Source organism: Coturnix japonica, chromosome 1 (genome assembly GCF_001577835.2).
Source record: "Coturnix japonica isolate 7356 chromosome 1, Coturnix japonica 2.1, whole genome shotgun sequence".
Classification (NCBI taxonomy): domain Eukaryota; kingdom Metazoa; phylum Chordata; class Aves; order Galliformes; family Phasianidae; genus Coturnix; species Coturnix japonica.
The window spans coordinates 81088122-81232300 of NC_029516.1; the positions used below are offsets into that span (position 1 = coordinate 81088122).

General features: G+C 36.2%; 2 long non-coding RNA genes across 4 annotated transcripts; both read right to left on the reverse strand.

Annotated features, from left to right (window-relative positions):
- Window positions 1–54888: 54888 nt before the first annotated feature.
- Window positions 54889–121594, reverse strand: LOC107321691. Of its 3 annotated transcripts, XR_004309166.1 has the most exons (9): window positions 113432–121594; window positions 108442–108506; window positions 106871–106947; window positions 101184–101389; window positions 71711–74449; window positions 69267–69353; window positions 60701–60820; window positions 57622–57714; window positions 54905–56874 (listed from the first exon to the last, which is right to left on the reverse strand). It is a non-coding gene; the product is annotated as an uncharacterized LOC107321691 (long non-coding RNA). The 3 variants fall into 3 exon arrangements; XR_004309167.1 differs by lacking the exons at window positions 101184–101389; window positions 106871–106947; window positions 108442–108506; window positions 113432–121594 and having other exon boundaries at window positions 54898–56874; window positions 71711–72175; window positions 72839–76856; XR_001558637.2 differs by lacking the exons at window positions 101184–101389; window positions 106871–106947; window positions 108442–108506; window positions 113432–121594 and having other exon boundaries at window positions 54889–56874; window positions 71711–76856.
- Window positions 121595–131327: 9733 nt separating this feature from the next.
- On the reverse strand, window positions 131328–142888 carry LOC107321685. The gene is made up of 3 exons (XR_001558625.1): window positions 142845–142888; window positions 137975–138043; window positions 131328–131403 (listed from the first exon to the last, which is right to left on the reverse strand). It is a non-coding gene; the product is annotated as an uncharacterized LOC107321685 (long non-coding RNA).
- Between the last annotated feature and the right edge of the window lie 1291 nt (window positions 142889–144179).

A 144179-nucleotide genomic window follows, 5' to 3' on the forward strand; every position in this document is an offset into this window, starting at 1 on the left:
ATTCACTATCTAAATAAATACTAGCAAAAACAAAATCAATCTAAATAAAGAGCTAACTTATGTAGAAACGAAAGTGTCAGAGACCTAAAGACAGGAAATAGCCTAAATTTATAACAGTTAGACAATAAGCCTTATAACCCATAACATTTCCTAAATAGATTATTGAATACTGTTTTGAAATATTCACCCTTAAATCGTTACAAAGATTCTCACTGACCCTAAAAAGAGGAGAAAGTGCACTTTCAAGCATCTTATCTCTTACAAAGCAGAAATTGTTTAATATAGATTTTTAATTCTGTAAGAATATAACACATCTAAGACTTGGAGCAGTAACTTCATGTTTCCTAAAAATGTTCACTTTCATTTATCTTTACATCAAAAACAGCTCTAACATCTTACTATGACAGTAATTCTTGTTAAGCAGTATCTTTTCAGCAACATCACAATTTACTAATCCAAGTGATAACAGTACAACAGACGTGCTCCTGCTAACCTCTCACCCCTCTAAAAACAAAATGGAATCATAGAATCACCAAGGTTGGAAAACACCTCCAAGATCATCCAGTACAACTGTCCACCTATCACTAATATTTCCATAGTAAACCACAGAACTTATCAGAAGTACAGGATTATGTCAAGTCTGTCTTTTTTTCTGAATCTTCATTGTTTTTTGGGCTCCCTCTCAGAATGAACTAATAAAATGAACGGAAAGGCTTCTGTGATTAAAACTATCATTTCTCAGCAAGAAACAGAACAAAAAAAATTATTCCCATATCAAATAAAATTGCAGAGACTACATATATATTTTCTTCTAAGCAGGTATCTCATCCTGCCTTCATACAACAGGTTTGTGTGACTAGTTGTTCATAACACAGGAGACAAAAGGAACTTTAATTCATTCAGTCCTGGAATTTTGCCTCTAGCTCAAGCCAGTCTATTTTAAAGGCCCATGATGATTTCTTGAGATCATTTTCTCCACCTCGTGTATTCTACAGTAGTATCCTCAAGGTGATGATAAATTTGCTTTTGAAATAAATGACTTCAAGTCTCCTCTTAGGGATACCGGTATTTTTCTCATTTACTACCATCTCAAATAGTTTTACTCCTTCCCTTCAAAAGAGCATTTTTTCTGAACTTTCTTGAAAGGTATTTTCCTCATATTTTGAAAATACTGCACCCTGGAGGAATAAAAATTAACCTCCAAGCAGTATTTATTATTATTATTATTATATTTTTTACAGTTTTTCTAATCTCTGTACGCAGCCAGCACCTGAAGCATATACTGTGAGTTGTAAGCCCAGGATGCTTGCTGATACAGGTGACGTGCCTGACTGCTGCTTTAAAATTAGAAAATAAGTGGATGAAAAATTAAAAGGTGCATTTATTTTTAACATGGTATTTTCAATGGCTTAACACTGCTAGGAAAAAAAAAAAAAAAAAAAAAAAAAAAGAATTCTATAGTCATGGTGGTCCAGTTCAGTGGGAATACTCCCTTCTTTTTGTTTCCTTGTTGGAAATACTCCCACACGTATCCCACTGCATGGGAGTAAAGGTTAAAAGCTAGAATAGGACCCAGTATCAATTAACTGTACGTTGTATTCATCAATTTTTACTTCAAGATTAAAAGATAGGAAGAATAGTGAATAAAGCTAATTTAAACTTCTGCAGCTTCATGCAGTACCACTTTTTGTGCATGTGTGTATATGTATGAATATATATGTGTGTGTGTGTGTATAGACATAAATATATAAAGCAACAAAGTGATATTTTCCATAAAATGTGCACTGACAAAGACAAAAAAAACACAAGCTTTCCTGCAACCCCACTGTGTGAACCAGGTTGTACAGCTGAATCTATTAAATACTGGTTACTGATCAGAACTTATCGAGCAGAATATATACGTCTTCCTCCCTCCTGCCATTATTAGTATGTCATAGAAAAAATCATTTTCACTGAGGAGTGTGGTTTTTGTTCAAAGTAACAAAGATACCACTCCAAGTTTCCTACTAAGTAACTCCAGTCTCTGTAAGCAGATTTATATCTGAATAGACACAGTGAACTTCCAAATTTTCTGATCGTATAGATACAGTAAACTGCAATTGAATTTCACTGGGCATGTCAATAAAGTTAAAATGACAGTATTTTGGGAGTGAGTTCACACACAAAGATATTTGCTGTAATATTAACTGTAACTGCAAGGTAATGTATTATTACAATGTGTTGAAAATACAGTGCTGCAATTAACACATGCTTGCAAGAAATATGGAGCAAACTGTATCTCAAACAATATAAACAGAGATGAATTTTGATGAAAAAATGTTTCTTAAGTTGTGCAGGTAATATTCAGTGACCAAAAATCTAACAGGGTTTGTGTTACAATAAATAAATAAATAATAACAATAAAAACTAGGTAAATTAAAATTAATTTAAAAAATTGTCTGATTCACATCCTGAAGGAATTAAGGAAGCCATGGCTGAGACTGTACTGCCTCCATTCATGTAGACCAGACTGGAATTTACAGTCTCCATTTCACTTTTGACAACAACAAGAAAGCCATTAACCTCCTGTTTAAGACCATTCTGGTGAAGACAAACCCCTTCTCACTGACCTCAGCACTGACAGGTGCAACAGTTGCACAAAGAAAGTAAAGGCAAAAGACAGTTGTTGAGGAACTTCTCTCAGTACTGTTTGGTGGAAATGCCTATCTAATTGCATCAGAGGGAAGCAAAGAGATTAAAGGAAAAATCCAAGGATGCAGCCAGAGCAAACTGAGAGAAGCCTTTCTACCTTTCTCCCTCCTCCCATAGTTTCCCTGTGGGAGAGCTTTGAACAAAAGTACTGCAAGAGAAGAGCTTGGAGCTCATGTTTGATGGTTTTACTCTTAATATTGCACAAATTCTCTGCACATTTCCCCCTGTTTAGGTTTTACACTTCCAAAGGCTTTGTACTTTGTACATTCATTACAGAAAAAGCCACTGCAACATTAATCTTCTCCCCCAACTGAAAGAATGAGTAAACAATTATTTCTAGCTGATACTGCATGTATAATGCTGCAAAAGTTCTTCACCACTGGTCTGAATATAAAAGCCACTTCCAAAAAGCAAGGCATTTAAAAACCATAGTCTCCAAAGTGGCACACAAGAGAATATTTTCTTCTTTCAACATGTTTAATTCTTATCAATGTTAACAGGAGTTAGGCATGCACCAAAGGACAATACGCCTTCAAGATTTAACTGATATTTGCCATTGTGGTTAAAGATACCCATAAGTAATGTATGAAATAACTGTCAATTCCTAGATTTGTTCCAGAGTATAAATCTTTTCCTCTAGTATGGTTAAGGCATAGCTTCATATGACTGCTTAAACAGAGAAAAATATACCTAATCAGAGAAACTATGATGGTTCCTCATAAAATGCAGGGGATGCAATTTGTTTGGATTTTCCTTTCTACCTCAGACTCATCACCTTTCTACAACAGGAGAGAGAATGCTCTACGTGCAGATCTACATGCACTGGTTATTATCTTGGTTTCTTTTCACTGACATAAAATTTAGGTAAAAGCCTTTGCTTTTTTTTTTTTTTTTTTTTTTCCTTCAGAGTACTTATAAAAATAATAGGAATCAGTATAAGGAAAGCAAGCTGTTTCATTTCCTAAATATTTTTGTTATATAGAAAAAGAGTGTGAGGATACCTTCTCGTGAATGAAAACAGGTTAGGAAATATTAATAAATTTTTAAAAAAATATTTAAAAAAAAAATCACAGAAATTCTGATATCTGCAGAGACTCTACACAACTTCCCATATCTTTCATCATTTGCTTTGGACAATGATGTACAGGTATGAGCAAAGTAAATGAGGCAGTTTTGCTCCCACAGATCACATACATGTTTCTGTGACTGCATGATCCCTGTGTTCATCTCTGCAGATGAAAATATCACATGGCTGAGGTGCTTTGGCATTTATTCTCAGTAATTTAGGTTGCTTGGTGGTCAGGCTGAGGACAAGTAGGATACTGCCTACTGGACATTAGGCAGAGCTGAGAATCAGCTGTCTTGGCCTTGCAGTTTCATCTTTTCAATCTGAGCCATTTTGTGGGCTATTCCTTGAAAACGTTTGTCTCTAGTTTTACAGAGTTCAACTCATAAGATACAAATACAAACGTAGTGGGGAAAAAATGTGTGATAGAAAAATAACATATACTGGATCCATTCTTATTAACAGCTCCATGAGTGATCTGGATGAAGGGTTAGAGCCCACGCTCACCAAATTTACTGATTATACAAAGCTGGGAGAAATGGTTGGTGAAGGCTATATAAAGCTATATTGCCTATATAGAGAGCTATCCAGCAAGACCTGGATGTGCTGAAGTGTTAGACAGGAAGGAACCTAATGAGGTTCAGAAAGAGCAAGTGAAGAGTCCTATACCTGTAGAGGAATCATCACATGCATCAGTAGGGGATAGGGAATGACCTGCTGGAGGGGAGTTCTGTGGAGAAGGATCTGGGGCTCCTGATTGTCTGTGAGACAGCAGTGTGCACTCGTGGCCAAGAAGGCCTGTGGTATCCGGAGCTGCATTAAAAAGAGTGTTACCAGGAAGCCAAGGGAAATGATCCTCCCCCTCTATTCTGCCTTGGTAAAGCTACATCTGGAATACAGTGTCCGGTTCTGAGCTCCTCAATTCAAGAAAGGTAGATAGTGCCTTGAGGGAGGGCCACAAAGATGACGAGAGACTTGGAGCATCTCCCTTATGAGTAAAGGCTGAGAGATCTGAGACTTACTAAACCTGAAGAAGCCTGAGAATGAATGTTTGTGTTCTGCTTAATCCAAACAGATGATTACATATTGACCACCTTAAGACATGTACTGATAATACCAGTAAACTTCAAAATAGCCCACAATCACTTGTCAGTCAAACTTTTCTGCACAAAATATCAGTGTTACCTGCAATGCTGTAGCAGAATGCAATGATCTGAGACTCACAAGGAACATAGCATGCCAGACACCGCTACCGTAAGCTGATGCAGGAGAAAGCTTGTTCCAGAGAACTCCTAAGAGTCTGAAAAGGCAAAGTGCAGCCTAAGGTTATCACAGAGGAACAGTATGTTGTACAGACTAGCAGACATAAATAACAAGAAACTAGTTTTGCTTTTTTTGTTTGTTTGTTACTAAGCACATATGCCAGAGATGACTTAGAGCTTCTTTGTGCAACACATCAAATTAATTCAAAAGCCTCTTTGCCAAAAATGCTCTTATGGGACTATATGTTCCATTTCTTCCAGGAATCCTGTTTTCCTTGTCACCTAATAAGACTATCTAACAGAAGTTCAACTTCTGAGATCATGCTCTTTTCTTCTGTCCCTTGCTAGGGCTGCCTGTGACACTATTTTGTCTCGAAACTAAGGCAAACCTATCTTTACTCCTCCCTACTCTTTATCATGTAGAAATTCACAGACCACCAGCTCTGGTGCCCAACACAGCACTTTCTATACCTGTCACCTGAGAGACTTCTACATTTTCATCAGCTCACTCCCCAGTTCTGTCCTCCACAATGATCAGGTAATCCTCACCTGAATTTCAGCTTCACAGTATCCCCTTTGAGACAGTGAATGTTCGCTGTTGACAATGAATTTTCAAGAGCAGCAAAAATCATCTCCATTGAAAGTGGTCATTTAAAAGCAGCACACTTAAAACTGCCCTAGCTGGCTGGCCAAATGGAGACAAAACATTTTTTCAGAATCAAAAGGAAACAGGAGCCTGCCTGCTGACTGCATTAGACCTGCACTCATAAACCACAGAAATATGGTATGTAAAGATTTTGCAGTTTATCACCACAGAACTTCATCCTTACACAAACCACTATGATTGATGTCTGTTCAAACACTTTGAGACAAGTAATATGCAAACATTCCTACTCCTTGTACAGCATTCCATGGTTTCATAGCCTCTGGCTCTGAAGATCAGAAACTAATTGTGTTTCACCCCTTCATTGGCAAAACAGTACCAAGGTTAAGATAATATACTGTTGTTAGTAAGTATCTGGGCTGCTAATAAGAGCATATCCATAATAAAATCTTCATGGAGCAAAGGAATATGTAAAACCTAATGGTGGTTGTGGAGAATCCTGGCAGTAGAAACCACGTGTCAGCAACTTCATAAGAAATGGCAGCAACTGTCCATTTTGCTTATTTTTCTCATGGGTTTCTAGGAGTCTGAAGGATAAACCTGAATAAAATAGGTTCCCTCCTCACACTACCCCTTCTTAAAATACTCCAGTATTTATTTCTATGAGGCCTTAAACTGGCAGATTTTCTATGAATCTGAAATAATTATTTATCTACATTACAGATCACTTCCCTGTAACTGTTACTATAATTATTCACTGCATTTTGAAATATCAGTAGTGAAATACAAAGAACAGAAAAAATAATGTATTCATGAAGTGCTCTAATCATTTTTGTCCCACCTGTTCTGAAAGTGAGCCATTTACTCTCTTCAAAGTTATTACAATGGCATGAAAAGATATCAACCTGAATCTTTCAACTGCTGGGTTGGGACAGTCTTTACAATTATCTAAGAATTTCATAACAAAGCCAAATGGCAAGGTTTTCTTCTTTAAAGAACTTGAAGTCTTCATCCATACCTCAGGAGTAACTTTGAGAATTAGAAATGTTTTTGGAAAAATTGTATTTATCAAAATGTAAGTTCTTTACTTTCTTGGGCCAATAGTGATAAAAGCATAACAGCTACACAATTGCCAATAATAATAATAGTTAAACAAACAAAAAACAGCAAAGCTTTCTCAAATATAACTAAAATGTTTTCCGAAGTGCATCAAATGACAGGTGTAACTGCTAAACTATGAAGAAAATTATCACTGTAACATCATCATAAAATCAGATTAAATCTAGGATTACTTAAGAATACAGTCCGTAGAATTCTGCACTAAGTAGAACATTGAAAATTTGTGTGTAAAGCAAATTGATAGGGTTATTTGGAAAGCTAAAGTCAAAGCCATTTTAAAAATGCCTAAAATTTTGCCATGCTTTTAGATAACAGATATTGTATTTGCATATATTCACTGTTAAATGTCTCATCTCAGAAACCGACAATATGACCATGCCTGTTCAAGTGGGGGAAAAAAAAAGACATTCCTATATGTATGTATATTATCTGGATACTACCTGTTTGCTATGCCAGCTGCTGATAAAAGTAGTAGGAATCATGACCAAATTGTAACTGGCACATCCGACTTTACACACATCTGATCAGAAATCTGCTGAGGCGCCAATGTTCCCAATAGCCAAGAGGACTGCAAAGTCTGACCATATGCTCTCTCTTAACACGACAGATTAACATCAAAGCAAACGAGTTTGAATGTTTCCAGTGCTTACTCATCATGGCCTGCAATCTGCAAACAATCTGAAGTCACATTACCTAGTTATGCACTAGAAGCGCTGATTTTGGTGCGAGGGATAAGCTTCTCATTCAGAGATGGGCTTGATGTGCCTCTCTCTGCAAGCATCTTCCATTCTTTGAGTAAATGTTGTTGGAAACTGGGTTTCAATTTTCAGCAATATGTCAAGATTAAGAACATAAACTACTAGTAACATGGCTACCTAAACAACAAATAAGATTGATTGTTAATTTTATTGAGGGAAGATACTTGATAAATATGCCTGGAATGGAACTCCTTCTGAGCAGTAGACAGATAGGTGGAATCAGCAAAATCTACTTTAAAAACTGGAAAATTTCATTGTCAATAAACACTCATTTGTCCCTGTATATAATCTTACTATAAAATTACAGGAATGCAGACCTGAAATAAGACAAATTCATTGGAGAAGTACAACTTTACAAGGACCTTTAAAATAGCCTAAATGTACTTAATATTAAATAAATATCACTGCCTGGAATAAGAGTGATGGCAAGGAAACTGGACAATCTAATCAACTTTAGTTATAATGACTTCAAATGTCCTTATGTTCTTACTGTTTTGTCTGTACTTCACTCAGTGACCACTGATCTTAATCTCATTTTCCTGTGGTTTGTCTGGGTTCATGCAGATATAAGCTAAGGACCTTTACATTTCTACTCCAAACACAAAGCTCAGAACTGCTATCAGGAACAGAAATCACTCACAGGCAGCTTAGCATTGTTCCCAAATGCCAGGACTACACTGGTATGAGAATCAAATATGCAGCCTGAACTGAAGAGAGATTCAGAAAGGAAACATTCTTGCCCTTCCCCCACCTGCAAATATAAATGTATTTATTTGCTGGAGAACTACTAAAGTGCCTATTTGGCCAGGGAAGGCCTCCCCAGCACAATCTACAGCCTCATTAGCAGAAGTTCCTCCATTTTTCCCCAAGCATTATAGTTCTGCTTAAGTCGTATGTTCTCTGAACAACTAGTACGGTTCTAAACACACCAACCTTAATAGCTGTCTTGGAGACTAAATTGTTTTAAGGTAGTTTTGAACTTGCATTTCAGTTTTCTGTAGCAGCATTTTGCTGTTGCTATAGTTTGACAACGTCATTTTAAATAGAAAAGCCCCCCTTTTTTTTTTTTCCTGCTTAAAATGAAGAAATCATTACAATCATTTGGCAAATGCTTCAGAGTTCCTTGGTGCTAGGCTGCATCACTAATGGTGTGGGCCATAGCAGATGGCTTCTTTTTGGAAGCCAAGGCTAGAAAAATTCCGTATGAAACAAAAGCATTCTGCCTACATTGTAGTGCCCATTTTTGCAAACTGCACTTACTGAAAAGCTCTTTGGAATTTGACCGAGAGGAAGTTAAAATGGAATTACTCAAATTTTAATAGTTTATGGTAGAAGAAAAAATACTGAAAATCAGCAGAGGGCAATAGATTTCTTTGTCCCCCAGATGCAGGATAGAACATTATAGAATATTTTTCCCATAGTTGTTCTGGCAACAACACTCAAAATGCAGGCAGTAAATGTAACCAACTACAAAGAAATGTATTAACTTTTACAGTTGTTTTTTTTTTTCTCTCCATGTCCTTCTGAAAACATTTAGCATACTGTAATTAAGAATCAGCAATGTAATCCAAAACAGTATAAAGAATTATAGCAGCAATTAATGACATCACTTTAAAACTAAAAAAAAAAAAAGCAATTTGTTAATAAAAATTACTACTGCATAGCAGTAGCTGCTAACAGAAAAAATAATGATTATTATTAATCACTTTTCACAAACAAGTTTTTATACGAGAACCTCTCTTAAACCATATGTTATATCAGTAAAATAAATGTAGTAATTTAGCCAAGATGTGGATTTGTTCAGTATCTTATTAGCCACATGCAAAAATATCCTCATAATCAAACCCATAAATGACCACTTAAAGGGAGACCCATAGGTAGAAAATGCAATAGAACAAAATCCTAGCTGAGAGAGGCCAGCACTTGCTTTAGGATTCTCAGTAGCCTTCTGCTGGAGAGGAGAGCGTGGGGCATGCTGGCTGGACTTGGGGCAACTTGGGATCTGCTTGTCTTACAACCGCATGATAGATTGCATAGCATTATCACATCACAGGAATCCTAATTCATAATCCTATAGCATTTTTCCCATTCTTTACATTTAATTTACTAAATTGCTTCTGAATGTAAACCAGCCTCTAAAATTCCTGGTCAGCAACAGTGGACTTGCATAAGTGAAAATAGGATCCCTTATTAAACATTTATATGAAGCAGCCACAGTGCATCAGATAACAGTGGGTTACATATTCCCTATATAAATACTCTATTATATATATGTGTGTGTGTGTGTATACACACACAAACACACACCCTATAAACAGGGCTCCTTTGTGTAATTTTGTTATACTATTATGAAAAGAAATTGCAATAAGATCTTCCAAAATACCAAAGAAAGATCAGGTGGATTGGTATATTAGAACCACCATAAAGTAACACATCATTGAAGTCACCAGGGCAGCATAAAGTATCATAAACACTGCCAACTTTTTCAGGCTTCAAAAGGAACGAATTTTAAGAGAAGTGAAGAAGGGGGGAGAAGAGCAAGCGTGAGAAGAGTGGGGAAGTGACTTGAAGCGCTCATCTGCCAGACATTATCTTTTGCCCACAAAGTTGTACATTTTTCACTCCTATCTTTTCTTAAGGCAAAAAAAAATATAAATAATAATAATAATAAATTCAAAATCATTTCAAAGTCCACTGTCCCCTAAACCTAATCAAACATAATGCCATCTCTAATTCAAAGAGAGAACAGAAGAGTAAAAATGTGTTGAATTGCCCCAAGTTCACATATCACTTTCCATGAGTTTTGTCCAACATTCTCCTATCAAAGTTTCCCTACAAACATCTCACCATACTTGAACTCTTCCAATAAAGAATAAAGCAACAGATGAGAAATACAAGCAATACTATGGAATTCAAACTGAGTATTAAAAAGGCAATTACAAGTTTTCAAGGACAAATGACCAAATGCTTCTGGTATTTCCCAGCGTAGATAAACCATTCCTGTTTAGATCTGAATGAGGAGAGCAAGGAAATGCTAAGATTTCCTTTCAATTATAAACCCTCCCCTAAAGCAATGGAAGTTGTGAGTGTCCCTCAGCTATGAAAATGCCTGAACAAAGGGCTGCCAGCTATCCCACTCATTTCAAACAGCATCAATGTAAAGGCCAGTGGTGATAACCTTATGTATAAAAGAAAAATTACGTCTGATCCAAAGGGCTGCCTACTTTGATAGTTCTGCAACATCTCAAACACACCAGGGCTGAATGGATGTGTGTCTGGTTTCATTTTAAATCAAAAGGAATCATAAACAGCCAGAATTTTTTATTATAGCTTTCAGTTAAGGGCTTGCCTTTGTGAAGTATTTCAGAAGCTTTTAATTACTAAATACACAAACAAAGAAAAGCCCGAAACTTCTTGTGGATAGCAAAAAGGAAATAATAGACTGATTAGTTTTCCATACATAAACACAAGTGTTCAACACTAAATCCCTCCATGATATTAAGAGGCCAGAAAATAAATACAAAGCGTGTGAATTGTGAGTTAATTCATTCACTTATAGACACATACAAAAAAATAACCAGCAAATAATAATAAATTAAATGAGATGTAAAATGAGATCTATAATTAATGCCTTTTCTTGTGACCACTTAAGTGACAGTATAATTTTAAATGCTTCTCTGACACATCAGCCTCTGAAATAAGATATATCAAGTATGAAATTAATTGCACGAGTATATAAATTAACAGACATTTCTGGCCCATGAAAAGTAAGCACTGCCAAGATAGAAATTAGTAAAATTCCAAAGCTTTTCTTTTGTGGAAGGAAAATTGATGGCTTGCAACCATTCTTGTACAGATTCAACAGATATTTTATTTAGAGGTAGTACTGTTTCTGATAGTATTTGCAAGTAACATCCTTTCTATTTATGGAAATTAAAGAACTTAGGGTACTAGCTGCCCTCAACTAAAACACATTTCTCCATCCAGGCAAATGAGATCAAAGCATAGAACTGAACATACTACACAAGTAAGCCCAAATCCAAAATATAAATCATTCAACACTTCCACTGAAACAGTAATTGGTAAGTTCTTTATGGAAGAAATCATTTCTTTGTTCAATGTTTAAATGACTTTCAAAACACTGATGTTTTAACATTTATGATTCCAAAAAGAGAAAAGTAGAAATGTAGAAAAAATGTTCATTTGAAATTAGTCTAAAACACTGTTTTCCAACCATTGAACTTGAAAGAAACTGTAAAAGTCTCTTATGTTTTTTTTGAACATCATGAGTCCCTTAAATAATTAAAACTAATATTATTTAAGAAAGAAATTCTATTTTTATAACACACAATCAGTGAAATTATAAAACAGTTTAATTGTCCAAATTTCATTTTTGTTTTAATTAAGATAGTTTAATCTATTCTCTGTATCATCTGAAAACACTACCAACAAATGGCTGTGTGATAAGTGGTTTGTGGGTTTGTTTGTTTGTTTTGGTTTGGTTAGTTGTTTTTTCCCCCTTACATGATAGTTCTCAAATTCAGTCAGTTCTCATTGAACAGTCTTTTCTGAATGAGTCTCAGTCTCTGTGCATCACATCTCCATGACAGATCAAGCACACAAACAGGAAAGTATGGATGGTTGATTATGGATGGTTTTTGCTTATTTAACACAAAGCTCCAAATCAGCATCTTTCCACTCAGCTTTGAAAACAGTTATGGCTATGAAAGATGGAGGGAAGATGGGGGAAGTAGAGGATTATGTGGGGGCATATGAATGCTCTTTTATTGGGTTCAGATTTGGATATCTCCAGAGTAAATAATTACTGAAAATTATTTGGATGTTGTTGCCTTCTTCATTGACTTAGCACAGGTGATTTTCTTCAGATGAAACATCTTGATTTCTTTTTCCTTGTTTTTGTTGTTGTTTGCTTCTTTCTTCGGTTGGTTGATTTGGATTGTTTGTGGGGAGGGGGGTTCATTGGTCTTTTTTTAAGCGCACATTTTTGTGTGACCTAAAGGGTCAGATCAATAAACTTTATCCGGGGAACAGGTAGGTAAAGCTACTAAAGTTTCTTTTGTAGTGACAAAACTTAAATCCTAATGAACTTAATTCAGCTACATTCAACACCTCACTGGAGTTATTCAAAAGTCCATTGCATCATGTTGTATGAAGAACAGTTCATTTACGCATCTCAGAAGAATATAAAACAAGCTTAGGAAAAGATTCTTAAAAAATGTAAAGTGAGTTAGTCAGACAGGCAACAAAAATAGCAATATATACAAAGCTTAAAAGTGATCAGAAATGCATCTCTGTACTGCAGTAGTGTTCAAGAGAGACTGAAAAGGGCAGCTCTCTGAACTTAATGAGAAATGGTGCAATAAGAATATAGCATTCTGACACTTGTACTGTGCTTCATTGCTTAAATTTGAAAATTACACATCAGAAGTTTATCTATTCACAATCACTGGCTTACAGAAATACACTATAACTGTCAGAGCAGACTCAGCTGTTACTACTTTACCTAGCATCTCTTCAGTAACAGACACATTAGTGAGCACAATGTGGAGAGGGAAGAACGAAACTACAGGGAAAATATATTGCTTATTTACATGCAATATCCTTGGAGCATAAAAGCCCAAATTAATTCTTAATGCCATGTGTTATGAATGTTGCTGAAAAACTGTGTGGTAGAGACTGAGAAACAACTGTACGGTTCTAAATTCAGTGCTCAGCAACAAAGCCTTGAAACACTGTTTCTGTTGTTGATGGTTTTTGCTCAATATTTATGTACTTTATTTTGCTTTATATTAATCATTATCTTGGCTATTTATTTTCAAGTTTCCCTTAAATAAGTTGAACCAGTAAGAAACCTTCAACAGAACAAATGGTTAAAATATGCCTCTAGAAATAAAGAATTTTAAGCAATCTCCAAAAAATCTTAAGTAGAATAGCTCAGTATTCTCACAATTCAAAGACAACAAATAATACCCTGCTGTTACCTTACCACTTCATTTATTCACTTTCTTGGAGTTCACTTAAGTACAGGTTTTCATTTCTCACATTTGGGGGGGATCTTTATTTCAGTATTCATATTTCTATTTCTTTACTTTTAAGCAGAGCTATACAATGATAATTGTGCCAGGTTTTGCAAAGGGTTCCAGCAAAAATCAGTCTGCATACCTAGTAGACATACTAAGGGGCTGAAAATGGTGCTTCTCAGGTCTTTGGCTTCAAGAAAAATGCAGTTCTTACTAAAACAAAACTTACAGTGCAAAATCTACCTGCAGGTCAGAAGATCTGTTTTTTGGCCAGTGCCACTGTTCAGTAGATTGTGGTTTCAGAAAACATGGTAAAATATATAAAGCTGAAAAAGAAGTTAAAATGCATAAAGGAGAGCAGAAAAGCTCTAGTATTCTTTCTTTGTTTTGTTGGTCAAGATCTCAATTTTCCTTGTTTTATAAATTAGTTGTGTTATTCCAAGTACACCTGTAGAACAGCAAAACTTATTATTTTGGTTCTTATTCTTTGCATTTTGACCTAATCTATTGATTTTATTGGTTGCTGTTTAAGAAACAAGTTCCCTATTTTAGAAAGCCCTCCAGAGCTAACTGATAAGTTGGTTCAAATGTCAGTGTGTGAGTGGGGAAGGAGACAGAAATAAATCAGTTGAAACTTTTGCCTGAAAATTCTGAATTGGATAGGAGATGATAAATAAGTAAATAAATAAATGAATAAAAAGGAAAACAAGTACATCGACAGAATCAGAACAATGAAGGATGTCATCAAAATAGATACAATTACTTAGAAATAAATGAGACTCATTGTTTCTTATCAAAATAACAAAATCAAAATCACTCTGAAAGCATTTTGTTCCTATTCTGGAAGTACACAAACAAAGCCATTATGATTTCCTTTTACTGCATCTGAAGAACACAGTACCTCCATAATTGCAGCAATTTATTGTGTTTTTTGTTGTTGTTGTTCTGGTTTACACTGCATATTATAAACCAACTTTCTGAGTAAGTAAGAGATTGATGCCATTTGTATTTGAAGTTTATTCAAACATCATTTTAACCAGGAAACTGTGGAAGACTTCTAAAAAGAAGAACTTCTCAGAGCCCCATGACACCACTTTTCATTTTTCAAAAGAAAGCAAATCCCTGATTCAAATAGTTTAGATTATCAATAACTATATACAATCATTTCTCTTATTCTCCTAATCTTCAAGTTAGTTATCACTTTATGCTCAAAATGAACTATATTAATCTTTCACCTCCATAACAACTTTTTTTCTGTGCACTTCTCCATCTGTACAAACCAAAACAAATTGACAGTGACCTCTCAGTTTCCTTCCAGAGCACATCTCAGACACAGTGACTTCTTTCAGAAAATACATAATACAAAACAAATTCCATTTTCCCCTCCCTCCATTTGTAGCCAATTAGCCAAAAAATGCATGAGACAAAACAGTAGTCCCAAAATGTCTTTCCCCTTCCGCACACGTTTGAATACATCATTGTCCTCCATCCTGAGATATACTTTTTCTCTCCAAGTAGCATTAACATATTCTATGTAATTTATGGTGTATCAGTCAGAGAGTAGAACGATGCTACTTCATTGGTTCCCTCCTTTTGGGGTGAGATTTTCTAGACAAATACCTTTTTCATGTTTGCAGTTCCCTTGTCATTCCTTCTCCAATTTTCTCCAGCTTCCAAAAATGTAGAGTAGATCCCAGCCAAAAAAAAAACCCTCTGACCTCCTATGGTCAAAGTTCTACAGGCATTGTTCATAGTTATCCAACAAACAGATGCCCCAAACATATTCCTACCTGTCTGGGAGTGATCTATTGGCCTGATTTTTAAGATGAGCTTGTAGTTTGTACCAAATACTCTAGAAAGTAAAATATATACTATCCTCATTTCAACTAAATGTACCTCGTGGCGCTAAACCACATTCTTCTTATTGTATGAACCTTAACAATTAAATGTGCTTGCTCAAATTTCACCTTATTTGTAACAGAAAATCCATACTTATATATGGACATGAGTACAGCGTTTAACAACAAATAATTCTGTATTAGCAACACAGTGATTAAACTAAGGTGGAAGGAGAGAGACATTTAAAACTTTGGTAAAGCTAACTTGTACTGGTCAGAGATGGTGTACAATTCACAATCCCGTGTTTTGACAGTTATTTCTACAGAGCAATTTGACATATTTAAATTAGTCCAGTTCCAGGCAGAACATTTCATTACTATCTCTCTGTAGCCTGTAAGTAAAAGCTTTCAAACTTCACCTGCCTTTTCAATTCATTGATCATACACCATCTCATCCTAATTTAGAAAAGCAAGTAAGTATGAACATAAGACCTGTGAGCTTAAAGCGTGACACTGATGCTTTACTAGACCAAAGTAAACTTAAGTGTGCATTAGAAGTAGATTTTTGAATCATAACTCTAAAGGGAAAGCTTACACAGACATAAAAATGAGCACAACTCTTGAAAATTTCAAGGAAATTCAACAACTGTCAGTAAAAAAAGATTTCCTCATTTACTCAGTGATTTGACTATTTTTAAACTTCTTTTCAAGGAGAGACTACCTGCCCAGTTATACACTGCCATCTCTCTGCATCCAGTAAGGTCCCCAGAGAGTAAAAGAGAAGGCAAAGTGGACCTAAATTCACTAAAAATTAGAAAAAGTTGTTAAGTAGAGAATTTCCTCTGAGAATATCAGCAAGATACCACACAACAGACTAAAGAGAATGAAAAATGAAATAAATTCGAAAAGAACAGGAAAAAAGAACTGGAAAAAAGTCCTCAAAGAATATGAAGTGGCCTGGAGGGAAGTACCTATCATTGCGTTTCTCCATGTATGTATGTACTCGAAAGTATCTCTACATAGCAGTTTCTGCAAGATTAGAGAAGACTATCTTATATTTAAATGAGATTTTAATCTCTTCTGTTTTAGTATGATTGCTTGATGTGTTAACATTTATTATTTAATTTGGCATGAACAAGCAACAAAGGGCTTTTCATACTGGCCCAAATAATTTTAATTATTCTAGTAGGTAGTTTCATTACTATATATCTGATCAATTATTTCCTATGAACAAATTTAAAAACAAAAGCTGTAAGCATAGATCATAGCTGGCATGTCACTTTCCAAATGTCATTTACATTTTCCTGTTTACATGCATCATTAATAGCCAATCTTCTTTTTCCTATACATATTTTAGAGTGAAAATGTTTGAAAATGTTTACCATCAGTATTAAAATAAGAGTTATCACCACAGCCATATACATAGCTTAAAGAATTACCTCAAATCCCACCCATTACACTCATATTTTATAACCAATATTCATTTTGCTTCCATATTTTATTATTAAGTTGTTTGCTTAGCCATGCACAGAAAGAAATCTTTCCCAGTGTCTTTTTATTCACATCTTCCCAAAACAGAAAGGAAAATAAAGGTTTTGAAAGCTTTGAGATGCTTAAGTATTGATAAAAAACAAAACACTCAGAAGCACTGTCTACAACAAATACAGTATGATAAGTAATAGCAACCAAATTTATCATAGAAATAGCCCTTAGTTCAGCAGCTGAACTGTAGTGAGCCACACTTGTAGGTGGCACGCAGATATCACGTATTTGTTTCCAACTTCTTATCCTGACACAATACCAGAAAATAAAGTTGCATAGATTGGAGTCTTATTTATCGTGATTCTATATTCTCATGATTATACAAGACCACATATAACAAAGAGGAGAACAAATCAGATTTGTACTGATGATGAGTCTGTGGAGCACCAGAAAAAAATATTAAAAAGATATTTTCATGATGAGAATAGTGTGTGATTAAAGAGAAATAAATTAGTTGTCACATCACCTGTAGTCTTTTATTTGAGTATATACTTGGCAAATATGCTGATTTCCTTCAGTGATAGAATATGCAGCCTCTAATACTTCTTATAAAATAAGAGGTCACATAACAATGGCCTTTCTCTACTGGTAATTACCTTATTGCATTTAAACTGACAACAATTCAACTCCTATTTGCCTGTTAAAAAAGTTACAGTCCTCAGTAACTGTTTTTTTTATGTCTGCATAGAGCTATAGAGCATTTTGTGACATCATCAGAAGTAAAACATCACTAGGAAAATAACCACTTGGAAAATAAAATCACATTGTTACAGAGAAGTAAAGAAAGAACAGTCTCTGTGACTATAATGTAACATAATGAACAAAGAAGCAAGCTAGAAATTGATTTCAATTTGTTAGAAAAATGAAGATATCTTGATTAAATATATTTTCCCCTCAACAGAGGATTAAAACATGCATTTTATTTTAGGATCATACAGCTGCTGGAACAATGTGATCATATGACCGTACCGCTTGCTATCAATTCACAACGGGAAACACAAGAAAAGTAGCGTAGCAGAAGGAGTAAAGTTTTGCAATCAGAAAAGTGAGGGAGCCAGATGGCACCTTTCTATCAGTTGTTCCCTTCAGCCTCTCCAGAGCCCCTCAGAGGTCTTCAGCATGCTGACCAGCCAAGTGCCAGCAGAAATGGCACACGTGCCTCTGGCACAGACTGGGCTACATGAGCTGAATTTTTTGTTAACAACAGCATATATCCTTATATCTAAACTAAATCTATTCTTTTTGAGCCTGTTCTATTACCACAGACTCTTCTAGAGAGTCTGTCCCCTTCTTTCCTGAAGCTCTCCTTTAGATACTGAAAGGCTACTATCAGATCACCTCGAAGTCTTCCCTTCTCCAGGCCAAAGAGCCCCAACTCTCTCAAGCCTGTCCTCACAGGAGAGGTGCTCCATTCCACGGGTCATTTCTGTGGCCCTCCTCCGGATGCACTCCAACAGGTCCATGTCTCTTCTGTACTGAGAACTCCACATCCAGACACAGTACTACAGGTGAGGCCTCACCAGCCTAGAGTAGAGGAGCAGGATGACCTCCTTCAACCTGCTGGCCATAATGACTCACAGAAGGACACTACACTTGCAGCAGATGACTGCTGAGATAACTTGCAGAAAAATACTGAAGAAAAAAAGAAAAGTGCATATATTCAAATACTACACACTAAATTATTGAAACTTGTACAAATTTCTCCATTTGAGATGTACAAATGGGATCTTGGCTGCAAGACAGATAGCAGAACATTCTTATAAAACAACTGAAATAGTGAAAAGGTAATGATGCTGGTTGCTTTTCCAAACACCTGGTGATAATGAGACTGCTGCTTCAATCCTTATTTATATAGCAGCTCAGTGGCTAAAGACACAAAACTTTATTAATTTAATGCAAACTACAATATTCACCTCATAACACATTACACCTGTCATGGATGAACACATTAGCTAGGTGCAGTGCTGCTCAGCCTTTGTCAATGGTGATGTTCTCTGGTCTTAAAAAATACACCCAAATTTTGTAGTCAAGGAACCTATACATTAAAAGCTGAGAGATTTACATATAATTCCAATGCCTGCAAGGTCTTCACACCATGACATTCTCAGCATAAGTTTGGATAACAGAGAAGCAATAATTTTTTTAATGTTTCACTCTATGAAGTACTGCATTTTATTATTTATTTTTGTCAGATTTACTGAAAAATTAAGAAAGGACATAAGTAAACTGAAGGGTAAGTGGGACATATTGGAAAGAACAGAAAAAGGATATTCAGAAAAAAAGATGGGATAAGCATAATAGTGACTTTATTCTAAACAGCCTTGAAGAAATCTCTCTGCATTTTCATCCATTTTGTCGTTATTTGAACACTGCAAGATAAGACAGGACAGAGCTCCTTAAGGCCATTGAGTCCAACTGCCACAATCCAAAATTACCTGTAGCAGATGCCAAGTCCAATAAACTCAGCAGGAATTAGCACTGCCATCTGTAGGATTATACACTTCTCCTATCTGCACAAAGTAAAATGCTTTCCCCCAGATTTTTCAGTAAACTTAGAATGAAAGACCAAAATCCTCAAAAAGCCCCACATAGAAACAAAACGTGCTTCTGGGAAAGATCAGGATGAAACAAAATTGACAGATTTGTTGTGATAAAGTTGACATAGTAATGACACATTTTGACACTACTAAGCGATTCCCACTAGTTTTCTAGTATTATACATTTGACAAACTTTCACTGTTGAACTTTCAGTTGCCTACAGGTCAGATGCTTGCTTCAGGCAATTGCAGTTTAGTGCTTTACTGACTGCAAGAGAAAACAGCCATCTGGTTAAGTGGCTTTCACAGCTCAACCAATGCACATTTAGTACATACCAATTTTTCTCAAGGAGACTGAGCAGGCAGAATCAGGGGTTTAGGGAACCAATGCTTATCAAGTCAGATTTCAGTAGTTCTACCGTATGCAAAAACAAATACTATAATCTTTATCAATGCTAATGCTTAAAGTGAATTTTCCTGAGCCTCGAAAGAGCCAAACCCTTAAAGGTGAGATTTACGGTTCTAACTTTATTTGAGAGCTTTCAAAAGGCCTAATCATCCATGAATTAATCTGTATACTGATACATGATTCAAAGGTTGAAAATAAGAAACAGAAGAAAACACACTAGGAGCTACATTAGAAAGAATGAAGTACTGCCAAGAAGATACAGAAGAGAAAATGCATAGTACCTGCAACAGAATGGAAGGCAGATACTGACACAGTAGATGTTTATTCTTCACCCTTCATGCCTTTTCAGAGTTTGTATTTATGAATGCAAATTGTAGATTGGAAAAGTTCTGGTGTTGCTGGTGGCTGTCATAAGACTATGAAATTCACTGCCCACTGGGGAAAATGAGGGGCAATGCTCACCTCAGTTTCCCTGTATTCAGAGGCTGCTTCCTGATTATGTGCATGTTCAGTCTCCAAACAAAAAGGATTCCACATGCTTCATAAATCTTGAATTAGCAGCTGTATTGGAGGAACTTTTTTATTACTGTTAGAACACTCACAACAAAGCTGTCAGCAGCACTACAGGCCACCGAAATATTTAATGACATACAACATGCAGGAGAAATCTAGAAGCATGGCTGCCTGATAATAATTCTCAGTCAGTGGCTGTAAATTCCTTATTTCATTGCACAGAGTTTATAATTGTACTGACTACATAAGACTTCAGAACTCTCCTTTAGTATTAGCAGAGAAAAAAAATACTCCATAGAAGTCCCACTAATAACTACCCAGTTACTTCAGTTTGGGGTGCATTTGTGTGTGCTTGTAGATTAAAAACATATAAAAATATCTTTATGTTTGTATATGCTTTATTATCTTAGACTGCCAGATTTCCAAGAGAGTCTTGGACAGCATTCAGAAGTCAGGTTCATGGCTAATATTCTAGCAACATACAAATTAGTTAAACACAATTCATGTCCAGTAATGTCTTGTCTTATGTATTAATTACAGTACAGTAAGAGAGTTTGTTGAAATGTATGGGAAGAGTAATTTATTCTAAGAAATATATGAATGATAAGGAAGTGAGAGAACTGGTAAAGTGGCAGCAAGAAGCTCTGCAACATTAAAGACAGGAAGGAAACCTATAACCTGAGAAGCAACAGAAGACAGAACCCCTAACCCAAAAAGAGGGCCAAAAAAATAAATAAATGGAAAGCTAAAGCTTGTGTTCTGTTTATGCAGAAATAAAAAAATCTGATTAACTAAGAAAAAGACCAAAAATGACAGCTGACCTTGAGTAATAACATTCAAGAAAAGACAGAGAACATCCAATCACCTTTGTTGTTTCTGTGAGATGCTATACCTGTGCTACCTTCAAAATGTCAATGCTGTGTTGTTAAAGGTAAAGGTTTTACGGCTCTTCAGCTTTGTGGAATGATTTAGAAATAAAAAAAACCACACCAATCAAAAGGTGACGTCACAGGGCACAGAAACAGGAAATTAAAAAAGAGGCAGCACCACTTCTTTTAGCCTAACTGCTTGTAAACAGACACTGATTCAGTATGGGGAATCTCTTAGAATCTTAGGAGCATCAATTTCAGCAAGGAAACAAAGCTCAGGTGTATCATTGTAATTACAGAGTAAATGGATAGCCAGAGGGTATCTAAGAAAAGACTCACCAGTGCTGAGGCTTTCAGTCGAGACAGATGCTTACCAGCATTGAGGCTCACCACAAAAACTCCACAAATGAGCAATCTCCAGAAAGAGATGCTACCTTAGTGGTGGTCAGCCCTTAAATGGTATCTAGGAGAGGTGGAGTCAAGCTCCACCCCATCCAGGAGCACAGCTGAATTACCTTCACCTGTGCTCCTGCAGCTGACTTGTCCCTTGCCTCAGATGGTTAATCAGAGGTTCTGCCTGTGATCAACAGTTTCCCTTACATGAGGCTTCAGAGACTAACTACCAAATTAAGAAACACAACCCCAAAGGAAATTAAGTAAAAAGTTGCTATGTCCAGCAGTAAACTTAGTGTTACAGAGAATCAGCAAGAAACATCCAGAGTGCATAAGGAGTGACAGGAGTTGTGAATGTTCTGTATTAAAGACACAAATGAAATGCAAAGAATGTCTTAGTTCTACCTGGGACATATGTACAGTTCTGAGAGCAGACATGAGAAGACAAAATGAGAGGCTTGAAAAGCAGCTGTATAACAGAAAAAAAAGGATGTGAAGCAATACATGATTTTGAACCTGGAGGATGAGTGGCTGTGGAACAGTGTATCTTTTTACGTTTTTTAAACATTCATGACATGCAAATTTTTGGACACTTCCACATAAAATTTAGTCTTATAAAACATTTAGAGCAATGTATGGAGATAAATAATGTATAAATCTTAAGTCATAAAACACTCAAAGTAGGCCAATGCAGAAACAAGTTTGCCCACTTCTGTCAGCCTTTCCCTTGGCTTTAATCTTTTTCTAGTAACAGAATTCCCTCACTCACATGATGTAGAATACCAAGAACTTCCTTCCATTCACTTTCTGCTGAAATTTCCTTTGCCCACATTCTGAACACAGCAAAAAGTTAAAATCCAAAGTTAAAATTAATAATTTACTAGGACATTCTCACTATTTATCAAGAAACACTGAATGCTAATCAGCCTGGGAATAATCTTAGGGTTTCTGTAAAAAGAGAAACAGAGACTTGAAACCTCTTTAAGAGCTATCTGCAGATGCCATCAACAGAAAAATGCAATGAATAACAGTCAAACACATGGCCTGTTCCCTTGCATGTGTGGGAGATCAGGTAAAAAAAATATGATGACTGCTCCAAAAGTAATGCTTTTTATGTTATTATGTTGGTCTGTAATGTCAGAGGAAGATGGTGGTGGTATGGCAGCAAATGTTCAACCTTCCCACCAGTGTTCCATTATATTTTGTTGCTGCGTGACCTGATGGCAGCAGAGGGGCAGTCTGACAAAATAGCTTCTGACATGGAAGTGCATGTGAAGAAAAGCTGTGTCACGAAAATCCTCCATCTGGAAAAAATGTCACTCACTGACATCCGCTGACACCAGCTGAACATTCCTGGAGACCAAACAGTGTGGCACACAGCCTCTTGTTCATTACAGGCAAAAACGCGTAGTTAATGGCGGAGAATATGTTGAAAAATAGTGTTTTGTAGTTGAGAATTTGCTCTATCAAGTATTTCCACAGAGATAATTAGGAAGCATTAATTTTGGAGTGACCTACACAGGTCTTCATCAAAACCACTCTCAATTTCCCTATTACCATGCAGCTCTAGAAGTGAAGGATTTTCATTTATATCACAGTCAGACACATGGATCAGGGATTGGCTCAACTCATGGTCAGCTGACAAATATCCTGGCCAAAAAGAACTAAAAGAGCAAGGTAAACTGTGGCTTGTGGAAAGAGAGACAATTTTCACTTCAAGGGTGATCAGCTGAGAGTGAGCTCTGACATCTCAGATGAAAGGGACCACCAGGATTACATGATCCAATCTGCTGAGTAATATATGTCACAAAAATACAATGTTATTCTTAACAGCATTAAAAAAACAACAAAAACTAGCACCCTGTTACTGTCATTGATGAAAACCTATTAGTTTACTTGGGAAGTATGTGAAAAAAATGGAAGTAGATCTGAGCAGGTACACCACAATACATCTAAAGACAGATTTTCTCGGTTACTTCAGTGCTCTGCAACTTATCATTAAGCAAGAGCCCAGAGGAAGACATAGCTCTATCTATCCTGTGCACGTGAACTAAAGTTAACTTGCATCAGTTTACAAAGAAAATTGAGTCCCCCGCCCCCAGAAAAGCTGAAACTGATTACACTCCTGCAGTCTTTGAACACAGAAATTAGACGTGCTGACAAGACGTGCACTTCATACACTGTAAGAATTCAGTGTAGTATTACAGCACCAGATAAGGCCAACCATGGGTCCTGGCAGGCTGGGGAAGGAGGGCTTCTTCACAAATCCATAGAATTATACCACTGGCTTTTAGCTGAACAATTAAGGCTACTGCAGAGTTCTGGAACTGAACATTATGCAATTTTGCCAAAGGTTTTAGAGAAGGTAGAGATGGCTTATGCAAGTAAAACATTCAGTTCCACACACTACTGGAAATGTTTTATTTTATAAAATAGTATAAAATATACTTTCATGATAGATCCATGTATTTGAAAACACATTGTCTTAAGCTGGCCAGACCGTAGGTATTAAAGAAAACAAACAAACAAACAAAAAAAGTCACTGACCCTATCTCAGTTACATCTTGCCTGCTGTCAGAACACAGGTCCTCCAAATCAAGCTCAGCACCCAAATGAAAAACCCAGCATTCTGCTTTTGTCCAGAGCAACAGAAAAGAAACACCTAGGGGACTTAGTAGAGCCCAACCATCCAGAGATGGTACTGTTCATAAGCAAGTCTAGGCAACTGGCTGCATTCTGTTTCCTGAATTACATCAATTTACATATTTTGTAAGTAGCATTTCTCATCACGTGAACTTAGGACCAGCATTAACTATTCTGATTCCATTTATTTATTTATTTTTAAATTCTGAGTTGTCTCAAAACACATTATATACTTATACAGGACTCAAGATTTGGATCAGGAAAAAATTGTCAACGGCTCAGTACAAAAATAGAAGAGGAACTTCAGAAATACGCTGTTAGCCCTGGAAAACTGTCTGCTACTTGAATGAGCTTAAATGAACAACTTAAATTTCATGCACAGATTTCTGATGCTTACACCTGTGTTCAAGCACAGATTATGCTGCTAGAGTAACAACGCAGTAAAGTTCTAGAAGGAGTCATTTAATCCACCATTCTTCAGTCTGAGGCAATATGGAACAACAAAAGTAATAATAAAACATGTAAGCAACATCATTTAATTTATAGGCTGTTTGGAAATACAGATTTTTTTTAACAGCAGAGAAGAAACTAGTTTCTGCATAGTTGCATCATTTTACTCCAAATGCACTGCTTTTCTTTTTGGATGTAAGAAATCATGTCACTTTCCTAGTCTATATACAGCAACTTTCCCAGTCTGAGAAATTAAAAAAGCAGTTTTGGGGTTTTTTTTCCTACATTTCATTATTCATAAAAAAGTACTAAATAAAAGACCCCTAACAAATGGAATTTCATTCCTCTGGAAATCACTACTCTAAACTGAGCCATCAGCAGGACTTCAACAGGAACCATTTTCTGTTTCATTCTGCCAGAAATGTGCTTACTGTTGGTTTTAGTTATGCAGATAAATGATGGGTTCTGTCTCTGAAATTGAAAAACTGATGACAAAATGGCTTTGCTTATAGTGATATAAAAGATAGTTAAGGAATTATTAGAATAATCGTTGTTCAATAATGTTGACAGATCACCACATTCATGGTGTGGAAAAGATCATAAAATCATAGAATGGTTTGGGTTGGAAGGGACATTTAAGATCACCTGGTTCCAAACCCTGCTATAGGAAGGGACACCTCCCACTACACTAGGTTGCTGAAAGCCCCATCCAGCCTGGCCTTGAATGTCTCCAGAGTTGGGGCATCCACAGTCTCTCTGGACAACCTGTTCCAATGTACAACCCTCACAGTAAATAATTTCTTCCTAATACGTGGTCTATATCTGCACCCTTCCAGTTTAAAGCCATTTCCCCTTGTCCTGTTGCTACATGCCCTTATAAGAAGTCCCTCCCCAGCTTCCAGTAGGCCCCCTGTAGGTACTAGAAGGCAACCCTAAGGTACCCCAGAACCTTCTCTTCTCAAGGTAAAAATATGCAACTAGGGGACAGAACTCAAGATAGCTAAAAAATCCTCAAGCTCTTGTAAGATTCCAAAAAATACTTCAAACCCATGCCAAAGAGGTCTTCAGGTTTGTATGTACACATGCTGCTTTCACAACCAACAACATTCATACCAGAAACTCTGCATTTAATGCTCCTGCTTCTTTATCAGACAATGTAGATTTATTCAATGTATATTTATTTAATTTTTTTAAAAAGTGAAATTTCAAATTATTTATATGCATTTATTCATCAGCATTCAACAGATGTGGTGTTTCAACCCACTACCACAGGCTCAAAGGTCAGCAGTGTTTTTCCAGCAAAAAGTGGCAGAAATTTCCTTTATATTCCTGTAAATGCCATCCCTAGCTTATCTCAAAGAAAAAACACATTTTTTTTCCATTAACACTTGCCTTACATGGAAGAATAATATTAACTGGCACATACAGGAGGTCCCTCTGCCTAGACCTGATGCTTTTGACATCCTTAACTGGAAAAGCACCATCTCTGCTGCCAGGGAAACCTCCTCATCTGCCAAGGAGAAATTTACACATGGAAATCACAGTTTTCTTTTTATTCATCTTCTTGTTCTTAGATACATGAATATGGATTAATAACAAGTCTCTCCAATGCTAATAATGAGCTGACTCAAGATACGAAAATACAAAACAGAAAAAAGGAATTTCCTTCCCAAATTTGTGGTTTTGAATTAATATTGCTATTCATTTGCATGTCGGAGACAGCACAGTTTAATTATTACATCCCAGCCTCTTTATCCTCTATTAAAATTTCTTATTAATCTCATAAGAAATTGTGGTACATTACTTATATTTGAATAGCAGAATTTCTAGAAATATTAAGAAATAAGATAATGTGTACCTGAATGGATTTTACCTATATATGGTTTCTGACTAAGTCAGACATGTTGTGGAGTATTTTTCCTTCTGCATACTTCACAGAAAATCTTGTTGCTACCCCTATGAACATGTACTGCATTTAATATTCTGGTATTGTAAAATAATAAGGCAAATATAGTACAGAGCAGTCAATATTTTAGAATTGCCTTTTCTGATCTGACATCAGCCTTTCCCATCCTTTCCCTCTGCTGAAGAAAAAAAGACTGAAAATATAAGAAGATCTCTTGTCTCAGTGAGCGCATGTGCATACACAGTGTTCTTATGAGCACATTAGTTTGCACACACATACATATTTGAGAACAGGTCTGTTGTTTTCTGGTTACTGAATGTGTGACAGAAAGCTCTTATGATATCTCTATGCAACTTCACAATTTCTGAAGCAGACCAAATCCTCCTGTACAGATATCATCACTGATTTGACACCCTTCTGCTCTCATAACCCAACCGTGTCCCATAATCCTGATCCAATCACCTTCTCCATATTCCACTCCAGTAAAAACAGTTTTCAGACAGGGATGACATCGGGAAAATTCTGTCTTCAAAACCCAGAATATTTTTTTCTTCAATAAATTATGTGTTTTTTATTAGAAAAAATATAATCATAAGGAAACATCCGTTTCAAGGATTTTTTTTCCAGAGGGTCTCCTAGTAATGTAGCTATACAAATGAGCTAAGTCAAGTTCTTCTATGCTTAAGTTCAAATCAAAGCAAAAACAATCCATTATCATTTTGGGAAAGTATGCAAAATATTTACTGTATATCTGGACATATATACCATAATCAAACAATTTTTAAAACCATTTCTAAAAGAGTTTTATTTTAAAAGATTTTAAAATGAACTTTTTTACCCTCCAAAGCAGATTTTTGCTTTTAAAAATCTATGAGATGGGCTTAAACTAGACAGCACATATGTTCCAACTATTGTGGAAAAATATTAGTGCATATTCACTCTGAGGGGTCATATACAGTCGTGAGAAGAATCCTGAAATTCCAGCTAGCAGGTGTAGCATTAGCATCTAAAAAGGATAGCTACGAGTTCACCTTCATTCTGTGTTGCAGACACACCAACTGACTTCAGCAGGAGACAAACTGACTAATATGGAGTAAAGTAAATGCTAAATACTTCCAGGAAAAGCCTATCCTTTATGTTCAATAGCTTCTGAAGTGACTACAGCTGATGAATAAACACAAAACTTTAAAAGATATCAAGAACTCCGACTTATTCTGAAGATTGAAAGTACTTGCAGAAACAATTATTGAAACTAAAAATTAAGCAAAACATAGAAAAACACATAAAACCCAGTTCCTCTGTGACCAGCTGATGAAAATATACATAGATTTAGTATAAAATTTTTTAAGACAATGCTCACAATATCAAAGGGCTGTTGATCAGCTGCAGAGGTCACATATAGGATGGGCATACCAAGAGAGATTGAGAAAGTAAGAAAGAGATATATGCACAACAAGTTTCATGGCACGAGGCCAGAAAGATGTCTTAAATGGAACATAAATGGTTAGTGTATGAACAGTGCCTGCTAATTTACTGAAACACCCACAGATCCAGCTACACATTAAAATAACCTGTAGTTGCGCTAAGGATATGGGAAGTTAAGGTCACTTCACATTGTAGAGAAATGATATCTTGTGCCCTTTGCAAGAACCTATGGAATACGTGGGTGAGCTTCAAGAAAGAGTATTCTGCCCAAGGGGGGTTTGTTCTTCAAATTCTTTATCACAGAAGGCTCCCAACTAGCTACCCCTAGCAGGATAGGGTTACCAGCTACTTACATGGGTATTAGTTTACTAATGAAAACTTCCCTACCTACACACTGACTGATAGTTCATAAGGATCAACCTCATTTTCAGTAGTAAAGCTCATTAAACCTGGTTGCTTTAGGTCAGAAGTACAATCATACACAGGCATGGAATTCTATTAACATTTTCTACATTACTGTAATTTTACCAAGAGGAGAAAGACAGCACTATGCTATGGCAGCAATATGTACACAGGTATTAATCTCTTGCCTTCTCTAGACAGGTTAGTTCCATCCTGTAGTTAAAGTGACTCATCTCTGATGCAAACCTCTTTTATTAATAAATTATTAACACAAGAATATCGTTTTACTTAAGGAAAAAGATTAAAATGTCATACTAGAACATGCTCAAATTAAACAAGAAAGGAATATAAATATTTATGCAGAACAGACCACAATAGATTTTAAGTGAATAATATTTATGATAGCAACAACGAAAGTACTGTTCTGTATTGAATGAAAGAGAAATATCACCATGCAGCAGCTCCAGCACTGATAACAGGCCATACAGCAAATACAGGCAGTAAATCAGCTTCTTCAGATTTCTGTGTTCCTAAAAGGATTTATTAGAATACATTGTAAAAGGACAGGGAGAATTACCTAGCAGCAGTAGGATAAAATTAGTAATATTCCTTACTAAGCACTAAAGCTATGACTTACATGTGCTCATACAACTAATAATGAGTAAATAAATAAATAAATTTTAGCTTAAAGAAATACACAGGAATTATTAAAAAAAAAATAACAATTTAAAAAAAACAAAAACATAAGGACAACTCTTCCTTTCTTAAGCAATACTAACAGAAGGTTGACAGTTTCAGTGTGCATTTTAGAAGGGGAGAATGCAGCAGATTTATGACCCTTTCAAATCTCAGTGCCTGACTGTTCAAACACTGAAATAAAATTTGCATTTATTAAAACAAATGGACTATAAATTTACTAACAAATGTTATCCTTAAGAAGAATTATTTGCAATTAATGTGAGAGAACATGGAGTACTTACTGCTCTCCACCTAGGAAAAATATTTGATATCCAAAACATATGGCAGCAATTTCCTTACAACAATTTAAAAGCAACTTTTCTTTGGAATGTCTATGTGAAAGGACAGGAGCGTTATCATTTACATTCTATACCGTTCAGAGAAGTCACTGCCATATTGCCATGGCGTTTATACATTATTTTTCCATTCACATTTCCCATGGAACAAGGCTACACCTACCAAGTACTGCCAAAATTCAAAAGCTATGCAAAATTATTTCTTCAGGGAGTTCTATCTTATTCCAGTCATAGCACATTTTGAGAGAAGCTCATCTTCTCAAATGCACTGTAGTTTGAGTATCATTACCTCCTTATTGCACACAGGGGAGAGATGTAGACAAATATGCAGATAAAAATACTAAAACTTTAGATATCAAACAAACTCGGGGCACTAGAACTTAGTACTCTGAGTACAAACCTCAGCTATCAAAGATGAGTTCAATCAAAGCAGATAATGTTTAGATGCTATACAAGGTCAGCAACAAGTGCCTTATACCATGCAACACATTTTAGGGACCAGATGGAAAAAAATTGCTCCAATATATGATTTAGTGGCAAAGATGATTCAGAATTTAGCTTTTCAAAACTGCATTCAACTTTTTAAAGTCAGAAATGCCTCACTTTATATTTAGAATTCTGCATTTTGACATACTACTCACTATTTGCAAAGTATGAGTAGCAACAGAAACGCCATAAGAAGTTGGTTTCCTAACATACAGCCTACGAGAAAAAAACTGTACGTATCAAAACAACTTTAAATATATGCAATATAACATGCTTTAGTCTTCATACACATTGTACATCAAATATTTCTGAATGCACTTTAAATGCTCATACATGCTTGAATGCTATAGGGCCATCAGATTATTGACAGCAGTCAAAGTGATAAATGTATGTATAATTGTGTACAGTAATAAATATAAGGTTACACATGCAAGGTCAATTTTATTCCTTCAAGTACCTGTCTTTTATTAGACAATAACATGCTTAATTCTTAAAGAATGTATCTAGTTTGACAGTTGACAGCCATGTAAAAGAAAAAATACAAGGGATTATCATTTTTTGAGTTACTACATTTTATTTTCTCTTAAGATTCCTACATGTCTCCTCCAGACTCTCATTTTACTACATGTACTCTGCTGTGCTGAAGATGACTTCTAATGATCTTAGTTCAATAGACATTGCTTTGGATCAGTTTCACATCTTTAACTCAGCACCTAATTTGAGCTAAAATTTGGGCATCTCCCTAACAAAAACCTTTAAGCTGGCTTAATTTATGTAACAAAAATACTGCTTTAAAGAGGTCAATTTAGAAAACAGATCTATTTGTATAAATACAAAGTGCCCCCACATAACTGTGGCCTGAACTTTATCTGGGATCCCATAAACTGATAAAAACTCTATTTGCTTCTAGTAACAGTTTTGCTCAAGCCACAGAGTGAAGAAACAAGCATGAAGCAGAAGACTACGTAGTGATGCTTTCCCCTGATCTAACTTCAATTTTCTGTCAGCACTTGCTTTATGTCTGTCTCCAGACTCAGAAAAAGTAATCTGCAACAATCATTGCTCCTCATTTTACATTATTTTGCCATAGCTGCCATTTTACTTTCCAGACCATAAATGTGGCCATCAAAATGAGATAAATGACTTGTGCTCATTTTCTGCAGCACACATAATTATCAAAAAGATGATTTATTGTGGGAACAATAACTAATAAAATGTGTTCTGTCCAAATTAAACTAAGTCAAATTAATACTTCAATAACCCACAACTCCCACCAAATTATGATAGGGCAACAACACTTTAAGTTTAAAACGATTCATTACATTATCAACATGATAATTTATTGTGGAGCGATTCAAAAATACATTCATGTGGTCCGTAAACAGCATTTAACAATAAAATTAAGCAACACATCAGTATGCTATGAAAGATTTCTTATTTTGATTAATGCCAGCCCTGGAATGGTGATATTAATCTCGTATATATGAACATGTTCCATAGACAGAAATTGGTAATTCATAAAATTTGACTAAACGTGCTTTCCAAAATGAAATATAAAGAAATACGCGTGTAGTTAGCACTTTTACCTTTACAAAATCCTGAAAATAATTGGAAAATTGTAATCCCTCTGGACAAGAACCAGCTCTTCTCTCCACTTCTTTGACCAGTTTTTTCTCAAGAACAAGGCAAGTCAACATCCATCCTTTCTCTTGAGACATTGTATCCCTTTGAGCGCAGATCCAGATTCAATTTGCAGAAGAAGAAAGCTGCAGTGCCAGTGATGAATCAACCTACAGGAAAAAGCTTCAGCAGGACAGATTCAGCTGCTGACTTTGGGATTAGACTTATGTCTAAAGCACAGTTTGAAGACAGCGGTAGCAACAACACACTAATGCATCTGTAATACATAGCACTGCATAGGAGGACTGTGTTTTTCTTAGGACACTTCTGTTATTTACTAGAATTATAACAAAGAGATGTTTACGTGATTACAACTAATCACATGACCACAATCAAAAGGAAAACAAACCAAAAGAAGAAAAAATCCAGGTTTCTGCTTTATATTATCCACAAATAATGTAGAAACCACATACTGAGTTTCCTTCTGTATATAAAAATTCTATTTTTTTTTTTCTATCTTGAAGAAAAAAGGCACACTGCCTAAACCTACCAAAAATTCAGATTTGTTATTTTCAATAGGAAAGTAACAGTCACCATACGAGAGGTGTGAAGCAGACTTTTGTGGTTAGATGTCCAGAGATTACATATGTTCAGCTCATCTGAGTCTTGTAATCTTCCAAACTTCAGACAAATCTGGGCATTCATCTACAAAGTTTAATTTGCAACAACATTTGAACAGAAGTTTCAATAATTATCTATGCATTAAATTCTAAGTCTTCTCTTTCACTTCATTTTTCTTTGCCTAAGTTAGGATACCTCATAGCTATTGATATAACGATGTTTATAAAATTCTAACCTCCTAAATTTTGGACTTATGATCTCATATCTTACACTTTTATATACACACACACATATATATTTATAAGTCCCCAAAAACATTACTGTAGATATTTTAATTACCAATATAATACTGAATCACTTTTTGAATCTTCCTAAGTTCTTGGCCTATGAAGTACCTTATTGCAATGAATTCCATGGGTTAATTAAGTATTATGCAAAGACCCATTTGCTAGTGTCAGATTTACATATTTCCTCTATGTTTTTAATATTCAGTCAGCTTAAGTGCAGAGAAAAAAAATAAGTGTGAGAAATTCTACAGGTGCTGATCAACTTAAAGAACTTCTTTAAGATTTTATATCATAAGAAAACCCAATATGGGAACTTAAAGATGATAAGCATTAAAAGCAGAAAAATATGTTCTTTTCTATCATAAACCAGAGTAAGAGGATAAAAGATTTGACTTGTAGTGTTCAAAAATTCTGAAGTGCTCCCCGATGACAGCTAATGGCATTAAAAAGCCTCTTAAAAAATGTATTTCAGAAAACTGTTCTAAATGAAACAATTTTCTTTAAATTCAAAACACTTCACTGACCAGAAATTACAAAGCCTTTTGTATTTGCATACATGTGAAAACAGTCTTCTCCTATAAAAGCCAAACATCACTGGCCATCAGCGTTTGCTACACAAAAGCTCTTTCCTCTTGTGACCTCAGCACACTCTCACCTTTGCATTGAGCAGGAAGTTGCTGCAGGGCTACAGCAGCAGGGGAGGCACTCTCCCACCACACAAAAGCAACAGACTGCATGTCAGCTGATGAGTGGATGTGGGTGGCTGAGTATTGAAAAACTGAATTTAAATGTGGAGAGGCAGCCAGCTCCCAAAGTTCAATCTGCATCCCGCAGCATGACGTTATCTAGTGTGACAGTTAGCTGCCCCCCCCCCCCCCCCACCAATGAAATCATTCAGCAGAAATTTGTTTTAGAAATACTTAAGTCATTTAGAACAGTTTTCAAAGAGATGTAACCCTACTTAGTCTCTTCCACAGCTTCAGACCAAACTGGAAAATGATACAGGCTCAATGATACTTTACAAATGGATGGTGTTTAATGAGTTATCTACACTGGTGTATCCTATGGAAGTATCTGACAGAATAGTGTGTGACTCTGAGATCAATTGGATGTGTGTGTAAGTTAGCACTATTTCAGAGCTGATTCTATCATTTCCCTATTCTTCCCTTAAAAAAAATAATAATAATTTAAAAAAAAAAAAACAGACAATACAGACTTTCTTTCTTATAATGTCAAACTGTGCCTTAAAACTTGAACTTTTTTTCCCATGGCCCCAGTGAAACTCTCCATTCTAAAAGGAAATACACAGTAAGGACTGATTGTTTCTTGCAGTATAAGCCTTTGTGCAGCGGAGCCCAATAAAAATAAATCTCACAGGAAGTAGCAGCCTTTTCTTTCCTATAGCATGACTTATTGTTATCTTAGATATAATTAAATATTGACATAATCATCAAGGCATTAGAGTAACATAAAATCATACAAACAAGGCCAATGAGGACAAAAAACCCCACATCCAACAGTAATGATTCAAGTCACATCACTCAGTGTGCTCCATGTAGGCTGCCTGCTGTTGGGCTGCAACCATATGCCTGATAGAACAACAAGCACATCAGGAAAAGATCCCTTCCAAGAAGCAGATGCCAAAGTTGGCTCATCCAAAGACAATGAGCACAAGGTCAACAGCTGACAAGGAGCCACTTCTGACCATTTTCTGACTAAATTCTCAGGTTAGGAGCTATACCAGGAGACTCAGTCTGCAGTCATTTAAACTTCAAGAGGCTTTTTGCTTCAGTTGGTGGGGGAGGGGGAGAAGGGGTGGGAATGGCAAAGTAAATGAAACCATGAAGTTAGTGTAGACTCAAGAAGAAAACATCAGATAATATAATCTGTTTCATATATATTCTGGTTACTGCTTCAGGAGTCTTAATGAGATTATCTGCAGTCACACCATATTTGATAACAGAGTTTGAGATCTGCAGAATACACTTAAAGACTGGCTCTGCATCAAAACCAACTTTGGTCAGTTTAACCAGAGGGAGACTCCAGTGCCCAAGCTGAAAAGTATTTGATGCTAGTCTAATCTAAGTCAATATCTAGACTAGTTTATCTAATTATTTTCATGTTGATTGCTATCAGTCTTTTATTCTGTTTGTTTATCCCAAGTTTACCAAGGTTTTCAGTTACATTTTAAATTAAGAGATTCAGATAAGGAATTAATTGCAAGATAATGAGATACTTATAGTCAGTTAAATACTAACAAAAGCCTTACATGAAAGTAATTGTCACTGTTATTTTTCTAACAAAAGTAAACAAAAAATGAAGAAAAATATAACTTGGGGAGTTTTTGTTTTCTTATCTTCTGAGATTTTACCAAGAGATGCACAGATCTTTCTTCTACAAAGTGTTCTCTTAATTACCAAATATTATAAAGTGTTCTCAATTTTCTTAGTAACACCTCATCTGAACAGAAAAAATCTCACACCTTCAAAGTGAGAGAAGTAGAAAAATTGATAGAATTACCACTTAAAATATTTATCAATTCCTTTCAGAAATAGGAAATGAAAGAGAGTGAGTGACATCTGAAAGAAAGGCAAAATCCATTAAAATACTATAGAGTTAAGATTATTTCCTTTGGATTTGGTCATGAAGATATTCAAATGTTATATGTTATGCACCAATTACATACCCGACAGCATTTGTCTTTTACAATTACAAGAAATATTTACTAACAGTGTGTGTTACTCCATGGCTGTGAGTATGTGTCAAGGAGTTAATAAATAGTAAATGAACAAAAGACTAATATTTTTAATACTCCATTTCTTGAATAGCTACAAAGAAACAAAGAACAAGATAATAAGAAAAACAACTTACAGTGTTACTCAACAGACTACAAGTATAAGTTCACAAAGAGCCAAAGTATTCTGAGGATTAACCTATTGTATTCTTATCTATTTTATTTACTCACATTTGAGTGAAAGGGCTGGATTTATTGCTATAGATTCCAGCCCAGAATCCAGCAACATTTTTACATTTATATATCCTTGCTATTTTAAAGTATATTTTAAAATTGACATTTTAATTCACATTGATAAGAATACAGATTTGTAAGCCAGCAGAATCTCATCTAATTCAAAATAATAAAATAGCCCGCACCACTGTAAATCTAATTGGCTGCTACAACTGGTATTTCTGATCTAACATAAAAACAAAAACAATCGCCAGACCAGTTTTCCTTACAACTGGTCTTTCCCTTTCAGCAATCTCTTTCCGTCAGCCTTGATTTAACACACATCAGTATAGCAAAGGCTTACAACAACAGAAGGCAGCTAGATTTGCTTTTCAGATTTGATAACAGAGGAAGTTTCTTCAGAAGTTCTTTCTGACCTTTTTTATAAACCCATACGCTTTCAGTAACATTACGGAGCACATACATACAACATGGAGTAAGAACCTGGAATAATAGGCACCAACTGATTGTCAGAGGCATACAACTATGCTCCTATGCCCAGCAAAATACAGCACTGTCCAGTTTCCATAATGACAATTTAATCATGAAACAAAAACAGGACTAAGCCTACAAAGTGCCTAAATCAAAGCCTTCTCAGTTATCAAGGCAACATGAAATTTGTCCATGGTAAAAGCAATGACAATCATTTACTGAAACAGATACGTTTTCATGGGCAACTGTACTGGGATGACTGCTGGGGAATATTAAATATAGAACATGAAATGGGTCAGAGAAAACTCTAAGTATGCTCAAATAGCCTAGAGGGTCAAAATTGCTCACTAGCACGGCAGAGAACAGTAGAATCTGTAGGTTTTTGTCAAAGGTACCTCTGTGCTCCTACCCCAGATTTCTTCCTACCAACCTGCAGAGAAATTGTAAAGTCATTGTATTTCCCCACTCCTGTATTTCCACAGTCCAATATCAAATGACTAAAATTTTGATTAGCATACTATTCCAGTATTTTTCCAGCCACCTAAAGATAAGAAACAGAAAGCATAAAGGAACAAACATAAGGTAGAATTCTTCACAGCACACTGTTTTCCAAGAAGCAATATTTAAATATTTTTGAAAACAAAGAGTAAAGAAGTACTTTTCACATCTTCTTCCCTCACAGAAAGCACTCTGGTAATAACCCAAAATAGAGACATGTTAAGCTGTATCAATTGGTAAGAAAACAAAACCACCGAGAAAAATAAAACAGACTAAAACACTCCCATATTTACATTCTCAGAATTACAGCAGTTGGATGTTGCTTGGATACATCTCCACTGTCATTAAAAAATGAGTGTCAAGTATGGAAGAGATAAAAAACACTGACTTGATTCCTCCTTGCTCCTGACAAACAAAGCATTGCCCACAGGACACTTCTAAACCAGTCCTGGCTTGTATCAGGAATGCTGTGGTGAGCAGGACTAGGGAAGTCATCCTGCCCCTGTACTCAGCCTTGGTGAGGTCTAACCTCAAGTACTGTGTTCAGGTTTGGGCACCTCAGTACAAAAAGGACACGGAGGCGCTGGAGCAGGTCCAGAGAAGGGCAGTGAGGCTTGTGAAGGGCTTGGAGAATATGTCCTATGAGGAAAGACTGAAGGAACTGGGGCTGTTTAGTTTGGGGAAAAGGAGGCTGAGACGTTATTGCTCTTCTCCAATATCTGAAAGGTGCTTACAGTGAGAATGGGGCAAGTCTCTTCTCATTGGTGACAGGTGACAGAATGAGGGGAAATTGGTCTCTGATTTTCTTCAGTTCAACCAAATCTTCAACAGCCTCTAAAAAAACGTTCATTTCCGTAGGATCTGGTTCTGCTTGGTGGACAAAAAGACATCTAGCTTTAAATGTGGAACTCACCAGCAGCACATTTACCCCAGGAAAGAGACCAGGAAGAAGAAATTAGCTTTCTTCATTTGTTGTCCCTGCAACTGGAATCTGTAAGTGGTTTTATTGGAGAATGCCTTGCTCTCTTTAAAGGCCCTGAACAGTAAGAAATATGAAATTTAATCTCATCTTAAAGTTGCCCTTTCCCTTTTTCTCCAAAGGGAAACTAAGAAGGGCGCTTTATGTGTTATGACAAACAAATTGCCTATTGTTTTAATCAAGGTCCATTAAAAATTTTTGATAATGTCTGTTTTCAAAATGTAGGCAGGGCTGGAACCAAATCACAGTGTCTCATACATGGTTTCCAGCTGCATGAAGCACTGACAGCAATGTACAAAAACATTTCTAAAACTTCAATTAATTAAGCATTAGAATAAGAGACCTTTTGTGCTCATGTAACTCAACAAGATTTTCATTTAAAATATTTATTAAGAATCCTTTTTGTTCATTTGCATTCAAAGACTTGAAAGAAAATGACAATAGTAATGTTTTCTCTAAATGTTTCTCTTCTGTTATGACTTACTGTATCCTCTCTTGTATGCATATCTTACAATAAGGCCAATTTCTGTGAAAGTAATAAAAGAAATGGTAAGGGAGTGACTCTCTTGTGATATTTCTTCTCAGATTATAAGACGAAGACTTCAGAAAAATGCAATACACTGCTCATTTTTATGTGGTAACTACTATCATTTTAATGCAATCACATTATTTACCATCTGTTCATTGTTTAGCCAAAATAGATTTTCTACATAGTTCATTTGGACACTTGAGACAAATAAGCTATTTATTCCTGTCAGTTTAATGTTTCAGCTTCTAGAATTTTAAAAAGAAAATATCTTCCACATGAAAATGTGCTCTCAGATATTCTCTAATGTAATATATTTCTGAATAATGGCACCTTGTTTTATTGCCACCTTTTAAAAAGGAGTTACTTCTGTTCTTTGCTCTTTTTCTACATCTTCGATCCTTACACAAGTGCTTTAAAGATGTTTAGTGCTGTATTTCAAATTTAACTCTGACAAGCAAATTCTACAAGTTGGCAAGTGCCTTGGATTCGCTTACTTCAGAAGAATAAGTGTCCTTAAGACAAAGTGTTAGTTGCATTAAAGGAAAGTCAGGTCTAAAAACTTCTACCCAAAACTTCATGACAGACTACTTTTATGCAATGTATTTGAGATGCAGATGAAAAAAGAGAAGCATTAAAGGGCACTAAATCTGACATTGGCTTCCAAATTTACTATTACTGTTATTTTTAATCTCTGATTTTGCAATGGAATAGCAGCATGAAACACAGCAGGAAATGAGACAGGGAGGAACTCAGTCTTGATACTTGTTAGGACCAGGACTGTGTACAAACAACATGGCATGCAGCAATTAAGTAGGATTACCTAACAAAAATTCAGGACAGTATTATTTTAAAGGTGCAGTTGCGAGTCTATCCTCTTTCAAACAATAAAAATAAACAAAAATAATAGAAATAGCAAGGACTGACCACTACTGAAAAAACACTTTGCAGTATTTATCTTCCTAAGATATTTCTCTTTTGGGACATTATGTAACTTCTAATTTATACTGAAATGTAATGCTATTTCCCAGCCCATTATTTAACAGTACTAAGGCTAATTAAAATGTATGTATGTCATATTATACCATATTATGCCATCTTACAGCATATGAGGATGCTGATTAACAGCATATATATGCAATTGAAGCCTTAGACCATGGGTGTCTAACCTTCTAGCTTGCCTGGGCCACACTGAATGAAGAGGAATTGTCAAAAGCCATATATACAAAAGCAGCTCCAAAAGTAATGTCTCCTAATTATTTCCATTGAATCTACAACAGATACAAAGAACACAATAAGGTGATTTAATAGGTCAAATCTCAGCCACAAAACAGTCTTTTGCAACATATTCACCACAATTACCTATGCATTTTCAACAGAGACAAACTAGAAACTGCATGCTGCACTTGGGAAATCTGCTCCAGAAGAGACAATCTGCTGTCACCACTACTGAATCATACCACCCACCACCCCACAGTGCAAACATCCATAAACATTCCATAAACATTCAGCAAATATCAATGAATGACAGTGGATGCCATCTTTTCCACATGGAGGAACTCAGCAATACACTTTTGCGTCATACACTCTTCCATGTCAGATGCCATTCTGACGGATTGCCCCTCTGCTGCCAACTCTCATACAGCAACATGTAACAAAAAGTTCAACTTCTGCCACAACACCAGCATCTGCCTGACGCCATGAGCCAACATAATAAAATAGGAGGCATTACTTTCAGAGCAGGTCTTGAAGTAAGTTACATAGTAAATGTGTATAATGTGTATAAACAAAGCTTGTTTTTATGGCAGTGGAAGCAATTCCTAGTGAAGACTCAAAGTGTTTGCCAGAGATTTTTGATGACATTTGACTCTTCCTGTGCTTCATCCTTCAAAACAGTTTTACACAAATGTGTGTACTGCTAAAAAGTGTTGATGTGAGTAACACGTGACTGTGAGGTAAGAGGTATTTCTTTCTGGGAAGGGGGTTTAGAAACATCTGGTAAAGAGACACGATCAAATTACTTATTGGAACTTTGTACAATAGATTTGAAAATGCACAGGTAACGTGTTTATGTTGACTGAAAATGCAGTTGCAAATAAACCAAAAAACAAAGAATATAACGTCACTATAACAAGTTTGTTCAGGCAAAACATACAGCTCTATAAATAAAGATCAATGGGCAATGCCCAATTATCAGGTTTGATATCACTCAAGTCTCATTTTTAAATATGTTTTCTATGAGCTTTGGCTTTTAGTTTCTGTTTGTTTTGCTTGATTGACCTAGTGCTTTAATTATGTTGGATTCAAAATTTTTACACTGAGAGCTATTGAGACAGATACTTTATAATGACAGTAGGAAACTAGTTTATACTCAGAATAGTTCCATTATAGCAGCCAAATGATGAACAGGTAGACTGAATTACAGTTCAGAATACATTTTTCTTACCCAGTGTATTAGGCAGATTCCACTGGGTTATTTTCACTACGTAGATTTATCTCAGGAATTTAAATCTATACAACAAAACTGCTGTAAATTCATGTGCTCTTGAGCTACCTGACATATATGAAAAGAGAAAATAATGGCCATAAGTTTTCCTTGCATCCCTGTCTTCACTTGTCTACACATGCAATATTTACTGACAGTATACACCATATTTTGCTACTGAAATATGTCATCATATTTAACCTAAAAATTAAACACTTTAGACTCAGGGTACTGAAAAATTTCTGAAGCACTGACATCTAGAATTCACTATTTGTCTTACTGAGGTCAGCTTCTTGTTGGTATTCAGCCCAGAGCATCAATCCAACCACAACTTGTATATACCATAATCCTTAAAACACCTCACATTAAGTTAAAAAATTAATGCACAAATGAATACAATAAATAGAAATCACAAGCTAGTGTAGGACTGATTGAGAGAAGATACTGTATTCTTCCCCTTCTACTACATAATATAAACAGAAATTTCCACAGAAGACCACAATGTACAGAAAAAATAATATAATGAAATACAGTAGTTAAAAATAAAAGTATAGAATTATAATATGTATATATAAAATATGAGTAAAAAAACCAAAAAAGACATGGCAGTAGTGTAAAAAGCAGCATAGCTCTTTACTTTGCTCATCACCTGGATAATGAACTTTCTTCAAAGTTACAAAAGAGCTAAAGAAAACATCATGAAATTAAAGCATATTTTAAAAGCAAAAAAATAAAAAAATAAATAGCATTTTCAAGTGGCTAGGAGAAATCGTTAGTGTGTGGTTAATTCAGTACAGGTTATAATCAAATAAACAGTTAAAAATGAAGAAAAAGCACATAAAATAGGGATCTGGCTTTTGAATGATCTGACTTTTTAATTGGCACATTCAATTAGCAGTGGCTGAACTGTTTTAAGGTCAAATGGCATTACAAGTCAGCCCATTATGGCAAAAGACTTTGGCTTATTAACAGCACTTTGAAGAACTACTTGAACACAGATTTGATATATCTCTTTACCTTCAGCTAAATCAGGTAAGGAGTACCAATATCCAGTGTTTCTGAAGATTATCTGCCTTGACCTAGAGCTTTTTTCCTTCAAAGGAAATTTAAAAATCGAGTCTTCTAGTAAATTAAGAATACATCCACGTTTTCTGTTAATTGAAAAATCAGCTAGCTCATCTCTCATTGTCTACTGACATATCTAGACTGAAATCTGCCTCATAAAAGTCCAGAGAGGACAGGAAAGATGTTCTTTCCTCTCCAGGTTTGACATAAAGTAAAAATCATCAGGAATAGGAGAACTGGTCTTCCTTAAATTGCTCATATTTCTCTGCTACTCATACAAATTTCTGAGCAAGTCCTTATGTATTTAACTTAGTTCACACAACAACTTCAGTATTTACAAGAGATTGTAATTTACAGCCCCACCAAAGGGAGCTGAATTTATTGAGCTGTAAAGTCTTTTTCATGAATATACCAGAAGTGCTGTTCACATTTCTCTCCATCCTAAGAGGCACCGCTCCATGTAGGAATCATGAAGCAAATATGGATTGTATATTTCCATCTTTACCTCCTGCTTAGAAAACAGTCAAAACTGACAGCCAGTCCCTGCAGAGTTCCATAACTTTCTTCTACATCTCTATTGTTGTCTTCCACAATATAAAATAAAAAGATTCCCTAAAAGCGAATTTTGCAATATCCTGCTTTAGATGACTACATTTGAATTAATGGATTGGCAGTGGAAAATCCTTGGAACAAAACATACAACAAAACAATATCTGAGATTTGAGAACTATATGCCTTGAAGCACCACAGTCAGTACAATCCATGTTGCTGTGACTGAGTCCAGATCCATTTTAACTTGCCATGGTCTAAAAGTATACGGCTTCAGCAGTCATACAATTATTTTGCAACACTTCCTTGTAGTGCAGCACACATGAAGAACAGCAGATAAAAGAGTTAAGCAAAAAGTGTTTTCTATATATAAGCTAATGAACTAGTTCCTAAAGCTACCAAAATCACCAGAGACAAAATTCTGCTTTAGATAGTCTTATTTTCTCTTCTATATGTACAACAGCTGAACTTTTTTGCCCTTTCTCCCAGAAACACAGTATTCATTACAGCTGTAGTATCTCTGTTTTACAATAGGATTACACAGAAAGTCTATTTTAGATATCCAAGTTATTTAGAACCCGTTTACTATCTGCAACGTTACTGCTTTCCCCTGCTCTTCTCCACCAAAGGCATCTATTTCTGTCAGCTGTGCAAGCAGGGGCAGCTCCCACCTTCAAACCCTTGAACCACCACAGACAACTTATTTCAGCTTTTAGACACATCCTCCTCTTCTTTTACCTCTAACACCCTTCCTTTATCTCCCAGGCCTGAGCCATCTTGGAATATGTAAGCTCAACAGTTGTGCTAATCAAGAGCTTAGGTACACCCATTACTTATCTTCATATACAGAGCATAAAGACATTTGAACATATTTTGACAAGTAGCTTCAGAATCTAGTGCAGGAATTGTTTTTCAGATACACAACACTTGCCATGTACTTGCCATGTAGCTCTGCAAGGAGAAGTTCTAAGTAATGAACAACAATAACAGAAACTCTGGACCACAGATAAGAGGAAGAAGTTCCATTAACCACCTGTAGGGCAAGACTAACAGCATTCATTACATATCACATTTCTGTCATCTTGCTACCTCTATTATGCTACTTCATAACTGAATTTATCATCTTCAGATCTAAACATCATTCTGGTAAGTACATCTCTGTGGACATTGAGCTCATTTCCCCAAGTCATATTATAGCAATTGATAGTAAGGAGACTGAATCAGCATAGTTGGTTGCTTAAATAAAACTGTAAACTTGGAAGACAGTGAATTCATTTTTCTGACTTTACTAACATTAAAGTAGAAAAACTTCAGGTGGGGAAAAAAAAAAAGTATTGACACATTTTTAGTAATTGCACATTGCTATTTGGAGGTAGTAGTAAATTATCTGCTGTTAAAAATAATATAGACTTTTGGATGGTGCAAAAGATGTCAGAGTCTGAAATCATTTAAATTAGTTAACAGGAAAGATTACTATATATTGCTTGACATATTATTCATTTTTACCAGTTTAATTGAAAAAAAAATTATTAATATGAAAGCTTGCTAAGAACTGTAATCGGTTAGTACTGAATGTAACATGTCAAATATCTAAAGACACATTTTTGTTGTTATTAACAACTGAATCCCAGTTCAGCTAATTCAGAGTAGCAGCTATCTGCATGTTTATGCAACTGCTCAGGTGTGAAAAAGGAAACGGATGATTTGAAAAATTAAACTGATGTGTAAAGAATGCTTTTGCATTGCCATCTGTTTGTGCTGGAGTGAAAAATAGAAACAGCTCCCTAATTAGTGTCTTTAAGTCACTATTATTCCTTTTTCAGAGCTAAAGGGGGTGTGTATGTATGCCTATATACATAGAAGAAAAAATCATTCAACTCTCTACAGGGGGAATGGAATACCTTGTACGATAAAAGATGTGAGAATGTTAAATATGCACAAAGCAAAAGATTCCAAATCTGAAATGCCACAGTAATGTGTTCTGAAGGAAAAAGATAATACATAATACATTCATACTAAAGCTAGAGAATTGCAGAAGAATCAATCACTTTCTGAAGGCATATGAAGATTACTGTACTAGATACTGCACTTCAGCAGGAATGCATACACTGCCAAGTGCTACTTCCTGAGTGAGAAAAAAACAACTGAGATTAAGCTCTATTTAAAACAGATACTGATTGAGAATGATATCTTCCCAAAGTGGAGTCAACAGCATGTATTTTTTATTTCTGTACAACCAAAGTAAAGGAGGGGAGAGGATAGAATAAGAAATCATCAAGTAAAATAGTATTTTGTTAATAAAATTAAATTAATTAAATTTTAACTAGGTAGATATTGTTCTTAGTGTCATTTTTAAGCAATCAAGATATTTTACAATCATGCAAACAATAGCTACTTCTCATGAACCTCCAAAAATACAGACAAAGAACTGGAAGCAATTCTATGCTACAGAAAGTGTAAAAGTATGGACTTTATCTTAATGAGCATATGACCAGAAAAGTACAAACTCAGCCCTGCTATTCATATGATTCCAGACATGGGATCCAGACACTTGTATGATATGCCTGGAAACTAGAACACTCAAGACTATGGTTGATAATCCACCAGTGATGAAGCTAACAAAAAGGCAGATTAATAGAACATGTTTCATGATAAAATCTCAAGAAAACAATATTTAAACACAGCATCCATTAATTATTTAGTGGCTGAGATTTTTAACTGTCATCTGTTTAATCAACAAAACAATATCCTAAAATGTAGCTCATATAAAAACAAGAATGTTGGAGTAAAATAATGGAAAGGTTATTGAAAGGTTCATTTTTAGTAGCTTCGTAATTTGATGTCAATTGATTTTCCTATATTTATCTAAAACCGCAGGGTCAGCAAGCCAAATATAGAAGAAGTGATCACATAGAGACTTAAAAAGGAACAAAACTCAAAGTGAGGCACCAACTTGGTCAATGATATTTTCTCCTTGTTTGAAAGCAAAATCTAGCACCACCTACCTGACTGATCATACAGAAGAAATGCATCAGTTACTACAAAAATAGATGAGAATTCAATGAAAATAAGCAACTTTGTGATAATGAGAAGAGCTAATGAAGTATCTTTGAGTTCTATGGCTATGGCTTTTGAAACTGGCAAAAAGTATGCTCTGGTTATGCTCAACTATACCAGTTTAGTTTCTCACTAGTATTTACCTTCAAAATCATTTTTTATACCTGATATGTTATCAAACACTAAATACCAAAGTTACCAAACGTTAAAATTCAAAGCCAAATTGTTTGAAATTTAGAATGTTGCCCTCCCTTAAACGTTTTCTTTCATAAGATTTTTTGCAAACCCTGTAGCTTCCAGGTGGTTCTAAAACTGTAGTAAATCATAAAATATACAATACACTTGCACCTATCTTAAAAATTGTAGGCCATTTATAATGCAAAACTGCATTTATAATGCAGTGCGCAAGAGAACTTTCACCTTAAGGATCTAATAACTTAAACACAGATAAAGGGAAAAGAGGTAAACTAATCATCTGAAGATAAAGGCAGTGACACAAAGCTCAAGAGTCTTAAACAAGATACTAGAGGAAGCTTCTGATATTCACCTTGGGAATGTATGATTTCTTCCAATGACTTATTTTCATACAGATGAGATTGGTTTTAGAATACTAAAAATCTCCGATTCTGGTCCACCCTAAAATTTATTTAACTTCCTATTCAGATATAAGGGAAAGCTTCCACAGTCCTTCTGCAGAGCTACTGCAAATTCAAATTTGAGCTGGGCAGTAAAGCAAAATTGAAAAACAAAACAAGACAAAACAAAACAAACAAACAAAAAAACCCAACAACAAACAAGGTAACAAGGTCAATGGGATCTGGAACTCTGTTAGGAATAGCCTTCCTCTACACTACTTATATCATGACTGTCCAAGATACTGACCTACTGGAGCTTGTCCAGTTCACAACCACAAAGATGATGAAGGGACTGAAGCAGCGGCTGTAAAAGGACATGCTGAGAGGACAGAATAGAGAATCAGAAGTGGATCTTAACAATGTGGATAAACAAGGAGAGTGAATGAAGACGAAGACAAGTACCCACTGACAGGTCAGGAAGCAACGAACACAAATTCAAACACATGAAGTTTCATCTGAATGCAAGGAAACATTTTTTAATGTGAAGTTAATCAAACAATGGAATAGGATGCCTGGAGAGGTTGTGTAGCCTTTATCCCACAGATAGTCCCCAGCAACCTGCTCTATCTTTTTCTCGCTTAGCACGTAGGTTGGATTAAATGGTTGTAAGAGGTCCCTTTCAACCCTAATAATGCAATGATACTAGTACACTGTGGTTATTATCTAACTTACAGATTATAGTCAATGTAATTTATTCTTTGCAGATTTTGATTCAGAGCAAAACTGCCAGGTGTTCTGCAATTAACCATGGTTATGATCATTTTAATTCCATTTATTCTGTTTAAATATTTCTGCCACTACTAATTTCTACTGATTATTTTATGGTTGACTATAGTAAATGATTTTCAAAATCATCACTTACAAAAAAAAGCATGAATAGATAAACATAGAAATACTGTTTCTGTTTATTCAGGGTATCACTTCTGTTTTCTTTCATGTTCACAGGTAGCATAAAAGAAAAATCATGCCAAATTTCAAAGCCAAAAATTCACCATTTAAGAAAAATTAAAATAAATTTTATTAGTCATATACATTAGCTATATTATGTGAGCACTGCTCTGAAAGTAATGCCTCCTATTTTATTTTGTTGGCCCACGGTGTAAGAGGTAGATGTTGGTAATATGGCAGTAGAGGTTTACCTTCCCATCAATATTCCATTACATTTTGTGGTTGTGTAAAAGATAGAAACAAAAGGGCAGTCTGGCAAAATGGTGTCTGACATGGAAGTCCATATGAAGCAAAGGTGTGTGGTTGAATTTCTCGATGTGGAAAAAGTGGCACTTACTGACATTTTGAGATAGTGGAGCACTTCCACTGGTACAGATTTTACAAGTGCAGCACCCAGACACTCGCTCATCGCTGATGAAAACGTATAGCTTAGGGTTGGAACATTGTAAAAGAGCATTTTGTAGCTAAGCATTTGCTTTATTAGATAGTTTTACTGTGCTCTTTGCATATGCAATCATTTCCACTGAAATAACTAGGATGCATTACTTTCAGAGCAGCTTCCATAGATGTAGCCCTAGACAGTTCTTCACTCAATACAACATGGGCAAGGCAATACTTTGGACACTCGTGTTGTAGCCAATATAACTGAATTGAGATGAAATGCCTCATCATTCACCACTGAGAGTGCCAGCTATGTGCACAGTACTGAGACTGGCTGGCATGCAGTGAGCAACATGAGTTCCTCTGACTGTGTGTGCCAACCACATATTGCAGCGGCAGCTGATTAGGTACCTGCCTGTAATTCCAACTAACAGATTTGGTTTTGACATTACAGAAAGCAAGAGATATTCCTTTGTGCTCAGAGTATCTTCTAGGCTCCTAATATCAGCATCTCAAAAAACACAAAGGAACAAGTTTCTATTAACACACATTAACATACTCCTTAAGAAAAGGTTCCTTTTCAGGTACAAAAAATGACTGGCCAAGTAAAAAACTGGCAAAATACAAGAGGAGTTTCAAGCCCAGTGAATCTTAGAGAACCTTCATAACAGTTGTTTATATTTTAAGAAAAAAAAAATAAAAATGCGTCAAGTAACTCATTTTTAGCCATTTTGTATATGGAGAAACTGATCTCTATATTTAACAGTACTGTTATGAGGCATGGTTCACTTTGATGCAGAAAAACATTTTCTCTGACGACATCAACATTCAAAGTAATATTGCTCATAGTAATCTGAAGAGGTAAATATTAAGTATCTATGACTTTCTTGCACTAATACACAGCTACCAAATATAAATACAATTTTTTTAAACTGTCTTGCTCTAAAGCAATTCCGTATTTAGAATAGCTATTTTTTAGCAGTATTCACTGAACCTACTACATATTTATAGCACACACTGCATTAAATACTGGTTTCTCACAGATTTTGTTCCCTAAAAACTGCAGGAAAATAAATATATAAATAAATAAAATAAGTAGGATGAAAGCTGATATTTATCTTACTGAATAAAAGCACATGACCTCAAAAGAGCTTTCTGTTTCCTGTGTGCATCTATTACTATGCAACACCTATATACACATTCACTGCAACCTTATATGCAGTCATTCAAACAGTACTGGGTTTGAACTGATCACTTCGATCTCTTAACTGCACAGGAGACCTAAGTTGTCTTCCAGCTCACACACTAGTGCTCCCTTTCAGCAAGGAATTATGCAATATAGCAGTCATGGCAACCTTCGTCCAGAGTCTATTGGACTTTCAAACCAGGAAGGAGAGAGAGTAAGCATGAAATTAGTACATTCCCAGAGAGTGGGAAGAAAAATTGAGGACATGACAAGCACAGCTGCTAAATTGTTCCTAAAGTATGGCAGAGCAATAGTAATGCTTTAGATAAATGTTTCTCAACCCTTTTATCCAATGCTTCATTTCTGTCACCTCTTCATAACAAGCGTCTGTTGGGGTTCAAACTAATCCTTCACACTTCACTTGCTCTTTATAGAGACTACAATTGTAGCTTTACATTACATTGAGCTGGCTCTTCCATTATAAACGTACCCTTTTTTTTTTTTTTTTTTAGCTTCAGCTAATTGTACAGGGGGGAAACCACTCCAGATTGAAATAAGAAAGACATGCACCTAGTTATCCTTCCTAGCATTTGAAACATTTACAGATGATTAATTTCTTTTCAGCAATACAGTTTGTCTGTCACAGACTGTTGTTTGACAACAAATTAAATCCAGCTTTAGTGTTCCAAGTACTGAAAGAAAAAACCTGGTTATATGGCATAAACCACGCATGGACTGTGAGCACTGCTGTTTGTTTCATGCTTATTCAAAAATACTAATTTGTTCCATATTCATCAAAAATACCCATGATTTAAGTACAAGCAGACTAATATGCTCTAGTCTGTCCTCCCACAGGGTTGCAAAACATAAAAAAGCAGAGCTCCTATTCAAGGTTTCTATTCAAATTAACAGGAAGGTAATAGTGCATGCTTGCCTTACAAGGGTCAAAGCTGTATCACCAGGCAGTAGGGTAACACAGTCTTGGTAAGACTGACCGACTTTAGAAAAATCCATTTTTTATCCTGACAGATTCTATACATTTCGTAATAAACTCACCATCAGTAATTGTATTGATTTTTTCTTTCCTATTTTTGTTTTGCAATCAGATGCCATCACATAACTAGCTTTCATAATAGAGTCTGTTTGAATGGTAACTTCAAAAATAAATTGTTGAGATGACATTTTCTTCAGATCTGCTATTTTGTCATTACAAAATATCCCTTGAGATGCACTGAACTTGGCAGCATGTTTTTGCATATAATGTCTTCTAAAACTGTAATACTGAGAATTGGCATGATTTCCTTATAAATTAAGCATAGTACCCTTTTATTTGTCCCAACAAAAAAAATAAAAAATAAAAAAAATTAATCTGTGCATTTCTTTGCATTTCTCTTCCTTCATCCACAATTTCTCTTTCTTGGGTTTGTTTTCTGTTGAGACAATATTAGATAGGTTGGGATATTTTTATCAGTAATCACCCAGTAAAAGACACTAGTGTTTTTACACATGTGCTGCTTGGTGTGTTTTACTCTTATGCAATTAAGGTTCATGTTGAGGAAATCAGGGTAGTTCAGTGCTGCGCATCAGAATCCAAGTGATGAACTCCCCAGCGTAGCAAGAAATTTATGGCTGGCTAATGTTTCAAGTCATTTGCTATAAAAATAATAAGGGGGAGGAGCAGAAAAGAATGATTAATGAACAGGTAATGTTGTCATGCAGAAGTTGTAGCATTCAAACTACAGAACTGTGAGGAGGAGATAATTTTAAACACCAGAGCTCTGACGTAACACAAGGAAGTGAGTGCTTGTACACTGACAGTAACTGTTTTTTCTTCATTTAATGTGAGAGTGAAATAATGAAGTAATGGAAGATGTAGTAAATCAGTTAATTTATAGACTTGATAAGGATGTTGACAGCATCAGGGCTCTTTGTATTTTATAATGTTATTACTACTACTCTTGCATTAACTGTGTGTTATGGAGCTCAATGCACAGTATATAAAGTGGAATATTGTGAATACAGGATAACAGAAGAAAAGAGTGTACTTAATAATTACTTTATCAAATGTACCAGCTTCACACTTAATATTTTAAAAAAAGGAAATAGGTCTAATAATAACAGTTAAAGACTCGCATCTCTGAACAACACACACACAAAAACTTTTCATGATTTTTTTAGAATAAAATTTAATTGGAATTAACAGATTTTTAATCCCTTTTCTATCTACCATTATTATCATAATCAATCTTGGATTACCCAGGTCCTGTCATTCTGGTAATGGTTTTTAATACTGTCAACTACTGGAAGCCCCCAGAGGAATTCAAATGATCCCTGTCTGAGGATCAAGCCCTTATTTTTGTTACATGTGATTGAGCTCCTGAATTAAGGTAAACATCAATCAAACTTTCACATCAATTTGCCTAGTGATGTTCTGCAGAAGAGCAAGTTAGTTTACTTACTTATTGTGTAATTGTTAAAATGTCTGTAAATAGGAACAGTAATTGAGGTGTCAGTTTCAATTAAAATACACAGTAGCACACTTTGCACAGCAAGACTCTAAAAGTAGTTTCCCCCATCCCAGAGCTACCTTTTGGAACAGCCAAATTTATTATTTTTAAAGGTGTGAGATCATCACACAGGCAGAACCTTAAAAGTAACTTCAAAGGAGAAAACACATTACTTACAACTGGTAACAGGTAGGCACAGGAATACTCCTATGAAATAACAAATATTAGCAGTCAATGGCTATAGAAGTGTCTATACATTTGCATGCGTGTAATTGTGCAGAATGATTTTGAGCTTGCCTACTACCCCACCAAAGGTCTGGGAAGGGGTGGATCCTGCCTTCACCCTTTTGGTCACCCAGTGCTTGCATCTGAGCTCCCCTAGGTTGGCCCTTCCTTTCCACCATATGCTCAGTCCCTTTTTCAATCCATGACTTAGTTTTTCCAATACACCAGCCAACAAAACAAAAACTACCTGTTTTTCTTTTCTGTCGTCAAATACAACAAAATTATCACAAGTATGTAAGGGGAAAGGAAAACACCTACCAATATATTCTCTGAAATGCAAAAAGATGGGGAAAAAATGTGTGTATGTTAGGGGGGAAAAAAAAAAAAAAAAAAGGAAAAAGCCCCCTCCCACACATATTTTCCATACAATGTACTACTGATATATATTTTAACCTTGATACTTTCATTATTAGTACATATATGCCACCATCAAATGAACAGCAGAACATGAAGTGATTAAATATTATCAGTGTAGGGTTAAACTCAATAGGTTATACTAATCATATCATCTTCAGAAATTAGAATTTACAGATTTTTACAAACTTTTGAATTTGTCTGAACTTAATCCACATTTTTAATATTGATAGTGAACATCACTTAATATTAAGTCTATGAATATAAGGAAATACACATCTGTGTTCCAACATCAAGATATATTCATCATAAAGCTACATGGAAATAATAATTTGAATTCTCTAGTACAAGGGTAAGATCTTAACATACTGAAGAGATAATATGAATTATGGAAAGGCATGGCAGATGGGTACTACTACCAAGGAACACCACCACATGTCAGGCTTCTAACACATGATCCTTGCAGTGCTCTCTGCTGCATTATGAGATACTAAAGTTTGAAAGTCACAGTAGAGGAAGGATGAAACTGCTGTAGCATCAAATCAACTACAACACACTTCAGTTTCTTCCTCCGTTAAACAGAACTGAAAGGAAGTGAGGTAGATAGACTACCCGCTCTTTCCAGTTTACTTGTATCAACTCTGATACAACTTTTATTTTATGAAGCATCCACAGGTGTCAAATCAAGTGATGGTGGATCAGCCTAATAGTAAGTGTTCTCATTTATAACCCAGAGGATGCTAGAGATCTAAGAACTAGAAAATATAACAACTACAGAACATATTTAGTAACACCTGTTGTCTCTGTTAGTCAGCCACTCTTCTAGTACATTTGATATTCATACCTATAATGATTCTTCTGGTCCCCATGAAAATATCACACATAACAGGAAAATATCACTTTCAAACAAGCTTGAAGTTCCAGATTTTTTTCTTTGCTATTTCAAAACCTGCCTTCTGATAGATTTCTCCAAGGTAACCACACATATCTTTTATTCTTCAAAAGTTACAATCTCACCATGTATTATATTTGCCAATTTACAGTAAAACTTGACATTAAAGATTAGCAGATTCATGTTACTATATCTTAGTCACAACAATAAATAATAAGTTTTGTTTCTAATTTTGAAGTAGAATAGCAGGGAAGAAAAGGGAAGAAATGCTTTGGAAGTTTCAAGCTCTCGAGAAAAGATGATGAGGGCTCTGGCAGCTGACATTTTAATTTGTATTTGGAGATAATTTAAAAATCACTATCAAATACATGGCACAGTATCATGTGGAGAGGAGATGAAAGTTGAGCTTGGCAGGAATAAGATCATGAAAGACCTTAAAGATTAGAAGTAAAATCTGAAGTGGAAACTTTAGCAGAAGGCAACGTATTTATGGAATGATAGAAATAAACTCCTCAACTAGGAATTAACCAGGAGCATCAAATATTTTCAGCCCTCAAACTATTACAAAAGCTTCTGAGAGATTATTTAGACTTTTATATATACTGATAAAATGTCTTTTACCAAGGTAACAGCAGTAACATATCTGTCTGTGATATCAATTGCATTTCTCCCTAGGAATCACAGGGGAAAGTACACAAAACACAGAAAAGCTCTACTGCTGTGATCATCAGCTGCCATTCTTGCTAATGACTGAAATTATATGAAGAGAAAACTTTCACCACCAGAGATGGCCCTTTAGGTGCAGATTCAGGCGCATTCAAAGAACATATTTCAGAAGTAAGACTGTGTCCAGAAATTAACAGTCCTTGTAAAACCAACTCATTTATTCAAATTCTGGTTCAACTGTCTTTGATATTTCACTGAAAAAAGAAGGTTATATGGAATTCCATGTGTGTGACACTGGTTGATGCTGAAAGACACTGAAGTTTTCACTGTGACATGAGGGCTAAAAAAATATAATTACTATTTTCTGCAACATTTTCACCAGTACATTCACTTTATTACAAGGGTATAGCATTTCTGTTTACTTCTGCTAAAAAGCTGAAAGCAGAATGAAATTTTATCTTGATTCTTATATGGTGGCAAATAATGAAAAGATGGTAGTTGTAAATACCCCAAAAGTTATTTACAGGAAAAACTCACCCATATGGAAGCCTTCAGTCTGCTGGGAACCGCTGAGGCAATCTCCACAAGATGCAGCCTTAGTAGTGGTCAGCCCTTAAATGAGGTCTAGGGGCAGTGGAGTCAAGCTCCGCCCCCTTTTGGGAGCACAGCTCAATTACTCTCACCTGAGCTCCCACAGCTGACCCAACACTTGCCTCAGCTGATTAATCAAAGGTTCAGGCTGTGATTACCAATTTCCCATACAATTCTATAGTATAGTTATCACACATTAAGAGAATGGGGATATTTGGTCAGGACACTAACAGGGACACATTTATTGCTTTAATCATGGCGACCATCAACAACTAGTTTAGAACTGAAATATATAAGATCAGCAAGAAACTTTAAAATTCCTGAGAACGGTCTTTTTTATTTATTAGATACCTTATTTATCAAACAAAAAGTTTTGGTTAACTGAGACAAATAATGTATCTATGCTTCCCATAGGAATAAAAAGAAATAATTATCCCATGAAGTCAGTGTAAACTCAAAACTTCCAAATACATTTTTCCCTTTCTTTTGCCATGAGATGTTTTTAATCAGACACAGAAGATAACCTTCGCATATAGTATGATAAAAACACTGCTTCTACATATATTGTTTTCCTTGTCATCTTTTTTTTTTCCCTCTTAAATGTTTCTATATTTTATGATTTTTTTTTCATCTATTGACAGACTTTCATTAATAAGATTAACATGAATGTTTTCATTTAACTGTACACATTTATAAAGGTGGTTTATGACAGCCATATAAGTAATCTTGGAACTGGGTCAATATCCAATGACTCTAACAGAAAATGCTAATAACTCTGTCCAGTTTTTTTACCAGTACCAGAAAATGCTAATAACCAGTCCAGTTTTACAGGACTTCCTATTACAAGACCTTTCTAAAACTTATTTTTTTTCTTCATTTTGCTTCTATCCAGTGTTACACACATGAAGGGTCTGTAGCTCTAAGACAGTAACAGCAGAGCAGACATGAGGTGCTGTTCATAAACTTAGGAATGCTATGTTACCTCACACTTTCCTCAAGATGATAATTTAGGACATTCTTTTTAAAATTACACTTCAACTTTCTTCCTGAACTAAACATATTCTTCCCTTTGCAGAACCAAGTGTCAGCTGGTTTGAAAAACTTCATAATCATACCATATGCAACTCATATATCTGTAATGTTTTAACAAATGCTTAGATAGCAAAAATGCCAAATATATCTGGTTAGTAAAATTAAATACCACTTTGTCCCTTCATTTCAAAAGTAATAATACAGGTAAAATGAAGAAGTTAAGCAAAAAATAGGTTTGAGCTATTAGAAGACTACAAGTTTTGAAGAACTGTAGCCTTCTTAATTTTCAGATCTGTCTGCTATTTGCTCTGGCTGCCTTACCCTGATTTATGATTTTTCTTTTTTTTTTTTTTCTCTTCATGTACAATCCTAATACAGAGGAAAATAAATTATGCTTGGGGCCTACTTTCTTTAACATGCTCTTGAATTTCACAGTCTGTCTCTGACAGGTGCCTAAATATTAGAAATGAAACTCAGAAATAATTTGTAAGAGCCCATGCCTTTAAGAATGCCATCCATTCTTTTACTCCTTCTTTTAATTATATGTTGAAGTTGGGTACCTCTTGAAGTCGTTACCTAATTGTTGCTAAAGCCCTCAAAGTTCAAGTGGTTTATGGCCTTTGCACTGACCTTCTGCTTAATATTTTATGTAATCTGTAACTGAGGCATCAGTTTAAGTATCCTCTATTATCTACAATATTTGATTAAAAAGTGTGTAATTAGGAAAAGAGCTCATTTTATATACAAATTAGTCAAACCAATGATTTAACTTAGAAAGGTCTATAAAATTACCTGCTTTATATATTTAGTGATCATTATGCATCTCTTCAGTTTAGATGAAGAAAGAACTGTGCAGTTTTACATGTCCCGTGTTCATATTACTTATCTAAAGATATCATAAGCACCAAAGAACATGATATTTGCTAGATGCACTAAAAAAACCCTTATTTAATTATTAAAAACACTATGTGTATAGTAAATAACTATAAAACTAGCTTAAATTTTGCAATTTTGTTTGCAAATTGGTGTTGTTCATGTTATATGTTGTCACATATGTATTCTTTCAAAGCTTGCTCTAGTGTAAGTAACTCCAGGACATAAATCCATGTGGCTGCTTCTATCATTCCAGTATCTGCTCCTTTATTGGAGCAAGGGATATAGCAATATATAAATAGGAAGCAAGCACTTACAAATAAATTCACGGGAATTCACATTCAGGATGTAGTGCCACATTGGTTTTCATTCATTTTTATTTTTCACTTTTGTTCACATTTACCCATGAAATAACACTAAATTCAGAGCTCTAAGGCATTCTTATTTTGATGCTGTAAAAATTCATGTAAATCACCAGAGTTTGCTCAAAAAATAATAATAATAAATAAAACCTTCCCCATATCTTTTGCTTTGTGTATAAAAAATAAATTCTCCTTTTTTTTTTCTTTTTCTTTTTTTTTTTTTCCCCCCTGCCCATATTATATTATTTCCTCCTTCTTCTTTCTTCTTATGTTCCCAGATAGTTTCACTACTCCATTTACTCTGGCTGCATCAATTCCTTGTTGAGGAAAACCAGATTTTTTTCCTATTTTTTAAATTTTAGTTAACCAACACTACCCACCTCCTTACTCCCCCTATTCTCAATAGTTCTGCTCCCCACAACTTGCAGTATGGCTACAGACTTGTGCACAAGCAAAGAGAAATTTTTTCTCTTCTTTTCCCTTTGATAGAAGATACTCTGTTCTAGTGCCAAGAACCTGCATGAACTCCAACACATGAGTATTTGTTCACTTCTACCTTCTCAGGTGGTTTTATTCATTGAGTAGCCCATGTCTTAGCTCAACATTTCTAACACTTAAACATTATTTTGACAATAAGCTATCCGTAACATGACTGCTCACAAAATTATAGCTTCCAAGCAGCTGAGCTCTGAAATTCATCACTGTCTAAAAGTCACTCACCCTAAAGTTACATTACAGCATTTTCTGCACAACCAAATGCAGCAGGGCTGAGCTCAAGCAAAAAGTATGTCTCCAAGAAGAATTTGCTGACAGAGCAACTCAAAGAGACAGAAAGAATCTGAGATACTTGGATACTGACAGCCATCACAGCCCAAGCTTACCTAGACACTTGATACAGAATTCTCATTTTCAGTTGTAAGGGAGTATCGTTACAGACCTTTTACTCTTGCCATTGAATAACATATCCTGAACAGAAAGCAACTTGGTCAATGCTATGCTGTGCACAGTACAACATGCTGAACTTTCTTCAAACTAGAAGAGTCTTTAGCTGAAAGAAAGGATGAACAAGTGTAACTCAACACAGAGGGTTATTTTTAAGCACTCACATTATTTCTTAAGGCAAACCAAATGCCTTATAGTAAAAATTCTGCTATTTACTTTCCAGTCATTTTTAAAGAAAAAATAAACCAAAACTGGGCTTATTGTATTACATATTTTCCTGCCTTAACTAATGGCAAAGTGGAATTGCACGTTTGTGTTGCTAGTTCAGTGTATAAACTTGAGAAAAGTATTCTGCAATATAAGGAAAGTAAATATTCAAGTACATCTGAAACGCAGGTGACAATTGTGTAAAGGCAACATGAGGGCCAAGTAAGTTCAGTCTGTACATTTCTCCTTCTTACATTGCAATCAAAAAGGAAGCTACAGAGCTACATTAGGTCTAAAATCAATACAAAAATGACAATAAATTGGAATGTAGACAGTGAGGGAATTGGAGTGAGAACTCTTTAACCTGCAGATATGCCTTATAACACCTGATAACTACCAGGTAAGAATCTTCTCCCACCATTAAGACAGCAAGGAATCAGAGCAGTTGCATAGACTCCATCCTTGAACAGTTTCAAGATCTAACTACATCAAGCTGTAGCAGTCTGGTCTGACCACACAGCTGTCCCTGGTCTGAGCTGAAGACATGTCTAAAAACTTCATAAGATAAGGTCCTTCCCCCTGATTTATCACATGATCATATGGTTCAAAAAGGTCTAAGAAGATAAGAGATACCTCAGTTACTTACCTTCATCTCACTTGAGGCTTTTCACAGTTCTGGAGTATGAAACAGAACTTTAAAGCTGTGGCTTCTCATGAAATTAGCTGATAAATCATCAGTCTAAGGAGAAAATGGCAAAATATTTGTTAATTTATTTTTTTAAAAAATATATACTTTAAAGGCTAATATCACTTCTTATAGTTGAAATGCAACTGAAAATCCTTTAATAACACAAGCATATTCAATTCCAAATTACAGAAACATCTGAACTCTGGTGAAGTTAAGAATAAATTGTAATTTCATCACATTATAAGTCATTTCCCCATGTGGGGAAAAAAAAAAAAAAAAAAAAAAAAAAAAAGCATATATGAAAAAAAAAAACAAAAAAAAACCAACACTGGACTACACCAATATTGAGCTACAAAAACAGTTTTATAAGCACTTGTCATGATGCAGGCTAGAGATAGAATTAATTGTTAAGGCCAAACATGCTTGCTATAAAGTATCTTTATCTCTCCTTCCTCCTATAAAAATAAAAGATGCAGCACTGGCAGCAGGGTGTTGCAGGTAACACTATCTTAGAAAACATTTGTCAAAGAAAACAAATCTCTGTTCATGTAATGATACAACGGCTGGTCATAAAGTGATGCCCTTATTTTATTATGTTGGCCCATGATATCAGATCACTTAATTTTCATGCTAATCAGAAAGTACTCTTTCATCCTCAGCATTTCTTGTTTTTGAGAGTTTTAATAATTGTATTGGCAGTTGGGTTTTTTTGTTTGTTTTTTGTTTAGAAGAATACTTAATTTTTCAGTTTACATCAATGTCATTATTATATTAATGGTAGTTACCTTACTTGCTTCAGGCAAATACAAACTGTGATTTGTCAATACAGACACTGATTTGTTTCAAAATGAAGTATGTAGATTTGGAAAGCAGAACATAAAACCTACTGTAAATGGCTCTAATGCTAACGTGAGAAAAAATAGAGTATATAAATCAAACACTGGAGAAAAACAATGTTTTTCTTTGTGTAAGTATGGTCCAATTTTTATACTTGTAACAGCAGTACATAGAATGAATCACAAAATATTTATTTATTCCTTTCCCCCAAAATTAATTTTGACAGAAAATCAAATCACAGAGAACTAAGAAACAAAAGTTTGCCTGTCTGACCTTTAAAAGGTGTCTTTAATGTGACTTGTGGAGCATCTGAATTGAATCCAAGTTATTACTGACCAATAGCTGTTAAAAAGTCATAGTAGCTTGATACCAAACTGTTTGTAATTCTGTGGTCGCACTTAGCCTTTTTAAACAAGTGCCACAAAAATCATCATCACAACTACTTTTGCCTGCAACACCCAAAAGCCTGCAGATAAGATGGCTTCTTCAACACAGTAAACTTCTCACCATAGAAGTAGTCAGCCCAAAGAGGATCAGAGCATACTCTGAAACAATACAGGAATGATTGTAGTGTCCAAATTATGCCAGTTTCGTTTGTGAATCTAAGGATGAACCAATTATTATAAGCTCAAGTCTTAGTAGAAATTTTTAATGTTTTAATGCGGAATCTTTGAAACACTACTGGAATTTAGGAAACCATGTGACTAGTGAACAGCTACTTTTCATTAACCTCCAGTCTGCTTCAAAAGTTACATATTTGGTTAGTAACTGGAATTCAAACTACAAAGAAAACAATCCAGTTGAGGTATCCTAAATAAATAAATAAACAGTTGAGGAAAAAAAATTCAAACTCCCTGGCTTTTTAACATTCGCTGTTAAAAAGTTTCATCATAAAGTGAGTCTAGAGTGTTATACTCTTGACAGCTTTTCCCTATTTCCTCCTCACTGTAGGCTACGGATATTACGGTACAAAAGGATGATCACATATGCCTGACAACCCTTCCCAAAGCATCAATCTCCTGGGACTCTTTTTTCCCAAATGCTGAATAATAACCCCTCCCACAGCCTGCGTTTCTTAGATTTTTTTTCTTATCTCCTCAATAACAACCTCCTTTTCTATCCACACAGTCAAACCAGGTAACAGTTCAGCCAAATTTAGAGTGGTCTCAAAATTGCTTCTTCCACTTCAGTCTGAAAAGATTTCCATGTCTATTTTATTATTATTATTAATTTATTTTACTGTGTCAGTTGGCCCAATTACAGATTTGACTTCTCCAAACAAATCTTGCCTTGGTTACATATTTAGGCCAACAGTGAAGTACAAAAGTACAACTACCAGAAGACAAATATTCTAATGCAACAGTCATTCAAGTGCCACATGAAAGCGGAGAAATAGTTTTTCTAGCTACTATGTATTACTGTAAAGCAGACGAGAAACTGGCATCCATTTAGCAAAAAATGCAGACCAGTTTGAAAACTGACAGATGTTTTGACAGATGTTTAGATAAACAGTAACTTCTACTGGGACCCTGTGGAATCTCTTTTGATACATACCCTTGAGATCACTCCTCATGATAATGTTTCTGCCAGTTAGTCTCAAAGGAGTTCTCTTTTTCTTCTTTCTCATGAAGTTTAGAAAGTTATTGAAGGGTCTGACAAATACTGACAAGACTGTACCTCTCTTGCCAATGATGACTGGGAACTAGACACACCCAAAAAAAAAATTATCTTGCCTATTTAGACATTGACACCATCCAAAAATAAGAAGATAAGAAAGAGTGAAAACTAGAAAAAACATTTCCATGGTATGGTAGAAAGATAACTGGTGATAGATGGTTATGTTTTAGCATGACTTCTGTGCCTAACTGATCTAAGTAAGTGCCATTTCTTTTATGGTACTTCCTGCAACTAAATAAATAGGATCAAAAAAGTAAATAAAAAGGGGGTGTTGGGGGAAGTACTGGCAAGCTGAACCATATTCAGTCATTAATTTGACAACATTTAAGACATTTTTGCTTTGTTCCAGAGCCAAAAAGGAAGTCCTCAGCTTATACTCTACAGTCGATAAATAGCAGTCAGAATGTAAATTTATTACTACATTTATTAATTAATGATTATGCATCAACTGTACTATTTCACATATGATCTGAGTATACAGAAAGAGAATAAACTGCTGAACAATTACGATCTTTAGAATTACCTGTGTTGATGACAGCATGAAAGCATGGTTTGTTTTCCTGAAGTGCAGTGCATTTATGGAACTAGCTTCTGCCTTCTCTTTTACAGTCCTTTCCCAGTCCAACTAACTTATCACAGATTCCTAATGATGATGAAAAAAAAATAAAAATAGAAAGGAACAGAAAGAAATGGAATTTTTTTATGTTTTTTTTTCTTCAGTATTGTTACTCAGATTCAACTGTATTGATTCAGCAACAATGCCAAATGATACCCAAAATAATCAGAATAATATTTTTGAAACCATTTGTAACAGTTTTTAATCTATTAGCTTGCTTTCTAGAGAAAATCACAAGTACTTATGTTCCAATCTTTTTTTTTTTACCCCCCTCAGACTGTATATCTGTTTTCTTTCCTTTAACCTTATCTATCCACTAATCAAAGGCAACTTTTTTATCTCAAACTTGAGAAACTCAATTTAGTAACTTTTAAATAACAACATTCAGGTTCCCTGGGCTTCAGTCTACAACTTATAATTATCTGCCAATTCAAGCAGTAACTAACATCACATTCAAAGTCATATGCATCATACCTGATTGCAAATCTATCAGACTACTCCTTTGTATATATAAGCTTAACTTTTGTTGACAGGACTAAATTGGGATTAAACTTCTAGCAGGAGTACATTTATATGTAAATTTACTTTTTTGCAGCAATAGATTTTCAAAACTTAGCACAAGAAACCTGAATTTAATCAAGGTATTTGCACACACAATTTCCTGTGCAAAACAATCATGCAAGTAATTTAGCAAGTTATTTCCATTTGGTTGCAAGTGTCTGTGTGTATACAGTCTGACAGAGTAAAGCTTTGTGCATGCACACAATCTGAATAGGCAACCAGTCCATTGAAAACTGGCCAAAAATGCAAGTTTAAAGAGCTAGAACTGTGTGAAAGGCTGGAGTGCTGAAGTAAATAATAGGAGTCAAGAGAGACATTCTTACTCTACTTGTTGAAGGGGTTATGTCTCACTGGTTACAGATTAGAAATTCAGGATCCTGGTAAAGATTTAAAAGTTCAAAGCTAAAGATTTTTTTTATAAACAATTCTAGCAGATGAGAGCAATAAACTGTGAAGATATTTGCAATATTTGTGACACCTAAAAAACTTGCTTGTCATGAAAGTGCTAGTAGTATATAATACCAAAAATCAATAATCTAAATTTTGTTAATTCAATTTATAGCATCAATATTTTTGATTCCTCTACACAAAATTGTTATTCTGTTTAAAACAAGGTTAGATTTATTCTAAGGTAAATACTAGTAAAACAAAATCATCTGGACACTGAAACAAAGCATTATATGCATTAGAAAGGAGAATTCTACAGGTGATCGATTTATATATTTTTAGTTCCAGAAAATGTACTCTGGGGCATTTTATTTTGTTTCATAGATGTGTTACTGTCAAAGAGTTCATAGCTAACGCTATGGCATACAACACCTCTCTTAACATCAGCTTCCCATAGACTGACTTTTAGGCCTAAAAAAAGGAAAGAAAAAAGGAAAGAAAGCTGAAAACGTGCTTGTTGGAGAGTAGTATTTTCACAGCATGAACACAAAGTACACTGGAAGGCTTTCCATCTGTATCTGAGACTAGAGTAAAAAATAAACATGCAGATATTACTTTAGGACTCAAATAATCTAAGACCTGAAAGCACAAATCATTTAATGCTATTAGATATACTTTAAGTGCACTGATTCCTTCTGTTACATTACATACAGATATAAATTAAGGTAACAGTTTACATTTTACTGCCCAACTAATTCCAACAACTGCAGATGGTGACCCTATACCTTCTTCCTAGCCTTATTCTGAGTTGCAACTCTGTTTTATTATATTGAACTATATATTTTTATCTCTTTTTAGTTTCAGTACATCAAATAATCGTGTTTCTACTCCTTTTGGCCAAAAAAGCTTACGTGTCTGAAAACTTGAAAGTTTTATCCTATAATTAAATAAATTCTCTCTCAGCACTGCCTTGCCAGCATCCTCTCCACACTTCAGCTAATGCATCCTTACCTACAAATGTCAGGTTGAAAAGGTAGGAACACTAGTAATAAAAACTGAATTAAGATAAAATGAGTGACCCTTGTTTAGCATAAAATACATGACACTGATTAATCTAGCAGCATATTGTTTGGACACCAAGTGCCTACTCCATCCAAAGTCCCAGCATAGGGTTAATAACGGCTAAGAGAACTCAACAGTGAGGAATAGCTGATACTGATTCATGAGTGATCTTGCCAATAGAGTGATTTATTACAGAACTAGTAGCAAATCATTTTTGGAGGAAAAATAAGAGTGCATGTATACGAGGAATGAATATATATTTTTTAAAATCATATTATGAATATGAATCATATTATTACCACAAAAAAACAAACAAACAAAAAAAACCCAGTGGTATAGTTCGAGTAATAATATTCTTCCTTACTGTGCTATACTATTAGTTTTGTTTTTTACACAGTACTTATGGCTAGTATTCAGAAGAGTTCTAGCCCTTAATCATAGCCATTAAACACTCTCATTACACACTCATTTAAAAGTGAATTTGGAGGAAATTTAATGTCTAGAAACTAGAATACATATAAAGTGAATGAAGATAAATTAGGCAGCTAAAGATCAGTTATTCAAGGGATGTGAAAGCATAAATATTGGTGCAATACATGATCGAGCAAAACTGATCTCAAAACTTGTAGCTACAATAGTCCAACAGAAGTAAGAACAGATGAGTTCATACTCAAAAGGTTTTATCAAAAGATGGCTTTTGTCTAAATTAGAACTAAGTCTCCAAAACAAGAAAGCTAGATCAATGTTTCTGAAATTCAAAACACACAGTGGCAATAAACCTGTAATCCTAAATGATGCTGATGAAGAAAACAGATATTCTGAGCAACTGCTATCAATAAATGGATGTTTAATTTTTCTTCATGAAAACATTTTTTAAAATTGCTTGTAAAGTAGTTAGCATTTTTAAAAACCAGAAAGACTTGTATGTGCTATCACAGTTTTATTGATTCCCAGTTAGAATAACTTGTGTTGGTGTTTGCATAAACCATCACAGAGTATATGTGGCAACTGCATGTAATTACACTTCAGTCTCTACTAAAGACCACATACTTTTTATTTGAAGCACAAAAATGGGGACTAGAAATAAAAACTTAGAAGAATATCATACTTCTGAAAAATACTGTCTATTTAGACAAAAGAATATTAAGAACTGAAAAGAAATAACATCCAATCGCAGAGCAGGAAATTAATTAGATAGTGATCTCTAATAAGAGTCCCTGAAAAATGAATATACAGCAGGGCACTCCTTTGTCAATCATTTTCCTTTAAAATAATAAAAAATCTATTCATTCCAGGAGAGAGAAGTACAGAGTATACTAAGCAACTTATAAATATGCAATAAAGATTATATTTTAAGAACAGTATTAGAAATTACATCTCAGTGACTTATTACATTTGACTTCCAGATAATTTTCTTTTGTTTGCTTCCTCTTGACTATTCATTTCTTCTTAAAACATTTTTACAGCCACCTGAGCTACTATTCTCACTGCCTACTTCAGTATTACATTTGATACACATAGGAATTTTAAATCCTTGTATCGTAGGCATGGATATCAACTATTCTACTATGTGGAGAACTACCATCACAAATCCCTGTACTGTGGCTAAGGGATGACATGCTTCACACCAGTCTTTACTTCACAGATGACTAGCGACAATGCAAAAGCAGAGAAAGTTGAATATGTTGGGGATCAAGTTTAAGTCTAAATGGAGTAAGAGGCAAGTCCATTGTGGTGTCCTATTAGGTCTATTAACTTAAAGAAAGCCCCCTGAAGCTGTTTTTCCTTCTCTTTCCAATTTTCTGACCTACCAAACTGCTAGTTTCTGACAATTGTTCCTTTCCCTTTTTTAGCTTTCCAGATTCTAGCTGCCAGGAACTGCTTGTCCTCAGTTTCTGCCTCCATGGTGCTAGGAGATAAACAAGGAGGTTGTGCCCTTCCACTTGACACTTCCTTCCTACCACTTACATTAAACATTCTCTCCACTGTCATAGTCCAGGTTAGGAGAGCAGATGCCGCCTTTTGCAATCTGAACATCCTTTACTGACTGCAAGAGAGCAGCTATCTGAAAATCAACAAACAAATCTCTCTCAACCTCTGATGACAGCTTACTTTCTTTAGACCAAACGTACAGCATACTTCTGCAGTAATGCTCCATTTCTAATCCTGTCCTCCCATGATTCTCAATTGCTGCTCCTTAACAAGTTGATCTTTTACTATTTTTTGGTACTTCAGAGTAGGCTGCATTTTCTTTAACTGTATGAAAATCTTCAGCAGTGTGCCAGGAACACCTTGATAGCTAATTTATCTCCTTACCACATTTTTCTTCTTGGAAGATTTCTTGATGATCACAGAAACAGAATGTCAGGGATTGGAAGGGACCTCAAAGATTATCCAGTCCAATGGACAGGTACAAGACTATAACAATCTGTGCACATAATTCCCATGACTAGCAGACCTTAAATAAGACTTGAAAAGTTTAGCTGCTACGAGGAGAATAATGATCGCTATCACAAATTCACAACTGCCCCTAGATGATGTAATGTAACCTAACACAATTCTCATTGTTAAAATACATATGCAGCTCACTGGACTAGACACATTTGTTGGGTAATACACAATAAAGTTTACACTCAAAGCTTTCCAATAGAGCTTTACTGGTTTATTCCTAATATATTCCTGCAGAGAAAATGGGAACAGTGAGAACAGAGATCTCCAGTTCCCATAGGTAAAATATCTTAGCAGTGACAAAATCATTAGAAAACTTTATCATGAAGCTCTAAGTGTTATTGCTATTTATACAGCAGATTTGCATAGCCACGCAGATTTGCCCATCTAGAGCAGATTTCTATGCAATGGAAATACATATTTACAAACAAACACACATACATATCCACTCATACACTTGGATAGATATATATTTGATATAGGACAGGATTTTCTTGTTAAATTCAACAAAAGCAGCAGAAGAGCAGCATTTTTTCATCCTTTTATCCTTCCTTGATTTTTCTTCCTGGCAGAAAACGTAGCTGAGACATGCCTGGCGTGCAATACTGAAGTGGAAATAGGTTGAGCATGGCAATGGCCCAAATGACTGAAAGCAGACTTTTACCACAGCAGATACTTAACACCTTTGACTACAGTCAGTGGTAATAATGCCACCCTCAATAACTGCAAAGATGTGATAGAGTTTTAGAAACAAATGGATAAACATTTGGGTACACTACTACATAACTGCAGTATGACAGGATATAAGAGCTCTCCTAAAATACCAGCAAGCATGCAAGTGACTGAATGGCAAAACTTTAAATTTAGTATTAGTAAAATCTAAAATTAAAAGTGTTTTTTAAATAAATTCATTTGTAATAAAAGTCTACCTTATAGAATATTATCATAATGGTTCATTTATAACATGTAGTTTAAGATTATGGAGTCAAGTGTTTAGATATCAAAAAGGACTTTTTCTTATCAAATTTCATAAAGCTGTGATATAATTCATTGTCTAGATAGAACAGTGTACTTGCAAAACCTGTCTGATGTACCAGTATTTCATAAGTCAACTCGGAAATCAAATCTGTACATAATAGTTTATTACCACTGGAGAAATACAAAATAATATTAATTTTATAATCCTATGTTTTCTGTGCTTGCTTTTTTTATTAATATATATTATATTTTTTGCTTATCTTAACCAAATCATGGAAACACGAAGAATTCAGCTCCACTTAATTGTATTTCAGTTATGCGTGGCTTCTTAACATTCAATAGTTTGTTATTAGATACTTTGTTATATACTATATAATTCTATGCTATATTACTATTGTGTATTCTACTCTAGATGACTATGTAAACTACTGCTGTAACAAATCACTGATGAAAATTAAAAGATCCTCTTGATCTGTAAGTACTGATCCTTAATGTTTTCAGTTTAAAGGTAATAAATAAGAACTTAACGAAGTGCTTCCCTTTGAAGAATCATGCCACGTCAATTGCAATCAGGCTGATTAAAGCCAACATAAGAACAGTTAATAATTTCCTATGTCAATAAGACTGCTCAGATAGCTTCATGGTTATGTAATGATCAGCTATGAAAAGAGACACAAAAGCAAAACAAATAGAACATATAAAACAGCAGGAACACGTGATTTGTGCTCAAATGATATATTTCATTAGAACAGAATATACTGAAATATGAATTCTTAGCAATAGAAATTTTGTTTAATTCATTCTGCAGTGTTCAAAAACCTTACAGTCTGTTCAGCAACAGGGAGTTAATAAAATACCTAAGACCAACTTTCCTTCATCATCATCTGTGTGTCAAGGAATAGCATTATTTTTCATTCAATAAATTTGCAGCATATGTGCAGATACACTGTAACTCCCCTCTCTTGTACATATATCTGTACAGCACACTGACAAACACTTTTGAAGAAGTAGCCTCAGAACAGAGCCATAGGTGCATGAATGGGCTCAGCCTCAATAATTAGACCTGCTGAAAGAGGTTAGCTCAGCCAGACAAACATGATTTCACAGCATACTCCAAAGTCTCCAGTTTAGTATGTTCTGGAGAGCAGGCAAGTTCACAGGATATGCCTCTACTACTGAGATCTCTTTGGCTTATCTTAATGAACCTTTATGTGCATGGTTCCTGTAAGTCTACTTTTGCAGGAACATCTCAATGTTACCATAGGCAGTCTCCAAGGTGACTCCTTCTTAAAGTTTTCCTCTTTGAAAAGAGCCTGTTTGGTATCATTAGCATTACAGACACTTTCTTCTATTAAGAAAAGCACCATTATACCCCATAAAATGATACATTTTCCTGGTAAGAAACCACAATGATATTTCTTGATAAAACAATTCTGTGCTGAAAACTAAGGCTGAAGGGTTTTGAACCGCATGCAATAATGTAAAATCTCATACTATCCCATGATAATCAAGATTTTGTTACTACTGAACCATTCAATTATCCATTTGAAACCTCTATAAAACAATGATTTTTTTTTTTCCCACTGTTAGATATTTACCAGACGACAGGCACTTAGCTCTTTGTGAAAATAAAATCATTTCAAGGGATCTCATTCTGAGTATTTAGTAAGACACACACAAAAGTAATAATAATCACCATTATTTCAGAAATATTAGGTGCTCTCAAGTCTAAATATTGGTATAAATTTCTCCAGAAAGAGGCTGTAGATAAATAAAATAAAATTTAAAGAAAAGATAATAGAACAAATGGAGCAACAGTTTCCTTTGGGGAGATGAAATATGCATTATTTTTCTATCAAAGGCAAAGGGGAAAAGGAGATTTTGTTGGGTGGCACTTTTGATAACAGTCTTTAATTCCTTTTTGGAAGAGCACTCTATTACTGGGATACAGAGCAAACATGAATTACTAAAGACAGGCAACAATTTTTCTCCCCCACACAAATCAAATCAATTCCTCGCAAACAAAGGACTGTGGGAAAGAAACTCTCTGTTCACATCTATTCTTAGTCCTTAATCAGATCTCCATATCAGTATTAAAAATAAGAAAATCAGACTTAGATGAGAAAAACACTATAGGTAAATGATAAACCTACATGAACTCTGATGGCATATTATTGCTTCACTTTCCTTTTTCCCAAAAGAGGTCAAACTTTCTGTTGATATAGATACTTGTGTGTTTTGAGAGGGTTCATGGAAAAATGATCAGTTAAGGAAATTCCCGAAAGCTATTTAATTTTATTTTTTTTTTCCATTTACGTAAATCTTAAAAATGAAATTATCTAGCAGAGGCAATATTACTTGAACAAGAAAATCACACAAGCAGGTAAACAGCATAGACTGATGACAGCTGTTTATGAACACATTTATATCAAGTATTTGTCATGCTATTTAGAATATTGAACAAATACATAAATAGTAATCTGTAAAAACAGATAAGGTAACAACAGATGATGTACAATCACAGAGAGAATAAAATGAATAAATAACTCACAAAGACACACAGAAACTGAAGAAAATAAAGTCATTCACTCATACCATCAGAACAGCCTTCATTTCATTTTGCATCTTCATGAGATGGTAGAGTTCAGGACCCTGAGGTGACTGAGAAGAAACTGATCTTCCCTCTTGCAGAGGTAATGTTAGAAAAGCCAGTGCTAGCCTGGCGCTGAATCTAGGAAGGCATATGCAGAGCAACAAGAAAGTTTTTAAAAGTATATTAACAGCAAGAGGAAAACCATGGAAATTTTGGGCTCACTGCTGAATGGAGCAAATGAAGTGGTGACAAATTACACACAAAAAAGTCTGAGGTAACTCTAACCCTTCTTTGACTCAGCCTTTACAAGTGAAACTGTCCTTAATGAATTCCAGATCCTTTCGATCTGGAGCAGGTATGATTTACCCTTTTCGGAAGAGGGCTACATTACAGAGCACTTAAACATGCTGGATATACTTAAAGCAATTGGGCTGCAAAACTTACATTTGTAAGTGCCAAGGAAGTTAGGTGATGACACAGTAAGACCACTGTCAAGTACTTCTGAAAGGTCACGGAGGCTGGGAGAGATTCCTGAAGGAAAAAGCAAATATCACTTCAGGAAAGGCAAGAAGATCATGGAAACTACAGGCTTGTCAGTGCCTTATCCCAGGGAAAATGATGGACAAAATCCTTTAAAAATACTTCCAAACACACATGGGAGTTGTGAATGCAGACTTATGATGAGGAAATCACATTTCATCATTGTCAACAGTCTTCTACAATGAAGCGACTAGCCTGGTGAATAAGGAGAAAGATAATTTTGTTTATCTTGACCTTAATGTGTCTTTTGATGCTGCATCTTATAACATCTTCACAGACAAGCTGACAAAATAGATATTGCATATGAGGAAAATGAGCTGGGCAGAAAACTGCCAGAGTTGCAATAAGTGATATGCAGTCCATCTGGAGTCAAGCCATTAGTGCTGATCTCAACTATAGGTCAACACTGGAGCTAACACCATTCAACATTTTCATTAACAGCCTGGAAGATGGGACAGTGTTCCTTCAGTAGGTCCACAGATTATATGAAACTGAAGGAGTGGCTGGTGTGCCAGATGGTTGTACTGTCATCCAAAGGGACCTGGAGAACTGGGGTGGGTAGAACCACATGAAGCTCAAAAACAGGAAATGAGAAGTCTTGCACATAGAAAGAAATAATTGCAGGCATCATCACATGCTAAGCACTGATCAGCTGGAAAACAGCTGTGTGGAAAATGACCTTGGAACCCTGGTAAACTGCAAGTCACCTATTAGGCAACAATGTGCCCTTGCAGGAGAAAGAAAAAAATGACTAACAATATGTGATCTTCTGTTAGGAAGTGCATTGCCAGCAGATGGAGGAATGTGATTCTTCCTTTCTACTCATCGCTGGTGAGGCCATATCTCAAAAACTGGATTCAGTATTGAGCTCTCTAGAACCAGATAGATATGGACTTACTAGCACAAGCCCAGTGCAGGGCTACTAAGAAGAACGAAGGACTGAAGCATCTGTAAAACAGGAGAGGCTGAGGAAGCTTGGGCTGTTTAGGCTGATAGAAGGTTCAGGAGGGATCTTAATGTGTATAAACATTCATAGGAAGAAAATGAAAAAAGCTGAACTTCTCAGTGGTGCCCAGAGGCAGGACAAAAGGCAGTGGGCACAAAATTAAATGTATGAAATTCCTTCTGAATTTAAGAAAAAAAAAAAAATATATATATATATATATATATATATATACATATATATATAATATACATATACATATATATTTTTTTTCCCCTGAGAGAATTATCAAATTCTGGAAAAGGCTGCCTATAGGGGTTGTGGAGTCTCCAGCCCTGGAGAAGGTCTTGGACAACCTGTTCCAACTGCCCAGGTCCAAGCAGGTGGGGGCTGAACTAGATGATCTCAAGAAGTCCTTTATAACATTAACAATTCTTTCACTCTACAGTCTCTGGTATTCTAATTAATAAAAGTAGCATATAAAAAAACTGAGCTGACAATAAATAATGAACTGCCATCTGATTCTTAGCAGAAAGAGAATTGTCTATGCCAAGGGAGACTAACGGGAAACTGTCACTGACCTGTTTTGTAGTGCACACAAGACTAGTGCTGTCAATTTACAGCACAGGGAAACAATACAGTTCCATTTAACTTTAATATTTCCAGCATAACAGAAATGTTACACTAATTGCAATAATCACAGTAATTGCAACTGTAATTCATTATGAAAATTGTCTACATACTCGTGCCACTCAAGTGTTCTTCCTCACCAGACTTCTACCTCATTTAACCTATCAGTCACCATTCTTCATTGCTGCAAAAAATAATGCAATCTAGAGTTTCTTAGATGGTTCATATGCTCTTTTCTGCTGCATCTGTCTCCACTTGAAGAACAGAAAGTGACTCCAAGCACAAAGGAGTTCATAAAAACAATGGTCAACTAAATAAAAAGAATTATGCTGTTAGGTTCTTTCAAGATAGAAGAATGCCAAGCAGAGAAATGAAATGTCTTTCTATTAGAAACAGACTCACGCGTTTGTTGACAGTGAAAGTACTCGTAGCAATACCACACAAAGAATGGAATTCGTGTATAACAGGCACAGCATTTTAGAGATTAATCCATGTCACACTAGCGCATCTTCATACTTATCCACTTATACAACTTTTCTGATGGCAAGTACACATTCTGCTCAAACACAGTGGACTAATTTGAGAACATAGACTATGCATTCAGAGCTACATTTATGAACTAGTCAGCTCTTCTGAACTCAAGACCAGCTTGAATTACATAAACCAGGGCAGCAGTCAATAAGACAAGAATGTTTAGAGAAGTCCTATTCTGAGTTTCATACTATTCCCAATTATTTCTCAGCCTGACTAACTGATTAAGGGCAGTAACACTTACCTTTATGCTGCACATCACTAGAATCATAAGGTAGAAGAAAAAGCAAAAAGAAGTTCCATTGTGGATTATCGCCACCAGCAATGACAAACAGGGTGAACAGCACCTACAGCTAGATGAACAGAATGACAGACTGACACTAATATAGTAGTACCCATCTTCCAGCTTTATTAAAAGAATCAAACAAACACCCCCTACAGCAAGGTGTATTCTTATAGTGCTAAACAAACACAGCTGAGACCCGATTACTCCCCTTGGCATCCAGTTCAGATTGGCTGTTGCCAGACTTCCTCATTAACTCCCATCTGGGTCAGTTCAAGTAGCCTCTTGTACTGGGTTGCTCAGCTCCAGCTGCATCAAATCATGGGGCCACATTCCATCAAAAAATATCTCCACAGTGGATAGCATTTTGTTGCTGTTCTGTGTCCAAGATGTCTTTTGTCAAAGGATATGACTAATGCCACATCTCTGGGTTTGACAATACAGAGAGAAGAACAAACAACAGGGAAATTCTGTGACAACACTGCTTTACTTTTCAGCGTTCATTAACAATCTAAACAATTAAAGACGTTGCATTAAATCTGCAACAAGAAAACCAAAGCAGAAAAAGCAATGCATTAACCAGACAAACTCTGAAAAGACAGATACAGTACAACATCATGGTCTAGACAATTTTGATCAAGCCAATGCTTCTAAGTAATAATCTCTGAGAGGCACTTGTTTAATATTCAAGACAAATAAGCAGGGTGACTAGAGAAGAAAAAAACGGCTTGAAAATTAGAAAATTTCCCCAGAGACGACTGATAGATTTCATGTATCTGAGAAATCTGTAAAAGATTAAAAATAAAAGACATCTTTTCAAAATTTCTCACATATAGAATAACATCTGTAACTCATTTGTTTTTGTCTAATTAAAATATCAATTAGCCTTTGCAATATTATCAGTATTTTGAAACGGTATAATCAAAGAACAAGCCCTGCTGAGATCCAAATTTCTATACTTTATAGGATGAATATTCTGATATCTATATATATATATATGTTTATCTTTCTGTAACCACTTTTGCATATCCTGGCATTAATTCTTCCCACATTAGTTCCCAGGGTATGCTATGCATAGGAAGAAATTACCTTTGTGGACTCTCAGAGAACAGTCCTTCAAAGTGATAGATTAATCACTTTATCACTCACTGGACTGTCATTTGGAAGCTCGGTGAACTGAAGGTGGCATTGTCAGGCCCTGGTCACTCAGCTTGTTTGTCAAAGACAAAGATAACTTGGTATGCCGGAGGACTGGAGATTGGTAGAAACAAACATATCAGAAAGATGACAATGAAACAATAAGATGGTTGAGTATGAAATAAGAGTAGCTGTAAGCTTTATTTCAAACCTAATGATAGTGTCAGCTATTTCAGGGAGGTCTGATGCATTTCTCAATTGCAATAGATGCTTCAGAGAAAAAAAAATAATAATAATAATTTAAAAAAATCCCCCATTTTCTGAAACCATAGTAAGAGACAAAATTAATAGGAAACACACACAATCTATGAGGGAATTTTAATATTTCATCCCTGTGTCTGACACACTACACTGTGAATTAATCTTCTTCCCATCCTTACTGGGTTCACCTTGGCCGGATTGCTGTCAGAAGAGCTCTCTGTTAAGAAACACAATGCTAGCGCACTGCAAAGCCTTGTGACTGATGAACCAGTCACTACAAATATGGCCGACCCAGGCTTAACATTTAATAGCTTACAAAACATCTTCACAAAAATTGTGAAACTGCAGCTGCTTGGTTAATATGCTCTTCCTGCTCCATCCCTCCATCAAGTCTTTCAGTTTAGCTCCAACAATATTGCCTGTATCTCACTACCATTAAGAAATAGTAGATGAATTCATAGAAAGAAAATGTTGAAGGAGCATATTTTCCTGTAACAAGTGATTTACAACACAAATCATTTACTTAGAGTATAACTTCCTATAGTCCAGCTCCCACTGACAACATCAGGAGTGGACTCCTTTACAGAAAATACTGCTATTCTTCTCCAAATTCCACATATTCAGGTTTCTAAAGTGCAAAAACTAACAAAACCATCTGTAAAAACAATCTCACATTCTGATTGCAAGAGGAACAAATAGTTTCCCACATAGGACTAGAATATTTTCCCTAAAATGCCTGCTCTGCTTTAGCTTAAGTTGGTGGAGAAGATACATGACTCTTTTGCACTGAGCATTTCAGTTAGAAAAATTGTAAACTTGCCACTCTTAAAGAAAATTTATGATATAATCCCATAACCTGTTATTAAATGCAGTACTCAGGCACACATAGTTACCATGGCAAACCAGCACAAAGCAGAGAAAAGAATTAGCTCAAAAACAGCTCCCTCTATAACTCATAGAGAAACTGTTGAGGAAGCTGGTTGAACACAAAGATGTTGGTCAATGAAGTTGACGCAACGGGCTGTAGTTTATTACACAGAGTCAAGGTGTTCTCTATTTCTCACACTCCCCTGCCAGTAAGCAAGCCTGAGGTGCACAAAAAGCTGAGAGTGAACACAGACAGAACATCTGACTCCAACTGATCAAATGGATATCTCATAGCATACTGACATTATATGCAGCAATAAGAAGTGGAATAAATAAGGAGAAAGAGGAGATGTTTGAAGTCAGGACTTTTGCCTTACCAAGTAAGTTATGCATGATGAAGCCCAGCTTTCCAGGAAATGGCTGAACATCTGCAAGCTGATAGAAACAGCAAATTAATTCCTTATTTTGTTTTGCTCACGTGTACAGCTTTTGATTTAACAAATGATTTGTCTCTATCTCATCCAGCAAGTTTTCTCACTTAGAGCTTTCTGATTCCCTCTCTCACTACACTGCAAGGAATTAACTGAGAGACTGTCAGAGACATAGATTAGTAAGATTCATCCCATAAGAACAAATCATATTCAATGAAACAAAACATTAAAAATTTTCCTACAATTTTCCAGCAAAATATCTACTATTATGTGGTGGGAAAAAACCATGGGTAGACATGGTGACATTGCCAAAGTTCAAGTGTATAGACTTCTTTCAGAAATATTTCACAATTCTTTCACTGTATCTTGTAATGTTTGTGTTCAGCAGACCTATATGATTAAGCAGCCAAAAGTCTTCACTTTTCCCTCTGTATACTCATCTCTCCATTTCAGCCAAAGCTTTCAACAAATGGAAATAGTCATGATTATACAATTTTAACACTCTTCATAGCAATGTGAAGGTATTTCATGATAAAAAACATCAGAAATAATTCAAGGAACTGTCTCACAAAACAAGAGAGCAAGGAGTGTGGCAAAGAGGACCAGCAAACAGCATCTGGAATAGCAGTTTGCAGAGCAGTTTGCATGGCAAGGTGAGCAGGCAGTGCAGGGCACCGTGCCATATAGGAGTAGACATAACACATAACAAGTACCAGGTCTTCATCACCCTGGCGTTGCTGGGAATCATCCCTTTGGGAATTCACCTCATACGTGGCGATAAGCATGAGCATGTTCAGCTGCATCTGGATCAGCTGAATCAGGACATGGCTCAGCCCCTGCACAGCATGGAGCAGGGGAGACAGGGGCAGAGCTGGGTGTTGTAGTAGGCGTGCATGAACACTCGGGCTGTAACGTGACAGGACCTCCCCTGCTCTGTAATTGGATAATATTATGCATAGCTTAAAGGGGCGTAGACAAAGTATATAAACAAACAGCACATGGCAATAAAGAGCCATTTTTTACTGTTCATGAAATTAGTGTGTGTATGTAGTTATTAGCCTTGACCTGGTGATTGGTCAGTTATGCAAAGCAGAGGACGAAGAACACGTAGTCTCTGAATCTTCAGACTGATGGACAGAGGCTGGAGAGCAGACTTGCAGAGAGGGATCTGGGATTCTGGCTGACAGCAAGCTTTATCTGAGTCAGCAGCATGCCCTGGCAGCCAACAAAGTGAAACACCAAAGCGGTGGAAGCTGTGCTGGGGTGAGGTTCAGGGGATGCCAGACTGTACAACCAGTTCTTCTTTTGCATTGATGCAATCTGTGACAGAGCAATGAAGGTGTAGGCAGCTATCCAGGATATCCCAACCGTACCCAGAACTTCCACTGGGCAGGGAGGGGTTGTCCTGCTTTGCGCTGTGCAGTGTCACCTCCTGCACAGGGTGCAGCTTTGTCTGTCACAATGGAAGAAGGACATAAAACAGTGTGTCCAAAGGATGGCAATGAAGATGGGGCTGCGTCTATGAAGGATGAAGTGCCCACTAAGACAATGATATCGTCTACTGCCTGCTGGTGCCCATGAGGCCTCCCGCCCCAGGCACACCTTCTGCGTGGAGTTGGGCAATACAGATGAAACATCAACAAGGAAGTCCTGTCTGCCTGTGGAGCTGGAGTGCACCTGCGTGAGGGAGCGGGTACTGGCGACATGCTCTGCTTTCTCCACCACACTCATGAGGAGCTGAGAAAAAAACAAAAGCCCAGTTTCCGTGACACCTTATGCACGGACTCCTATCTGCAGGTCGAGAAAAGCACACGCTGGTTCCAAAACCAGGTGTAAGGCGGTGACCTTAGGGACAGCGAGGGATGGACACAAATTTCTGTTTGGGCCAGGAAGCAGACTGCCTTTCAACCCGTTCCACCCTTCCAGATGCCCTTACATAACAGGTATGAGGCTCTGGAGCTGAAGGAACAGGGGGATGTGGATGTGGGTGAACGACCATCCATGCAGGAGAAGCATGGATGAAAGAAGAAGAGGCAGCATTATGTTCCTCCAGTGCTGTGGCTTTAATCACTTTGCGCAAGAGCTGCCGATTCCAGAGGGCATGTTGTTGTCTTCTGAAGCGTTCATACAGGACCCCCTTGGACACCAAGGCAATTACTCGCCTGGCAGAGTTGGTAAAGGATAAGGGATTACAGTCACCAGTCACCTACATAACCAGCAGTTTGCGATGTGTTTTGCCAGTTCTGTATTCTCTCTTCCCATTGTTCTTTTGCCAGTTTAGACAGCTTGGGTTTCAATATTTCGCCATCAGCAGAGTCTGTGTCACCAGGTCCATCTTTGGTATAGGTCTGGTTGGTTTCGAGGCTGGGCTGCGTGGTGCCCAAGCAGAACTGCTTGGTGGATACTGAAGAAGAAGGGACGTGAATCCCCTGACAAAGAATCTTTGCTGCCTACGAGAATTACTATGTTGACATTTGTGTGCATTGTGTGTTTATTTTGGTCACCAGTGGGGGGCATTCATCTGCTTAAACAACCAGGAAATCTTTGGGTTACATGGGCTAATCAGACAGGAAGAACAGACTTTTGTCTTGCATTACAGTCAGCTACGTCACCCTTTCAAACATGCCTTATTGGGATCCCGGAATGGGATGACTCGGTGTTTATGGGATATCTTGGGGAGAAGGGTGGCTGTTCGCAGTTCTGCAATGGACTAGAAAGAACTTGGAGGTGGCTGGGAAATGATTCCATATATCATCTCGGAAGGAAAATGGCTTGTACCATTTGTAGGTTAAACATCACTCTTCCCGAGGAGCCCCAGCAGTTGGATTTACTTGGCTCGCAAATGGTACAAAATGATACTTGGGACAAGAATAGCTCACAATGGTTGTCCCCTGGGTGCATGATCTTTGGCTCAATGAAAAGGTTATCTCTGACTAGGCAGCAACTTCCTGGTCCAGAGGGCCCTTACTGGGACCTGAAAACTAATCAAACCATCCCGTATAACCTTGTGTATCCCCGTGATGATGAGACCTTTGATATTGATGGAGGATATTGTGGGTTTTACCCTAACGGATCGGTGCCTTATCGTTCTGGAGATTGTCCTATAAACGTCTCAATAGGTGAGATTGTTAATATTAGCAGGACGGACGGGTCTGTCCAAAAGGTCGACTGTAAGATATGGCATTCAATACAGGTTGTTGTGTTTTCCCTATCCCCAAAGTGTCATTTTCGTTCATGGGAGAGCTTTGGAACAATGATACAGCAAAAGCCTTACCACCAGGGATATTTCTTGTTTGTGGGGATCATGCTTGGCAAGGGATTCCTAAGAACCCAATAGGAGGTCCTTGTTATCTGGGGAAATTGACCATCTTATCCCCAAGTGTCTTTGAGATCTATAAGGCATTTAATCATTCGCGAGCCAAAAGGGATATGCATGCTCTGGAGCCTGACTGTGGGGACAACGTAAGGTTATGGGGACCCACTGCTAGAATCTTTGCTTCTTTCTTTGAGGATGAAGAACACGTAGCTTCTGATTCCACAGCTGGGCAGCTGAGGGAACCATATTCCTTGCTGTCCTGCTGCACTAGCAGCTCTCAGCCTTTGCTGGACTCCTCTTCCTACTCTTTGGCTTCCTGTGGTGCATCAGGAAAACAAAATAGTTGCCAGAGAACAGCATAGAGATTTGGGTCTGTGTTGCTATCCTTGCCATCTTCAGACTGGTGGACAGAGGCTGGAGAGCAGACTTGCAGAGAGGGATCTGGGATTCTGGCTGACAGCAAGCTTTATCTGAGTCAGCAGCATGCCCTGGCAGCCAACTGTTATGGTTTTTGCAATTTGGTTGGTGTTGGTATTCTACATCAGAACACCATGCCTCATAATGGGAGTAAAGGGGACAAGTTTTTTTTTCTGTCGGCTGCCTTAATGGGCATGTGGGGAGGGGCACCGGAAGGGAAGTGAGGAAGGGGACGGGGTTGCTGGCCCGGCTCCCTGTGAGGAGACACCGTGGTCAGAGCTTCCTGCCTTCCACAGCTCCATCGGTGAGATTGGGGACTTGGTATTCTCTTTGTTGAAACTCTCTTGTTGTTTGTTTAGCATTATTAGGTTATTAAACTGCCATTCGTTCTCAGATCACCTTTTTTCTCCCTCATTTTTTGTTAGACCTAATCGCAGTATCCCTTCCCTTCCCCTCTTCCGAAACGCACGTGGAAAGGGGGGGGGGGGGCTTTTGTTCCTGCTGCCCCGGGTTTGTGCCCACTGTCCCGGAGTGAGCTCTAGAGAGAACTCCGTGACACCAACAAAGTGAAACACCAAAGCGGTGGAAGCTGTGCTGGGATGAGGCTCAGGGGATGCTGAACTGTACAACCAGTTCTTCTTTTGCATTGATGCAATTTGGGACAGAGCAATGAAGGTGTAGGCAGCTATCCAGGATATCACAACCATACCCAGTACTTCCACAGGGCAGGGAGGGGTTGTCCTGCTTTGCGCTGTGCAGTGTCACCTCCTGCACAGGGTGCAGCTTTGTCTGTCACAATGGAAGAAGGACGTAAAACAGTGTGTCCAAAGGATGGCAATGAAGATGGGGCAGGGTCTGGAGGGCAAGGAGCATGTGGAGCAGCTGTGGTGCCTTGTTTTTTCCAGCTGTGTAAGACGAAAACAATAGTCATCACGGCAGCGGACTGCTTAAATCTGTCAATTTTAGTACGGTTTTATGTTGACGAGGAGAGGAGAGGGGAAGGCAGAGGAATGCACTGATGTGGCTGTGGCTGTGACAGCATACAAGTCACAATGAGGGGAATGTCAGGAGGCTGCAATAGAGGCAGAGCTGCGGCACTTTGGCCTAGGCCTTCAGTGAGTGTGGTATGCGCCTGCTAGCAGCTATGACTTGGGTGGTCTTCATCACCTTGGCGTTCCTTGAAATCATCCCTTTGGGAATTCACCTCATGCATGGCAGTCTTTATGAGCATGTTCAGCTGCATAGGGAGCAGCTGAGTCCAGACATGGCTCAGCCCCTGCACAGCATGGAACAGGGGAGAAAGGGGCAAAGCTGGGGAGCTGAGGAGCCGTGCTCCTTGCTGTCCTGCTGCACTGGCAGCTCTCGGCCTTTGCTGGAGTCCTTTTCCTAATCCTTGGCTTCCTGTGGTGCATCAGGAAAACAAAATAGTTGCCAGAGAACAGTAGCATGGTTTGGGTCTGTGTTGCTATCCCTTCCATCTTCCGTACGCTCTGCTTCTGTTTTAGGAAAGTGGAATGTAATCCAGCCTGTGGCAGCAGCAATCAAAAAAGCTCCAGAAACAAGGAGGAGGAAGATGAGGAGGTCGAAGACATAGACTTGGTTGAGACATGCAACCTAGACAGAGTTTGGGCTGACAGAACCCAGTGGCCAGTGCTGAACATGGTCAACAAGTGCCAGCAGGTGGATCAGATGGTGGAGGACCTTCTTGGCGCCTGCTGTGCGCGCCACAGCGTCACAGCCTGACTATACTCAGCCACCGGGGAGGACTGTGTCTATGAAGGATGGAGTGCCCACTAAGACGATGTCGTCTACTGCCTGCTGGTGCCCATGAGGCCTCCTGCCCCAGGCACACCTTCTGCATTGAGTTGGGCAAAAGGGGCGGAAGATCAATAAGGAAGTCCTGTCGGCCTGTGGAGCTGGAGTGCACCTGCATGAGGGAGTGTGTGCTGGGCAAGATGCTCTGCTTTCTCCACCACACTCATGAGGAGCTGAGAAAAAAACAGAAGCCCAAATTTCCTGACAACTTCTGCATGGTCTCCTATCTGCAGGTGGGGAAAAGCACACACAAGTTCTAAAACCAGGTGAAATCAGCCTGGAGGAGTCTGCCTCAGTCGCATGACAGCTGCCAGGAGCTGCTGCCCTCCCAGCAGTCGTTCAAGATCAAGCTGACCATCCCCTCCACAAACACCTTCACCGTTGAGATGACTCTTGGGGTGCAGCTTGATGAATCGAACACATTCCTGAGCATTGTGTAGGCTCAGGCTATGTTTCTATATTCTTCTCCTTTTCTGTCTTTCAAAATACGTATCTCTCTTACTCAAGTAAAATGGATAGTATTGTTAAAACAATACTCCTTCTAAAACACATATGAACATGTAAGAATAGTTTTGCTTCAAATATGGCAGTTTTGTTTTGTTTGTTTATTTGTTTTCTTTTTCTTTTTTTTTTTTTCAAGCTGTTATTTATTGCTGAGGTTCTTTTTCACCGTTGCCTTTTGTTTCTGGTAGGTTCAGTAGCACCTCCTCCGAGTAGTTTGGCAGAGCAGGCTCACGATGAAGGACCGTTCTTAGAGGCTCCAAATTGCGGTAAAAACCACGACTAAGAAGATCTAAGCTGAGGGATAACGAGGCACCCCCCTTCTGGCTGCGTGGCGGCTCTGACGCGTATGGCTGTATCGAAGAATGTCGGCGGCAGTTTTAAAAGTGGCTGCAGCCGCCATTTTAGGACGCAACTCGAGTGGATCAGCCTGGTCGCAGTGCCTCATGCCGAAGGACCGTTCTTAGATGGTCAAAATCACGGCAAAATTCCGCACATAAACAGCTCCGAGAAGCTGTAAGAGGCTGAAGGAGAGCGAAGCAGACCCCTTCTCCGGGCAGCGCGGCGGCTCTGACGCGTGTGGGCGGCGAGGAGTGTCGGCGGCACCCCCTCCCTGTGCGAATTAAGGCGGCGCCCAACGGCTGCAGCGTGTCAGCTGAACGGCCGTTGGGAGCCGTCCCACAGGGAGGCGTGTTGCCTGCCTGGAGCCTGGTGAGAGATGTTGCTAGAATCATCACTCGCCTGCTCAAGCTCTCTGATTATTATCCTTTACTAGTTTTCCACATTGGAAATGAAGAGATAGATAGGCAAAAAAGATAATAATAAAAAAAAAAGTTCTCGGGCAATCAAAAGAAACTTCAGGGCTCTGAGGAGACTGCTGAAGGAATTGGGAATACAAAGAGTTTTATGGGCATAAGGTAAACTAATCAGACATGTGAGCTCAGCAGGATAACTTTCTCATGCTTTAGTAAGCTACATAGGTTGCCCGGAAAGTAATGCCCCCTATTTATTTATAGAGAAACTAAAACAAATACAAGGAATAATAACACTTCGGTAGAACAAATTGTCAACTCCAAAACATTTTGTCAACACTCTGAAAATTAACAACGCACAGCTTTTTAATGCATTTTTTCCCCCTGAAGTTTCCTAAGTCTAGAATTAAAGCCCAATGCTTTCTCTTGGAAAAATGTGGAACACGCCGCATGTTTTTACTATGTCAGATTCCCCTTTCATTTCAGATGAACTTGACTTGCACTTTCATTCTTTTAAAATAAATAAATAAATGTCTGATTTTTTTGGAGGTTTCTTTAGTTTGGTTGGTTGGTTGTTTTTTTGGTTTTTTTTTTTGTTGTTGTTGTTGTTTTTGTTTTTTGTTTTTGGTTTTGGTTTTTTTACTAAAGATCCTAGCACTGCTGGGGCATCAAATAATACTGTGGGCCTTAGCAGTAGCCCAGGGCTTAAAGGACTCTCTCTCTGTCTTGCTGTCCTACTTTTCAATTCATGTGCAGTTTTCCAAGTAAGGAACAGCAAAAAGATTGTCTGAGTGGAAAAAAAAAAAAAGCCTAGTTAAGATGGGTAAATTCTTTCTATGGACAGAACCAGGCACAAATCCCATGCAGCATGTTAAAGTGTCTGTGCAAGACAAAAAAAGTGCCAATATGGTTATTCTCAGGAATTATAATTACTGCTGTCAGTTGAGGGCTTACATCCTTACATCGCAAGACGTAAGGGCATAATTATTAAAAATACCAACTTTTTCATTCCTCGAGGTTTTCCAATATGAAATAACTACATATAACAATAGCAGCTTTTGAAAAGAAAAATGAATATTCAACCCTAAAAACTCTGCTGAAACCAAGAAAGTCCAGCCTGAGGAAAAAAAATAATTCAATATACACTGTATTTGCTTGGACTTTGAAAATTCATTGCTATAGTGGAAAAACATTATGCATAACCAACATAGAAAATAATTCCCAGCATCAATAAGTTTATAATGGTTCTAAGACACACTTTTGACAATGATTTTTAACATTGCATATACCTTCTAACATAAAAAACCTTCTAACATAAAAATAATTGCGGTGCCACCTTGAATCACGATAGTGAGTGTTAAAGAGTATCTATGAAAGCAGTAAACATGTCATAAAAGTATTATTGATTAATTTTAAAATTTCCAATTGACACTTAGAGAAGATATATTGATATATCATTTATAAATGCTGGGTCTTTAGAGGATCATTAGCAAGAGAAATACTGACTGACAGTACACAAGAGAAAAGCAGACATTTAAAGCAAACTGCAAAATTTGTCATTGAAAAAAATGCTTTGGTTGGCAGTGTAAAGAATTTGATTGAAGCACATCTTCAGTGAACATAAAAAGTGTCTTATATGGGAGAGAAATTGCTAATTTTTACTTACTAGTAAGCTTACTGGATAATATATAAAGACTTGTAACAAAAATGACCCAAACTAAAACGTTGAGTCTACCTTTCTTCTCATTCTGACCAGAGGGCATTTCTACTGAAGAATTTAGTAATTTGCATTAAAAAACAAACCTTGAGCAATCATATCCTCCTCTATAAAGAAGCAGACTAAGAAGAGGCTAAAAGTTACTGCAGTCACATAGGTTTTTTTTGCACTACTCAATCAAGCGTAAATCCAATAACGTACTAAGTACCATGTCCTTCATACACTTATACATCCATATCACAAGCTTCTGGATGCCCTTCCCTCACATGGCATCTCTGGTAACTTCTTAAATATCCTGTGCTATTACATCAGTATATATTGCTTAGTACCTAATGCACAACAGAACCCTCTTGAAGAATGAACCACTTGCCTACTTTTCTGTTCAACAGTCTCTAAAGTCATAAGGCATTTTTGGACATGCATTTGCAGATTCACAAAGAACATTTAAGAGAAACACAGATGTTGAATCACTCTCCAGCAGTGTTCTAATATATGGTCTAGTCCTTGTCTAAATATGTACTTGTATTCAAAAATTTGTAACAACATGTAAATTCAGACAAGCTCAGGTCTGTCCTCAAACAAAACCAGCAGCACAGTACAGGTGCTTCTCTCAGTGTAACTGCCAAAATATAAATGCTCACAGAGTGCTGAAAGAGAAACAAACAGACTTAAACATATCACCACAGTGAATAATATCTAAGAAATGGTGTAGTAAATGATTACTTTTTGTCACAATAGAAATACTGTCTTCCAGTGCACTTCTTGGGACAGCAGAGCTCCTCTGTGAAAAGAAATTGCTGCAGCTTCCCAATATAGTTGGCTAAACTGGTTTAGCCAAATGTGAATACATTAAGGAATTCCAAGAAAAAGAAAACAAAACCAGAAAATTTGCATTAATTCAAAATAGCATTAAAATACATAGGCAAGCATTAAAAACAAAGTATGACTTCTTCTTAAGGACTGGCTTGACGTGGAGTTATAGTATATCAATAAAGCTCTCTTGTATTCAAACTTACATTGGCCACCTTCTTTGTAAACTTTTTTTTTCTCCTCAACCTCAAAACCACAATAGCAGTGCTCAAACTTTTAACAGCGTTGGTCCTTGAAATATACAGTCTTCGATTAAGTAATGTTACTGAGCACTTTCAAAGAATATTACCTTAGGCAAAAACGATGGCAAGGTTCAAACTAACGGTTAACTAGCACAACTAGTTATTTTGGGTCTGGGAGCTGTTTAGCTAAAGATACAGCCTGAAAACTCTGCAAAGCTCTCGATTCTATCTAAAATCATCAAGATGTAGAAGTCAATATAATTGATTTTATTATTCCAAGGAAAAATATTGTAATCTACACTAATAAATTATTTCTTATTGATGTCAATTAATTCAGCTTTGCTTTCTTATGTTACCACCCTTGCTATTTTTTTTCCCAGCTTTCCTTAATTAACATTTCTGTGGCCCTTCTTGCTTCAGAAAGCAAAAGTAATGTTACAACTGAAGCTCACATCATGACAGTCATTAGATTTGTCTGCCTTCATTATTTAATTGCAACAGAGAATAAAAACGTGCATATTAAAAAGAAACAATTTAAAATAGGTAATACAAACTTTCAAACTTAGGTAGTAAAAGTAGTATGTTTCTTGAATTGTGTTCCAAGAGCAATAATTTTTTATGTAATCTAAAGGTATATTTTTTCTAGCTCATAAAATGGATGAAGGAAAATTACCTGCTCAAATTTAAAGAAAAAATGATAATTCAAGCAGAAAAATTGAACTAAGAGCAAGGCATCTCCTAGGTTTTGATGTGAATTAAAGGCTTGGAACCTATTTGCAAACAATTTCCACCTATTTAAATTCAACATAACTTAAATCAGAAAGTGCTGCTCTAAAATCAATGCCTTACATACTTAGATATAAGAATTTAAAGGCTGGCTTTTGCAGACAGCATGAACAAATGTATACATTTATAGTAACATATAAAATGATAGCTCATTGGATCTTTATTTATCTAATTTAACCAGGTTCCATTAAGCACGATCCCTTTCAAAGCTATATGATAATCCTGACTGTCTCATTATGAAGGAATATAACATGGTCTAGATATTTGGCAATTTCTTCTCTTCACAGTTTAATCACATACCTGAAGCAAACTAAATGAGAACAAATATATTCTATTTCTGTTGCACACTTCAGTTTCTGTATTTGTTGTAATTGACACATCCATACCATCTATTGATCCTATAATTCCAGTAATGACAACCTTGTCATAAAAACAAACAAACAAAAAAACACACACACACAAACAGATTTCTATAAAGTGTTATTCAAGCACTTAGATACTCAGAACCAAATAGTTTTCTTTACAGTTCTGTAGATGAAAATATATTGAGTGATTATCACTTGCTGCAAACTTCTAAATGAAATCAAGGAACTAGAAGTTATGTTAAGTACTGTTACAGGTAGGAAAACTATAGTAAGATAACTTGTAATACTGAAATTCATCTGAATGCATGAGGCACAACCGTGATTTCTCAAAAATATAGAATTCATTTTTTTATTATAGCACCATTTTTTTCTTATTTTTTTTTATCATAGGCTCATCTGATTTATTTCTTAGTCATTCCACTTACATGGTTTCAACATCATGACAGTAGTTTTGGACTGTTTGGACACAGTAACTTTTCTTTTCTCTGAAAGCCAGAAAGCTTAATATAAATTTCTATTCCGCCAATACAGAGTTGAAAATTACCAGCCTTGTGTTGCCTCAGTGAATTATACACAATTTATATGCCAAGGTCAAATTCAATTCAATGACATAGAGGAGAATGGTGATACCTGAAAGTGCTTAGAAGAAACTGACAGGTGTGGGTAGAAGTATATTAGGACTCAATTTTCCACAGTGGCTAAAGATCATAACTTACTTGATACAGAACAGGATTGGTTGTTTGCCCTTTAGACCCTCTCCCAGAATCAATATAGATTTTCTCAGGGTTTCACCCATACTAGTGTTCCAAATGGATTTTATGACCCTTCCTCTCTGGTAGAACTGAACCCATTGTAGATGTTATAATGGAAGATTATAGATATTATCATCTTATATTTAAAATATGGGGTCTAGAGTTACTTTATTCTATGAATAAATTTTTACTATTCACCACATCTCAATTTGACTTTATAGAAAAGCTGTATGGCTCTTCTTCAGGTGCACTATGTAACACATATCTGGCCATCATACCTCAACATAACTCTTCTTTTAGCAATTAGCACAAAGACAAGGGCTACATCATTTAATTTGTTGCATGTTTTGTAGCTCTAATGAAACTAAGGCTTTCTTTGGCACAAAATGGTTGGAAATCATTTTAAGAGATTTAGGCAAATATCTCTGTACAATACAAGAACAGACCTGCTGACTTTTTCCCACTGAACAAGTCATATACAGTGCTTGAAAACCAAGTATTAACAAATGCTGTCTCTGGGAGCGGGATACGAAAGTACCTGTGTACTCCTGAAAGTTAGAATGATGCAGCTGCATACATATTTTTCATTGTCTTTCTTGGAAGAATTTTTGAAGTCTTTTTATTTTATTTTTAAACTAGACGTGCATGTAACATGCACTGCCACACAGTATGGACTCACTGCTGAAAAATTAATGCAATTGAACTATTAGTTGAAGACTGATTAAATGCATTACTTCAAGGAAACTATTTCATTTTCAGGAACCAGATCTTAATGAAATTAAGGCAGACGATCACTGAGCCACTCTGCATCTTCTACACAATTATGCTACCCGGAATTGACATCTTTGACACTTGGGAGAATAATTTTATTCTTTAAAATTCAAAAGTCTGTAACCCATCTGTGGAGAGACACAGCTACTCTGATAGTGTGGCAGGTGCTGAAATATTAGAGCCACTTTCATGAATTCTTACAGTATCATTTCTTTCAGTTCTGTCCCTGAATGCAGCTCAATGGTACATTCAGAGTGATTGAAAGAGGATCTCTTGTAGACAATAGAGATTTCACAGAAGCTAAAAATTCACTTTGTTTTCCTCTCAGAAATATTAACATTTACTTCTTTCGCTGAAGTGTGCTTGCAATGGTTCATTACCAGGTACTTAATGAGAAACAGCGCTGTCACAAACAAATTGCAAACAGTAAAAACATTAATGGCATACTCCCTATGTTATCAACAGTATCAACACAATTCACTACCAGTCAGCTGAGACACTAGCAATGAAAAGAGAACCAGACTGCAAGATGTAGTGTCATTATTAAAAATAATAATAATAAATGCATAATTTTAACCATTTTAAATTTTAGACATATTTAATCTAAGGATCCAAGGACACTTTTCTCAGTGCTCTTCTTTTCTCTTTTCAAAGTATCACATAAAAAGTCCATTATCATACCTATTAAAACAGAAGAAAAGTGTATTATTTCAACCTGTATATACAACAACACAAAACCTGAAAAAGAGGAACAAAGTTCAACTCCAATTTCAGGTTCTGATAATTCACTGTTAAACTGTGATTGCTTAGAAATACTTAACATAAGGAATCTAAATTTGCATTCAGGTTTCCCCACCTGCAAGTCAACAAGTCCTGTATAAATAATGCTAATCTCATTTTAACAGATAGTAAAAATTAAGAAAGATAAATATTTCAATCCTGTGGTTGAACACCTAATTCTGTAACAGCAAGGACTCTCTGTACAATCACCTGTAGGCACCTGTTTGAAACCCTTTTGAAGGAGGAAACTTGATAGACAAGGTCTTGAGTTACGGTGCCAGTTTAACAGCACAGTTCCAGTGACTGAATTGACTCCAATAGATTATAAAAAATAACAATAATTTAAAAATACCAGGAAAAGAAATATTTAATTTTAACTAAGGAAATAATCAGAATAAAGTGTTAACAACCAAATTCAATAAAACTAAGATGTCCAGTATATTTAGTGAATGTGCTCTCATACCCATCTTGGATGGCAAATTTATCAGCAATTCTAATTTTAACACTTCTGTTTTTTCAAACCATTGTTCAACCTCACAAACCCTGTTTAAACTGAAAACCGGATTAAATTGCAAAAATTGAAGATATGAAGCAGATCATAACCTGACAACTTCAACTGAGAAAGCTGAGACAAATTTTATATGCTGCTATCAAAGCCTAAGATTTGATTCTTCAAATTCATCAACTAAGAATTTAAAGGAATAACTGAAGTCCCATACAAGATTCAGTTTCAAAACAAACTGTTCTTTAAATATCATAATAGCCAGAATCCTGAGTTTTAATGCATTTAGAAATGCACTCAATTGCACTAGAACTGCACCCAATTTCCAAGCAATTCTGCCAACGTATATTGCTTTTTATAATTATAAAATAAATAATTAATATTCCTTCTGTTTTTCTTTTATTTCTTTACTGAATATTTTCTATTTTTTTGCTGTCTACTGATTGAAATAAATACAGACACTTTTATATTTTGCAGAAGGATGAATGTGGAGTATCATCATAACAGAACATCATAAATGACGCAGGCAAAAGAAGTACATCCATCTGCAGTCCCAGAGTAATAAGAGTATATACAGTTCCAGGTCAGTAGGGTCTTGAGCTGCCAAAACATCAACCTATATCATTTTCCCCCTAATTTCCCCAAATTCTCCCCTAATGTTCACAGATTTTTACAAAGAAGAAAAACAAACCAAACAACAGCAACATTAAAATTCTATCTCCAAATCTTTTTCAACTACAGCTTTAACATCTGAGAAGAACTGTTACGCAGTTGTACATTATCACAGAAAACCCTCAACTGTATAAAATACATAATATGAAGTATTGTTAGAAAAGATACAGAATGAAATGGGTTCCAAAGAAGCATTAAAAAGTAATATGAACTGATGAGATTTCCAGCTGCTTGGTTATTTGAGCATAACAATATTAGTACATATTTATTACCAAGCTGCTATAAAAATAAAGTCTAAGAAAAATTCTAGAAATGCAGCTACTAACATTCCTTGTATGTGAAAGCTTCCTAGGTACGAATTTATAGGCATTCATATGTGCATAAAATTGATCATCTGCCAAGATACAATTTCTTATTGGATATGGACATTTCTATTGATCATGACTTTTATCTCAAACAAGGACAAATACAGCATAAGCACTTTCTGCATTCTTGAACGTGTCTATAAAATACACATTTGGCTATTATTTGAAGTATTTTTATTGGTATTATTACTGCACTGAAACTAAAACCACGAAACTATACACTAGGGAGATTTTCTGCTCTGAGATTAAAGTTAACATCACTAAGAAGTTTTAGATAAACTAATAATTTGCCATGCTAAATGTGTTAAGATTTAACTATTACAATAGATCAGATTAGGCAGTTCTGCTCTTTGAAAGAAACAAATTAACTTACATTAAAGGAAGTGAAGTTTATGATACTCAGGTAAAGTTTGTTAGTAATTCTTAATCCTCTAAGAACTTGTTTGTCAGAGGTTATGCTCTAAAAATCAGGTAATAAAGATTTTAAATGAATTTTATAATATACAACTTCAATGACCTGACAGGTTGAGTCCAGACTGAGTTAAAAACATTTAATAAGCTGGAGAAGATGGGTGCTATGTCCACTGTGATACAAAAAGCGAGAAGAAAGAGAAAGTTGCGTTTTGTCTATGCTGAATCAGGGCCTATGATGTCAGGAAAAGGATGCTGAAGCGTTAGGTGTTGGAGAGAAACAAAGTTCTGTCTCTTCCACCAGTTAACTTACAACATGGAAAAGGACTGCGCTTCCGCATTATTGGCAACGGGAGTGGAAAGAGAGAAAATCACACAGTGCTTAAGGTATGCTAGGCAGAACTAAGCGGGAGGTTAAAGGCCCATCAGCTTCCCTGGGGTAAATCCCTATTGTAAACCAAATAGGTCTTGTGCAGATCTTCGACTGGCTATAGCATCAAAACAGAAAGTATTTGTTAACAAAGAAGCTCTTCCCAAGGGGCTTGTTCAAGCAGCAAGCCTTTATAGCATGTTCAGTGCCATTTAACACTCAATTAAAGGAACTGGAACCTGTGGATAAGAGGCACTCGAATCCCCTCTAGCACATAGGTCTGCAGCTCAGCACAGGTACCTGTGGACTTCCTGAAAGGATCTGAAAGATCCAAAATGAAGGCAGATGCTTTTTAAGCCTCCCAGAACAAGACTTATGCAGAAAAGGAACTCTTCTGTTCAATGTCTGCTTTTAATCTTTTAAGTATGGAAGGTCACTTCTTAGCCTGCCTCTGTCTACCACTCCTGCTCAAAATGGCAAAGCAAATTCAAAAATAACCTAGCTATACTTTTCCCTATTGCTAAACAAACCAGCCTATATCACCATGAATTTCAACAGCATAACAAAGAGCAATTGATATCATTAAGACTTACTCATTTCATTTGGAGTCAAGGTCTAAACCAGTAAAGTGCTATCTGCTCCAAGGAGCCTTTCAGATAGAAACATGCTTTCATTCAAAACATGGCAGGATCCAAACAAATTGTTCTACACCTATGTATTCTTGACTTAGTGACAGATTACACAGTCTTTTCATAGCTGTAGAAGGTTGGGTTTTTTTTTCTTGATCCAACCATTTGACAACGTTTTTTTTCACCCATTCACTCCGTGCTGGTATACAGAAAACACGCACATTTTCATGTGAGCAATCTCTGTGCAGCCTAGTGTCTGTTCTTGAAAAGGGTTCTGTCAGAGTCAGCATGGGTGTTTATGCTATAATGTTGTCATTACTGTGTATAAGTGTGACACCTGAGCTCCTCCAGAGGCTAAATCTTTTCTGAAGTTGTTCTTGGCTCCTTTGCCACTTACCAAACAACTAACAAATTCCTCTAGAAAGAAATCTTAATGCTACACAGAAAAGCAAACGTGGGCAAAAACATGAGTCTCTGCTTACATAAGAAAACAAGTGACAAATAAGCTCTTCAGTTCTCATTGAAACAAAACAACTCAGGGAAAGTGTGTTGCTTGTTTCATGCCTAGCAGCTTCCATTTATTATAAAGACTGTTCTTAAGAAATGCAACCCAGTGGATGCAACAACTTTCTGTAGAGGTAAAAAGTATGAAAATTACAGTTTTATAGCTAATTGTGGAGTATTACATAGATTCTTGCCATTATTCTAATTAAAATTTACAAAATGTTTAGGAGCTCCCTAAAACTCTAGACAACAACATATATATACCAACACTATAATTTATTCCTCCATAGAGTTCTCATGATATTTTTCATTGGAATGACCTCTTCATTATCTCTGTTAGACACTGTTTTCTGTCAATAGCATCTTTGTCACAACAAACATTTGGGCTACCATCTTCCTAGGTGAAAATAGGAGCTGATTTTTCCTCCCTGAATAATTTCAGCAAAATGGCTTATTGTTCTTGGGAATGAAAATGAAAGAAGAAAATTGTAGGTTTCAACACTAAAATAAGGAAATGAATCAAAGAATGAAAGAAGAAAATGAAGCAATATTCATGTCACATTGTCTCTTTTCTTGCAGGTCTTCTGACAATCTGCCCACTGTCTGCTGAGTTACTACCATCCCAAACAAATATGTATTGAAAACAGAACACTCAGTAACTTCAGATTATGCTGGTCCTGCATGCAAAAGAAAGAGTTCCCAAAAAGCATTAAACCTCATTCAAGAATAAGTTCACTACCAAAGTGACATAAAGTTAAGAAACAATGCAGTTGGGCAGATTTGTTAGCATGGGGAAAGGCGTCACATAACTTTTAAACTTACTTTCTTTGTAATGTTACAGGCAGCAATGAAAAGCCAGCAGCGTATCAGAATTGGCAAAAAACGGTATACTGGCTATCACAGTCATAGGCCTTTTCTACTTATAAAGATACAGTTCAAATTCAAAGAGCACAGAAAATTCTCAGTTCTCTCAAGGAAGAATGTGACTTTATTCTTACTGTTGGCATAGAATCAATTAATACAAATTAAATGTTAAGTATTTCGCATTTATCTCAGACAGTAAATGGCGCATCATGTTTCAGTTCTTGTCAAAGCGTAGGGCTAGATCCTCAAAGGAACAAAGTATCTATTCATTAAAGACCAAGTAGTACAATAAAAAGAATTATTTTGACCTTTTCCCATATTCAAGAAAAAAAGATCTTTCTTTGCAATGCTAATTCTGTTAGCTGTATGTATCACAAACATTTGAAATATTGTGTTTGCATTTTATACTAAGAACCTAAGGGCAAAGAACTGTCACTATTCACCCACCATTTTCAAAACAGTTCTGTGGTTGTATTATATATATATATATAAAAGAATTAATTGTCCTTTTGTTTGAAATTTTCCAGGTCTGTAGAATTTAGCAAACATATCTATAGCTATGAAAACTCTGGCCCCTAAATATTATCATCTTTAAAATTCATAAAGTATAGGGAAAAAGTTTAAGCTGTGGATCTGTGAAGTCGTAAGATATGCTTCTTCTCATCCAAAGAATTATTTATCTTTGTTAAATATTGTGTTAATGTCTCAGACTTAAAACCTCATTTCTCTGCTTTGTTAAATCAAAGGCATGACGGCTCCATAAAAGTTATTGTTTTTGGCAATAACTTTTTAATAGCAGAATTACTCTTTATTTGCATTTTGAAGGCTTTCCTTTAGTAAGATATTTCCATTCTGATTTAGCCTACTTCAAATCAGAACTTGTTTCATCTCTACAATACTCCTTCTGCCAAGATAATGAATTGTAGCAACTTTTCATATCAAAAGAATGAGTGAAATGCAAAATAAAACTAAGGACATTATAGTTCTATATATACCTGACACCATTTTATATTTTCAGAACTGAGAGCATAGACTTCAGAAAATGTTCTTGCAGCAACTTCTCAGTTACATAGCTAAGAAATCAGTCTAATCTCAATACATTATTTTTTTATTGTTAGTTATTAAATAAATGCAAAGCACTGGACAAGAAAGTGACTAACAAAAAATAAGCAAAGTAATTTTGTGAAACTTATTTGCAGCAGTATCTTGAGAAAGGGAAAATGAGCACAGCCAAGCCATTTTTGCCATGGAATACACAGATTCATAACATAGTTTTCTTGAGCTTTCAGATAGAAAGAGACATCCAACGTCTGTGAAATAAGAGCAGATTTTCACTCACAGGCTTATAGCATCATGAAAGCAGCAATCAAAATCAATTGATTCCTGACTGCAATAACCTTCTCAATGATGATTGTGATAAGAAGTCAGAATTCAAGGATTCAGAGCAAAAACTGAATCCAAACTGAGTTCAACTGTAGTGCTTACTAAAAACAGGAGAAAAAACCATCTCAGTCAAACTAAGAAATAGAAATACATAAAAATACGTTAGGACATTTAATAATTTCACATGGTACGTGTCAGAACGTAGCTTAAATTTAAGGCCATGTTGCACCACCATGTTCTACAAGTATCATCCAGCTGATAAACCACAAAAGTAAAGTCAATCACTTTTTTTTTCCTTCTTCTTTTATTTATTTATTTATTCCCAGTGCCGCATCTTTTCTCACTACCATTTTAAATGCATTTTTGTTTGTTGGTAGAACACCATCACCAGAGGTACTACCAATATTAACACCACCTTTACTCTTCTGTTGATGTTTTGGCAACCAAAATCTCGCAGTGTATAAGTTGCTGTGATTCACTCCATAGTCAAACAGACTACTTAAGTTTTCTGCCTCTTATCCCAACAAGAGTCCAAAATAATGCATGCACAACAAGTATTACAAAAAAACCTTGTGACCTATCAATGCCAAACAGCTTGGAGTACCACATTTCCTATCTTTGTTTGATATAATACCTCTTATTTCAATAAAGAATTATAATAATCTTATATGATTATATATACTATCCAATGTTTGCATCTATATTTTTGATACTGACCAAATAAATGATTAAAGGCATAGGGTCTCAGAGATATAAAGATATCAGTCATCAGATATCTGAAATGTATTTTCCCTTTAAATACATTTTATATGAAGTGCCCTTAATCTCAATTTCACATATAAATCAATAAATATTTTGATGTGAATATGATTTTTGATGACTTTATCTCAGCATTAGTTTTGTGTTTTGCACCATGTGATTATCCATTTTCTACTTCATTTTTAATGGAGATTTTGTGAGCATTTTGTGTGCAGGATCTCTAAGTGAATTAATCATACTCTTTGGAAGGAATGGGGATATGCCATACCACCTTAACAGGAGGTTGGAGTTTGAAAATACTTCACTCCATTGCCCAGTCTCTACCACTTTTTTCCTTAGTAACTCAATTACCCTTTGAACCACAGTACATGAAAAACAAAGCACTGCAAACAAGAAGGCAAGTAAGTAAGTAGATAGGAAAACTTAAATGGCCAAGGGCATTGGAAAGAACAGCAGATAACTGAGCAATTTCAGGAAATACTGTGCAATACTCCAGTGACTTGGAAAAAGGTGGAAGTCCACACTAAAGCTGTGTGATCAGGGAGGAGACTACTGAATGCCATTTTACTTGAAGATTTTGCTTGCCTTACAGATCTTAAAGTAAAAAGAGGAACACAGAGGCAGAACCAAGACCATGATACAAGCCAGAACACTCTCCCACGAATACCGAGCTATACTACATGCTCTGTATATGTATAAGAAGTCTCTTACTACTGCAAATTATAAACCCTGTTTTTTTGGCTTGTGAAGAGTAGGAAAATAATCAGAAATTGCTTTACTTCCTGTGTTGTCCTTTCAGATAAGGCAAAAGGTAGGGGTGTGCAACATTCCTTTTGCAACTTTAATTCTTGGTATTCATCCAAATGGCTACTTCCAAGATTAATGACCATATCACTCCTTTGCCCTACCTTTGTGAAGGGAACAGAGTTTATATTTATATGACCAAGTTAACGTAGGTACATAGACTGCCTTGGTATTATAGCATATTCCCTCTGCATCTCTCACTGGCAGCTTACCCCAGTCTTCCTAAAACCTTCCATTGGCATAGGTCTCCAGAAACTATGCTGCTTTATTTTAGAATTAATGTTGCAAAGATTAATGAGAGATTTTTTGATTCCACGGAGGAGGGGAAAACAAACCAAAACAGAAATAAAATGCACCAAGGAGCAAAACCACAAACACCTTCAGAACAAAAACAATGCCACTGTAGTTCTTGTGTGACCCACTAATTATTCAGTTGTACTTAAACCGGGGTCAGGAACTTTCTAGTCAGCTTCAGTATAAATTCAGAGAGATAATGAGCTATAAATAAAAAGTTGTTTGTGAAGAAGCTGATCTATATGACAAGTCTTAATTTTCTATCGATTTAATCGAGACATCTCAATGCTCCAATAAAAGGATGGAGAATCTTTACAAATACATTCATTTCAGGAGACTTAATTATACTGAGTAAATGAATGAAGTAGCAAATGAATTATAGTACTGGGTAAGTGAATTATATTGAGTAATGTCTTTTAATGAATAAATTTTTGAAGTGGTTAAACAAGTGACTACATACAGAGATTAAATTAATTGTTCCATTTCCACCAGTACCACCAGTATTTTTCTTTCTATCGTGTACTGAAATTGAGGCTTGATTTTAAAAATGCTTTTATAACCTTATATTTAATCCATGTTACCTATTTAGTGAATGTAGTTATACGATCATGTTACTCTTCCAGTCAGTTTTGTGCATCCCTGGGGGAACAGAAAATGAGACTTGGAATAGGCACCAAATTCATGTAAGAGCAAGACCATATTTTGTAATAGATTCTCAAATAAAAACAAAACATTTCCTTAGTTCTACATCATTGAAACTCCAAAGCGCATTCCAAAATTTAACTACATCTGGACATTTTGGGCTCTCAACTGTGTTTAAGCATTTGCCATACTAGTCAGATGTCCCACAGCTAATAATTTAAGTCATAGCATATATTTTTTAATATGTCTCCAGTGTTCACCTATTCACCTAGTAAACTGCATAGTCTAAATGCTGTACCAATCTGTTTTCACAGAATTATAGGAGTTGGAAAGGACCTCTGGAGTCCCATCTCCCTGCTAAAGCAGTTCCTTACAGTAGGTCAGACAGGAAAGCATCCAGATGGGTCTTGAGTGTTTCCAGAGAAAGGAACTCCACAACTTCTCTGGGCAGTTTATTCCAGTGCTCTGTAACACTCAAAGTTTTGATAAACTACGATCAAAGACGCAGAAAGCAGTAACTGTTGTGTTAAACAATTCCAGTGTTCTATACCTAAGGGAAACTGAAAATGTAAGATGGTGGACAGCATATCTTTTTCTATATGAGCGCTATTTCTAGACCATTATTAGTTTCCAGTTTGGATTTATGTTTTTTGCAGAGCAATCCTAAAGAAGCTGGTCACAAAGCCAGCCCATAGGAAGCAAAGTTTTATTTGGGGTTCTACTTTCTTGCACTTGATTGTCTTTTTTATACAGAATTCAGGCTGAAAAAAAAAATAAAAACAGACATCAGTATGTAAATTTTGATATCACAGGATGCCAGTCTTGAAGGCTTCAAAAACTCTTTAGCCAAAGATGTTCTAATTATCTGAACTTCTGAAACTCATTAACAACTTTTCTTGGAAAGTATAGATTAAAAGCATACACATACCAAATACTTATAGTGCAAATCTACCTGGTTACAAACAGGCTAACTTTAAAGTAGATCAGCTACTACTGCTGTCAGTATATACATGACTGCTATTACACAGTTTTTTCTTTTTCTGAACTGAGACGGCATTTTGCAGCACTTAGAGGATCCTACCACTCCACCTACCATCCTTCAGCTAGTGTCAGGAGATTAGCTAGTTGCTAATAAAGCAGAAATACAGAAAATTCAAGAACAGCCTGTAGAAGTGAATGTTTCAAAGGCATAGCCTAACTTCCCTGTAAAAGTAGATTGAAAGGATAAGCTTTATTTACTTTCAAGAAGAGAACAATGTGCATTAGCTTGGTTAAAGCAGACAAAATAGCATTGTGGTTAACAGAAGACAGGCAATTTAAATTCACCCTTTCTTATAATAGAAGGGCACGCATATAGTCAGTTAAACAAAAATCAAGTTTTTAATAATGCATGCACATTACTGACATTAGGAAACTGTTGTATACATGCTTATAAATCTCCATCTCAAGGGTAACGTACAACAGCCCTGCTAGATTTCAGTGCTGTAGGTTCAATAGTTTGCTACTTTACACAAAGAAGTTTTGATCCCCAGAGTAATTTCTCCCAAGAAGTGAATTAATTGTGTCTCAAGTAGCCTCTCTCAGGCGCGTGCAGTTTCTGGATGAACTTTATTGATCTTTCTAACATATACACTTTCTAATATATACACTTTTACAACCACCATCAGAAAAGCCCAAGAAGTTGAGGCACTGTGCCCCAAAACAGACATAAGAACATTTATTGTACTAATTAAATAAATCAGAATAGAGACAGCTAGTTTGATCCTGTTGGTTACTTAGGACAAACTGACATAATTCTGTCAAAACCCTACAGTTACAGTGATTCAAAACAAACAAACATGTGGAGCTCTGTCTTAAGACAAAATACAAAAGGTGTGCGATGTTCTTCATTCCTTTCTGAACCAATATACTCCCTATCCATTTACTGATAGACATTTATATATCTAGAAGGCTTTCTGGCTTCGTGCTAGAAGAAAGTTTTGATAAAGAGTCCATATATTATGCCTGAGGAAAATATAATGGAAAAGCAGTACAAGTGCATCTTTTTGTCACTAATTCTAGAGATTCCAGAAAGAGAAGTTTAATGTATTTTCAATATTATATTTCCAAGAAACAGAATTACACAACTAGAAGCTTCAATAAAGAAAATATCATATCATAATCAATCCCATGCAATAAAACAAAAAATGAAGAGAAAAAAAAAAAAAAAAAAACCCTAAAAGTTCCATTTCAGTCTAGGAAAAAGCAGAAGTAATAACTCAATTGTAATTCTCATACCTGTGCCATGCACACATTCAATTTAAACATGGGCTGCTCAAACCTGAGGTGAAGGTTTTTAGTGTCACCTGATACTATATGCATGCTTGAGTTGAGAATTTCACCATTGGAGGTCAATATAAATGGAATCTTGAATTGGCAAAAATAAACAGGAGCTTCCTTTTACATACTATTCCCAGAGAGACTGATGCATAATCTCACAAAAGTACTGGCAGAGCAGCAGTCACTCTGAAAGAATCTGAGAAGCTTCCAGAGGAAGCCACCTCTTTTTAAACTACCACTACAACTTCTTGGAGCAATCTTGACACTGATAATTCAGTGAGGTATTTAAAGAGAATTCTACGTGGATTACTTTGATGCCCCACTGAGAGCAAGTGAGGATTTCCTAAGCAACACTGTCAGCACTGCTTTATCAATAGAATCAAATTCCACATTTCACAAACTAACTTTCTTGTTCAATTGAAATAAGTATATTATCAAAGAAACACGTTTTCGAAAAGGAAACATGAAAGAATTTTTCTACTCCCTCTTCATAACTATTTCCCCCAAACCTGCATCCCTCCAGGCATTACGCACATTAAAATACCATCTCACAATGAAATCTGTGATCTCCATTTGCAATTGCTGACATCTACATAGTTACTACCACTGAAAACAAAGTACAGCCTCCTTCCGTTTTGTACAGTGAGGAGGTATTCATCTACTGCATGCCAATCCTCATTTACAAAGCAGCTGGCAGTGCAAAGAATGGCTAAAAATGATTAATAGCTACCTGTCAGCAATTTGCTCTGCCTACACTAGTTGTAATTCTGAGTTCCTAAATATACCATAGAATCCCATATTTGAACCACTTAGCTCTTATGCTATCGCTGTATCAACCACACAGATGGCAAAAATGATTTCTAAGTTGACTGCCAGCAGACTGCTGAATGTACACCAACACTGGTGGAAAAACTCTCATAATTCCACATAGCCTGGCGTGAGAAACGTGCCAGACTGACAACTTTGCAGACTCAGTCCACAAAACAGCAAGGACAACAGCTGTGCTATCTTCTCCATACTGTCCCATCCCTGTATTTCACTGCTGACCTGGAGAGACCACCATGAGAAGCAAAGAAACATTTCAGTTATCTTGGCACCTCTGATGAGGCTGCTAGCGAGGGTGCCAATTAGTGCCAGGTTTCATCATATTTGTAAAGTGGAAATGTGTTTACTCAGAACTGGGCTGAGACTACCAAATTAATTTTACATAGAGTGCTTAGCCACCGGGTGGTAACAACTTGCAGCTACTAATTATTTGGCTGGATTTGAATCCTAACAGTAAAAGTGGAAGGCTGTCCATCCCACTGCTGGTCCCCTGACACGTTCTGACCTCTACTAAAATTCTATAATGAGGAAGGAAAGCTGTACAGCTTTTAGCCACACCATGACATAAGAAAGGGATCTGTTCTTAAATTACTTTTATTTTCAGTCATCTTAGCAGTGCATGCCACACTACATTTAAGAGGACTACTGTAGCACTTTACCATTTAAGAGATGAAGTAAAATCACTGGTTGTTGTAGTTCACCAGGGCAGTATTCTGCCAATCACTAACAATCATTAATACTGTAAGATACATCATACATAATGCATTTGCAGTTTCAGTGCCAGGAAAATCTGCTAGATTAATGCTTCCTACCCAAGGCCGTAAGAGCTCTATTAGGTTTTATTACACAAGTATTTCCAAATTTCTCATATCACAAATGTGCAAATAGCACAGAGGCGTGTTTATAAGGTTATTTATTCTTTGTACAACTGGGAAACTGCAAGAATGTTGAATTCCACACAGATTTTAAGGGAAGAACTACTGCTATTCTTACGTCTGCAGTACAGACAAATATAAATAATGTGAAAAAAATACTGCATTGTCAGTCTGTGGATTTAAATCAAGCCAAACATTAATCACTGTGTTGAAAAGGGATTCTCATTTACTGCACCAAAATAAAATTAAATTAAATTACTCTAACTTCCTGTAAATAACTCCAACAGTGCTGTTGTTTGAAGCCCTCTGAAATACCGTGACACAAGATTATATTTGGCAATACAAAATTGCATGACAGTGTATGCAACAAGGCATCCTTCCCAGTAGGCTCTTCTTCAGTCAGCCTTTCTGTGTAGCGTTGAACATTTTGTTTGAACAGGGATGTTCAAATTGTTTTTGGGAACCAAAGTAAAGTATTTCAGCTGATATTAGTAGAGGGATTAGTATAACAATTTGTCCAACAGAAGCGTAATTAACTGCATTCTGGCATCTGAAATTTGTAGAACTAGTTTTCTTCTTAAATAAATAAATAGGTATTATGAAACTCCACAAGCAGTTACCATCTACTCATTTTCATGAAGTTAAAAAATGTAATAGCTTGGTGCTTAATTTCCAATTTTAATTAATACAATTTTAATTGTATTAATAATACAAATATGCTTAAATCTTGCTCAACTGTTTGGGTTACTTCCAGGCCAGATGAAGTGCCTTTCTGTGTTTTTGCCTTTGCACACTGTAGCATAACAAACTACTTGAAGAATAAATGCAAAGTATTCACCATGTCCTCAACTTTCTGAGATAAACCCTAAGATTAACTGCAGAATCAGAGTTTTAAGAGACATTCAGGGCTTCTGCTCCTTCTATTCACCCTTCTTTTTCTGAAATAGGTACTACCAGATAGTTTTCTGGAACTTATTAATGACCTTACACCCACTAAAACTCCACTCTGTAGTGCGGGTCATTCATAACAACTTTAACTTAACACAAATCCTGAGGTGTCACACAACTCTTGGAGTCACTCTGCAGGTTTTCTATCTGCTGCCAGTGATCCTCTATCTGGAATCAAACCTGTATTCTAATCCTGAGACCTTTGCTTCTCTTCCAACCTGGGTTGATGCTGTTTGCACTACTAGGCTGGTAGGGGCAAGACCAACACTAAGACATAGTAAAAAGGATAGATGTGTATTTCTGCATGCAGGAACTCCTCTCTTCCATTAATTTATTGTATGTCCTCTCACTTCATGACACATCTAATGAAATCTAAGACAAAGGAGAATTATGCCTACTGAGTTATGTCTAATTTTTGTTCTTTAGTAAACAAGACAGTTCACAACAGTTACAGGTTCTTAAGCTGCTGATTCTTAAACTCTATGGACAAAGTTCATTTTCCTACTATTTTAACTTCTTTAATACCAGAATCAGGATGCTGATCTTACCTGTACTGATATATCTCTTACTGCTATAATCCTTTTCACCTTTTTTCTGTTTTTCCAACACTGTAACCAGATGTGGTCCTCCAAATGGACAATAGCTGGCACAGTCTGCAGTCTCAGCATGGCTCTCTTCTATTTGTTCTCATCAGCTTCTTCTTTCATTTCACGTCTGGGCACTGTGCTTGCTCTTGATGCATTACATTTGTTGGCTGTGAGTAATGATCAGAAATATAATTCAACTTTAATTTAAAAAAACAACAAAAACTGGAAAGGAGTATTGAGCATATTCTACACTACTTATTTCAAATAAATTTGACTATTAAATATTAAATTTCAAGTGACATTCAGGAGTTAATCCAGATTTCCAAAACTATCTTTGTCACTGCAAAGCATATAAAAAGGGAACATTGATTCTTGACTTATTATTTATTTACCTTATCTATTTTGAGCTAGTAAGCAAGCTATAATATAAATTGTTCTTCCTCTCTGAAAAAGATTGAGATTATTCAGATGTATTACAGCAAGACCACAGCACAGCTGGTTTAGAATGAAGCTCCTGTCTCCACAGGAGTTCTGGATGCCTCTGTTAGGAGAGGCTTACATGACTTGTATATCACAACAGCTCACCCTGATCTCTGGGGCTGCTGGTAAGCTCTGCCTCATGCCAATGCATTGATCATCATCAATCAGTCCCACACTTGTTCCACATCCAAAATGTCTATCAATTTGACTCCATCACATATTCTTCAAAGGTTAGCACTTCCTGTAAAATCACACCCAATATGTATAAAATCTACTTTTTAATAATAACTTGTTAATGGAGCAAATCTGTTGACCATATACCGGAATTATGATTCAAAATAAATAATGCCACATATTTTTTTCTTCTTTCTGTTTTTCATGCATACTGCAGGCTTTACCTACAACCAAGAAAGAAAGGGTGGGTTTTGTTTTTGATTTATTTTTTTTTTAAATTAGAGTAGTGATTCTTATACCCTTGGATACAGAAGATGGAGCATAATGAAAAAACATATTATGATGAATTTAAGCCATATGAAGCCACATCACTATTACTGCAACAATCTGAGCCTGAAAATCCTGATTTATTCCTAACAGAAGTCCTCCTCTTCCTATTACTGGAAGCTTGTGACAAGAAGAATTCTTCTAAATTATTAAAGCCTAACTAGAGGATATAAAGATGCACTAAGGCTTCTTCTTTTTCTGCCACAAACTGAAACTAATTCTCAGGTATAATAGTTTGCCTTCCTAAGCTCTGAATGACTTCATGTCATTAAAGTCAACACTGGGTAGGTTTCATAGAACTAGCAAGAAGCCAGCTGCAATAAATTTCTCATGTCCTTTTGCTGAGAATTATCCAAAGTGTATGGGTTGTGTTGTAGGAGGCTGGTTTACTTAAAAGGCACCAGCTTCCTTTCAGGTTAAATTTTTGCCTCTTATTGTAGGGCATGAGGCGGGTCTACTTGAAGCAGCAAACATAAAATTATGTATGTCTTTCCATATATTTACCTAGACAAGGTTAAATAATACAGTTTTCAGATTTCCAGAGGCTTTGTTATAAGATGTCTGAAGCTATTTTCTCAGTCTACCAGCGTTTTAGCAGCAATTCAAACATTCTCTTCTTAAAGTCCTTTAAGGTTATGCCGATTAACATATAGATCATGAAGGCATCTCCCGAATTAGCAGCATGTTAATGATCTTTCCTAAAGTCCACTGCCAGAATGTCATGATTCTGCTGTTGCCTTCATAGAAGTATAGCAGTGGAAAATACGGTATAACAGATGCGCTCTAAATATTACTGTTTCAGAATAACATAATTTCCAAGGAAACTTTACAGATTTAAGGAAAATTCACAATCTGAAGCATAACAGGAAATGTCTCGGGTGGTTTCTGCAACAACATGGTCCTTCTTGTAAATGCTTTTCACGCATTTAAAGTAATTGGAATTGACTGATAAAATGTAAGATTCTAAAGGAGTAAGACACTCCTACATCCCAGGCTGGGCAGCACACATCTGCATGCTTCTTCTTTAAAGTAACCTGAAGCTACAACACTAATCCAAAATGCTAGTGTCTTAATTAATCACAGTCCATCAAATAAACTGACTTCCATGGAAGCCCCTTCTCATATTGTGCTAGGGGGAATCTGTACTTTCAGGATTGAGAATGCTGAACATTTCAATTGCATTTTTCTTTACAAACTGTTCCATTTCCCCACCCCCCATATCAGTACTTACAAGAAAAAAAAAAAAAAAAAAAGAAAAAAAAAAGCAATATAACATCAACAAAATAGCAATTGCTTTGTGGACTGAACAGAATATGCATTCTTATTCGTCTTGAAATATAAGAAATTGCATATCTGAGAACATATGTCACAGCTTCAAATGACTAATGGATTCTCAGAAGACAGTATAAAATACTGGCCAAGCAAACTGAAGAAAAATTGTTTAGGTATGTGAGTAGTACAGGGAATTAACACATCTTTAGTGATACATAGGTTTAAGCACACAATGAACTGAGCATACTGGTCTGTAACATTAACTCCAACTTAATTACAGATCTATATCATATTCTGAAATACAGTACATCTTGTACCACAGAGCTTCAAAGCACATGCATACACACTCCCTGCAGCTCCACAGAGGTGACTCCTGTCTGGTTTGAAGAAGACAGAAAGAGTAAAATGCATTACAGAATCACAGAATGACCCAGGTTGGAAGGGACCTCAAGGATCACGAAGCTCCAACCCCCCTGCCTGGCAGGGCCACCAAACATACACATTTACTAGATCAGTTTGCCCAGGGCCCCATCCAATCTGGCCTTGAACACCTCCAAGGACGGGGCACCCACAACCTCTCTGGGCAGCCTGTTCCAGGACCTCACCACACTCTCCTAGTAAAGAACTTCCCCCTAACATCCAACCTAAATCTTTTTCAACTTAAAACTATTTACCTTTGTTTTGCTATTATCAACCCTTTCAAAGAGTTTATTCCCTTTAAATTAGTTATTCCAATAAACATATCCATTAAATCAGTCATAGAATCATAGAATTGTTTCAGTTGGAAGGGATCTCTAAAGGCCACCTGGTTCAATTTTCCTGCAAGGAAAAGGGTGCTCAAAGCCCTGTCCAGCCTGACCTTGAACGTCTCCTGGGAAGGAGCATCCACCACCAACCTCTTACAACAGTGTTGTAAGGCAGAAGCAAGAAATATAACAACAGATTCCTTTCTGCCTCAACACCCACTGTCTGTTCAGAATGCATTGATTCCAATAAATCTAGCTGATAAAGAACTCACACTATAGCTTACTTAAAGCTTTTATTAATATTAGGTAATAACTCACGACCAGGAATAATATTTTTTGATACAGTTCCATATTATTTCCTTCCAGTTAGGGAAAACATAATAATAAAAAAAAATTAGGACACTGGAACATACTTCCACCTGAATTTCTGAACCATAATGGAAATTGGATGCCTTCATTTCCTGTCAAAGATAATAACACAGCAATACTTGCAGCACATACTAGAAGAGAACAGAAAAAATAAAGAAAAACCCCTCTCACCACAGTTAACACATGCCTTATCTCTGAAAAAGGCCAAACAAACTATAATAGTTCTATTCATTGTGTCTATTGAATGGCAGCTTATATATTCATGTAAAACTAAATTCTCAGGCTACTTTCTCTCTTTTCCATATCAGCTTTGAGGCATTCTCAGTTCTTGCACATTCCTTTTTTTTCCTGAAAATATAAATCTCACTCTGATATCTTTGAATAGCGAAATACACAGTAACCTGTAAAGTAAGTAATACTGCACTTACCACTACTAAGACCAAGACCTGTTCATTTCTATAGAATAAACCTCTCAGCAAGATACTCCTATATGCAGGTTAGTATCAGGAGAGAACTCATCAAAATGTCAGCAGTGGAGGAAGGGTAGGATTAGCCTCATTTACTTTTAGAGGATTCACCTGGAGCCATCAGGTGCTCATCAGGAGACAGATAGATTAGGATTCTACCACTGTAAATCTAGAAATGTATCTCTGTTTCTTTGTTCAGCTATATACCAAAGAGCCTCTACCCAGGCCTCAACTTGTGAGAGACAGAACAAAAATCCTGGACCCCTTCCATAATTTTTCATACTTTTGGAGCCTGCTCCAAAAGCACAGAAAATGTGACACTGATGAACTTAAAGGCCCAAGAAGACTTACCCAATACTTTTCTTGATAGTTTATAGTTTTCATGATGGTTTATAGTAATGTTTTACATTTGATTTGATTCTATACAATACCTTTGTCATACAATAGAACAGAGACATCAGAGTTTAGAGGCAGGGCTTGAAAAGGTATTAATGGCCAACTTAATTCTCTGTTTTTCTAGTACTAAAACTATACTTAAATGATGACTAAAAGGTGGTGCTTTACATAGCTTATGAAAATGCAGTTAAGTATTCACTTTTGCTCATACTGACCAGAAAAGTCACACAAACAATGACAAATGAAAATACACACAAAACACAACAATTGCATCTGGAATGCTCTAATAACTACAATTCCTTTGGCTCCACTATCTATTTCAATACACTTTAGGGTCTGCTAGTATAGGAAACATCCTACAGTTGAGACAATCTGTATACTAAACAAAAAACAAACAAACAAACAAACAAAAAAACCACTGTTATCATAGACAGGAAGCAGTTACTTTTTCCTTTTAAGTAAGTGTGTGACATAAACAGCAAAAATTTTTATTGCTTTTCAAACTAATTTATCTTCAGTGAACTGCCTGGTGCATTGAACCAACCATCAGCTCTTCCATTTTTCCAAGGGATCAGGTTGGCCCTGCTCAGCCTGTTCTTATCATTAACTGCCCATTTTTTAAGATCTGAAATGACAATGTGGTTCCAAGACAATTTAGGAGGACAGGTATTCTGATAATGAATGTAGATGAAAACACAGAACACTCACTGGATTCGTTGGAGGTTTTGTTTGTTTAGGGGTTTGTTCCTGTTTTGTTTTGTCTTTTTGTGGTGGAATGTTTTTTGGTAGGCAAACACTATAAAAGATCTCTAGATTCGAGAAGAAATCTCTCTCCTAGCACAGGAAAGTATCTTTTGGAAGTGTAAGGCGAGATGTGTGTTGGGTTGACACATATATCACCCTGTCAAAAAACACACTTTCCTTAAGACCAACACAGAAATCACTTTTAACTTGCAAAGGTCTGCACAGAACAGGGTTCTAATGCAGTTCTAACATGCTTTACAAAAGCTCTAGACCAGGTTTCATGCTGAACTGCTGGTTATTTGACTTGCAGTAACTTATCTCCTCTAAGGGAGTTCATCATATTGAACATGAATGTAATGAAACATTTCTGACAGCACTGATGGGATGACAGGCTTAGGAAAGGGAGTAAAATATGTAGCTCTGTTCTCAGCATCTGCTTTAACCCCTATTATCTATTCACTACTTTGAGAGCAGTGGGAGATAATATTTGCTTGTGAGGAGTGAGGTTAGGAAAGAAACACTAGTCAAGGACTGACTGAAACTCCCTTCTGTCTGCAGACAGAGCTCAGAATCTGAGCAGGATTTTAACAAGGTTCTACCATCTACTCTCCACAGACCCAGGGGAAAGGAATGAGAAGAAAGAAGCTACATCTCCTTATCAGTATAAATTTACCTGAATTTACAAACTCTAACTTTCCAGTACCTTCATGATAAATGCTTCTAAATGCTGTTGGAGTCTGTATCTTCTTTCTAAGGTGCACAAAAGAAGTAATTCAAAAAGTTAAAATACACAGTTTTTAAACTGTTTTGAAGTACTTGGTCTGGCTTAGATGGAATTAGTGTTTTTCAGAACAGTCTACATGTTGCTGTTTTTTGGAGCTGTGACTAAAATGGTGTTGATATCTATCTAGTGTGCTTACTACTAGTGAGCAGTACCTGCACAGCATCAAGGATTTGTCTCCTCTTTTTACCGACACTGCTCCCAAAGAATGAGTGGGTCAGGTGTGGGAAAGAAGCTGGGATGGGACACAACAAGGAGTGCTGACCCAAGCAGACAAAAACAATATTTTATGCCATGTAAGTAAATGCTCAGCAATAAAAACTGAGGGAAGAGATGTTTTGGGGAGCTACTGCTGGCTAGGCATTGCTTTAATTTTGGCAGGTGGTGAATCATTGCCTTTGCATTATTTGCATTATTTTGTTTTGTTTTGTTTGCTCTTACTCTTTCCTTCCCTCATTAAACTAGCTTTAGAGCATTCTGAGGCAAAGAAATAACCTCTGACCTATTCCGTATAGCTGGAATAAGAAGCTCTGCACGTACACAGACATTAGTAAAAGAAATACATATAAACATTCCCACAACTCTGTTGTAAAGGAACATGCAAGAAAATGTCTTCCTACAAAAGGTCAAGAATCTAGCAAGTTTCTGAAAGGGCGTAGGTATTCACAGGCATAGCAAAAGTAGCAGGAGTTAGTAATTGGTAAATATACATTTTGTGAGGTTACACCTAGAGGTTATAGTAGTTTTAAACTGTCAGTGGTAGTCATGTAATCACTGCTGCTGCCAAATATAGTCTAGCAAGGTCGGTCAGAGGTAGGTGGAAAAGCCATCCATGCTGCATTGATTCTACTACTTCTAAGGGCTGAGAAAATTCATTTAAAGGCTTTTGGAGGTTTATGTTTTTAACTGTGCTATGCATATATACTACATCAACCTCTATTAGTCAGGCCTTGTATTTACTATCAAGCCCTCTGGTCCAATATACCTCTATAAAAATCCTGAAAACAAAGGTGGATCTAATTGTCATTGTATCAACAATCAGCAAGATGAGCTCAAATTATATTAAAGAAAAAAATCTATAGCAACTTCATTTTTCAATAGTGTGAAAATGATTAGCTTCCCTTTATTCAGTAAGATTTACATTCAAATGATTATATTTTGATATAAATAAAATGAGGAATATGAGGAGATGCTGGGACAAATTAACCCTCAGATATTGATGAGTATTTCATGTTCATTACAAGAAAGTTAATACGTGTTGGAAGGAATGAGTAAACAAGGAAACCTGACTGTTTCTTAACATTGATTTTGCCACCTGTTATACTTACACAATAAACTACATATCACACCTTTTAGGAAAAATCAAAGCTGACACTGCAAGGGGAAAGGTCAGCTTTTCTGCCTATCTTCTAGCACTATTAATCCTCTCAACAACCCAGCAGGTAGAACAGAATCTTTCTTACCAGTGTGATGCAATTCTTAGCTTTAAAAGAAGAGCTTCTGGCCTTCAATCTTTCTTCATATAATTCTAAGGAAACAAAATAAATAAATAAATAAGTACATCCACAGACAAAAATTAATTCAAAGGATGAAGACGTGAGATTCAGTTATCAGATCTTAAATGGAGAAAAGGGGCCAAAAAAAAAGCCAAACTAATTGGGAAATGTTCTGTTTCACAAAGAAATTAAGTGAAATATTGCTGGGAAAAAAAAAAAAAAAAAAAAAAAAAGGCCTAGGAAGAAAAGGAAAAAATATATAAATAAATTATAGGGGGAATAGCTAACTGCAAACTGAAGCCAGAGGAGAAAAGACTACTAAACCCACACTCCCCTGGCTCACTTTTTCCCCTGTGGTGTACAGGAAGCAGGGAAGCAGTGGAGAGCAACACCTTTACAAAGTCTGTCACCATCAAGATTTAAGCATGGAATTACTTGATCTCTTTCAGTATTCAGTAAATTCCTACAAGTCCTGTTCCTGTAATTACTAATGTGTAAATGAACAATAATCTCATCTGAAAGTCACAGAAGGAAAAAGCTTCTATTTTAAGTTTCACATATGTGATCTCAAATGATAACTTGAAATATCAAATACACAATGTCTGCTGCCTAAAGAAAAAAATAAACAAGAAACTCAGTTGTAGCACAGGAAAGTACTCTCTTCTTTTTTCCTTGTATTCTTTCCCTTCCTTGTATTCTTTTCTCTATCAACTGTATCTGCTTTTCAATCAATAACTTAATTAAAACATATATAATAATATTATCATATGCATTGCTAATTGTGCAGTGCCATAAGTATATCCAGGGCTCTGTGTGCTATTGTCATTTTCATTATTTGAGTTTATCCAGCCTATAATATTAATAATGCAGACAAACTTAACCAAGATCCATAATTCCTTCATTCATTGCACTAAAGTAAATGATGCATTTACAGTTTCTTTGTCTGGAGCATTAAGCAGTATAGTAAAAATGTCAAGAGCACAGTTTTATTCCAATTAAACATGCAGAAGAAAGCCTTCTATTTTTAATTACTCTTTTATATCACTGATTGAAAAACAGAACTGAAAACTGGTTCTGGAAACAGTAAAAAAACACCCTTAACAGCCATTGTCTTCATTCAGTCATATCATATCCAATATCAAACCAGGCTAGCCACCGTTTTTCACTTTTACTTTGAACAGCAAAATAGACCACTGATGAAAGAGGATTTATCCAATTATTATGAGCAAAGTAGCTTTAACTTCCTTTAGATATCCACTAACAAGATATAAAATGACACTTCCCGGACACATCACTAGCACAATAGGGCCTTTATTGATTTTCATATCATGTTCTTCAGCCTGAGATGACTCTCTTGAGAACTCTGCTTCCCAGCAGGAAAAAAAAAAATTGCCTTTTCTATGTTTGAATTCAGATCTATTAATGCATCCCTTGCTGGAGACTGTGTCATTTTAGTTCTTTCCCTCTTAACTTGATGTGTCTACACCTTGCTGTCTCAGTGTCCTAATGGATCCCAGGGTTAGAGGTCAGAGTATGAAAACAAAAATTGAAATTGCTCAGCTTAAGAATCAATAAGAAAAGACTCTTAACTCTCCGTCTAAGGGTAAAACAGGTAACCAATGAGGTGTGATAACCACTTTCAACCTTGTGCTAATGTTATAAATAGACTATCAACTCCAAAATACATTACATAGCAAGAATAAAGACAAAAAGTGATTAATATTATTGTTCAATCTGCACTACTTCCATCAGGAAACTCAGAGTTGAAGGACCAGATATTACTCCTTTGTGCCATTCTGAACATTTCTGACGCATGACACTGACATCATTTCTTTAATGTACAATTGAAAGGCTAAAAGACTCTCGCAATAGTTTAATTAGTGCTGAGAGGTAAGGTTCCCAGACCAGGATATGGTAACTTCACCTATATGCTTGCATTTATCCATGATTACATATTCCACCTGTGAATAAGATACAGTGATGTAACATGTTAGAACTGGCAATAAGAAACCATGTGGAGCCTTTACTTGGGTTTGGAAAGTGCAGCAGATTAGTTGTGTACATGCAGTCTCTGGCTTGCAGAAAAGCATTAGTTTGTAGAAAGAACTATATAAAAATACAACTACTGTGTTGTACTACCTAACTTTATTGAACACTTAATGCCCCAAATTTATGGAGCTTAGTTCATTGGAAGATGGTAAGTGGAAAGATAAAGAGCCCAAAACAATTGTATACTTCAACATTTATTAGTCTTTATCATAGACATAAAACATAATTGCATGGCAGTTCTGACAAGACCAAGTGCTGGGTTCTGCGCTTTGGTCACAAGAGCCTCAAGCAACACTACAGCCTTGGGGCAAAGTGGTTGGAAGACTATTTGGGGGGAAAGGACCAGGAGATTTTGGTGGATGTTCAGCTAAACTTGAGCCAGCAATGTCCCTGGGTGGCCAAGAAGTCCAATAGCATTCTGGCTTGTATCAGAAACAGTGCAGCCAGCAGGAGCAGGGAGGTGATTGTCCACCTGTACTCAGCTCAGTGTGGCCGCATCTTGAGTACTGTGTTTTACCCCTCACTACAACCCTCATCTGCCTCTTCCTACCTGAAGTAGTCCAATCAATGAGATAAAAACTATGAGGAACCAATTTGGAATGGCATTGCTGACTTTAAATAGATAAAATTAATACTAAATACAAACATAAATATCATAATTCAAGTACTCATTTGCCTCAAGTAAATGTTATGTCATAAACCCAACCACACTTTAACCCAGCACTGACAATCTAGAAGAATCAATAACAGTATAAAAAGCTCAAGACATTTGTCACCAAAATTAAGGAAGTTAACTTGTTTTTGTCCCCTAGTGCAATGAGCTAGAACATCTTTCCTTCTACACCTCCTTCAGTGGGTATTTCTGTATGATTGTTTTGCATTTTCTTGGTGGACCACAGTCATTTTAAGAGTTTAACAATGAAATCTTCAACTCTTTAAGAAAGATACTTATTACTAAATCATGCTGCCTTCCTAAAAATTCATGGACATGGACACTGGTCTCTTTATATATAATTCAGAGCAAATTATTTATATGAACAGTAGTCTCCTCAACTTTATCATCTATGAAACATCTTCTTCTACAGCATAATATGGTGTGCCAGCAGGAATTCACTCTCTAGGCCTGGTCAGATTTTCTGTAAACCAGAATACATAGGTAATCTTTGTAGCCCAGGCTACAAATTCAATTTCTAAGTGAATTCCTTGGGCCAAAAGAAAGGCTGTGTACAAGTCCACATGTATTATAAAGGGCATAGATCTCATACTGACCCCAGTCAACATATACAGAAGCAAACAGTCAACCTTACAGAGCCACATTTTCAGTAACTCAGTTCAAGGGCTATTCTGTTATCAGCATCAAATTATTAATTAAGAGTATCCACATATTATATGTCATTGACATTTACTATCTATCCAGTGGTTTGCCTGGGGGGATATTTGCCATTCAGTTCAGCTGGTAAAATGCCTGCTGAGCAAAGACAATCCCAATTTTGGCTGGCATGCTGTACAGAATGTGCACACAGCAGGAACTCAGCAGCAATGAGTCGGCCAATTGATTAAATCTGAGCACTGACCAGCAGGTGTCTTTTTAGTGTGCACTGAATGGCTTTTCCATAAAACTCTCTGCTTCACAGCAGCTGGATGCACATCACTTTGGTTGTATAGCAGTATGTCAGGAATTTTTGCTACAAGATAAAAGCACCACTTCTTTTGTAGATTTCAGAGAAGCAATATCTTCCTCCTCATCCCTCCCTCCCCCCCCCCCCCCCCCCCCCTCCCTTTTTCTTTTTTCTTTTTTCTTTTTTTCTCTCTCTTTTTTCTTTCTTTTTTTTTTTTTTTTTTTTTTTTTAGTTTTATGTATTTCCTAGTGAAAGCTTTCAAAAATCAACAAGTTACTAAATAAAAGACAACAGAAATTGTATATTTTAGGCCATTTTGATGAGACAATTGAAAATCTATTTGACTTTGGACTTTTTCCTCCCTTTGTGTTCCCGTTTCATACTCACCCAATTTAGAGATTGAAGTATCTGGCTGAAATTAAATCATGCTACTGTAAATTTTGTAGCTTTGTAATGACAAAATTTCAATAGGAAGAGGTTACTCTTGGTCCCACAACAAGAACAAAGATCCTGGAGGTAACTGAACTTCTAACTCCAGGTGATTTCAATCCCACAATTATCCGTCCACACCTTACCCTTATAAATTTGAAGAACCTTTAAACAGCTTTGTTTTCTCTATACATAAAAGTATTTACATGAGATATAATAACATTTTATTCAGGACAAAAGGAAATGTGCCTTCGCTCAACAAGCAATTTTTAGCTTCATGCGAGAAGAATACATTAAACTATTTAAAAGCAATCGACACACAAAATAAATAATTATCCAGAATGATAACTAATGCTTAACATACTTTGAGGTTCATAACAATTTACAAATCCATGTTTACTTGGCAGAGATCCAAGTGAGACATTATCACAAAGGTAGTTTTTTCTTACATTCTTGTGATTCTTTTTAACCTTTCTTCATAATAGAAGTACTAGCCTCTACCAAAGACAGAGAATTAAATGCACTTGAAATGTAGCCTTGTATTCATTATGTTCCGAAGTTCCTTGCCATACTCAAAGTACTTACAATATGCAAATCATACAAAGATATATCTCTCATAAGAGTTGTACAAGAGGTTGGCAGTTCAGTAGCACTCACTATCTTTGATCAGAAGTGTACTTCACCTTTTCTTTGAGAACATGTCACCAACGTGGATTTCAAAAGAGTAGCTACACTAGTAAAAATTTTACTGATCAGATTAAGTTAGCTGAATTATTAGAATAAATATATAATAAAGCAGGTACAATGGCATTTTTTACAAATAAGGTAGTTTGCACCACTGAAATTTCAACACTAATTACCTTACAGTTTCTCTAATCTGTACAGAGCCATCATCCATGGGAGGAATACACAAACCTCTATTTGGGATATGTTCAAGGCTTCTCAGTCCTGTAGAAACAGTAGAAGTCTTCCCAAGGAAACTATTTTCTTCCCTGAGAGTAAAATTCAACAAGGTCAGGGCAGCAGAAACAAGGAATTTGTCAGAGAGGACTGGCAAAGTTCACTGACCAGTATGGAAATGAATGTAGCTGGGAGGAATGAATAAAGAAATGAAAAAACATAAACAAAGAACAAAAGGTCGGGCAAGAGCTGCAGCTTACATGACTGGTTATGAAAGCATGGAAAAATGAATGGGAGTAGTGGCTACTTCTGCACTGGTCCTTTAGCAGTTTGTGGTGCTGGCAAAGATGATATTGGCAGTCCAATACCAGAGGACTACGTACATTTCAGATCCTGCTTTTACTATGTTTTGAAGCAGAAATGAGCAAAGTATCTACTTATTTCCTCTCTGCTTTCAAACTGAGATTATGGTCAGGTGCATTTGAAATCTAAATTTCATGCACTTCTTCAGTACTACAGGGAAAAACAAACAAACAAGCAAACAAAAAAAACACCTAAGAGGCTAAAGCCTTCACCTTGACAAGAATACAGAGGGCCTGCAGTATTTCAAGTAATCGCTACTGTTTCTTTCTCAGGCACCAAGCACATGCAATCCATAAAGTCTGAGATGCACACACCTGAGGAAGCTGAACACTCGGATCCATCATTTCCTCATGTAATTGTCAAGTACTTGTCTAGCTCTATAATTTCAAATTCCAAGGTAGGATGTGAGCTGTTTTACTGCTCATTCAAAATATATATCTAGTTTGATACAAACCACTATCCAAAAACCATTACAAGTAATACTTGTAATAACTTCATAACTACAGCTAGTAGTATTTCCACCAACACAAAAGACAGCAAAAATCCTTGATGTTACAGTTTCAAAATTAACTGAATCACATCAGCAGTCTCAGAAGCTGAGAAAGAGTTTAGAAGCACTTGACTTTCAAGAGTCAATGAAGATGCAGCTGTCCTCGTTACTATTTGAAACTTCACTGCCACTTGCTGAGGCAGATTTAATGCATCCCCCAGCTTATCAGCAGAAATGGTAAATAGTCCGCATTAATCAGGACATACCCATCTCATCTCAGTCTTTTGGGGGACAAAGGTCCATTAGGGAATGAAAAGCAGATAAAGCAGAACTTCAATTACTTGAAGTTTATTTCTGATTCTGCCTGAAGTATCCTTGTGTTCCTCTTAGAAAAAGGATATAGGAAGATATTTATTTTCTGAGATATAACCATTAGAAAACAGGAGAAGCACAACACATTCTCATTAATTTATTCACTCTTTAAAGCAGCCATGTCCAGCCCACTGTCAGCAGACCACACACAGCTCAAATCATCTAGTAATGTGTCCCCAAAGATCTTTAAATTTTACCATTAGTGTGTGATTTTTAACCATTTATGGAATCAAATGGAAAATTTGTGTCAGAACATGAAGATGAAAAATGGCTCACTGACAGCGTTTAGTGTTTTGGTGGATTTTACTGCTCATTTAAGTGAGTTGAACGTGCATCTTCACAGTGAAACTTGCCTGTGCTGTGTTTCAAACTATAATATTGTTCAAAATGATACTTACCTTATGACGTGCTCAAGTTTTGGCAAATATTTTTTTTTCATTTGAGAACTCACTGAGAATTGCAGACACTTCCATCAAACCAGAATGATGCATGGGTTTCACAAAAAAAGATCAAATATCCCACTAGCTTCCTGTTTCTGTTGCCATCCTTTTTATGTTTTAATTAAAATTAAAAATAAAAGAAGTTTTAGTACTTACAGACATTAACTACATCATATATTTTATATGCAGATCAAGACAATTCCTCTTCACCTAGTGCAGCCCAGGCAACACTTATGCTTTAAAGTAGGTGTAAAAAAAAAAAAAAAAAAAGATCCATTTTTTCTTCATTTCTTTCTGAATGAATTTGACAGGGACTGTAATTCCCAATTTTCAAAAGCAAAGAATGTTTAGTATGTAAAACAGTTTAGATCGAGCATATACACAAGATATTACCAAAGATGTACCAGTTTTGAAATGTAGCTGCTAGTGTGAAATTCAGTGACCTTGCTCTAAAGATCAGGTCAAGCACTTACAATGTACATGCATTAAAGTTTCTTTTACTTATTAGGGGATTTTAGTCACAAGTAAGATTTCCTTAGCACACATTTCCCAAGAAACTGTAATTATGCTGTTTCAGACAACTCATTGCAGGTATGTCATACTGTTTTAGTCAGCCACAAAATGGATGGAAATTTTGAGCCTTATACATTTTCACTTGGAAGACTGCAGTGAAATAGAGTCTACAGAACATTTCTTTTTAGGTAACATCAAAAAAGAAAAATACAAATGAAACTCTCTTTAATAAAAGAGACAGTTTACCTTCTCTCTGTGTACTTGGTAACATTTTACAGCTCTTACTCTTATCTCTATTATCTTACTCAAGCAACAGTCCTGATGCGTTCAGCAGAAACCCTGCAGGATAAGATACCCTTATGACCCATAAGGCAGCAGGAAAACCTGAAAGCAAGCATGAGCTAACAGAAGTAAGTTGCGTGTTACACGCAGTGTAGAAATCACACTCTTACTATAACCACCACTCAGTACTTCCCAGGTACTAAGCAAATGGCAAAGAACCAAAAAACAGCTGCATTAAGGGATTCCATGCAGCTGCTCAACACTCAAGAGTAATGACATGTTCATTTATTAGATACCATAAGATGCTATGAATGCTAGCAATCAGTCAGGATTTTCTTTAAATAAATACGGAATAGTGAAGTTCATTTGCACGGAAACTTGATACATCACATCATAACTTTTTCAGCTTTTCTTGATATCATAGAATTCTTAGAGTTGGCAGGGTTCTCTGAAGGCCATCTAAACCATTTCCCTTTCAATGAACAGAGACAACACAGCTAGATCAGGTTGCCCAGGACCTTATCCAGCCTGGGCAAGGATATATGTTGAATGAATTTGTATTACACCACTACAGATCAGAAAAGAAAGAGTGGCTCCTGAGAAAGATCATGATGCAAAAAAAGGTTCTCCAAGAAGCCCAGAATTCTCAAAAAATATCTTACACAGCAGTAGATTAATTGCCTTCTCAAAAGGATGAAACATGCAAGATTTGAAATGCTCTTCAGAATTATCATTGCAAAGAAAGTAAAAAACAAAGAAAAACAAAACTAGAAAGGATAATCAGCAGTTCTTTCAGATTGTCTAGTTTAAAGAGGATGACTGTCTATCCAGAAGAAGAAATAGTAAAGCCACATCATGCAACACCAAGATTTTGTGGAAAGATGATGTACATGTATACATATAGTGTGCCTGAAGAAAATTCTTTACAAATGCTGCTTTGTTTACAGTGTCAAACAACCATGCCCACATCTTGAAGCATTCTGCTTACCACAGCAAGCATTTATGGATAGACAAATGCACATATAGCATTGTGAGTTCTGCTGTTCAAAAATCGGCAACACCTTAAAAAAAAGAATGCTATCAATCTCCAGCTTGTAATGAGCAATTTATATTTCCAGAGGTAGACTATCTATGAAATCATAAACCCCAAGAGAGACCACGCCTGAGGAAGGGGTTGCCTGAAAGCAACAGTTTCCATCTACCAGTACAGACGCAGGCACTGACTAGAGGAGCTCAAGACCCTAAGCCTGAGGCAAGCAGAGTTTATGCTGCTGCATGCAAAAGCAGTTTGTACACTGAAAGCAAACAGTTGGGAGTATGACAAACTTGTTCATTTTCATCCAGAAAATAAATCTGTCATTCTTGGAAGAAAGCTGAGTTGTTTTCAGAGCTTGCTTGGTATATCTGCAGAGATATTTTTTGGGTTTTATTTGCTTCTAGTTTGATGTTCTTTTTTAGGCCATGAAAGTTTTATTTGCAAGGGGTTAATCGTGTATCTCCAGCCTTTACTGAAGCAGTTTTGGCTAGTATCACTAGTGATAGATGCTTCTGTTTATCACTATCTGTCCAGTGCAGTTGAAACAAGGTACACAGAGGGAGGAGCTGTTTTGGTTTTGATCCTCTGTACTTAACACAACTACATCCTCAGTATCCAGAAGAGTATGTGTATCCTAAATTGTTCTGGGATTAAAATAATTAAAGTTTTCACTGATTCATAATATCAGAACTATATGACAGTGTACAACTGAGACAGAGCAGAAGTTGCGCTCTGAGGAATTCTGCTTGGAGACCATCCCTGGAAGTATTCCTTTGCAACATACTTTTGAACTCCTTATGAAGCCTTTGTTTTAGAGACATCAGTCTCCTCATGGATGACTAGAACCTGATAATATTGTTTAATGAAAGTGATTTATCCAACAAGTATTGACATCTGCTTCAAATTGCTTTCAGTGTTCCATTATTTTGGTCAACTCCACAGACTGAACAAATTCAGAAGATAACTCTTATCAAAACATCCTATTCACAACTCCTGAACTCCTGCTTAGTAGAAAGTATTTTGTCCCCACCTTCAGTGTAGTAGGATGACAAAAGCGATGGTAGGCTCCTTGGGGTGAAGAGAACATTTGTGCTTTACAAGAAGTGAGCACAACAGAAAATTAACTCTGATACTACCTTAATCCAAGACCAACTTCAATTTTCTCAAGACATCTTCCACTTCACATGAAAAGGGATTGTTTCTGAAATAAAGGAAATTTCTTTGTGGTCACCTCAGCACAAGAAATGGAAACTACAGAATCTAAACTTGCTTCATTTCTGAACAGTTTGCCAGTTTTACGAAATCAGTACCTACAGTTCCTCACCTCATGGACAGCTGCCTTCCAGCTCCATTCTTTTGCAGGGACAAGCTCCCAGAGCTGTACTGGCTCCAGAAGAACATCAAGTCAGATCCACAGGACATTTTCCATCATTTGTAGTCATTAAGAGCAATAAACCTTGTGAGGCTGAGTGAGCACCAGAAATACCAAAGCAGAAGTGCTCTAGGTAAAATGAAGTCCACAAGATAAACTTGATGTAGAATCCACTATCCACTATCATCACTCACACAAAAAAAAAAAAAATAAAGGAAAATATGCTCCACTCAAAGATGGGTTTGTGTTGTAAAGTTATGGCATGCTTCCAGCCTGGAAGTGTATTCCATCATACACATCAACATACAATGCTATTCAGTTTGTGCATACCTAGTCCTAGGGCTGTAAAGTGAGATGAACAGAGTCTTTACCTCCACTGGGAGATGTATAATAAATACTATTCCACAGCCTTACCCCTTTTGCCATAATTTGTCATGGTAACAAATACAAGCAACAGGCAAGTAACAACATCCATAGAAGTTATTTTTGTAAGAGCCACAAAATCAGATTAAGCACTGACAAAAGCAGCAGGTTAGCAGAACATCTGGGCCACTATTTATAACACAGTTCAGTCTGATGTCACAGGGAGATACTGTCAGGGTAAAGAAGAATTCAGCACACTTTTCATCCTACATACATCATACTTAAGGGGAACAAACAAACAAAAAAAGGTTAAATATAGAAACAGAAAGCAAACTTACTGTTCTGTATTGTTCTGCTCTTTTGCCATTCTGCTGCTATAACTTTAGTGTAAAGAATAACTGAAAAGGCAGAGACTTATTTTTCTGAGCGTTACTTCTTCCATCCCTCCTACTAACAAGTCAACAGAAACAAACTGGTGTGCTACTGTATAAAGCAAAACACACTTTCCTTGTACTTTCAAGTTCAACTCTTTTGCCTCAGGAATTCTCCTGGCTCACGGGTTTGATGTCAGCCCTTGATTGTGTTTTGATGTTTCTGCAGATCTACGATTGAGTTCAATTCTCAGCAGCCAAAACAGACATTTGTCATCCTGTATGCATCAAATTTCCTGTGGCACACTGCCCACTTAATCATGCAGGCAAGGGGAGCGTTGACAGAGCAAGAGGCTGTCTGCAAGTCACTCTGACCTAGCATGTGTGGAGTCACATGTAATTACCATTACTTATAAGGATCACTCAAGGCTTCCTGGTGTTACTGCACACCAGTTCAACCACACCACAGTGTCTGAGTAAATATTTGCACGCAACAAAGAGCTGTTGAGAGAATTTCATCTACAGCCACAGACCCCAGTGCATGAAATATTCAGCACGTGAAATGTCTCTAGTGATGCAGAGTGGTGGGTTTCATTCTGATTTGATTAGCAGTGATGATTCTTTCATGAGGTGTGACTGTCCTTCTAGATTAGCATCAGCCCAGATACCATGCAGCAGTCACGGAAAAGAGATGGCAGAAGAGCAGTCTGACACGTTACAAGGGTTACTTTATACAGTCTCAACCTATGGTAAGTTTTCTTCTTCAGAAGAAAATGGTAGACTCTAAATTTTAATTAAAAAAAATAAAATAATAATCATAAATATGTAGAACTCTAAATTTAAACGTAAACACATATTCAAATATCTACACTAGTATGAGTTAAATAGCAAAATGGAAGGTTTAACTAAGGGAATTTTTTAATATGCCACAAGTAAGACATTCATTTCTTTTCCTGAAAAAAGCTAGGAACGTTACACTGTAAGATGTTCTAATATGTGCTTCTGCATAAGGAATACTAATCATCTCCTAATGAACATCTTAGAATTTGGTATTTATACTGAATTAAATTTTAGTTACCTCTTCTTTATATACACTGAGAAAAATTAGGAATTTTCAATAGCTATTAAGTGAATTTGATAATGCTCTTGTAATACTTTTCCACTGTGGTAAATTCCTGTATTACTTCTTTACTGTAGCAGTGATGTTCTGAACATAGATCTAAGGAAATTTTTCTTTCCCCAGGAAATAGAATTTTATTGGACAGAGTGAATTGGATGGAACAGACAAAAAAAAGAAAGGGTTGTGTTCCTGAAAGATATTTTAGTTTGCCATCCTGATCACTTACCTTTACAAACATTGGTTTAGATGAGCTTCCAACTTAGACAAATTGACATGGAAAGATTTGAAACTCTAGCAGCAATTTGACTTAATACAAAAACTGAAAAACTCACCTACTTTAATAGTTTTGATCTCCCAGGGTGATGTATTTATTAGCATTGGAAGAGGACAGTGGCATATAGTACCCCACAGGGCACTGAATACCAGCAAACTCAAAGGAACTGATTTTATTTATGTAAACCACAATATAAGAAATTCAATTTTCAATCTACTGCTTTGTCCTAGATTGTCTCCATCTTCCATCATCACTTCTACAATTTCACACCCCAGCTTGTCACCCAAATGAAAACAAGCTTACAATCAAACTAACAGGTAAACTGAATACTTCCCTTGTTCCTGAAGTATAACACATGAGTTCTGGCTCTGTGAGACGTGGTCTTTCGATTTCAGCTGAAGGGGAAGTTCTCCTGTCTTTTCCATGAGGGTAACTGGTGAGGGCCTCCCAATAAAGCAAAAACTACAGGTAATGCAATAAGGCAATAATTAAAAGCAAGAAATGAAAAATACATGACCATATGAACCTCCAGTAGATTCCCTCAGATTCTTTCTGTGCATTGCCCAAATTTTATATTAAGTACAAATTGTGTATGTGTATATATACATACATTTTTTATTTTATTTTTTGCTAATTAGACTTTGAAACTGTTAAGTCTGAAAATGTGCGTGGGGACTTCTCAAAAGAAAGGAGTGTACTGAGCAACTGGATATAACAGTAGGCAGACTGTTTTGGTTACTTAATCTAGCCAGTAAGGCCTTGAGATTTAGCTAAGAATCCTAAATTAATTTATTAAATATGCAGGTTTTTTGACAGTGGAGGTGCACCCAAATTTTTCTTTTTTACATTGAAACACCTCAGTTAGTGTAAACCTGGAAATTCTTCTTTCAAATTCACTCTATTTCAGTTAAGATTAAAAGAAATAATAATAAAGAATTTCACAACATAGCAAAAACAAAAACAACAATAACAAAAAACTAGAAAGTGGGAAAGATAAGAACTTGAGTAGAAATGCCCCCATGTGGGTTGAATGACAAAGCAAAGCAATAGTAATAATAATAATAATAAAACCAACTTTACTGCTACAATACAACAGTATTCTGCATCACACTAGCCTAATTTCTAGAGTTTTCTCAACCTTAATGCTAATAGAGGCCTTGTGAGAGCTAATATGATTTCACTTCATTTTGTACTGAGTCTTCAACTTTTCAACAAGTAAATGTTGAAAACATAGGTAATTCTTGGAACCATCAGAACACAAAAATGTTGATGTTTGGAAGTCACCAGACACTGCAGAGTGAGCCTATTCCTCCAGTAATTTACCTCAAGTTTAACTTTATCAGTATTCAGGACCATTCTGCCACAGTGGAGAAAAACAGTACTGTAGAAACATAAGAGGAAGGAAAGATAAAAGGAGAGCAGGGAGGAAGAAAAGTGTAACATCTTAATTGAACTGCGATAGGGAATGGTGATATGGCCTGCAGCTATGGGAAAACATTTTCAGTGATCTAACTCGTGAAGAGTAAGGATGGAGACTCCCCAGTACGTGTCGTTTTTAAGAGGAAGTGGCTGAAGAAGTGGTTCAGAAGCATACAAAATAAAGCATCTGTTGCATGCTTGTTAAATTCAAATGAATAATTTGCCAGGAATAATATGTTTGACAAACTTAGCCTCTCTTTTCATCATGTTCCTAGAATACTCTGACTGAAATTGCATTATTTAAATGTATCCAAATCTCTTTTCAACTTTTCCCAATGTAGAGCTCAGCAGCAAATATTCAGACATTTGCTGAGCTGTGTTAAAATAAAGATAATGCAGATTTTTTTCATTTCTTAACTGTATGAACAAACATAACCTACTTCTGAGAATAGACATACACAGGTATTTAAAAATTGATTTCCATGAGTAAGAGGCTTTGTGGCATACAAGTACATATCCAGTGAGAAGAAAAGTAAAGGATGTGATAAACAAAAGAAGAGCTGCCTTGCACATCAGTAATTTACCTAGGCAAAAGTTTACTACGGAGACTTAACAACACCAAAACCAATATACATTACCATATCCTGAAGGCAGAGCTTTCCAGTAAATTCTTATTTTCTAACTGCTCAACAAAACCAAAAATTATTTAAAAAATTAAGCAAGCAAATTTAAATATTTGAGTAAGTAGCTTTTTTAAGAGTAGTCTGGATTCCACTAGCATTCCCAGAATTAAGTTTTCAATTGGGTTATCTTTCTTGCTTTAACACTTAATCATTTATACCTACCCCTCCCTCATCCCATATCCTCCCCCTCAAAAAAAAAATTAAAAAAAAAAATATATATATATATATATACGTATATAGAATAAGAAGAAGAAAGAAAAAAGAAAAACATTCACTGTTCCCAGGATCTGTTTCTTGTATAGTACCACAATCACTGAGAGCATGCAATTATTGAAATGAAGATGTTGGCAGCCCTCCAGATGTCAGTAAGCATACAATGGGTATTACTCACAAGTTTCTCATATGCTATTCTGGGCTGCAATCTATGAGTTCTAAAAACAGTGAGATCCCAGCAGTGCTTGTTCCCTCCTTTTGATGCCAGATTCTTTTGTAAAACACTGTCATCTTAGATTAGCAAGAACATTATTTATTTTCTAATTCCCTGATGGTCTTTTTTTCCTATTCTCTAACATGTGTCTTTGAGATGGCTGTCCTACCATAAGAGCCTAGAGAATGGCATATTCACAAAATAAGTAACGAGAATCCCTGCCACCCTGAATTTATATGATTGGAAAAAAGGCCTAAAAGCTCATTTGTTGGCACTTCTTGATCTGTCTGTAATGTGACAGCCTTTTAAAATCATTTCTGAACAGTTCTAGAATTTCAGAAAACATTCTAGGCATTAGCAAGGACTCTGATCACTTCTGATGAAAATTTGATTTCGGATATCAGTTTTGCAATCTCCCAGCCAAGAACAGTGAGGTAGAGTAAAGAGGATTTTTTTCTGAGAAACTGCTAGAGTTGCCAGCCAAAGGTAAGTCAGTCAGAAAAAGGGAATGGCAAAAACATTCTGGTTTTATTGTTCATGCATCTACTTACAGAAAGAAAAATCAATTCAGTTTCAGAACATTTGAAGAATACTAGGTCACTCCTAGCAAAAGTACTTCTACTCCCTTGAAGCCTTTCTTATATGTGGACATTGCAAATGAACATGTCTGGTCCTCTATATCCATTTGAACTTCTAGAGTCCATTTCTAACTGGAAGTTTCTGATACAATAGCTGCAATGACAGTAGCTGGTCTACAGTGAACAAAAAAATCTTTTAAAAAATGACATATATTTAAGTAATGGCTAAATGCATATAGTTCTTATTACTACCACTATCAGTCACCTGCATTTCGCTCTCTCACCCAAAAAAATCTAAAAAAAAAACATCTTAAAAAAACCTGTCACTGGATATCACAAGGCTCACAGTAGGCCTAAATAAACCAGCAGAGAAGCATCTTAAATTTTGCTATTTACTTTTCCCCTGGTATTTTAATTAATTTACTCTAGAGGTTTGTATGCTTACACTAAATATGACAGAGATAAATAAAATACAAATGAGGTTTTGCAACAGATATGAGAGCATCACATTGAAGACAGCTTAATAAGAACACCAAGAGGTGTGACAGAACACATTCTATACCTAATGTCACTTCATTTATTTTGTACTGGAAGAATATTTCCTCATCCTTCTAAGTTTGAAATGAGATTATATTCCTGTTACGGCATAGTCTTCCACAGAATGATTTGTGTCATTGCTAGTAAAAACTGAATGTAACAATGAAACAGCTGTAACAGTAATTCTGGCGTGGACTGACAATTTGTCACTGAGTTTGAAATGCTAATCAGATTTCTTGTATGTCTTCAGTATGGTTGACAATGACTTACTGTTATTCAGATATTCACTGCATATGAGTAAGAACTCCATCTTTTAGAAAAAAATATTAACAAATTAACACTGATCCCTCTGGCACCCACATGGATGTACAGAAATCCCCCTAATATTATTCAGTATCTGATCAGTCTATAGAAGAATAAGTTGTTTTACGCTCAACCACTATAGCATAAAGATTCAGTAAATAAATGTCTGCTACCACGCCCAGAACTTTGGAAAGTTCTTGAGGACTTTTGAAAATCTCCGTATTTTCTGATATTTGTACTGCCTTGTTTTTGTTTGTTTCTTAAGTACACACTGAGTCAGTAAACTGGGACTCTTCAAATATCTAATGGTACCCACCTTTAATGACAATGTACGGTCATTATTTTTGAAACATAGCAAGAAATAAATAACTCAATGAAGTCTATTTCACTTTAGGTATCAAGGTATGACAGCAAATACAAAATCCATCAGAAGAATCACCAAGCCCACTTTCTACCTTTGTATACATAAAAATAAGCAGAAGTAATCTATGGAAGACCTGTTAAACTGTTTCTCATGTGACAGTTATTTTATTTTAGAAGAGAAGACCATAAAGATTTGTTACGCACTTAAACAGCAAATGGGAGATCTGTGCTCAGTCTCTCACTGTCGAAGATACAAAAGTGGAAGCTTTGGCTTCTCAGATCCAAGCAAAAACTAACTGTTCATTTTTCATTGTGAAAAGGGAGGAGGGAGGGGAGGGGAGGGAGGGGAGGGAGGGGGGGAGGGAGGGAGGGAGGGGAGGGAGGGGGGGGAGGGGGAGGGGAGGGGGGAGGGGGGAGGGGAGGGAGGGGAGGGGAGTGGGAGGGGAGGGAGGGGAGGGGAGGGGAAGGGGAGGGAGGGGAGGGGAGGGGAGGGGAGGGGGGAGGGAGGGGAGGGAGGGGAGAGGAGGGGAGGGGAGGGGAGGGAGGGAGGGGAGGGAGGGGAGGGGAGGGGAGGAGGGGAGGGAGAGGAGAGGAAAAGGAAAGGAGAAGGAGAAGGAGAAGGAGAAGGAGAAGGAGAAGGAGAAGGAGAAGGAGAAGGAGAAGGAGAAGGAGAAGGAGAAGGAGAAGGAGAAATGAAGATGAAATGACTCATTTAGGGTGCCAGATGCTTTACTATCCTTCAGTCAGTATCACATTATTTAGCGTTACCATATACATTATAAAATTCTTGAAGTTGTGAGTTGTGGATTGATCTTTTTTCCAAAGTTGTTTATTCTACAACTGAATCAATAATGAAAACAAAATAATTGATATCTTTAAATAGATATCAATATATTGTTACCATCCAATACACCCTAAATTTGAGAAGAAAGATGACATTGTAGCAGACAGTCAGAGATGCAGATGCACAAGCAGACAGCTTGTGAATGAAATTGGGGTGGTTATTGCTCATTGAAACAACTGCATATAGAAGGGGCCATTCATGACCTGCATTCAACATGTAAGTGCTTTTGAACTTTTGTTTTGAAGTTTTTGTCTAGCAGTTATGGATCTCTGAACCTCAGTCATTATTTACACAGACCACTTCCAAAATAATATACTTTCAACCCACTGATCCCAGTGCAGATAAATGAAACTGTAAAGCTCCTTATTATTATTATTATTATTATTATTATTATTATTATTATTATTATTATTATTATTATTATTATTATTATTATTATTATTATTATTATTGGGTTTGTCTTTGAAGATCAGTTCAAACAGAATTCAGTGTAAGGACAAATTCAGTATCTTAAACAGTACCCATAATCTTTACAGACAAATTTCAGTTTTCTAGGTCATCATGGTAGTCAACTGTGGATATCAAGATCTATGTTGTGCAACAATAACTGCACCAAACTGGAGTCATTTATTAGACACCAAACTTTCAACTATTCTATAGCTTAAAAATGACACAACTTTCTTCCACCACTGCATCAGTCCCTTTCTGTCATGGTTTGCTGCCACTGTCAAGTAAAAAACATTTTTCTTTTTTTAAATAGTCCTTATTTCACCCAATGAGCATGTGAATAGATTGGTCACTTGCAAACAGTGACTACGGCCATACCTTCTGGCATATTGGAAATGCTTCAGTATGAGCAGTTTGAGAGATCAAATGCGTGTCTAAATCCACCATCCGGTTAATTCCAGATTAAGACATAAAATCTGACAAAAGAAATTGGAAGAATACTGAGCACATAATTTTTCCTAAATGTAGTGGATAAATTTGCATAGATTATTTAACATGTGAAGAAGTATAAAAAAGAGATTGCAGGAAACCTATATCAATTACAACTAGTTATGTTCTTTATAGAAAACTATGAGATGCAGAGATAATAAAAAGCTCAATATTATTATTCTGGCAAGATTAATATTTTTGAGGAAAACATATAGCTGACTGTGCACACATGGTCAAAAAGAGACGTGATAAATTATTAGCAGTTCTATAGGATATTCACAGCCTCAGGATCTCCCACTGTTTTGCATACTTTAATTAATTCTTGCATTACTTCTGTGGGATAGAAAATAAAATATTATCTCCAGACTGCCTCTTCCTCTGTAATTATAATAAGTCCTACAAGGCTGGATACCAAAACTGTTCCAGACCCAGGAGCTGAATCTGGACTTTCTGACTGACAGTTCCTGCTCTAACAGCTATCTGTACTCTCACAGTAGCTGAGAAATGAAGCTAAAAGTCCTGCAGGTGTCTAGTTGCATTTTGCTAAAGAAGAGCACAGAACTGACTCAAGTGGGACATGAATAAAATGCTGTCAACACCTCTTGCTTCTGTATTTGTAAATTCTGTCCCTAATTCCCGTTATCTAAAATTTTAAGGTGAAATAAGGCCATGAACATCAGTTCTGAATTCCTCTGTATAATACATCAATACATCTATTTTGTGAAACAGTGGTAAAGAAGATTGCATTGTTTTCACTGTCAGCTACTAAGAACTTCCTGAACTGTGAAATTAAGCCATAATGCTCTAGTTGCTATATTTCTAAAGGCTTTTAGAGAAAATGAGGGGGGAAAAAAAGAAAAAAGGAAATCTTTATTAATGTGTTTAATTGGCCTATTACTCCCATTCTAATAATCATAGACTGAGATCTGAGATACATATGTATTTTAAATTTTTTGTGTTTGTTAGAATTTGAATATGATACCCATTATATTCTTATGCTAAATTCTGACAGTAGGCACATTTGCTAAAAATATCATCTTTCTCATAAAGAAGAATTTACTCTGGCTGCAATGTGTACGAAATATGCTCGATTCCTTACCCAACTAATCATAAGATATTTTGACAGACTGAGATATAGCCTTAGTACACCAGAGCCTATAAAGTTCTCTCACTCAGGACCTACGTATTTCAGATAAACATAGCAAAATTCCTTCCTTTTCATTCTTGGTAGATATTCCTGAGCTAATGTCAAACAATGTATGAAAAAAAAAATGAAACTAGAAATTTGACATTTTTAGTGAGTTATGTGTTTTCAGAACATTTTTCTTGCCATTATTTCCACTATTAAAAAATAATAATAATCTCATTTTACACACCTAATTTCTCTTAACCGCTTACTGACACAGCATCTATGGCTGACAAAATCTGCTATAAATACTTATGAACTTAATTTAGATATGATGCCACCCAACAAACAGCTGCAGAGAGCAGCAGTTTTCTGGTTAAGAAATAACAAAATTTTCTCACAGAAATCTCAGTTAAATTCTGGCCGCTGGCATTACAGAAGCTTGCATCCTTTCTTTTTATCTCACTTTGTAAATGCCTGTGTGGACTACAGATGGAAGAAAAGTCTCAATATGAATGCGTATTGAGCCTTGATGTATTAATGTTCTCACCAGAAATTATGTGGGCTTAGAACTTTGTGGGATAGTCACCTCTCCTCCTTTGCATTTTCAACTGAATCAACTGCCAAAGTCTTTTCCATGACTCAGTATTCACATGAGTGTTGAACATTATAAACATTCCAAAACGGATACTTCGACCTACTATATTTGCTTCTGCGTACAGAAAGCATACACTTATATGGAACCATATTGTCCCTCTCCGTTCTATTCTCTGCAAGTTCATTTCTTAGAACACCACATATAAAACATTGTCAATTAATAATTACAATATTGAATTTCTTATCTTTGCTTCTTTTTCATCTTACAGATGACACCAAAATGAAGAGAATACATCGAGTAGAGTAGGAAAAGTTTACACAGCCAACATGTATAGACTGCAAATGTCTGCCTTATGAGTTTGAATCATTTGTATGATCTAAAAGAGTGTGGAAAAGTGTTTATCTTTCCTTTCTATCCTTCTCTGCTATTGTACCATAGAGATGTTAAAAAAAAAAAAAAAAAAAAAAAAAAAAAAGAAAAAGAAAAAGAAAAGGAAAAGGAAAAACAAAATTTAAGAGAAGCCACTGCAGCTTAGGTGCAAAAAATTAATTTCTCTACTTTTCCTGAGGAAATGAGGAAATGCAGCACCTTTATTCTAGTAGCTGCTCCTGCTTTGCAGTCACAGTAGCTGGTAGAAGGCAAGCTAGTGACCAAGCAAGGCCCTTTCCTAAGAAGGAGCAATAGTACAGATGTTGATAGTCTTCAGCTAAAATCATATGATTCAACAAAAGTAAATTTTCAACCTGAAAGTCACTAGAGTTCAGATCTCTGTAAATGCCCAGGATCTGGCAACACAGCCTATTTTTTGTAAGCTTCATAGCTTTTTTCTCTTCAGGGTAACACTGTTGGCAGTGTGGAAAGTGGAAAATTCCTACCATGCGCAGGCAATTGATATTTACAGCTTATACAAAATACATTTAGCAGAGATGTTCAGTTTTAAATATGTTGCATGATTGTTGCTTAATCCTCTACCTTAAAGTGTAAATTCACTCAAGAAAGCTAAGCACACAAGAAAAGTTCCAATATTACAGAGAAGTTCAATGACACAAAATAGCAAAGAGAACAGGAATGAAGATGGAGAATTTTACAGGCTTGTCTTCAAGAAAACGTGTTGTGTTAGTAGATTATTAAACATCAGGAACAGTTAATGCACTCTAAAAGGAACTATTTGAAAACAACATCCCAAACTATTTTTGTCTGATAACAGCTGAGGAGAGAATTCAGCAGGAAGAACAATGAAAGTTATCTCGGGTATAGATGGACTTTGGCCACTTGGTTTACAGGCAAGATATTTCAGACTATAAAATACTTAAAGTCCTCTCTTCCCCAGTCCTCAAGGTTACGTCACTGGGCAGTTCATCCTTTATGAAAAATTAATACCTGCCTTTACAGGATCTGAGCCTGTAACACCAAATGTGCCATCTGATTGCTATGACTTGGTACAGCAATTGCTATGTGCCTGCTAGTTAGCAATCTGGGAATTGATTTTTACTGTGAGCTTGAAAAAGAAGAGGCAAGGGTGCTTATGTGTAATGTACTACACATATTACACTCATCCACCATCTCCACCTCACATCCCTGTTGGATTATTCAATGGTTAATGCATTATAGTTTACCCCAATTTACATTACCCCCAGGCAGATCCACACTTCCAGCCAACTTGGTGTCATCTGCAAACTTACTGAGGACGCACTCAATGCCCTCATCCAGGTTGCCAATAAAGACACTGAAAAGTACAGGCCCCAGCACCAACCCTTGGGGAACACCACTTGTGATTGGACACAAGCCAAAAATCCAGATGCCAAAGAAAAAAATAAAAATGCTGTTCATCTTCTTTTTGCTCATTTTCAATGACAATCATTTATGCAGTCTAGCTCAGCTTGCAGTCCCACAGACTCTCTGGTAGGAGGAGCAACAGGGGTGACTGCCTGGAAGCTGAAGGAGGGGGAAACAATACATGGAAGGAATGCATAGGGAATGTAATTCTTAAGCTGAAGAAAGGGCATATAATGGCAATAGGCCCTAAAAAATCCTGCAAACAAGCTTTATTTCTGATTAATGTTTTAATGAAACTAAATTATTCATATGCCTAATCATACTGTTCTGATGATGTCAGAATGTTTCCTGATTTTGTAATTAATGTTCATTAGAGAAGGAGACACATAACTGTGGGTGAGGTGAAGGAGAGGAAGGGGAAACGTCCTGGAGAAGACAGGTATGTTCTGAATTTCTGCTCTTTGAGTATCCTCTTTTTCTTAAGACTCCTAAGGACAAAGCAAGCAGCCTCAAAGAAATTGTGCAGCCTGCCACACTATCAATGATCTGGTTAATTCTGATTGCAATTCAACACAATATCATTGCAATGAAAATTGTTACCCAGTATTTTTTCCCTTTTACGTTCATCTTGAGTAAGGCAACATTCAACTTACCACTACTTATTTACAAATTAATAGGTGCAATTGAATGTTTTATTACACATTTGTTAATAACGGACAAGAATGAATAATGGCTTGAATGTCACTGGGCATCCGTACCTAGGTCTTAACTCCATTAGGTTAACGTGAAATCTCACTTTGGACATTCTGGGTAGTGAAAAGGAATGAGTTCTGTTCCAAGTGATTCCTGCATAAAAAGTGCGAAAAAATTAAGTAATCCTGACTGAAGCACCTAACAAGAAATCTGAGGAACTAAACTATACTACAAAGGGTTCAGTGAATGACACTTCCCTACTCATTGGCAGTGATTTTAAACAAATACTGATCTGGAAAATTGAGGTAGATAGACAGTGGGAACTGATTTTCCCTGGGCTTCATTGCATTGACTATAACCGCAAATCAGTCTTACCCCACTTGAGAGAAGCTCAGGAGGCACTTAGTTGCCACCTTCTCCCAGTAGCTATCATCTAATCACAATATGCAGTTCATACTCAGGAACCCCAGATTTATTTATCATTTTTAAGGCACGTGGAGTTTATTCCCCCTACTGTACCTGACCACGATTCAAATTCTTTTTCAAGTTTCATGCACCTAGTGTCTGAAGATCTTTACCTGAGTGATTTGTCAAACGCTGTCAGTATTACCATTTTTCATTGGACTTTCAGCTGTTCCAGCAGAATTTTGGATCTGTTGAACAAAGTTAATGCATTACAGATTTTCTTCACTGAGAATTTTCACTGAGAATTTATCCACAGAATACAGGACTTTTTCCCCTCTGTGTTCTTGAGAGACTCTCACAAGATTTTAAGAAATGCAATTTTCCTTGGTGATTTTTTTTTATCTTTCTTTAAACAGAACTCCTCAATTTTTGCATAACATAGAGGCAAAGGAGTCCAGACCTTTCTGATCACATCCTCTGGATATTCAAACAGATAACTAGGAGAGGAAAGGAAGATAAAAAGAGGAATGAATGTGCAATGAGAGGAAAGTCTAGTAACTAAGGTACAGTTATGAGTAGGGTTGTAGCAAATGGATAAGAAGTACCATTCTAAAAAACCCAAAAATCCTCTCTGCAGGAAGGGATATCTTTAAAAATGAATGATGCTGTCCAGCTTCAGTTCCCCGCTGATGATTTTCTACAATCTGAGAAGGAAAGCACTTCGCTCACAGTATCCCAAACCAGAATCTTGGTTCTGTACAGATCTGCCCCTGATCCTGGTATTGCTCTTGTACCTCATAAACTGGCAGTCAGGCATTTGGTTCCTTCCAGTTCTGACCCAGAGACAGCAAACTCTTTAAATTAGGCTTTCATTTATCTTAGTTATCTTGATTTATGCAGCATTCTCTGGAACATTCATCATACAGCTAATCTTGACTAACCTTGAGTAATATTTGAATCATGCTGCCCCTAATTTTACTCTCTTTTTGCAGCCTGAGTTTCAAAGTATTCTCCTTCTGCCCTTGAAAATATTCATAAAAGTGTAGGATACATCTTGCTTTCTTCAAAAACTTTTCCTCCAGACTCCTTCTCCTCAGCAGATCCCACCACACTTAAAATTGATGGAAGGTTTGAGGTGTCTAAAGTGGCACCTTGCTGATGTGATATCAGCTGTCTATAAATTCTGTGTGCTAATCTCACAGTACAAAGTGATAAGGTATAGCTGTTTGCCAGTTTTCAATATATACTTTATTGAATTTGGAATTACAGTTATTTTTATTATACCTTATATTTTCTTTTCTAGAAACTTCAAAATATTTAAAACTTTGTCATATTGTTTGACAAATTCTCCCATACCTCCCAGACATTCTACTCTGTATTCTCCTCTTCAGGGAAGAAGAATGTCTAGGTCTCATTTATTTAACACATTTCGTAATCATGTTCCCTCTTATCAATCTCCCACACTCACATGATCTGTGAACTTCTGGAGGGCACATCTTCAGGCAGTCATCTTCCTAGCCAGATCATTTCTAGGCCATGTTCTACAGATTACCCTTCTCTTCAGAGCCAAATACAATAAATTTGGACTTATCCAGGCTCCCTGGCTATGGCTCTGCAATAATCCTTGGCAGCAAAACTATTCGCTATTTCTCATGGTGATAATCTCAAAGTTCTCTTCCGATCTGGGGACAAATAAGCCTGAAATGAAGACTGCCTTCCTCAGAAATGGGTCATTCCACTCAACTACACCAATTCAGAGCAATTGACCAGAAGAGCACCCTATCTATCCATAATTTCCATTTTTGCCTTCTCCTCTCTATGCACATATGTTTTTATTGAGAAAAAACATGAACAATAAAAGTAATCACTCCGTATTTTCTTTATAGAAACCCTATACAAACTAAGGCATGAAAAATTCAGAGGTTGTATTAAAAATCTATTTTGTAGCTCAATTTAACAAGTGAGGATCCAGAAGTCTCCAAACAGCAAATGATTTCACGTGCCATAAGACAGAAATGGACAAAAGACACAACTACAGACTTATCTCTGAGTTTTGTGTCTTAATTTCTGCGTAGTTTAGTACTTTAAACAGAAAACTGGCAACAAACAGACAAATCCTTCTCTTTCCATTACTGTGAAAGCCATTTGAGAAAGTTTAAAAAGGGACACATTCTCTTTGGTTTCTAGCTCGCTTCTGAGCATTTATTCAATCTGCCTCAAAGAATCCAATTGCAAATGTACTGCTCTCCTGCCTCCATTTTTATAGAATCACCAAGGTTGGAAAAGACCTAAAACATCATCCAGTCCAACCGTTCACCTATTACCAATAGCTCCCACTAAACCACGTCCCTCAACACAACATCCAGTCTTTCCTTGAACACCCCCTTTATGAGTTTTGTCTCTAGATTCCTGCTGAAACAATAGAGGTAGGAATATTTTTGTTGCAAGATTTTCCAAAAGAATAATTTATGTAGGCTGGGATGTTTTCCAGCAATACATTTTACAAAACAAAGAACACTCCTCAGTTTAGGATCTGAATATATTGCTGGCATCTGATTGTTGCTGACATGTAACATACACTTAAGGATGCATATGAGGCAAAATGAACACTCTTGTTCCAGTCATCCAGTAACTTTATAAATGTACATATATTTGGGCCTCTTCCCAAGTCAGTATGACCGCAGCTGGCACATTCATAGGTAACTCCAGTAATTAAGAAACATTTCATTGATGAACTGACTTGCTACTAAGGCACGTGTCTTCCTGATCATAAATAAAGTATGTCAGTGGAGTTCTACAGAGAAAATTTTCTGGGCAGAACAGACTACATCCTGCAGAGGTCAAAATCTAATTGGCCCTGAATTCACACAAACATCTATGCAATATTTCTAAATGTTTCAGCAGGTAGCCTAGAGGAAAGCAGGAAGCAAAGTTTCTGGAAGCATTCTGGTAATCACAGAAAACATCACTGCCCCAAAGTCTTCTTGTTCTATTAGTAAGCAACTGCACTAGCTTGCCTTCCAGCTAACAGCTAATGTAGCAGATTAGGCAAGCCCAGGTGTCCATTTTAACTGTTAAATGTAAGGAAAATGCAAATAAACAAACAAAAACATGGAATAGAAGTTGTAAGAATTTCCAAGGGCTTGTTACAGAACACTTCAGTTTGTTCACTTTAAAAAAAGATTATATATATATATATAATAAACATATATATATGTTTACACACACACACACACGTATATATATGTATATATATTCTTTTTTTTTTTTTTTTTTTTTTTTAAGGAAAAAAGCAATAGAGATCCCTGATTTCTGGGTTTTGTTGTTTTGGGAATAGCTATTTTGTAACATATAAGATTGTTGATACAGTACTTTGACAAACATTGTGTTGTCTTTTTGTAAAAGTTTCTTTTCGTATCCTGGGTAGTTCAGAAAGAGAATTAAACTTTAAGAGATCTTAAAATCCTGTTAAAGAAACACAAACCTTGAGTAGAAAACATTAACAACATTTTAAATTGCATTAGTTTCATATTGGAATGTAGTTTTATCTTTGCAGGAGAGATGAAAGACATTTGAACTGGTCAACAATAACATATTAAAATATCCAATGTTAATTGTATGTATCGGGCAGTACTTTCCCCATCTCACTGTATGGTAGTTATTGAACAAATCCACCCCTACTTTCATTGTCTTTTTTTCCATCAAGGGTTCTACTCCTTGTGTCCAATAATCAGCATACTGACTGGAAGGTAAAACTACACTGCAGTCACACACCTACAATGAACAGTATTCTAACTTTCTGATCTCTGAGATGTCCCAGTGGGCTCTTGCTTTCCTTTCTGATTGGAATAGCAGCTACATTAAATCTAATAAGGTAGCCAAAATGAAAATCTGCTATATAGCTAAGTGAGGAAATTTTGCCACCTTCAATGATTTATGAATTCTGGGTGAATTATTCAGTTCATTTCACGACAGCTATAGCGTAGTGTTTTTGCAAAGATGTTGAAGCCAAATAAATATATCTATTTATGTACAGCCTAAATTACTTTTTCATAAAGGTGAAATCATACAAGTAAAAACACTAAGGTATAATATGAAAAAAAAAATAAAATAAAATCTGTAATTTCTGTAGTGAGATGTAAGATTTTTTATAGAGCTTCTGAAGAGTGCTCATATACAACGACTGGGTGAAACTCAGATTCTCTCATAACAGTTTGTGTCAGCTGTTGACAGGGTAATGAAAAGATGTGTTGTATGGGTGTCATGCTGGAAAACTGCAGAACTGAAAATTCTGCTAAGTCAACTCCATTGACTTTGGCAGGAATTGTCCTGACATAGAACTGGATCCTGAAAGATGCTGAACTACTGTCTTTTTAGCCCAAGGAATGGGGCCTCAAGAGCTCCACAGGAGAATTTCTTATTGATTTTAAATCTGCTTGTTGTAACATTCATCACAGTAATCTTGTGGAATAACACCAGAAGAGCAGCACTGTGGGAGATACAATGGTCACGTGAACATTTGAGGTTGGCTGCATTTGCAGCATAATCCAAGTTACAGCAATTGTGCATGCTCTGGTCTCTCAGGTTCATGGTTTGGCTGAACACAAGAATGGCACCAGAGTCCATGTCTCTTCCAGAGGTCCCTCTGCACAAGGACCAGAGAATGAGAGCAGCCAGGTGCACAGCACACACTGTGCCATGTGCTGAACACTGAATAGTCTAAAAAATAATAGGGCGTGAAAAGGAGTGAAAATTTCTAACTCCATTTAAACAGACTACTGCTCTTCTGTGAAGAAACTGAAATGAAAGCATCCGTACAATTCCACTGTGTTTCCAAGAGAGATAATGTTTTTGTATCTTTATATCATATTTTATGTCTTATAGTTGCATTTTGAAGGTATAAAAAGCAAAAAATTTACAACAGAATTAATTATTAAAATTACTACTAGAAAGTGTTTATGGTTTGGAAAAAAAGCATAAAAGCATGAATAGACTTAATATTATATGTATGTACACGCATCCATACGTACATCATGTCCTTCACATTTATCTCATTTATTTAGCACAAGCAGGTATGTTTGCTTGTGGATAATTCAAATAGAGCACAAGTATCTGCTAAATACAATCTTACTCTGTGCAGTTGAACTTTAGTTTCTCTCATTTTTAGCCTGAATTTATTTAGCTATCTAGAGATTTGTTTTTAAAGTATCAGAGTTCTAAGTTCCTGAGCACTATTGCAAGGTAGCTGCACACTTACAGTGGTTCATATCTAGCTTTGTGGTCATGTATCAGTGCTAACGTATCTCTTCATATTAAAATTGCTTTAGATCTCCAGATTTTTTTTAATGTTCCAGTACTTTGGGACTCTAATGTACTTTTCTATAAAGGAAAAAGGAACAGGAAACAGAAAAGGAAAAAGCTAGCTGAAAATTAGTACTGGCTCCTTTGTTACTGTAATTTTTGCATGCAGTAAAAAATTTGGAAAGCAACCCAGCAAGATAGTGGCATTCTGGCAATGCTCAACAAGGGGAGAGGTTTGGGTCAAGGGGATGCCACGAGGCCTGGTGGTCCAGAGACTCAACAATGACCCAATGGGCAGCACCTTCCTTACCTTCACCCTATCAGATGCCCTCAAACAAAATATAGAATGCAGTCTCATCTGCACCAGTGATATACTGTGGACGCAGCTGGATTAACTCCCATCACAAAGAAAAAATACAGGTAATTTAAAAAAAATAAAAAAAATAAAAAAATAAACCACAACAACAAAAATATCACCTTTCTAACCTTGTAAAATAATAACCTGAGACCTGAGAGATCCTTCTCAGAATAATCTCTTTCTGGGAGCATTTTATGGGAGGGAGGGGATGTAGATCTGAAGACCCTCCGAGGTTGAATAGAGGGAACTGAGGATACTCTGTACAATAGGAAATGTCTCAATTCCTTTGTTACTTAACAGAGACTGAGATCAATGATGCAGTCATCTTACGTTTGTATCTACTCAATTGTGGCATCCCAAATATAGGCTAAATGTGAGGTATGTTTCTGGTATGTTTAGGGACAACTCAATACACTGAGATGGGCTACCTATCATAGAATCATAAGCCAAAACATACAATTTCACAGATCTAATTGACAGAAATTACATTTACTAGGTGTGTGTGAGTTTGGAAGTGTGTCAAATTCATCTTGATGGTTCTTTTCTGACTTGGTATGTTTTAACCTTTTATCCAATCCATTATTTATGGCATCAGCTGGAGGAAAAAAATAATTGTAATTAAATGCTTATCAATAATTGAGACAGTGTAAAAAAAAAAAAATCAAAAACAAAACCAGTTTGCCTTCAAACTCTTCTACAGGCCTGTTAATAAGATGGCTTTGTACAAACTGCTGTTACATCCCTTTAATTTGATAATAGTAAATTACCTATGAATTTGAACACTTCCAAATCCTTCATTTCTTTAACAGAAAATGAAAGCAACAACAAAACTACCTGCAGACATTTCTCATCTCTAATAACAAAGATGAAGTTTGTTAGGTAGCTAAAATGAGGAAATAAAAGGCAGACCTCCCATACAAACATAGCCAGTGTATGTTTCTTCCCATAGGCAGTATATCCATGAGTATATCCATGAGAATGTAGTCAGACAAAAAAGAAAACAAACACCTGTGAATTAGTTGTTGATACATGGAAAGTAAAGGAAGTGTCTTAAATAAAAGTAAAAACCAAATAAATTCATAGTAAGTGCTAAAAATATCATATTGCGGTGGTCTTCTATGGTCTAACTTATTAACCAGGAACAGAATTTTCAAACTTACTGATAAATTTTGAGGAGTTATTTCAAGTCTCTAATTCCCATCCAATTATTTTTGTGTCTTCCTTCACTTCTGAAAAAGAAAGATGCTTTTGTCTAAGATGCCTAAATGCAAACTTAAATACCAAATTTTAAAATGTACATTAAAAAAACACATTTCTTCTGTGTTCTGACATACAAAATATACAGTTTCAAACAAACAACAACAACAAAAAATATCAGAAGTAACTCTTTGGAAAAGTGGGGAGAAAACTTATTTCCATTTAAAGGTAATAAAATGCATCATCCAAAGAAATATACTGTTGTAAACACAGATAGCGTGCATCACTACACGTAAGGGAAACTTGAGCATAAACTGTCAAAACATACCCAGTACTTAATTCTGTCTTCTTCCCTACTGTGGGAATTTTGCTAAAATACTCATATTTTTGTTGCCTTTTTAGATTTTTTTTTCAACATATAAATCAGATTTGAGAGAACATGTCATATTACGTATCCTAGTCATTTCTCTCATGACAAACATGTCTAGCTGTTTAAAAGTGCACTGATAAAAATGAAGCTTGTACATAGACTAGACTATTTTTTAAATTCCCTCTGCCCAAAACCTGTCAAAAAAATATGAGTTACAATTTCTTGACTACAGATTTTAACTTCAAACATAAAAACACTTCTAGCCCTGTGTAACTACACTCGTGTGTTTATTATCCCTTTTGCTTTGATACGGACCACAGACTAATCCACACACCACGTGAGGAAATAGAAGAAATCTTCTCAATTTTATCATTTAGGATTGAGGCACACTTTCCATCAGATTGTTATTCAGCTTTGGGAAAGTGATCATAAATACATGTTATCTTAATTGTTCAGAACAGTATTCTGATTATTTTTTTTTTTTATTTTTTTTTTTCCCCAATCAGAAGATTTCAAATACAGCCTTGCCACTCCCAGAATAAACGAGATTTTCTTGATATTACTACAGAAATCCACAAAAATCAGGCCCTGAAAAACAGAAATAGCAATGAAAAACAAAGTAAAAATACAAAAATCTCCAAGTCAGATGCCAAGGAGCTACAAGCAGGAATGTGTAGAAAAACCATACAGGAGAATGGTTAATTTAAAAACTAAGGTTTTTTTTTGTATAACAGTTTGGCACAGCAGATGAGAATAATGTATAAGAGAGGTGAAGTGATATTAATCTTCCAGCTGAGAGGAATGATATTGCACGTCCAACTGTGACAGTTTCTTTTGCAGAGAACAGCAAAAATCTTCTGCCTAAAAGACATCAGCTATTTTTTCCCCTTTATCGGAGAATGCTTTAGATGATGAGACAACTCAGTTTCTTCAGCTAATTTTCTGATCTTAGATCATCTGATCTAAGCAGCAATTTTAATTCAGACCATTCCATATGTATCAACATAGCTAAATTACAAGCAATTAAGAGTCTTGCAAAAATGGAGCTAACCAAGTCAAAACCAGTCTCATGCCGATATGTAACATCCTCAGCTCAAGAGAAAAAAAATCCGATAAGTAACTTAAAAGGACCTAAATTGTGGGTATATTCGTGGGTAAAACCTCTATTTCTTTTTGCTTTTGCGTTATTTTCTATGATCTTTGAGGTAGGTTTAAACTTCAGCAGACTAAAAGACACACTCAAAAAGATTCCAAATTCTAATACTGCTAAGTTAGCCTGTGGAGCAGTCCTAAATGCATTGTCCTAGAATCTCTTTTTAAATTGCTGCTTTCAAGAAATATATCACCTCAGTTCACCAGATTTCATTAGTTTTCACACTGGTGTTTTCTGCAAAAACATTATTGGCAGTTTTTGTCCTGTAATAAACGCTCAGGATGAATTCCTGAGGAAAGATCACTGTGTATAATCTCATTCTGGTTCTCTGGTTTCCTTTTCTGTTGTTGGGAAAAGCCTTGTTTCATAAGAGCACTAGATGATTTGATTCCTTCTGCAGTCCTGGCATCAGATTACTATCTTGGCTTTTTTTTCTAAGTTATCCAGTAACAGAACAAGGAGTTACACATCAGGCTGGGTTATTTAGGGTTTTTAATGGCTTTTCTTTTTCTGTGCAGTTTACCTGGCAGCACCGCTAGGCTGACAGGCTCTTTGTAGGGAGGTTTTTTTATCTGGGAAATCTCCAACAGGCTTTGAAAAATTTGGAGTCTCCTGTGAGTCACTGCCATGGTGCCTGTTGAGACAGGCAGGAGCTGCTCCACTGGCCCTTAAGATGCAGTCTGTTCCCATCAAATAGTTTCACCTTGCTGTTCCAAAACCTGACCCCTAGCCAAGGTGAGGATCACTTTAAGGAACTTCTTTCTTTAGCCAAAGTATTTCCATAACCTGCTGCAGGAGGCACTTGACAGAGGTGCTGAATCCCAAGGACACATTAAAACATTAAAAACTAATCAGGCAAATAAAAACCCAGAAAATTTCTTAAGGTTTGTAGTGCCATTCTCAGACTGCCACAACTTAGAGCACCTGTTAATCTGGATTTTTTCAAGAGATTTTATTCAATACAATCCTACACTGCATTTTCCTTGGCTAACATCCTTTGGGAAGAGCTATTGCAAAGAGTTAGTTTGCCTGCAGAACAAAAATTATGTCAAAGCATTCCAGCATCCCTTGGGAGTTTGATTCGCTCACAAGCATGCTGAGGAAGACTCCTTTTCTCTACAGATCTGCACTTGAATACCAAGAAAAAGGTGCAGGGTGAACGCCAAGGTAATGCCACGTGTCACATGGCTGCATTCACATTAAAAAGAAGTATTTTCTCAAGTATCATGAATTCTAACATGCAAGAAATACACCACTACAGCACCAGGAGTGATTTTCACAGAGTTACTCTATAATTACCCTGGTTTAACAGGAGCAGAAATGAAAGTAGAAGCTGATTTTCAATTGCCTGGGAAAATTCAGGACAATGAATGAAGTATGCAGAAAATTCTAACAAAAGCATGAAGAGAAATCCCGCTAATTTGTGCTGCATCTAAAAGTGTAAATATGTCATGGCAAAATGACAAAACGACTTTGATTAGCTTCCTTTTCCAAATCATTTCATTGTTCAGAACCCACTTTTGCCAACTCTAATGATGTCTGGGGAACACAGACAGGTCCTACACCCCTACAAGAAATTACATTTTCAACATTCCAAGCAAGGATTTAGAGGTGTTTTCAGGTTTGTCAGCATGTTATTATGAAAAGGATAAATGACAAAATAGTCTCTGACTACAGTGGTGTGTTTTCAGATTTGATGTGAGCAGACCACAAAGGAATGACCAATTATGTTAGAGCGTAGGGAAAAGAATGTGCTTGCCAGATTTGGAAAAAATATTTAATTATTCAGGCCATTTTAAAAGTTGTTTGTCATCATTTGAAAGGCTTATCATACAAGTCCCAAAGAATATATCATATAGCCAATGCCCTTCAGTGCCAGATAGTGTGTTGGCCATCTTACTATGTTACTCTACAGCCTCTCAAAGTATTAGAGTGACAGTGACTTCTGCATAAGCACTCAAATGGCTTAGAATGCAGAAAATAGAATGTAAGTGAAGGCCTACTGTATATAACTCAAAATTTACCCACAGGTTAAAAAAGTTGAGTGAAACAGAAAAACATCATGGCCTTGGTGTTACAGTCTAAGAAGCATATTCACTTTTCTCTGAGATCTAGGATGCATTCAACTAATTCCTTACACATTTTTGTCTGGCATTACACAATTTATTGCAGTTTAAGTACACAAAGCATGAACATTTCACTACAGACTAATAAAACCTGAGGAAGGTGTAATCACTGTCTTGAAAAAGGCAGTGATAAGAGCCTCCTTTGACCCAGCAAGAGATGATTCCAGCTCACTCTTTTCTGAACAGAAAAAAAAAAGTCTACTAAAATTTAAGCAATCTTCTCTCAAAAGTCCACTGAAGCCAGAGGAAAGAACTGCTGATTTCAGCAGGCTGTGAGTCAGGCACTTCTGTTTTCAGATAGGAAGAGAGGTAATTAGGCTAAAATCTCTAACCAAAGAACTGAATATTATTAGAACAACTTCACTAAAAATGACAAAAAACACAATTCAAAATACATGTTTCTGACCTTACTGAAGGCCATAAGAATTACAGAAATGTGGAAATGAAATAACGTTAAAAAGTTGTAGACTACTTTTTCTGGTTTTTCATTCATGATATCTTCCTTTCTATAATGAATTTATTCATAAAAATAAGAGTTTTACATTTGTTTCTTTGAAAGTTATTTTTTGAGGAAGTCTTCTTTCTGTTCCCTCACTGACTCCTAATTGTTAAACAAGTTGCAACATTTTTAATGAGAGCTGCAGACTGAAAAATACAATGAAATACTTTTAAAAACAAGCAAAAAGATAAACAACAAAACAAACAAACAAAAAAAAAGTACAATAGACTGCATTGGCTAGCACCATCAAGTGGAACACTACCCAGTTGGTACTTTGTCTTCAGGAGCTGGCTAGCTCTCCGTGCAATTATTGTTTATTGGGCGACATTACAAGTGATCTCTCTGAACTCCATGATAGGCTGAAAGAAATACTCTGAAAGACAGTTCACAAATGCATAATTGTATTCAACTATAAATACGTTTGATATTTACAGTGGTCACTGTCTTCAAAGCAAGGTTCCTCTGTTAATACACTAAATTTAAAATAAACATCCCTTTTGAGCTACAGCAAAGGGCATATTAACATTCCTTTCAGAAATACATGCAGTGACTGATTATACAGCCATTTTCATTAACATAAGACCTTTAATAAATCTCTCTTAAAAACAAGAAAACATGCAAAACATTCTTAATGCTTTTTTTTTTTTTTTTTTTTTTAAATGGATGTCTAACATTCACATTTTACCTCCTTTTTTTCCTCTTGCTTTTTCCAGAGGTCTCAGTGGGACTGTAAGAAGAAAGGGTTATATGTACTTCAGAACATGAAATCTTGACTAGGAACACTCAAGATTTCTAGCTGCCTTAAGGCAAAACTCAACATTGCTATCTTCTCCCTGAAATATGTGGCAATTCTAGTTCAAGATTGAGAAAAGAATCAATAAAGCTGGCAAATTAAATCTGAAATAGCATCCATTTCTAGAAGTACAGAATGGCCACTTGACCTGCACAATTGGACTGGCTTCTGTATAAAGGCCAGCACTGCTTTACAGGTAACAGAGACCATTACTATGTCTGATTTATGAACAGCATTGTTCATTTTTCTGCCATTGTTATAGACACTTTATTCACCATTACTAGTTATATCTGAAAAGCTTCTTTCAATAAAAGAAGTTAGGAGGAGAATACTGTATCATTTTTCCTTCCAATTAAAGACAGTAATAAAAGTATGTTTGCTCCAAAATTGTCAAGCTCTCCAGAAGTTCTTAAACAAATTACAACCCCAGATAAAATAATAAGCAACCATCTTGCAATAAAAAGAGTAACTCGTATAACAAAAGAAACAAAAACCTTCACTCTATTTTTTCTCATTGGAGCACCTAGGCAGAACATTGTACTCTTCAGCCATTTATGGACCAGGTTAGCAGAAATGTCTGAATTCATATTTATTGTGGTATATATTTACGAAGAGTTTCCTTTTTTACTTCCGAAGAAAAATTGCTTCTTTCTTACTACTTTTCTGGTCATAGGTCTTATATCTGTGTTGTACAACTGACTTCAGCTACATACAGTACTAGAGATTAAGACTGGAACTCATAAAAGGCTGTGATGTAAATGGCAAAATAATGCAAATGTAGGTGAAAAGGGAAGGAGATTGAGGTAGTCCTACTTCATACATAGAGAAAATGTGATTTCTGCCAATAAAACAGATGAAAGCCCAAAGTACAAAGAAATTTTAGGAGGGGAACCATGACTGTATTTTCAAAACAGACTTATTTTCCTCAGAACAAATGCTGAATACCATCCCAGACTTTCCCCGCAGCTTCCATAGCATACCAGTATTTCCCAACAGGATTCTGAATTTAGTTCCAATTATAGTATTTATATCATTAAGGAAAAAAATATATTAAAACTTCCTCCAGGCAGTTTTCCATCATGACATTTTCCTGGTCCATTTCTCCTCTTTCAGGTTCTTCCTACATTACATGTTCTATTTCACATCATTAAATCTTTGCCCTGATCACCTAATTTTCTACACTTTCCTTGGTTCTTCTGTTGAAACTTCATATTTCTAGATTAATAT